General features: G+C 38.9%; 1 protein-coding gene and 1 long non-coding RNA gene across 5 annotated transcripts; one reads left to right on the plus strand and one right to left on the minus strand.

Annotated features, from left to right (window-relative positions):
* Window positions 1–42,978: 42,978 nt before the first annotated feature.
* Window positions 42,979–102,910, plus strand: PIK3R1 (phosphoinositide-3-kinase regulatory subunit 1). 4 transcript variants are annotated; one of them, XM_064735314.1, is made up of 16 exons: window positions 42,979–43,191; window positions 47,640–48,391; window positions 76,169–76,261; window positions 77,602–77,676; window positions 80,463–80,594; window positions 81,470–81,671; window positions 81,868–81,947; window positions 91,904–92,006; window positions 92,675–92,773; window positions 92,900–93,080; window positions 93,540–93,665; window positions 94,658–94,800; window positions 95,064–95,240; window positions 95,338–95,406; window positions 97,734–97,904; window positions 98,361–102,910. In XM_064735314.1, exons 2-16 carry the CDS (start codon window positions 48,058–48,060, stop codon window positions 98,548–98,550), a joined length of 2,175 nt encoding a protein of 724 aa, XP_064591384.1. In that variant the 5' UTR covers window positions 42,979–43,191; window positions 47,640–48,057; the 3' UTR covers window positions 98,551–102,910. The 4 variants fall into 4 exon arrangements, with proteins under 4 accessions (XP_064591384.1, XP_064591385.1, XP_064591386.1 ...); XM_064735315.1 differs by lacking the exon at window positions 42,979–43,191 and adding an exon at window positions 47,339–47,374; XM_064735316.1 differs by lacking the exons at window positions 42,979–43,191; window positions 47,640–48,391; window positions 76,169–76,261; ... (2 more) ...; window positions 81,470–81,671; window positions 81,868–81,947 and adding an exon at window positions 90,326–90,512.
* LOC135459366 (uncharacterized) lies at window positions 73,251–91,187 on the minus strand. The gene is made up of 3 exons (XR_010443021.1): window positions 91,105–91,187; window positions 78,192–78,362; window positions 73,251–73,321 (listed from the first exon to the last, which is right to left on the minus strand). It is a non-coding gene; the product is annotated as an uncharacterized LOC135459366 (long non-coding RNA).
* Window positions 102,911–144,179: the final 41,269 nt, after the last annotated feature.

Genomic DNA, 144,179 nt, shown 5'->3' on the forward strand with positions numbered 1-144,179 from the left:
TCTCTTCTCCTAGGCAGCCAGTGACAGGGCAAGAGGACGTCACCTCAAGCTGCACCAGGGGAGGCCGGACATCAGTAAGAATTTTTTCATGGGAAGGGTGGTTAAGCATTGGAATGGACTGCCATCCAAACAGGGGAGTCACCATCCAAATGGTGGAGTCACCACCCCTGGAGGTGACCAAGAAAGAACAGACTGGATGTGGCACTTAATGCCATGATCTAGTTAAGAGGGTGGTATTTTTAAAGGTGGGACTTGATAATCCCGGAGGTCTTTTACAGCCTAAATGATTCTGTGGTTCTGTGATTGTGTTGCCAACCTTGAGTGATCAAAGAAGAAGGGAAAGGAAAAAGGTGTGTGTGGGGGGGAAATCCTAATCACAAAAAGCTGAAGGTGTTGGTAAAAACAATGAGAATTAAATAAAAATGCATGTTGAAGGCTGCTTAATTACCTAAAGATGTTTGGATTTGCAGTGTTCCTCTTTCATGTTCTGTGCAATAGGCCAGTCTGTGGATTGATATTATTTATGTACATTTTTTTTAGTGAAAGATGGGAATATGATGTAGTCATTAGTTCCTTAAGAGATATGTTAAACTGTGAGAAGTGTCAAAATGGTGTGTCATTATCATTGATGTGAGAACTTCTGACTTAGGGAGTAGATTTTGGAACATATATTGAGGAACTTCTGACATTTAGAGTAGATTTTTGAAAGTACAGCAGCAATTGCCTCTGAAACTTGAAGTGCCAGATTTAGAAAGACATGTACATAAAAATACCCACTAAGTAGAACACTGAGACTGCTATGGAATGTGATATGGAACTAGAAATTATGTACCTAGTGGCTCAATATGATGCAATGCTTTTCCTCCTAATAGCAGTAAGGTTGTCATGCACGTGGGCAACTGAATAGGCTTTAGCAAAATTACCTCAGCTGCTGACATGGAATAATTATTTATGGAGGTTAAAAAGCATGGCATTGAAAAAACAGAGTTTATAAAACAAGCAGAATAGTCCAACAAAATCCAAAGAGTCATACTATGATAGAGTCATAGTTTAGCTTTTGTCCTCTACATCTCCATGATTTGGTAATTCCAAGATGTATTTCAAGTCATTCAGACAAATAAATGAGGACAACTGCTTTCTTGGGTAATTATTATTAATTCTGAAATATAATTCATAAAATCATGGAAATGGCAATGTTAAGCAAATAATATTCACACTCTACTTCATAGAACTGGGCCACCTTAGATTTAAAAATCAGTTTTGTAGCAAGAACTAACTAGAAATATCAGCACAGTCTTCTTCTCAGAGACAAGCTACTGATTAACACTGAGTCCATGATATTTAAATTACACTGGGTACTGGCACTTTGCCAGTACAAAACTGTGCCAGTTGCAACACATATGTTTCATGTGTTGTATATAGCCATTGGATAGGTGGTTATATTAGTCTCACCTGAAAAATACTTAGAAGTAAAGACAATTCATTGCATGTGTTTCCCTGAATTCTGCCTGAGGGACAGAACAAGGAGTGCTGCACTGGCAAGCCTTTTTCAGCCCTCACCCTCAAACTCATTGACACTAATCAAGGAAGGGCAGCAAGGAGACAGATGATGAAAGATCTTCCCAGGCTCCTTCAAACTGATTTGGTGAAGAAACCACTTCAAAAGATGTGGTCAGGAGTACAGCTCTTTGTTTTACATCAGTGGAGCTGCATCTGTGAGGTCTCTCCTCCTCATCTTCTCTACTCTGTCCTGGGCTGTCTGATGAATATTGAACTTGGCTGCATGGTTTTCTCTTTTACAGAAAAGGTACAATTACTTTTTTTTCCCTAAGTACCATCACAAGAATATTCTACCTGGCATTAAATAAAACACTCAAAACACAGAGCCAGCCACTTACAACAAATAATTTAGAACCTGTAATACTAGAACTTCAAAGGGAATTCCCATCCATTACAACTAATGAATGAGAACCACACTCCTTTGATAACTCAGTGGGCTATATGTGGTTTTACTCCATAACCTTCCAATTGTATGTAGACTTCTTCATTTGGAATAAAAACCCAAGTATGAATCTTCAGGACACGTGAGACAGACTAAACCTCCTTTTACAGCTTCACTCTGCAGGGTCTGTTTTGCACACACACTCTGGATTTTCGTAGTCTCTGAAAGACCTGAACGCTTAAGGGTTGCAACTATTTCAAATTCAGCTGCAGTCTGATATAGCTCTTCAGTTGAATGCTAAGCATTTTTGTCGTCTGTGGGAAGGGTTGGTCTCAGAAAATCAACAGAGATGGAAAAGAATAAACTGAGATTCATTTATAGAGTCCTATTTTGGTAAAAGCCAGCAAGGATTCTATATTTCACCTTGTTTAGACTAGTTAATTTAAAGGATATGGTGATCAAAAAGTAAGGCCTTAGATCACAGGATCGTGCTCCACCTTCAGCTGCTGACAGTTTTGTCTGAGCAAGAACAGCACGGCATGGTGCACAGTAACAGCAGATATGTATGAGAGATCTGGTCACATTTCTGCATGCATAGACACTAACCAGAACTGTACACACTGAGTGTTTAATTGTCGCTTTGCTGCACGGTAACAGCTGATACTACTCAGACCTTCCCCTCCTCATTTTGGGAATTTCCCTCGAGTGCGCAGAGTCTAATGCAATGGCCAAATACAGCTCAACTGTGTCTAACTCTGGTGTGGGTTGGTGACAATAATATTCAGGATATAAATATCCTAATTCTGGCTTAACCTTGGGCCACCAGACTGCATGACAAGTATGCAGAAGACCAAATATGTGCTTGGAGGACTGTAACTTACAGCTGCCACAGTTGACAGGCATTCCCATTCAGAAAGCCCCTAGGGATTCACACATAACTATCACACTACCTTCTGAAATACTGCTAGCAAGGACTTATTCAATTTTAAGACCCCTGGTCTTTCTCAGGACAGTTGCACATCTCTCTTGGGTTTGTTTTTTTTTTTTTTTTCCCACCATTGCTTGCCCTTTTTACTACATGGCACTTTAAACTGTCAGTATTGAAGTCCTCTTAAAGCCACCCATAATTTGCAGCAAAACACAGGACCTTTTCACAGGATTAATGCCTTGAAAACTGTTAATGCGTTTCATTAATAGCTGGAAAGTAATCCTGATATCATTGCCTGATTCCAGAAGAAAAGAGAAACCATACTTTGCTTCTTTGTGAGGAAGCTAGGTGAGGGAAACTGGTGAGGGAATTATTTGACTCCACAAATAGCTACTGTTCCATCTGACAAGGAATATCAGAAGTATATAGATATTTATGCAGAAGCCTACAGAGTGCCTACAGGAGCCTACAGGACTTAGAAAATTGATCAATTCTTTTTCATCATTCATTTTAGGCACACTAATAGCTATCTCACACTCACTACAACTGCAGCTGAAAATTTGTAGCAAGAAGGAATATTCTGCAAATGCTGGAGAGCAAGAACTGTTTTAGCTCTAGAAAAAGCAGCAGATGAAATGCACTGCATGAATATGGCCAACATATCCAAACCAAACTTTACAAATCAAACTAAATATAAGTAGTGCTTAAGGAATGGCACGCACACGGACTCTTCACAAGTACTTCTCTAATTCTGGAAATCCCATAAGGACTTCCACAAAAAATACATACTGAATGATTATTAGGAAAAACTCATCTGTCAATGCATTTATTTGCAAAGATCAGGTTTCATTGTCTGTCTTACAAATCTACACATTACTTCATCCTGATAATATCACTATAAGGTTGTATGGTGTTGGCCAAGGTTAAATAGCACTCCCTTTATTTCAATCTACAAACTGAAGTCAATCAACATGCCTTGATATCACTCCTCCAAATTCTCAACAGAACTGAATAATAAAGAAGAGGTAAATCAAACCTAACTACTTTAGCTCCAGCCAGTCTGTCTCCACTCAGAGCATCCATTCAGCTGGGAAGTACATCAAAATTTATAGCACAGACATTTACCGTGAAAGGCTTTAACACTATGAGGAATCCTATACTCGTGCCTTGAAAGCCAATGATATGACACAGAGCCTATATTTGCACTGTCCTAAGCAGTGCTCAGTAGCTGACTACAGCAGCAAGCAAAAGTATTTTTTAGGCTGTGAATTTTATTTTGTCAGTGTACACTGATACTGGATTTGTTTTCCTCAAAGCTGAAAACAACAAAACATCAAAAATGGTAACAGCTCTAGCCTTTTTATTCTCTCTCCAACTGAGAGTAAGGAATCCCAGAATATCGATCTCGTTCTCCATCAAAAAGTTGGGCAACACATTCCTATTTTCAATATCATGAATGACACAGAGCAGAAAAAATCTTGCAGAATATAGAGAAAATCTACTTTCGTAGACAATGGGAGTTCATGAAAATAACTGTGATTGCAAACATTTATATTGCTGACAACCTCATGATTTAATTCTCAGCTTTATCAGTGATAATAGGAAAGAGATGAGCATCTGAATTACTCTCTTAACATGAAACAATAATCATCTTGCTTGGACAAACTCTCACAGCTTCTTAGAAGGACACTTTAGTGTATCAGAGGGAGCCAAAAGAAACCTCTGTTTCCTCTTTCAACCATAAGTCTAATTACATTGCATTTTCCTTGTGAGAAATATATGTGGCTAAAGGCATGCGTAAGACATATTCCACTGTGTTTTTCTTTATGTGGAAATCAGGTGAATTAGTTCCACACTATTTTTTTCAGATTGGGGTCCAGATGTAGAAGGCAATTTTCCAGCTGTTAGAGTGCATACTCTTTGCAACATTTGTTTTGCTAACAATTTGTATGACAAAGCCTGAATATAAGTAAGAGGGGTATCTATCCAAGATTTTCGATCCTCAATGGACATGCAAACAGGTAAACAACTTTATGTTAATGCAGAAGAAATCTTCATGCATTCCTGAGTAATCAGCAGTCCTCATTGTTAAGCCACAACAACAGCACATAGCATGTTTTATATGTATTGTATGGCTTCACCACAAAGAAATACAATAGTTTTCTGCAATCCTAGTCAAAATATTATTATTATAAGCATATTATTACAGATTATATGACATCTTTCAGTGAGGGAGTTCTAGTTGTATTTATGTTGACCCAGCATTTCAGTTGCTTTTCTTCACTATTTAAAGGTTTTCTATGTAGCAACTCTTCTTATTTTGTCAGGGCTTTTTTTTTTATAACTAATTAGGTGATAATATTTATCTCTTTATTCTTCCTACCCAGAAAAGTCCAGCATTTCTGTTTCTTTCTTTTCATTTCATTTCTTGCCTGTTTCTCTCTAAGGCTACTTCAGCAAATCTTGGAAAGAAAGTTATGCTTAGAACTTAACAGAGGTACCAGCTGTAATGGACAGAATGTTTCAGCTTGAGTGACTATCATTTCAAAAGCAACCTCCCTTCCTGGCCTATATTTACTCTGAATAATTCATATTTTCCCTACTCTGGTGCCTTTGTCTTCTCTTGTGTTTGCTAATTGCTGGCCCATGGCTATGCATTCACTTTTCAGGAGGGCTTTTAATCAGACATGACCAATGCATACTAAGAAAAAAGCAAGTGAAAAGCTGAAACACAATACCATAAGGCAAGCTAGTGAAGTCAAGCATGGCCTCAGTTGCTAACACTGACAAGTTTATCTTTTGATAAAACTCCTTTTCTTTGCCAAAGCAAGTGAGTAGGGGACTGTTTTTATTCTGTTATAAAGCTTCTAGATGTGAGAAAAGTAAGAATTTCTTCTCTATAAGGTATTACAAAATTAGAAGAGAATGATATTGCATGTTGCCCCAAAATGTCTTCAGAAGTTTCAACATTTCTTTGGAAAGAGAAAATTCATATTTGCATTTCATTGTGAAATGAGATTTCATTTCAGATATTTCAAATCAAACTCCCCAACAACAACGGAAGCAACAGCAGCTCTTAAGTGCTACTCTCTGGGACTTGGCAAAGCTGAAAACACTCCTGGACTGCTGATTTCTAGGGCAACATACAGGATAGGAGCTCTCAGGGGTGCCAACCCATTGAGTCTTAGGTCAAAAACCTGAGGATGCATTATAGGTATATGCCAAGCATACGGCTGAGCAAACTGGCAAACCCCTGATGGAAATTTGTCTGGCAGCCAATCCTGACAGCTCTCCTTGCAGGAAGTGTTCTCAGTCTGTCCCAAGATTCCCAGGGTAGTATTTTCTTGTGAGCGGATTGCATGTTATTTAGTTCACATTTTTTAACAGAAAAAGATCCATTTGGACATTTCTGAGCAGTTCTAGCGAAATTTGTTACTAGAGTGTGGTGGTTTGACAGGAAATGAGTCTGCTGAGATGCTGTGGTCAGGCCAATGGGTGCTCAGATTTTAATATTGGCACCTGGCTTGGCCCACTGGAGCATTGGATCCGCCTCTGAGAACACAGGGTTAAAAGCAGAGCTCTGCAGTCGGAGGTTCCTTTTGGATTTCCAGCGAGGGAAGCCGGTCGGACCTCCCCTGCCCAGCTCTCTGCTGCTGGGCCGGGGAGGGGAAGGCCATGTGGCCCGGGAGAGGTAGGCCTGACCCCGAGGGTGCAGGGGTGGAAGAAACAAGTACCGGGAGAGTGCAGCCTGTGCTTGTGACTCTGTTACCTTGAAACTTGATAAACATGTGCCGGCAGCAGGCAGCACAGCTGAGAAGGATAGGAAGGGAGGGTGCACCAAGAAAGAGTCCAGCCGCTTGTAGGCGCTTTTAACTCTTTGTGGACGATGAAAACTTTACAGAGCATTAACCCTTCCTAGAAGAGTGATAAGAGTAGAGGATGAAGAAGGAAATGGGCAAGTGATGAAGGTCTGGGCCAGAGAGAGAGATGTCAGAAGAATTGAGAAGATGGAGTAGCATTTTTGTTAGACTCTTTTTTGTACAGCCATGGACAATTTCCTTGTGATACAGAGACTGCTTCCGGGGGGGCAAGGCCTCAGAACCAGGAGGGTTCAGTGTGGGTACCCCTCGGCCTCAGGGGGTGCAAAAAATGTGGGGGAGACAAGTGTCCCAAAGGAGAGACTGTGCCTTTTTTGCAATGAGACAAGGCATCCTTAAAAGACGACCCTAGAAGCAGCTCTGGTCCGTGTTCAATGGTGAGAGCACTGGACATGAAGGAAGAGGTCACGATGGCACAAGAAAGACTCCTCTTGATGAACTGAAAATTGATTGTTTGAAATGTGGTGCCGGACCAAGAGTCGGTGATTTAGGGGAATGTATTATATGGGGAATTTGGTGGGGAGGAGGAGGAGCTGTATTTGTGAAGTTTTCATTTTCCTTGTGTGTTTCTTTTTTTTCTTTCCCATGTAGTTTGGATAATAAATTCTTCTTTATTTCTCAGTGGGAGCCTGCTTTGCTTATTCCTGGTTACATCTCACAGCAGAAACCAGAGAGAAGTAACTTCCATGGGGGCACTGGCATTGTGCCAGTGTCAAAACATGACATAGGGTTACCAGTAACAGCTGGTAATGGACAGAATGTATAGGTATAATCAAGCATCAGTAACAGCTGGTAATTGTCAGAAGATATATTATATATAACATATATAATATATAATATATATTATATATACAAAATATAAAATATATAATATATATGTTTAATATATATAATATCTCTAATATTTGTAATAGATATATATTATATATATATAATCAGGCATTATTCCCATTATCTCACATTCCCCTGGCTTTGTTTTTGGTGAATTCATTTTCACTCTAGACAACTTATTAAATCCTGTCACTTGTCACATCCTTTAATTTACAGTTCTTACTGAGCTTGAGTTCTGAGTCACATCCTTCATATTGCAGTCACTAGCTTGATCTTTCCCAGCCAGAGGTCTTTCTCCTCACTAACCTTCCAGACAAATTCTGCTGCTTCTCAAAAGTTCTAACCTCCATTCCTGTTGTGAAGAAATTTTTATATTTTCTAAGAGAGGTTCACATACAGTGAATTTGGTTTGCTGGAGCAGCTAGTTTTAAACACACATTGTTCTAGCAATTCTAAAATATATTAAGACATGCCTAATTAATTAAGATGTAGCTGAAGCTACCTACTGTGCACTGCGTTATGTAGAGCCATGCTCTGAACTGACTAGCATTAATAAAAGGCTGAGGCCCCCTTGGGATTCTAATAAACTATTTCTGATTATCCACAGGCTGTCCTGTTTTTCCATTCACAGTGGCAAGCCCTGTTTTTCTACACTAATGAAAGTTTTCTACAAATCCTCACCTTATATCAGCATCTTACCTCATTTTAGTTAAATTTCCCAACACACCTTAACAAAAGATGTTCACTATTTGTCAAATAGCAAACATGGATTGCTGTCAGGTCTGCATTTTTCTCATGCATTTTCTGAGATGAAAACTTAACCTTATTCAAACTCCTTCCTACTCTGAAATATATTGAAGGCCTTCTGTGCATACCTATTATTTGTCACAGATGACCTCTAAAATGCAGTAAGATTTGCTCAAACATGCTTCATCAGAGAGTGCACCATATATATCACTTGTGTCTTCTGAAAATATTAACTTGAGATATTTTCAAGACTATGTTTTATTCTAGAGATTGTATTTTGAAGAAATGTGTGAAGAAATGTCTCTGTGAAGGAAGCTGGCTGGCCATATGTATTCATAACACATATACAAAGCTCAAGCACCTGCAACTCAGATACTTAAGGTTTTTCAATAATCCCTTAGTGAATCTGATTCCATGGGGCAAAGCTGAGCTACATTGAGTCCAACTTCCATATGCTGTCTGACAATACCGCTTCAAGAGAAACTCTTCTCACGTCTTAAATCAACATAGAGAAGCAGCTCCACAGGAATCTGTGAGATCAGAAGAATAGTTTGGTGTCACCTTGAGTGCTGTCAAGCACAAAGGATGACCAAAATAGATACAGCTCTGTTCCAGTACATTATGGTTACCATATGTGACTTAGGAAGTACATCATAATATCTCATGACAACGTCTACCAAAGCACAAACAACAGGAACCTTTCCCACCAATATATTATTACAACTCATTCACTGATTTCTCAGCTGCAACTGCAACTGTTACATGTTCTTACTCTGTGAATAATCCAGCTCTTGCCTATAAAAGTACAGATATTAATTAAAGGTAAATCTATATTAATTCGCTGTTTGTGCTGGTTTTAATGCTGTTATCTAATAATGGGATTTCAAATACAGGATGGGGATGATGAGTTAACTACATGTGGCAAGGTCTATTGCCAGGTCACAGCCAGGGTGAAAGGTTCTGGCTGGAGAGACAAAGGTCAGCCAGCAAAAGGCATGGTCACACGCAGCTCATTAGCTTCCGAGGAAGCAGCCTGCAGCAGCAGAGAAGGAGAAAAAGAGGAAGGGAGTTCCTAGTGAAATTCATAGGGTAAGGTTTGATCTTAAACTGCAATGAAGAGTTTCTACAGATTTTTTTTATTATTTCATGCTATTTCTACATTAAAAATATGTTTAAACAGTTCTCTTATCTTGCTGTGGCTTTCTAAGAACTTAGTGGCAAAAATCACAGAGAACTATTCTCCCATATGGATAGGAAAATACACGGGATGTTACAGGTTTCAGATCATTACTCTGAAATTTCAGTCTTCCCAAATTGGATACTTACAGTTATGATTAAAAAGAAAGGGGAGGTATTGTATAGCAATCATGTCTTCAAGACTTGTTTGTTACAGAGGAGACTCTGCAGGTCTTCAAAGAATCAGACTTTATTTTCACCAAAGACCAAAGGTGTTAGTAGATTGCATCTGGATTTGTCTTGTAGACTGAGTTCTGGTGGTGGTTTCTTCAGAGGAGAATGGATTCAGACATTTCCTAACAAGAGCAGATGAAGGAACTTGCAGAGATTGTAATTGCCTGAGAGAATCTGAATAATTAGCAGCAACTTGCTTTTAGTTGGTGTGTAGCACAGATCTGTAGCAAGTCACATCATGCTGTCATTGCAAGCAGGAGTCTGATAAATGCTGTAGCATGATGGTTGTAAAGCATCCAGCATCTTGGGAGCCTGCGTGGGCTAACCCTGTACATGGCTGGAGTATAGGCATATCATGCTTGCTGTTCAATTATGCCAGCCACCAAGTAAAATACGAGGGAACACTTCAATAAATGCCAGAGTTTGGCATCTACCAGTAGTGCAGAATGAAGTATGCTGTAAGAACTGGAAGAGAAAAGAAAAGGAGCTGTCTTTATAAAAGTCTTGTGTCCTGTCTTTGAATGGGATTAAAACCAGCAGACAGAAGTGCATATTGAAAATTGTTCCCAGCCATGTTGGTATAGACACAGTTGTAGAAAATAACTGCAACTATACCTGTAAAATAGATTATAATTTTGTTAGGAGTATGATTTTATTGCAATTCTGCCTGAAACTAATGTGAGAGCTTATGAAAGACAAAACACCTCACATATATAGTCTGTACCCACTTCACAAGTACTGGCCTTTCTTACTCACTCCCTTCTAAATTCAGGCTGGTTTTCTGGCTTTGAGTTACCTGCTGCTGAGAAAAGACTTGAGCAAAAACTGCAGTAGTCATCTCAAGTCGTTTGCACATGCTTCTGTAGACACCTGAAACAAGATCAGAGCCTATTTACAAAACAAAGTGGGGGACATATATGATAGATAAGAAGTAAGAACAAGAAGATTTTGTTATCTTGCTCACAGACAAGAAAAAGCTGTGAATCATCTGGGGCCTGGTTTAGAGCCTTCAGGCTATAGCAGAGAAAATACAGGTGTGTGTCTGCAAACTGTGAATCTGGACAGAAGAGTAGTACAGAAAGATTCACACAGTTTATGTGAAACCAAAAATGATTGACAAATTTTAGTCAGGCAAGAAAACCTGATCTCCATGCTTAACTTAAAGGCATTAAGGGCTTCTTATTTAAAGATTAGACTGCTCAGGAAAATAATTGTTCACCCTTTAATGACAAACTGAGAGAGATACATTCAATTCTACAGGAATCTTTCAAGGAACAAGAACAGATGAAGGAAAGAATAAAAGATTAACTCTGGTTAGTATGGAACAAGAGCAAAGGTAAGAAGGGGAAGAAGGAGGCAGCATGAAGAAAGCAGGATGGAGATGTGGTGATCCACGGTGTTTGGAGGAAAAAATTACCTTGCCCTGTGGCACAGGAAAAAAGGAGCAGCATCTGCAATGTCTGTCAGCCTTAACTGCCATATTTATGATTATAACACCTGATCAGCAAACCATTTGATTGCAGCTGGATTGGGAAACCAGCTGCCGTTACTGCTGAGATAAGCAGCAGTATTCATGTGGTGGCATGTGGCTGAGAATTGGCGAGGTGTGCTCTGAGGCCAGTGGGTAACTGCTAGCTGTTGATAGGAAACCCGCAAAATGAGAAGTGTTGCTGCAGACACCATCATAGCTGGCACACAGAGGGTTTCCGTCTCTGCTGAGCAGCAGTGCAGTGTGAACTCTGATCACAGCACAACACAAAAACATCTTCGGGAGTATTGCTTTAGGGTCTGAGTAGTATGATGCCAGATAGAAAACAAAATTTTAGAGGGAATGATTCAATCTAGAATTGCCTTAGCTTTGGTGGATACGCCTGAGGCTAGTTTCAGCTGCAGTTCTGGCTCTGTAGAGGTTTTCATCTTATGCATCCAAGCCCCTGATGAAGGCACTTTTTGTAATTCGTATTCTTCAACTACGTGAAGACTGATTCCGGGGTTATTAAGTCCTATTTAAAACTGTCTGCTTAACTACACTGCATGCAATTAGCATTATCACCTCAACAGCAGTAGGGAAAACTCCAGGTCAGGTATTTTTCAGAACTAGCAACTGTCTTCCATGGTCAGTTCAGTGATGTGTTTAAGTCTGAACTGAGCATGGAAGACAGTTGCTAGTTCAGCACAGAAGCACTGACAGTGCAACAGCAAATGGTTTTTACACTCTGTCTTGCAAGTGCCACTGGGTACACTGCCGGCTTGGAAACCCTTACCATACAAGAGGTATCTGCTCATTTACATGGATCTGTCACTTGGAGAACAAGTAGCTGACATCCAGTACTAACATTTGTCCACATAAGAGGATGTCAAGGGGTAATGATGCACATGCTTATCAAAAGTGCTTATCACCAGTGCTTATCAGAAGCTTCTGCTATGATGGAGAAGTAGTAAAACGTCTTTTCCATTCAGTTTGTTTTTGGTTGTTTTTTTCAGGAGATGGGCAGAAAGAGAAGGGAACAGGACAGTTCATCTATGACTTAGATGAAAGTTCACTATATTAGGGCATGGTTTTTACTTCCTGAATTGCATCCTGAGTTGTTTACTGGAGTCAACAATAGAGAAGAGATTGGAGAACTTGGATCATTCTTCAAATGAAGAAACTTTATTGTACTTGCAATTTTGCTGGCACAATTCCTCCATTTTGTCAGCTAAGTCTCTTACTGTGGCCTGTATAAAAAAAGAAAGTTTTAGAAAAAAATCTGACTCTTCATGCACAACAGGAGGTGACTGAGGGGGAGAGAAATTTTTAGGAATATTAATAATTTATATGTGACATGAAGTGAGGAAGAACATTTTGTATTCCATCCATTTCTGCCTGAATAAGCTTCAAGTTGTCATCCTTCTCCCTGCTAAAATAAATGCTAAGCATTACTAATGACCAATGAACTTCATTGCTCAGAGCATTTGTGAAATCCAGTTTTTGGATCCACTGAGAAGTGAGCTGTATTTCTTTCCTAGAAAAAATTCCAAAGTTTTTCACCAAAAGAAGACTCAAAATCCTACAGTTACTACAATGAAAACAAAGCTAAGGAATTTAAGTTATTGGAATATGATCCCAATATTACCAGGTAGAACATGCCTGGGCTCGTCTGACCCTTGCTGCTGGGCCAAAGGCGGCAGCTGTGGTGGTTCACCTCAGAGACACCTTTGGCTGGCTGGGTGTTGCAGCTGGGCTCTGGAAAGAGGTCCAGGCGTGCAGGAACTCAGTTTACCTCTGGTGGAAAGGCTTCAGGCGACAGTGAAGAGGAAAAGGAGACAGATTCTGCAGACGGTTTAATCCAGAGTTTTATTCCATGGTCACAGACATCTGAATCTTAGGTAGCAGCTCCAATAGAATGCTGACCGCATGGTCCTGGCTCATTTAAAGCCCAGGGACAGGTGAGCACCAACCAGGTGGGAGGAGGAGGGTCTCAGCGGATAAACGACACTTGGCTATGCCAATGACTCCAGGCCTGAGGGGCATCTTTTGAACTTGACCAACCACATGACGGCCTTGCTGGAATGTTAAGACTGACTGACAACCCAGCAAGGGGGCGAGGGGGAGGGGGAAGGGAGAGGTATTGCCACACCTGGGAAGGGACTGGGAAATCTAAAACAGGAAATGAGCTCACACTGCAATATTAAGTAGTTGATGAATTGTATTAATAAGTAACCAAGAGATTATAACACTATGACTGGCTTATGTGATGCATCATTCATGCTGTTTCTGCAATTCTGCAGAAAAAAAAATACACAGCAGGGAAGGAGTGGTAAAAAGCTGACAGTACTGAGTTACTAAACATATATTAACCTTTTCAACAGTAATAAAAATGAGTCAAATATTTGGAAGAAGGACTAGACATATCAGTGTTGGTACAGAAGTATGATAAGTAAATTATACTTCGATGCTGTCCTTATCTTATCATTGAAGATCTTGTTAAAATGTCATAGCATGAAAAAAACCCCAAAGAATTTGGAAGTTTCAAGTATAATTTCTTATAGCTACCTTTCAAAAATTTCTTGTAGTTGTGTAAATTATAGTAGTGAAAATTGTGGATGCCATGGGACAGGGAGAGAGAAAAACAGCAACTTGTTTCTCACAGCAGCTTCTGAGAACTTTTAAAGAGCTAGAAAGATGTGATAGCATGTTGACTATAAACAATCTGCAAGTGGTGTTTTTCTACTTTATTTTTCTGTTCCTCTCAAAAACAATGCGTAAGAAAGATGTTTCTGTTAGTTAGCCAATAGAATAGAATCTATCGTACCACTCTAAAAACCACGCAGCTCTTTTGAATAAAGCTTTCTTTGTCTTTTCTATGATCCTGACTCTCATCTGTTCCTGCCTTGACCCCGGCACAAGAGTGACAAAAATACCTCTTTAATAAGAGATATTAGAAAAGTAGATGAAAACAACAGAAATAGAAAACTTTAAACTAGGTTCTCTCTTGGTGACTGTATCGCTGGGTTTGAAAACTTAAGACCTTCTTTTTTAGGCAATGAGCATCTTTGGTGGATGGTTCTATTGAAAAATACAAAAGTGTTTCAAAGAACTTTTAATTTGAGTATTAAAAAGATTTAAAATACTTCCGCTCAAGCCACTTTCAGTTACAGCTTAAAACACCCAAGAATGCACACAGACTAAAGTCTGCATGAGGGTAAATGTGGTACTTACATAGAAACTAGCTAAGGGCTCTATACCTGGACTTCACATCACTTAGTATTGCCTCTGTCCAGGGACAGAGTAATTGATGTGGATTTGCCTTGTGTCAACAAAGCATTTCAGAGATCATGCTGCAAGATGGATTCAATTATGTCTATGTAATTTTAAAAAGGTGTTTCTTTTGATTTCAATCAGGAGAAAGTAGATGTGCAAATACTGAAGTCAGTTGTAGTAAGGCTGGAGGTATAGTAACTTACCTAGTGCAGGTTCTCTGCCTTGGCTATATATGCAAAGTTTGCTGCAACTCCCAGTTTAGATAACTTAGGCCCAGACATCCAGAGCTGGAAGTACTTCACACTCTTAGAGGTGATGGGAACTTATATAAGTATCTGCAATCCATGTTTATTTTCAAGATGCTTAGCCAGATTCATCCACTTAGCCATGTAGGTCCTGCAGATTCAATCCCCAAGTTTTTCACGGGGACCAGATTTGATGTAGCTGTTCTTTAATTATTTATGGATATGCAGAAAGATTAAACTAATTTTGGACATTACCTCAAAATGGACTAAGCCAGGGACTCAAGCCATTCATTGTTATTCATTTGGGCAAGTTAAATGCAATACAAAGTGCCCTAGATGGTGTCTTTTGTATGCTCTCCAACAGCAATGGGATATGTGCCAATGACTTTAGTGGGTGGAGAATGCGCCCCAAATACCCATTTTCCAGTTCCAATTTCTTCATTTGAATTTGTGAGCTCTACCTAGAAATGAGAACTCAAGTTCTCATTGACAACTCTTTTTTCCATATAATGGAGATTAAATATTTTTAAACCACCATTCAGATTAATATACAAAGGGAGGGTAAATGTATCACACTTTGCAGAAAATGAGAGTTGCCTTGCCTTTTACAAACAGGATTCCAGCTACTGGAAGCATCCATAATTACAGAGATATTTCCTGTAGAACACTTTAACTGTTCTGGGAGCAATTACTTCGTATAGCTGATGCCATATAGGACAGCTCACTGATACAAAAATCATTCCATTTGGGAGGCCAAGGTAACAACAAGACCAACAGGTTTAGTATTGGCAAGGGAACATGCTGCCTTCTGCACCAATTTGTTCTTCTGTTAGTGATATCAGTAAGAGCTCAATGTTGGAAGACATTTCAAAAGCACAGAGAGATTGACTTTCAGAAGTTATTTCAGATAAAGTAGAAATGAATTTATTAAATGAAGTGAAATAATTTCTTTCAGAACTTGCTGTTCACTGATGCAAAGGCTTCCAAGTGGTCTGATCCAGAAAAAAAGAGAGATATGTTAAATAGGAGGTCACATTTGTACCTTCTGGCTTTTAGGATACATAAGACAAAAAATATTCCTAGTACATTGGCATAAGATGTGAAGCTTCCTCACCGACTTATGCTGTGTCAAAACATGCTGATTCAACTAAAGCAAAATACTTTATTTGGACTTCATTGAGCTTCTGCAGTTTTTTACTGTAACAATTTGTTTTAAACTAAGCCTTTAATATTTACTATTTTATATTTTTGAAAAAAACCCCAAATTATAATAAAGTACTGTGACAACACCAAAATTTACACAGTGATAGAAGCAATCATCTGGGGTTTAAGACTTCATTCCACAAGAAATTGAATGTATTTTATTTTATTTCATTCTACAGTCTGATTCCCACCTCTCTTGATGAGCTGTTCTTCTGGCCTCTGGCCATCATTTTTTCACTGGGGATGTTTCCAAACTCATTTGGAGTCAGCACTTAAAAAGCCATCTTCTAGTTGGTTGCTTAGTACATCTTGTTTTGTCATCTGTTTCTGTAGTGAATAAAACTCTGTGATCTTACAGTTACCCTGTTGCAGAAAGGAAAAGGCAAAAGTCCATTTTGATTTGAAATTGTAAATCTCCATTAATTTAACTTTTTAGTGCCAGTAAATCATAGGCATTTTTCAAACAAACTTGTTGAATAAGAGCAGCTTATTTTATAAGTGGTATTTATAGCATCTATCAAAACTATTGAAGTCACAATCTTCCATCTGACAAGCTCAACATTCAGTGTGTTCTGAAAACTGAACATATTTTGTAGCAGCTTTCTTCTACAGACTGAAAATGGAAACTCCTGATGATGGAGCCAAATGAGAAAAAAAATCAAAACAGGGAAGTATCTGCTCAAGAGGCAGTAGTAAATCTGAGACAGAAATACAGCCAGCAGTGGACTGAGATGTACAATGCTCTGCAGTGAGAGCTGGGATTTAGTGTCCTTCCATTGTATCTGAAAAACATCCTTACCTTTGAAGAAGGGGTAAGGTGTATTGAACAATCCAGGTTAGAGCCAACATCTACTCCTTAAAAAGATCTGGCTCTCTATGCACAAATCCTGAGTGAACGTTAATGGGATTTACCTTTTTCTCTATGCCCTGAAATCAGCCTGGCCTACAACCTGCACAGTGGGGCACAAGTACAGTTCATCAGTCTCCCAGGTCCAGAGGTTTCATTCTGCCTTAGCTCTTGTCCTGCAATAGGATCACAAAGATCTGATACAATAGAAACTATGAACATATTTAGAAAATAAAATCAAGTTGAGTATACTGATTATTTGACATTTCTGACTTAGAACAGGAAAAATGCAACCGAACGGATAACCTAGCCTTAGCACAAATTTGGTACCAGAAAAGAGTCTTCTACGAGAGAAAGTGAGGCTCTCTCTTTGTCCAACATTGATGCATTAAAAACATCTGTTTATAACTCAGTGATTACTGTGTCTGCAATTTGGCCTTTTTTTTTCCCCAAAGCTGTAAACTGGCTTGTTAGACTGAAGTAGTTGTGGGATAGTAATAAGAAGATGAGATATATAGCGCTCCTTAAATGACAGTTCTTTTTCCTTGGTTGAAAGATTTGCATAGATTTAATTGTACATGCTTGACTGGGATTGGATAAGTGTATTTCTTTTAGTTCTCTTTTACTGAAATGCTCATAAAACTGGACGTAGGGCAGGGAAGTTACATATGACTCCCTACCTGAAAGTTGTAATAGTCTTTAGAGAAGCTGAGGTATACTGTTGGAATTTTCTTTCTTATGTGGCTCCAGAAGCATCTGCCAGTGGGATTCTAAATGGTGTTTGCTAAAATGCTGAGCAATGCATGCTGTGAAGAGAGAAAAGTGTTTTACACATGTACCACATGTATACCAGCAGGTGGATGAACTGTTTAAAGTCAACAAGAGATGAAGAGCGAGGCTATAGTTCTGTGCATGCATACAGTTAATGTTTGCAAATATCCTTCTAAGTGTTTCAGATGAGAACACTTTAATTTATTTATAAACCTCATGTACTCTGGAATTTTATTAGTCTGCATTCCACTCCCAGGAACAAGTTCCAAAGAGCTCCAGCAGGACAGAAAAACATGAAGGGGGCTGTTGTTTTGGACTGACTATAGAGGCTATGAAGTCATGCCACCAAATGTGTGGTGCTACCCTCTGAAAGAGGATACATATTAAGTACCACAGAGAACTGTTCACTTTGCCATTAGAGACAAATGCAGAAAGATGTACATGAGAGAAAGAACTAAGCAGTTATTAAAACTAGGGTCTGAATAAGAGATACAAGTCACAAAATTAGGTAGTAATAGTGGATGCTAAAAAAATTAAGTGGCATCTGTGACCACTTGTATGGAGTGGGCCCAATCCCAGATAAGGAGCTAAACATTCTGGCTGTTGTCTCTCTCCTCCATATGCAGAAATCCACCTAACAATTCAAGGACAAAACATGTAATTTTTCTTGGACCTTCTAGACCTATTTGAAATATTAAAAAAAAAAAACAAAAACAAAAACAAAGAACAAAAAAAAAAAACCAAAACAAACAAAACAGAAAAACCCAAACCCCAAAAAGAACCAAACAAAAAAACCCCCATCAAAATAAAAAAAAACCAAAAACAAAAAACCAATCTCCATTCTGCCACATATCCACACTTGAATTTTTCTCTGAGACAATTGTAAAATTTCCATACCCGTATTTAATTCTCATTATACAGTCAAAAGTGTACAATGGTAGAATTCCTTATCCAACAAAGAAAAAATAACTATTATTCTTTCTGCTTAGCTCAAATTCTCAGGCCAAAGCTTTATTTTCTTTATCATATTTGAAGAGCAGTGATGTTTAAACGAACAATCTATAGACCCATTCTTCTGGAGCTATTTATCTTGAAATATCATTCTTCCTTACCTAACCACAAGTGTTTAATTCTGAAACTCTCCTAAGCCATTTATAACCATCTGTTGTGATGGCCAGCAGCTGGTCTGGAGGCCTCACAGTCATAGGTAGCCTAACTATAACTTGACCAGTCTATGCCATCAGGGAAAAGAAGTAAACATCCCTAGGAGGGAGACAGTGAGGAGTTGGGAGATTCGAATTCAAGCAACACCAGCCAGTCCCTGACAAGCATGGACACAAGGCAGGTATTGGCCAGTGAGCTGGGTGGTAACCTCCTGGACTTCTTACTTCTCTTTATGTGGCTACACTGCATGAAAATGACATGTGGTTTTCAAATATCAAGAGAAATTTCATTCCGAACCAAGTGTGAACTTTATTATTCCTGCTACAAACAGATGATTCAGGCTGCTTCCATACAGCAAGATTTACATGGTTTTATACATGACAATAGAACTGAATCTAAGGACAATTAACATACTTGAAAGAATGAATGTTTACCAGGGGATACTTCTCAGCATTCTGTTTAGGATTTTTCCAATTCAGCAATACCTAGTGCCCGTTTATTTTTATATCTACACTTTATTTGGACTTCAAGCAGTTTAGGCCATTGTCCTGTATGTAACAAGCTGGCTTCTCAGTGGAAGACAGCTTTCAGAGTTGTTGGCGTCTTGCTGGTATATTACAGTTAGTGAAGCTGAAATACATCATTTGAGATACAGAAACAATGGGTAACTTGCAGAACCTTCACAGTGATTTCTTTTCAGAGCCAGAATAGATACTATAAGCAGTAGAATTCACCATCCCTTTAAGGGAGAATTGGGCACTGCCATTCTTTGCTGTTCAGGTAGCAGCCATCACACACCTGCTCAGAACTCATTTACAGCCTGTTCAAGAAAGGCTCACACTCATGGCTGTACTCATAGCAATGTTTCTCTTTAGCCGGACTTGGCAATTTAACCAGTTTATGATGCTGATACAAGCATTGGTGTTATTCATACTGGTATGGACTGAAAATGTGTGAACACTTCCACTGGACCTGCTGTCCTTGGAATGTGTGCTGTATTTAATAACCTCTCGGTGGCATGCTTAAGTCTCAATATCTCTATATATTATGGTTGAATTTATATGTATATATAATACTTACAGTTTAAATTAACTTGAATTTAGTATTCTCTAATGATCATCTCAAAATTATAACCTGGCCATTTCAACATTTTCAACAGAGCTTCTTTCTGTGGGAATTTGAAAAGCATTTCCTGAAAATTTATTACTGACCACAGCTTAAAATATTTTTGTGCTCAAAGAATCTCAGGTGATGCCATTAAAACAGCATAAAATACCACAAAATACCACAAGAGCAAATGGACTAGCAATGCATTTGCCTGGGATCCAAATCTGCCTTTTGGTAGTGCTAACTCAATAAATAATTACCATACGTAAACAAGTATGGCTGTAACTCTCAAAAAACTTAGAATTTTCTTTAAAGTGTTTTGCTACGTTTAAAGACGTTATGTGTGGGGTAGAGAGTTTGTATCTTACAGACTGCCTTAAAAATAAGAGATACCACAACCCCACAAAATCAGATCAACCAAGGCACTCCTAATCTACTAGTAATAATTAACAAAGTCTGAAGTTATATTTTTATCTCAAAGCTTTGTACATATATCTATCCACACAAAACCACTGTAATTAACTACAACTGATATGGGTGCAAATTGCATGTGCCTGAAAGAGACACTCAGGTGCTCAGCCTGACAGTGTATCCTACACTGTGCAATGTATAAAATTGTCAAGTATGATGACCAATTTACAAACACTAGCCAAAGGAAGAGACTAGTCATCTCTCCCTCCCTTTCATCTCCTCACTAAATATGCTGCCTCTTCTAAATCTCTGTGCAAGTATTTGAAGGGCAGCAAGTCTGAGCCAGTTGTGAGGGATTATTTTAATTTACAGGGGGATTGCACTGTGTGCAACATCTCAATTAACTTACTTGTAAAATAGGTAATGGCACTTGACTGTTAAGTTGTGAAGGAACTTGTTAAATGGATATTGGTACTTATTTAAAGGATGTGGTCTATGGTCTGGCTAAATAATTAGGACTCCAAAGTCTGAAGGGACCTAAACAGTATAATAGGGAAGACTAGATTACAAAATGAGCCCTGCCTCCTCATTCAGATACATTCATCTATTTCACAGTACTTGAAATAGACACCGTTCTTTCTCAGATTTGAAACATTGTTGACCAAGGTTGTGCAGCTGTGTATACTCTGTGCTCAGGACTAGGATTCAAATACCTGACCTGATGGGTTAGCTAGCCCTGCCTGGACAGCTCCATAACCAGATCACAAGCAGTACTGGAAAAACTACTTTCATCTTCGGACAAGCCAGCTGGCATATATCTATCACTATTATATCCATGGACCAACAGGAAATGAAGTTTATGCTGTAACAAAAGAAAAAAGCCCTTTCAACAACATCGACATTCAGATTTCAATGTTTGAAAAGGGAAAAGATTCATTATTTTCACCACTGCCAAAGAAGGGGGAGTGCAGGGATGGTATATATCCACCACAAAAGCCTTGGATATTCTTGAAATTCTCAGTCACATTCAATATGACTTAACAAACCAACAGCTACTGGATGTTGTCAACAATTGGAAGACAATTTACCTATTACTTCACTTTAACCTGAAGAGTGAAATAATTTAAGGATATTACTAGTAAAAGGACATGTAAATTTTAATTACACACCTGCACATGACCTGTAAGATGAAACTGAGACAAGATAGTGAAATGTTACCTCTTACAGTTTTTGAATGTTACCTTTGACAGTTTTTTTAGTTGACTTGTTTGTAACTTTAGTTTGAGCAGCTCAGCCATAGATGTGAATGGTGTGCAGTGTACCACCCTGTAAAACTGTGCTTATTTTTGATATTTCCTGGACATGATAGTAAAAACTTTTTGATAGTATGTGGGATGGATAAATGGCTGGTAAGGTTAGGTTTGTCGAGTTGGCTGAAGAGCCTCCTTCAAATTAGGCTTGTCATTTGTGCCATCATAATTATTTCACATATTGTGCCATGTTTGTCATCCTGTCTGCAAGGGCCCTGCAGAGAGTGACAGACACTGCATTTGTATTTAAAAACAAAATGGGGAGTTGTGAGGGCCAACAGGTGGCCTGGAGGCTTCACAGTTATAGGTGGCCCTAACTATAACTCAACTAGTCTATGCTGTTAAGGAAAAGAAGTAAACATCCCTAGGAGGAAGGCACTGAGAAGCTGGGAGATTCAAATTCAAACAACTCCAGCCAATCCCTGACAAGCATGGGCACAGGCAGCTATTGCCTAGTGAGCTGAGTGGTAACCAGAATTTAGTCAATTGGGATCAACTGTGAGATTATTCGAAAACCATATTAAAAGAGAGTTATAATCAATAAAAATTCACTGTTACTGCTTGAACCACGGAGTCATGTCATGTCCATCTCAACTGCAACAACCTGTGAGTCAAAGAACTTGAGTTCAAGAAATCTGGATGGTTAAGTATTGATCAAGGATACCTGTCATTTTAAGAATTCTGTGTAAGAAAGCTGGCACTCAGTATGTGGAAAGGCTATTGAAATGTAACAGAGAGTTCAGTGGCCCAATTACCATTATATGGAGCAACAGCACTGGAAAGAAAAGGAGCAGACTTTGCTTTTTGAGATCATATCTGCCCACAGAATGCTGTCTTGTTTTTGTTTATCACATGTATAATGCATCCAGAAAATTTGGCAGGATTTATGGTAACTTCTCTTGGCATTTGGTGACTTCAAAAACTTGAATTCACGTTAGTTTGTTGCCGATTCTGAATAGCTGTCAGTTCTTGGATACAGTTCCATCTTTTGTAGATACTTGACAGGAGGATGCCTAGAATTCATAAGTAAAAGGTACACTAAATAAAGTTAAATGAGTTGCCTATCTTGGAAATGTTCCGCCCAGCACAGAATCCAAATCTGCTCCACAGTTCCATATTATTAGTTAAGACTGATCTTGAATTTACTTAGCTGAAAACATATCAAATATCAATTCATCAGACCCCTATTATTGGCAAGGCAATACAAATCCTGAACTAGGATTTGCACTGAGGAAAGAAGGAAGTGCATTTCCACACCAATGAATTAACTTGTTGGCAATAGAGTGACATTGATCCAAGAAGAGACAGAGACCATTTTCTTTCCTGCTTTTTACTTTTTGATTAATGAATTTCTGACAGAAAATTAGATAGCACTTTAATTTTAATTAATTGTATTTTTGCTTTTGCATCAAAGAAAGCTGTAGGAACACAGGGAAGTTGCCTCCAACAACAGAATCAATGAAAAGGAAATAGGGAAGGATTCTCAGTAGATTATGTGGTCCAGTATTTTGCTTCAAACTAGGAGAAACATGATTTCATTATTTATAACAGATGTTTGTCTTTCATGTTCAATGAAATGCATGGTGGGACTTTAAGGGGAATAGCAGAGAGAAATGCTCTTCTCAGATGCTGTCTAAGAACTGATTTAGATGATGAACTCCACTGTAAATACCTGTCTTTGGAGATAACTATGTAATAAAACATTAAAATCATGTCAACACATGTCTTATTTCCTGTCATGCTTCTTCGGTCCATTCTCTTCCCATTCAAAATTATTCATTACTGAAGATTTTTCAATTTCAGTTGCACTCAATTTCTTTGCACTTTTCTTAGCAGAGTTTATGTCATATTCACCCTACAGATGGCTACAGAAATTGACAAACAATAAAAACAATTTAAGTTCAAAGGGGAAGAAGTCGCAGGGTCCTCTTATCTGAACCTATTTGTGGAGAGAAGAGGAAGGAAATATTAATTTTATTTAGTTATTGCTACACCAAGCTTGACATCTTGCTTTGCTGTTGGTGTGTTACTACTACTAGGAAAACTTCACACTCTGTCCACTATTTTGGGTCTTCTGGCCCTTTTCCCTGGACTCAGAAGATGTAGATTTCCTCCAGTATCTTCTTACATTGTTTATCACCTTACATTGTTTAAGTGCTGTAAGTTCACTATTAAGCAAAAAAAAAAAAAAAAGCACCATGACTTCTGAAAGCCTTTTTGAAGACTTCTTAAGTTAGCTACAGACATGTAAAGATCTAAATGCTGTTAAAACCTGTGTTGTCTTCAGTCAGAAAGCAAACACTCCTCTGAGTTGTACTCCCTACAGAATACAAACAAAAATCATACTAGATTCTTCTTCTTCATGGGTGATTATATAAGTCCTCGATTTTTTTTATATATCTGAAAGCACACAAACATGTTTATGGCTCACTACCCAAAATGCAGTATACCCTAACAGTCAAATAGCTCGCCACATACAAAAAGGTTTACCTCTAGTAATAAAACCAAGCCTGTCCTGATAAGGCCTCCTTGTCAAATGACCAGACCAACAGAGAATGTGATAAACTGTCTGTTGTTTAGAAATACAATATTTTCCATGGACTTTATTTCACATGTGTTAACACTTTTGGCATCAAACACCTGACAAAGTAGCTAATAAGGCATCTTTAACTGAGTTCCTTAAAAAATATCAAGAATACTGAAGCAAAGCTTCAGTAAATGTCTACAAAAGCTTAAAATTATATGTTCAACCTCCCTTTTTTTCAGAAAGATACCGTGGAAAGAATTGTGTTTGAACAAGAAAAAGTTTTGTCATTTTCTCTTTGAAATATAAATACAATTTAAATCCTTCAGACAAAAGGTAATTTATTGCATGTTGCACATTTTAAATGGTACTGTTCGGAGAACTGTTCCTACTCTCAGTCAGAGTAAAACCTTAGTTTCTTCTCTAGCATTGAAGCAGTAATAAAACTTTCAATGAGATGATGTATGATGCATGTCCAGCTATCACATTTGTATTAGTACATCTATACATAGCATACTATTAGCAATTTAACACCATTCCAAATTACTGTGAAGGTGTTTATTTCCAATCTATGACTAAATAATTGGTATAGAAACCAATGGAATCAGCTTAGATTTGATGAGAACAAAATTTCTTAGTCTTAGCTATTCTGGTAAAAAAAAATCTATCCTCACAAATAAATAGTCTGAGAAAAAAAAACCTTTCACATTGCTAAATTTAATCAGAACCATAAATAATGTGCCTTGGCTCCTCAGCCAACGATGCATCATTAATGACATGACAGATTAAAGACAACAATATCGCAAAATGTTTTTTAAAAATCCAGTCTCCTAATATTGACCCAGCATATTTTCTTTATGTCAACTTTTGTGCAGAGGTAAGTGTGTAATATTGACAGCCCAAGCCAATATTAATTTTAAAATTCTCTTATTTTCTGCACTGCACAGCCTTATAAAATGGTATCATACCTTCAGAAAATAGGATTAATAACAGCATATTCAGAGGATGAAAAAATTCTTTTCACAAGATTGTGGAGGAGTAACTGCTTACCTCAGCAACTGTGTGTTGCTGGGAGTAGACAAACCAAGAGACTGCCCTTCTAAAGGGATTTTAGCTTGCCTTTCTTTGAATAAATGTGATTCACACTGTATCTGTCCATCTGTAGGATAATGCCCAAAGATGATCTGTGCTTGATGTGCAAATGCTAGGTCTATCATTTGCATGCACAAGTGATATGCTGGGACCCATTTGCACTTACGTATGTAGAAGATGACATTTGAAAAACTGGCTTCTAGAATCATTCCTTCTGTGAATGTTATGCAACCATCTGTACAAAAGTAACAACCAAATACTTTGCCATCAGCAGAGTATTGGCCTTTCAGATATTACTGGTTGAGAGTAGGGTTTTTTTGTACAACTTCATTTCAACAGAAAATTGTTTTTTCAACTAATTTTTAAACACAACGTTGGTTTTCAGCTGAATCTTTCTACTATCAGCATTGCCAAATTTCATTGATCTGATATATGCTAATGTTCATGTCCTGTGACTTCAATTTTCTCCACAGTGATAAGATCAGGGATTCTTGTAATACATCCTAGCAGCTCACTGAGGGAAATGAGGGTCTGTAGCTTGTGACAGGACCTACAACCTCCATAGCATTTTGGTGAAAAAGTCTTCACCACGTTTCTTTTTCTTACTCCGTTTCAGAAAACATAAAAAATTCAACAAGGAAAAAAATTTTCTCTAGTCCATCCAGTGAATCTGAAAATCCAAGTTTGTCACATAATGATACATCATTTTTCTAGGTGGGAACTGTCCCAGGACAAAAGTCCTATTCAGAGAAAGTATTTGGGACAAATTGTCAAAAGTATTTCTTTGTCTTAAGATCAATATTAAGCCACCTGCTCAAACCAGGGGCAAACTGGTCAGCACTGTTTTCAATGAAGCCCATTGCCACTTGATAAATGGAGTGGATGGACAAAGTACACAATGAGGGAGGCATGAAGGGCAAGAGCTCAGATGATGAGAAGCACATATGGAATCCATGGGTCATTCACTGTACAAAATGCTCAGTATGTTAATATTGATAATAATAATCTATCTATCAGAGGCTATGCTGTTGAGGCACTACAGTATGTCCAGTTACAGATATTAAAATACACATGCTGCATGTTAGATTACACTTGACTCAATAACCTAAAACCAGGTGATAGCCAATGGGAGAACCCATAAAAAAGTCATGAAAACAAGCATGTGGCAATATTCCACAATCTGCTGAAATAGCATACACGCCAGGACATGTTTCTGCCTTTACACATTGTGCCAGAGAAGTTAATTAAAAAGTGGAAGTGACTTGTATTCATTATATTACTCTGAGTAAATACTCATTCCATGTTATCCTTCCTCACTGTTTTATATGAGACCAAGATCATGTGTGCACATGTATATACAGACTGAAGACATGAATAGGATATTTTCAATGAAGTCTTTCAATCTTTTGCTGGGAAAAAGAAAATACTTTCAAGTTTTGCCTATATCTTTAGAAACAATTTTGCTCTCAGCTGTAAATACTACTTATTGAACCAACCAGAATTTTACCCATGAATCAGAAAAAAACCTCAACACAACACTAACCTATTCAGCCTAAGGAAATACTTCTGCAGAGTGATAGCTTTCAGAGAGAAATGTTGCATTAGACCTTACTTGCAAAACCTCTACGGAGAGCCAATGTTCCCTTGGGAGAACAATGTCCATGCTCCCCTTAAGAGCAGATATTTGAAATTTGCCCATTTTTCACCCTTCTTTCCTTCTCACCATGCCTGGTTGTTTACAAAGAACAATGAAGAAAATTTGTCCCATTTTGGTAATGCTTTATTCACCCATCCTACTTCCATAGCATTTGATATAATCTTTCTGATCTAGCGAATTATTCTACTTGATGCAAAACAATAACAAATCAAGATCAAGAAGCCAGTGAACCTGGGATTTTCTTCTGTATATACTTGAAAATGTATTTTGGTAAATTTGGTCCTCAACTAGCATTACTAGAAGCTGTTTAGCAGTGCTTTTGTTTTGTTACCAGAATACATTCTAAGTCAGATTTTAGCAATAAAGGACATCCAATAAGTAACAGCTTCTGTGAAGAATATATTTAAAATCTTTCCTTGCTCTTCAGGCTGGCAGCAATTTCCATAGAAACAGAGGTGGACATGGACCATTAGCATCAATGAGTCAAATTAAGCTACTAGTGGTCAGATATTTTAATTGGAAAAAAAAAAGGTTGAATTGACAAAAATCAGAGTTTTAAGATCACTTCTAAAAAAAGTCTTTTAATGTATTCTTCTGCCCTTGTCACACTGGATCTTTGTGGAATGCAGTCACAAATCATTCAGAGCCAGCAGGGAAGCAGAGAAGGAGGAGAACTCTAGATCACATGCAGATCACATGCTGGAAGTAAAAAGCAAAACAAAACACAGATGAAACTTTGGGGTTCTAAAGACCCCAGAATTAAAATGCTTATTTAAAATTACGTTTTGTTAAAGAGTGATTTTTTAATACCTTTCAACAACTGCAAAAAGACTCTTCAGGAATTCACTTATCTTGGAGAGAAGTAGTTACCTCTAGGTTTCAGGGATATTTAGTTACTAATCATATATTCTGTAATATCTTGTTTTACCAGTGCAGACTATCCCCAAAGACATTAAATAAGGAAGTTCAAAGTATCTTATACTATGTAATTGCAAAATGCTGAGCTAGACTTAAGGTCTTTTGAGATTAGTGTTTAACAGCATGGTACAGATACTAAATCTCACATTTCTTTTATTGTGGTGAAGCTCCTTTTCTATTAATGACATTTGTCCAGCTTTCTAAGCATGAGAAGCTTCCTTTGTGGGAAATCAGGGCAATCAAAACCAGTTTTTCAGTGGCTGCTTTAAAGCCTAAGTGTGCATGTGCTGTGCTTTATTACATGAAAAACAATATTCAATGTAATTTTTTGCTCTTTTGTCTTTATATGCAGTTGAAAATGTATTCTTTCTAGAGTTCATACCCACTGCACAAGGCTTTAAAGGCATCCCCTAGGAGTCTGAGCTGCAAAATCATCCTTCTATTTGAAGACAGAGCAGCAGCATTTCTTCCTAGCAGTGTGGATGCCTAGGGCTCAGTAGCTTCTCCTCTCTTTGGATGAGTTTCACTCCCCTCACAGATGGTTAAAGGATGAAAATTACATGCTCAGTATTTTTTTTTTCAGGAATTCTGCCTTATTTCTACAGTGCATTGATATAAAGGTCAAATTCCATCAGCTTCTGCCAGAGAATTTTCTTCTTTTCTTTCCAGAACACTCAATTAAGCAGTACACATGCCTTTAAAATGTTTCATTTTTTGAGGTTTTGTTAATTTATTTTCTTCCAAAATAAATGTTACCTTTGTAAGCCTTTTGTTGGTTTCTTTATTTAGCTCCATTATTTCAGCATTTAGTCTTCAGCAATGGGTTGAGTCCTTTCTTTCATTCTCCAAAGCTCTCAGGAGTGAAAAGGAACATCATGTTCCTGTGGACTGCCCAGGACACATGCTGCACAGCTGTGCCAAATTTGCAGCTGACCAATTGGCCTATGCTGCAAGAAGAGTCATTTTCAAAATTTACAATCGTTTATTTTAATGCGTGCCAGAGAGGCCGATTCACTGTGAGAATTCTTTGATTTTATTGACACTTAGAGACTCATCCAGTTCCCAGTGAAGTCAATGGATGTCCTTCCAGTCCTTATAGTGAGACTTGGATGAATGTCTAAGAAGCAGAACTGCTTCCTGTCACCTATTTTGCTCACTGAGACATACAAAAGCTCACCAATCCCCATTCTGTACCATCTTATAATGGCATTTATCCTGGAATTTGAAGGAATTGCATGAACTTTAAAGGTAGCTAGCAAATTCAAGGGGGCAAATGATTTAAACTAATAAAATCAGCAGTGATAAGCTTGTCTTGGAAAGAATAAAATTAGCATTGTTTTATTTGGTTTTTATCCAAAAATAACGTCCCTTTTCAAGTCCTAAGCCCAGCTCAACTGAATATGGTGGCTTGTCTGGGTAAAGAAAGTACACAAACAAGGAAATGTTAGGCATCTAATCTAAAATACAATGCTGTGATTTCCTAAGCAGAATTTTTAAAAGAGTAAAAGCAGGCATAACTCAACCATAAAATGTTTTGATTAGCATTGTATGTCTGTAACTATTTCAGATGGAATATTTCAGTTTACAGTGCATATAAACAGGCTTATGAAAACTAGAATTTACAAAGATGAAATCATAATCTGGAAGACTCCAAACCCAGATGACATTTGAGTCTGAAGCCAATAATAGCATCTCCTCTGCAGTGTAAAATCAACAGGGCAGTAGCAATGTTCATACTTACTTGTATGCTAGCTTACTTGCATAAAAAGCATGTATACTCTACATGCTCTGATGCCATTTTCTGGAGCATGCAAAAAGAAATGCTCACATTCAGGGCTTTTTTGCACCAATCTAGAAAGTTATTGGAATAAGACTCAAAACAAAAAGATAGAAAGTTGCCTTTTGTAAGCACAAACATAGCTGACTTCTCAGAAGTGTATCTGAATTATTGTGACATCTCAAGAAAGGTGTATAGCAGGGAAGTCTACAGGAATGTAAATGCTACCCTTCATAGAAGAATGGGAGAACCACTTAAAATGTTATTACTCAAGGTTCTTGAGAATATCTATATGCAACAATTTTGGTATGAAGAGCATTAACTAGAATTATAAAGGGGCATTTTCTATTCCCACTTTCACTACAATCTAACATAATTGAACGTGCATTGCTTGAAAAGGTACAAAACATTTTTCTACATTTCTGTAAAAGAAGTGAAACTCTATGAAATTAGTAAAGGGAAACACTAAATTTAAAGCCAAACAAATATAGAAGTAGTCATTTTAGACTGCAAGAAGAAAGGAAGAACAGACTTCCCCCCAAAAAACAAAAAAGGGAAGAATAAAAATCTATGCCGCCTCAAATGTTAAAATTTTATAGTTTTCTTACTAAAATAGTTTTAATTTCCAGTTGTATTGTTTTCCAAAGAGAAAACAAAGTCAGTCATAGAGAGCTGACAAGATTGTGTGGGACAGATTGACCGTGGCTGGATGACAGGTGCCACTCTATCACTCCTCTCCACAACTGGAAAGGGGAGAGAAAACATAACAAAAGGCTCATGGGGTAAGAACCAAGAAATATCACAAACAGATTATTATCATAGGCAAAACAGGCTTGACTTGGAGAAATTAACTGAATTTATTACTATTGAAATTCACAGCAGAATAATGAGAAGTAAAATAAATCTTAAAAACACCTTTCCCCCCCACCCCTTCCTGCTTTCTAGGATCTACCTCCTCCTCTCCAGTGGTGCAGGAAGATGAAGAATGGGGGTTATGATCAAGTCATCACAGATTGTTTCTGATGCTTCTCAGGGAACGGAGCCCTTTCATTGCTCCCACGTGGGTCCCTCCACAGGAGACAGTTCTCCACAAAGCTCTCCAGTGTGAATCATTGCCATGGGCTGCAGGTCCTCATGAAGGTGCAGTCCTTCAAGAACTGCCTGCTCCAGTGTTCATGGCTAACAGGGTCACAGCTCCCACCAGCAAACCCGCTGCTGCATGGGCTCCTCTATCCACCGGTCCTTCCAGGAGCCTGTTACAGTGCAGACTTCCCACAGGGTCACAGCCTTCTTTTGGGCATGCATCTGCTCCAGTGTAGGTCTCCTCCAGGGGCTGCAGGTGGGTCTCTGCATCCTCAGGAACCTCCATGGCTGCAGGGCCGCAGCTGCCTCACCACGGTCTCACCATGGCTGCAGGGGAACCTCAGCTCTGGTGCCTGGAGCACCTCCTGCCCCTCCTTCACCAGCCTTGGTGTCTGCAGGGCTGCTCTTCTTACTCTAACTCTGCTCTTCTCTGAGCCCGATTACATCTGCACCGTAACTTCTCTTTTGCTTCTTAAGTATGATATCACAAAGGCATTACCACCTCCTCTGGCTGCTTTGGCCTTGGCCAGCGGTGGGTCCATCACACTCCTCTCTATTCCTGCTCTTTCCAATTCTCAAACAAAAGAAGACAGCTGCAATGAGAAGGACCAAGAAATTACTTTGCATGAGTCACCATATATGGGGATCTATGAAGTCTAGTTGTCACTATAGGAGGGATGCAAAGATATGAAAATAATGGAAATCTGCCTTAGCTCCTGGCGTTAGTGCAGTGGCCAGCTAAGATAGCACTCACTGCTTACTCATACCAAAACATCATTAAGAAGGTTTGAGTGGACAGAAGTTTCAAAATCCTAGGTGCTATGTAAGCACAAAGAAAGGTATCCTCCTACTGGGGCAGGAATTGTAAGGTAAAATGAGTGCTTTGAAAATGTGACCAGTGAGGTGAAAGAGAAGAACAGAGAGACAGCAGCTACAGCACACCAAAGAAAGATGCTGAGAAACAGGTCTCAGGTCAGTGTTTCTGCCTAAGAAAATAATGGGCACTTTTCTTAGACTGTCTATGGGCTTAGCAGCACATTTAGTCATTTCAGTTCCTCTCTGAAAAAAAGAGTAGCTTGTACAGGAGAAGATCATGAAAATGGCAGAGTGTGAAAATGATGTAGGTAGTATGGATGAGCGTGCATGTGTATAAGGGGCAAGTCACATCACTGTTCTTGGGTTTTGCTAGGAATATTTCTTTACTATTTCTTTATTGAGAACTATATCATCAACAGTAGTACCAAAAGACCTTGAGGGAGATTGTTTTATACTCATTACCCTCTGTATGCCCTGATTCACTGAGTGAGATAGGTAGTAGATTCAGTACCAATGCCTTTTAGTTATTTCTTGGAAGTACACATCTGGAAGAATGTTTCTGGATTACACATCTGTACCAACAGAGCTGAGACGGCTGGAGCTGACCAGGGCTTCATTCTTTATTCTGTCTACCAGCTACACTCATTAAAAAGGAGGCTGCATAAAAATATACTTAAAGTATTGCAGCAGGCAGTGCTGGTGATGAGGGCAGATGGTTTTCCCCAGTAATCACCAGGTCTGATTTTCAATCACATTGGTGAACTTTCAGTGGAAGCATGAACCTAAGAGTAGGGGACAGGGAAGTGGCCCCAGAATACAAAAGGACAACCACTCTTCTGAAATCCTAATTAAAGTAGCAATGACACTTATATTGGTCATTAAGTCATCTTTTGAAAATGTTTATTAAAAAGGAGCCAAATTGTTCTTTTAGCTTGTTTGTAACAATGTCTCCCATTGCAGAAGCAACAAATGTTCAATTAATAAATGAAGTATATGAATAAATGAATGGTTTATATCTGTTTAATATGGGCTAGCCATTTGCTTAGAAAGTTCTTGATAAGGATCTTAGATACAGAAGAGGAAATTGTTACTAGATCCTTGTTCAATTATTTTTACTTTCAAAATTGTCTCAATAATATTCACAGACTGCCCACTGAAGAATTCCAACTCTCTTTCTCAGAGATAAGCATACCAACACTCAAGATGTTCTCATAAAAGATTAAAATTCCTTCCCATATGAACAACAAATTAGTCATTCATTTTCACATTCTTGCACATTGGAATCAGAAAAAAATAAATTATTAATTACTGTTACACTCCATTTACAAAATAACTATTTTAGTTAATTTTTATTTGATGATGGCTTAAAAACAAATGAGAAAATGCACTGTAAATTTTAGCACACTAGTATATAAAGTGGAATCTACCAGGAACAATGTTAGCACTTAGTGGGGAGATTTGGGGAATAATTCTTCAAAGAAATAACTCTTAAAACAAAAAAGATTTGCTGAAGACTTCATTTTCCTACATAGTAGTATAAAAATGGATCAAAGTGTTTAGGATACTATTTCTGTGGTATTTAGTGCCTATAGGTATTTTCTTACTTCCTGTAGTGGAGAATATGTTTACGTGCATTTGTGATTATTTAATAGGTCTGTGTGGTAATTTAATAATAAAATTCAATTAAATCTTGCCTATTGACTGGATGAATAATTATGCCAAGAATATTTAACACTTTAATTCATAACATTCCAGAAAGGGAATCCTTTAAACAGATTTGTCTGCATTGTTTTGCTAGCAATAAACTCAAATACATAAATAAATTAATGGCTTTGACAAATATGTGCTGGTTCACTTCAGTTGAGAATCTACAATTAGGCTTTAATGGGACTCAACACAAGGACATGGGTCTATGTGGTTTGATTCCTTTGTGGGACAAGATATGACAATAATTTTCTAAGGAGTAAAATAACTTTTCACACAGGTAAAGTAGTTCCTGAAATTAGAAGGAATATTCAGTGGAATGTACACCATCCAGATTTATCATGCAAGGTAGTGGACATATGTAAACAAAGGATCAGCTTGCAATTTTCTGAAATGACAGAGGGCTGCACCTGCTTTTTAGGGGTTTAGATCTATAAATTAAAAATTGTATTGGAACATTAAAGTCAGAGAATGTTCTTTTTTCTTTATTTTACATGAAACAAGACCCTAATGGACTGAATTAGTGATCCATCACAGTACCACACCAAGATCTTGTTCACCTCTTCTGCAGATGAGAACACTCTACCACATAAGCTGTAGCCAGGTGAGCTGGACATAATGGACTGCAAGCACAGAACTTAAAGCTTTCTGCTCAGATTATAATAAAAATAAAGGTTGGTAAGACATTAGGACTGTTGAACTGGAAAAGCTGCAGACTTGCTAATTGAGGCCTATGTTCTGTGAGCACACAAGGGAAGAAGGAATTTGCACACCTACTCTACTGCTATAGGATAAAGTTAATATGCAAAGTGTGAACTCACTGGCCAAAGACGAGGCTCTGCAGAATCCTAGCAGGTTTCTCAGCATTGCACTGCTCTTCTCCATTGGATCTCCGTATTCCTTGATGCATTATGGAACAGAAGTAACTGCCACTAGCTGGAATCTGACTGCAGGGAAAGCAGTGAGACTCAGACTTTTCATTATGGAAGTCCCCAACTTGATTCTAAGCCTGACTGTCCAGTCGTAGCAACAACCCTGAGGGTTACCATGCCTGCCTTCCCTGCCTCACAGCAATACTGAATCAAGGTCAAGGTGTGCGAGCCAACAGAGGTTTTCATGGAGAATGAAGGCATAAAGAGAAGCAGCACTCCAACAGTACTGACCACAGAGGGAGGAACTGGTTGGCCTAAGCCCTTTACCTACCTCTCATCATACAGGTCTCCAGAGTGACCCTCTTTTTGCAATGCCTGTTCAAATATAAGCATAGCAGGGGCCTGGATCCCACTAATACATCTAACTACAGGATACAATCCAGCAAAAATTAAGAGCTATGGATCACATATATTTCTGTGAAGACACTCCTGCAAAAAAGCTACTATAGAGATATTTTTCATCTCATTTGGAATTTGTGAAAGAATGTTTTTTCTTTTTCTATAAGCACACTGGCCTCATCACCAGCATCAGCTGACATGATGAGATGTCCTTTGACAGAGACAGTCAGGGCAACAAACTGAATATCCTGCTGTCTTCATGGAAGAAGGGTGAAGTCTTCAAGAAATACTGAGGCTTCAGAATTAAAACTCCTATTGAAAGGGAAGTCTATCTCAGCCTACCGCCAGAAATTGCCTCCCCTTCTTGCCAAGGCTCACTGAGATTCCATGGAGTGGCATAAAAATGAAATTAGCACTGTGCAGCAAACAAGTTTACCAGGCTGAATAAAATTACTTCATTTCCATTTAATTGTTACATTAATGTATAGAACTCTGATACATAGATGATGCAGCCTGACCCTGTCGCTACTACAAGCAGTGGAAGCAAATTAAGGTTGCATTGTATGAAAGCAGAGAATTGAAATGTTCTTTAAAAAATTCAGTACATATGATACTGTCTAGTTTGAAATAAAAGAGGACTCCCAGCTCACAAAAAAACCCTATAGTTTCTTGCAAACTATAATCTCCTTGACTTTTCTTTCAAATAAGGCTCCCTACTCCATCACAGAAATGCTATTCCAGCATTCTTTGCAACATTTTACCAACCATTAGCAACAACATGTGCACACACAGAGAGAAAAAATACATAGGGGAAGCTTTCAGTAAAACTGAGATTTTTGATGGCGAATTCAACAGGCCCCATATTCCTTCAGCTCTCCTGATTTTAACACTGTAGAGCAGTGCATGAAATACCATGCACGGTGGTTTGCTCAGACCTCCCTCTGTCTCTCCCTACTCAAAGAAGAAATGCTCTCCAAGGACAACTGCTTACAACTTTTTTTCAGAGGTCATTGTACCACACTTACCTCTGCATTTCAATTTTCCTGTGGATCTGTATGAGCCACAGTTATGCTCTCCAGCTTCTTCCATTTTCTTTCCATTTTGAGAGATTGTTGTGGCTGCACTAAGGCACATAAATGAAATTTGAGCAAGGCACACCATGGGCTCACTCAGATTGGAGTTTCTCTGTGTGGCACTTTAGTTATTAATTTATTAAGGCATCTGTGCTGAGTGAGCATTGTGAGAAGACAACCCTGCAGAGATGCTGGCCCTCCTTGGCCCCCCATTTTCTACTTCCTGGCCTTCCAGAAAAAATGTAGACTGTAGTCCTCAGGTGCTGTGGCTAGATCTGAGACAGGAGATTATCTTCCCACAGTTCAGACCCTTGTCGTAATTAGTAATTCAATTCAGACTCATACAAGAATAGCCACAGTTTCAGAACATGTCACACTGCTTTAATAGCACTTCCTCTCATCATCTTCCAAGAAAATGTTTTGCTGTAGCTGCAATTCTTCTGTCCTGCATTTAACCATGATGTTTCCTACAGTTACCTCACCATATCCCTCTGTTCCCACAGCCTATATATTTTGCATGGTTTTTCCTAAACTCAAGCCATCAGCATTTTCTGCTTCTTTTAAGAAAGTCTTAAAATGTCAAAATTTTTCTTCATCACATTTTATGGTGAATACTGTCTCAGTCCACTTCTGTACTGAGTTCAGCTAGTTCTTACATCCTCAAGGCTATCACAAGATCTGAGATCTGATTTACGATATGACACAGTTGATGAACTACAAGTTCCCAAAATTGCTTTACTTTAGAAAGCTATGTTTAAGAAAACAGGCCAGAGAGCAGTAGTGTCTCTTAAGAGGCCGGTGACCCTACCATAAGCCCCAGTTGCATCACATCGAGGGAGTACTTTTCAGCAGAAAGTTGCATGAATACATTGCCCTTTGTAACGTAGTTTCTGCTTCAGGCAGCTGGCACACTCAAACAAGGATGGTAAGAGCAACAACATAACTCACTTTCTTCATGATTTGCAGGAGATTATGGTATCTTTGCACCAGATACTGATTTTTATTTGCCATCTGAACCTATACTTGCTCAAAACCAACAAATGAAACAAACTCCATACACCAGTAACAAATACTGCTGGAGACTACATGGCTCTGTTCAAGGTTCATTTTCCTGTCTTGTGAAGGTTATTAAGAGGTGCTTCTTTTCCCAAATACATTCTGTTTCCAAAGTCATAGAAAAGTGAAATACTTGTTCTCATATGAAACTTGTAACAACAATGTACAAATTGGTGGGTAATGGGTAGACAACTACTATCCTTATCTTTGAATTTCCATTCTTTTTCTTAGACCTAAAATCTTGCTTTAAAACTGTGGTTTGCTCTCCCTCTCCCAAAGCTCCCCCCACTTTTCTTTGTGGCTTAACAGATAAAGTCAGACCAGGAGGAGGTTTCACCACTTTCACTGCATGTAAAAAACATTAAATAATTCTGTTATTCTGAGGCTTGCTGATAGTATGAAAATGACAACTGAACACCAAGGATAGCATTTTCTTTTTCTGCTAGTAACTGAGGGCTTCTCTGGTTGGGCTTTTCAGTTCAGTAAATTCCTGATGCAATTGTCTTGATATGAGCCTTTCAAAAATTTTTTTTCTTTTCCCTATTTTTTCAAAGAAAGTACAATTTAAACATTTATTCCGTTTATATTGAAATATATTAGCTCCCATGCATTTGTAAAATCCTATTTTTATCTCATTAAAAAGATTTCCTAGTAGTACATACCAAATAAATACCCTTCTAGACATGTTACATATAATGTATTCACATTCCAAGTCAAAATGAAAGAAATTAAAATTTCATAGAATCACTGACTCACAGAATAATTTAGGTTGGAAAGGATCACTGGGGGCTATTCAGCCCATTCTTTGTAATTTGCTCCAAGCATGGCTAGCTTCAAATTTAGATGATGTAAACAGAAAAAGGTTCCAAACACTAATTGTTCCTATAATTGCTTATTTTACAGTGACATTAATTTAATAGCTTTGTGACATTTTTACAGTAAGACATATCTTTTTTTAGTACAGCAACTATGCTGTTGCCATAAAATGACACAAACGCCCTACTCAGATGGCAGCAGAAATAATGATCAGTTATATGTGCATATGTGTTGGTTGGTATGCTTGTGCACTGCAGAGAACCATGATGAATCATCCTGTCCTATAGCTGAAAGGTGGGACAGAAAATCTTCTGTTTGCTGTTCCTTTGGAAGAGGAGTAGGTAGGAAAAATAAAGGCAATTTGCTGCCATGCATTTTCCCCAAAAAAAGTGAAAGGGAAATGTTCACAGCCTTCTCAACTAACTGAGATTTAAGGAAGCCTGACTTTCTAAGGTGCAGCTCACAGCTCCTGTATTATCATTTTGAGCTTGCTCAAATGACAACTGTCATGTTGTGTGATAATATTTGCAATAAAAAGCTTGACATGTTGGAGCTGCACCCTTAGTTAGCAGTAGAATGCATTGATACATATAATTAATCACATTGCAAATTTCTCTCTGATTTTAAAAATATGATAGCTTTGACCCATCAGTTTAAACACCAAGAAATAATTTATTTATCACTGCAACAAAACAAACAACCAAATCAAACAACCAAACAAACACCACCCCCCCCCAAAAAAAATCAAACAAAAAACCCAACCAACCAAACAAAAAACCCACCTCCTTTCCTAGTCCAGGAAGCAAGAGGATACTAAATACACTTTTCTTTTGACCCTGAATTCCTACTAGCTTCACAGGATGAGCCCTAATTTTGCATTTGCTTCCTAGTACTGTAATTGCTTGATATGTCACTTTTGATGCATTTTATGTAGGAGCAACAGCACATGTTCCTGCCTAGCAGAATCTGGATTATTCATGCACATATTGCAGTGGGTTTCACAAGCTCTACAAAAACACATCTAAATTGGCAAGCTTTCTGACGCTTGGTCTTGCATCTTATCCACTTTGAAAGAGAAGGGAGTGTACCACCTATCAAATACCCATACTGAGATGTACTGTGATAAGTGACTCCTCTGAATAATTGATTTAAGGGTCCAGGATATCTCAGAAAATTGTAACAATATGTGACACCTTCCACCTTGATGTTATTAAAGAAAGGGCACAACTCTTACTATGTAAAAACTGATACAAAATGACTAAATGGTCTCAAGTTGAACATCATCCTATTCTGAGTTTATTTCTGCAGAATTAAAATTTCCCTGTGATCAGTGTCAATATCAAAAACTACAAATGGCATCTTTAGGAAAACAGTCTCAATAGAAAATGCAGCTACAAATGACCCTGGATATATAGGTACATTATTACACATGGAGGTCTTATTATTCCTAGCAGTCTTACTCAGACAGAGCTGAAATGTTGGTATAGGTGTCAGTGCAAAAATGATGCAGTGCCTGAGAAAACTCCTAAAATTTCTGTTCACTCTGCATCACTTGTCTACACTGAAGACGTGAGTTTTACATGGCTGTCAAACCTGACTTTTCTATCATTTAGCATACAAGCACTGAAAGAGCAGAGGAGGAATTACTCATAGATTTCATAAAAAGCAGAATCTTTGTTTATGTAATTTTATATGGTTGAAAGACAAACACAGATGTTGCATTTGCAGATATTATATTTATAACATTATTTTATCAATTATGCTGTGCTTCAGATATGGAAAAACTTGGTATATTTACATTTCTTAATCCTTACATATTTTAAAAAGTTTCTTGACAAAATGCATATTTTCATACACTTAGTCAAAATTATGAGACTAAAGAAAAAAATTAAATAAAAAGTCATCTTTCAGATAGCTGAAAGTAGTTTGGGGTTTTTTTTAAGCAAAATATTTTGAAGACTTTTCACGAACACAAAGTGTTTCCTAGATGTGATTAGCACACAAAAATCTTATTTCCCACTACTTTTGTGTTTTAAAAACGTGATCTAAAGCAGACTGGAGAAATTCCTTGCTAAAAGATCGTATTGCAGAAGCAAGGCCCTATTTGTTTTACAATTGCAGTTATCATCTTTCAGATATTGGGTGGAAGCTGGGGGAGCAAATTTTGGGCCGCTTTGATTCTCATGGGAAAATTTATTTAAGAGAAAGTATAATATCTCAAGGTTTGTGCCTGCTTCTGATAATTTGTATATATGTCCACTTATAGAATCGCAGAAGGCCTCCAGTGGCCACCTCTCTTTGGCTGAGTCAGGACAACCATTGTCTCAGCTGGGCAGATATATGACTACCTTCCTAAGAAACATTTAATGATGGAGATTCCATTGCCTTTTCAGGTGCATTGTATCTTGAATAGTGGAAAACAGCCTTAGATGTCAACCATGACATGAATATAAAGTGGAAATATATAAGGCAGATTTGTCTGATTAGCTGAGCTAAACAAATTTATTGCTGATGTCAGAGTTTTGGCCAGAGAGAAACCATTCTATCCTTCCCACAGAACAGAAATAAATTCAAACCAAATCACATTGTGATGCCCAGCATGATTAGCATGCTGCTAATCAGCTTCCTTCCAGTTTTAAAATGAAAGTTGTCAGGCCTACTTCTCTGATTCGTAACGAGATAGCAAGTTTTGCTTCTTTATTTCCTGAATTTCTCTGTCTTATTTTTAGCTCATTCTTTTCCCTTACATGCTAGAAAGCTTTTAAGCAGTGAAGGAATTTGCTTTTCATGGTGCTGTTTTGACTTCTGAAACACACTTAAAGCTACATTTCTGAAGAGCAATGTTTCCTTGTCCTGGCTATGACAGGAAAACATCACCATTCACAGTCTTTGATGCTTGTCCTTCTTGTGATCCATTGTACTTATTTTGCATTTAATTCATGTCTACAATAACTATGGATAGTTTTTCCTGTTGTTTCAGGGACTCCCAATCCTTTGGGAATTTTACATCAGTCATTTAGCAATGTGTGCTAGTAGAACAGTATAACTACACTGTATGAAATAATTTTCATCTTTGGGAGTAAAATGGATGTATGCATTGATTCTCCTCCAATTCCTTCCCTGAAATTAGCTACCTGAAAGCCCCACTGCTGTAGGATGGTATGATAATATGTTGTAAGTCACAGAACCCTCTTCTGAACTTAGTAAATGGTATGTGCCATTAGCATTCATCACACCTAAGGTATATTGCAGTAAAACTCCTCTGCACAGTCTCTTCCAACTTTGTCTATCTGCCCCAGGAGACCAGATCCAGCACTGGTAAAATCATAGAGTTATTTAGATTAGAAAAGATTTTTAGGATCATTGAGTCCAACCACGAACTTAACACTGTCCATTAGTGTTGGCATCTTACTTCGCAAATGGATTTGCCTTGACATCCTATAAGAAAAGAAGGAAATCTTCCTGCTTAAAATGTGCCAGTAAAGAAAAAAAATGGAGTTTGTTAGTCGAAGTGGAAGAGATCCGATACTCTGGAAACTCTGCTTTCCCCACAAATCCTCTGATGAGCACATTTTTTTCCTCTCAGTTTCCATACTTTAAAATTTCCTTTGTAAGATCTAGCTGAACTTTTTTCCTAGAGGAAAGGGAGCTTCCAGTGTAGATCCTCTCCAGTGCTGCATGACCTTTACCACAGAAAGTTTACACAGACATAAGATGCAAAGGCTCATATCATCCAGCTGCTACTAGTACTGATAAAAGAGCCTGCTCACTTTTTTATTGCCTTCTCCTAAGCAGCTTTTAGCAGAAATGCTCAAAAGGTCTCCTGAAAGATGGAGACTACAGTTGTCTTAGCAAATACATGTATGTATGGTTTGTACCTTGATGATCCCACCCTCTCACCTGTATTTTACCCTTTTGTCTTCTGCTTTTCACTGACCGTTGCCTTGAAAATCCCTCCTGTCTACATGCTGCCTCAATAACTTAACCTTTCAATTTCTCAAGAATATCCTCCTCAACAAACCTAGAACTAATCAAACACATCTACATGCATTAAAGCCCACTGTAAACTTAATATGCGAAAGCTTTATGGAGTCCTTAAGACCCTCTGAAAAGTACCTGATAGAAGAAGGGACATGGTTTTGAATTTGTGCATTCTCCTTTCTGTCTCCTGGGGTACTGCTTTGCAATATTCCTAGGGCAAACCTTGTCGTATAAATTTCACCTACCAAGATTAAACATAGGAAGTTATTCCTGGAAACACTGGGATACTGCTGGGATCTATGGGGAAAGAGGCGTGAAAGAGCTGGAGTGACCTTGAGACCGAAGTCACAACAGACAAGACAGCAAAGCCAGCAAAGAAAGCATCAAAGTTACATGCTGCTATTGCCTACCTCTTTTGGGCCCATTTCTTTCTTTGATTCACAGAGAAAGCAGCAAGTTAGATGCTCAAGGTGAAATCAAAAGTCAGGCTCAGGGAAGAAAACTCATCAAAAAAGCAGACCCACACACCCTGGAGGGGCAGAGGGGAAGCGAGGTGATCCTGGAACTTCCCGGAGAGACTTTTTCCCTCCACCGAGGGATACCATGCCAGCAAGGAGGGAGCACTGACATCGACTCTAGCCCTGCATTTCACCTGTGGGACAAGTCTATCTCACCAGCTGGGAAATGCTACTTTGGAGATCTTTATTTCCCCTAAATACTCATTGTTAGATCAGTGCCCAGGACTGGCATTCCAACCAGCCAGGCTGCCTAATCCCCTCCAAAATCCATGCTGTTTTTGCCTTCAGCAATAGCAAATGCCAGAGACAGCAGTCTGGACAGAAGAAATGAAACATTATTTCTTAATTCTGCTTCTGCCTGCATTTTCAATCCCACAAACCCACCCTCCCCCTCCACCACCCCCCCCCAAAAAAACCCTGTATGAGCTGACATTTTCCCCCAAAAATTTACTGTTCACTATTTAAATTATAGCAATGTTTTTACTTGTGCACAAACAACAGTCTCTACTCCAAAAGAAGTATCAATTTAAAAAGCAATTATGTGTCTCTAGGTTGCCAGGTAGACCACTGAAGGCATTTTTACCATCTTCCAGGATCTGGGTCCTGGACCTTCAAGCACACAGCCGTGCAGGGCTCTTTCACACCCATGTGGGGCCAAATCCACACGGCCACCAAGCAGCGTCGCGGCGGGAGCCCCGGACAGTCTATCGAGGAAGGACAGCCGGCTGTACTGCCCGGCCCTGCTCCACACACAGCCGGGCACCCGTGGCCCGCGGTGGCTGGATTTGTTCTGGACTTCACCAACTTCACAATTCACCAGCGTGACACACCGCCTTAACACGGGGCGGGGGGCGGGAAGGAGAAGAGAGGAGGAAAATCCCCAACGAGGAACTAGCCAGAAGCACGTGCTCCTCTCGCTGCCGCCTCCCGGCCTGGACTGGCGTCCCCGGGCTGAGGCGGCGCCCGAGTCCTGCAGCCATCTCTGGGCGCCGCGCCCGAAGCTCGCCGACGGCGACCCAAAGGCCCCTGGCCACGGCGGGGACGCTACGGGACACCCGGCGGCGCCCGGGCTCCGCAGGTCCCGCGGAGCGGGGGGCGGGCGGTGCCGCCGTCAGTCAGCGGCCGCGGAAGGCGGTGCCTGAGCGGGTTGGCGAAGGCGCCGGGGGCGGGGGCAGAGCCGGCGGCGGGCACGGCACCGCCGAGGCACTGAGGCGGCGATCGCGGTCGGGAGCGCGGCGGGACGGGCGCACGGCAGAGAGTGGGGCGTCGCGGCGTTAGCCGCTGCCCGCCGGTGGGAGGGAGGTGGTGGCGGCCCCGCCGCTCTTGCTGTTCCTGCTGCTCCTGCTGCCACCGCTGCTGCCGCTGAGGTAAAGCGAGTCCTGCTGCATCCGCTGCAGCTGGTGCTGGCCCTCGGGCGGCCGCCGGGGGCACGGGAGCGGGGCGGGAGGGGGCGGCGCGGGGCCGTGCGGCCGCCCGGAGCCAGGGCACCGGCCGCCCCTGTGGGGTGACAGGGCGAGCGGCAGCGCCGCCCCGCGCAACTTTTTCCCCCGTGCCGTGGCGGGCCGTCCGCTGCGGCCGAGGCCGAGCCCCGGCGATGGGGCAGCCTGTCCCCTCGCGGCCGGGGGCGGCTCGGCCCCGCGCTTCCTGGACGGGCAGGGCGAGCGGCCGCCGGGGGCTGCCCGCGGGGCGTGAGGAGCCGGGCTGGTACCCGCGCCGGGATACAGCCCCCCCGGGCGGCGGAAGGGGTGTCCGTAGGGAGCGCTGGGGCGGGAGCGGTCGGCTCGGCGTCCTCCGTGCCCGGGCCTCCGCCATCGAGCGCCGGCTCGGTGCAGCCCTGCCCCGGCGGTGGAGGGACAGCAGCCCCTGAGCAGCGGCCCCGGAGAGCGGCTGCTCTGCGGCGGGGACTGCGTGTCGGCGCGGGCTCCGGAGTGGTTAACCTGCCGGCCGCTTCAGCGGGACGGAAGTTCAGACTGTACTGCTTTCCTAAGTTTTTTCATTATCACCTCCCTTTGTCCATAGTTTGCAGCCTTTGTAAGGTCTTTGAGATGTTTCAGAACGAGACGTGGTGTATATTGCTTACAGTACTTATTCAATGTGTATCTATTTGGATTCGTGTAAAGACTTGTGATAGAATCTCCACAGATTCAAAACAATTATTTCAGACTGTAAACGGTATAAGGGTATTACTTCGTGATACATCACGGACCTCACTTTCTTGCAGAAAACAGTGTTCTAATGTGGTACTTGGTCGTCTCCACTTGGAGAGTATATTTCAGAGAAAGCTGCAGTTTGAGTCACAGGTGTGTAGACACCTAGTGGGGAGAAGACTTTGTTCTCCAAGCAAATTTCCCTGCTTACCCCACAATTCTTATTATTTCAGTGTCCCCCTGAGTATGTTAGTCGGCTCTTCTATCTACCAAGCTTATCCTGCAGTGGAAGGGAGATTGCAGGGATTTCTCTATGGATTTTTGGAAAATGTTAGAGAGATTGCACTGCAAGAAATATGGTTATTAAATTTGTTAATATAAAGGTGAAGAAAATCTTTGCGTCTTGTACTAGGCATGCTGTACCAGTAACAGCCCACCTCTCTGGTATCACTGTGCATGCAAATGCAGTGTAGAAGTTTTTATTCTCCAGCTCCAAAGACATGATAGCTTGTGTGGGAGGAAACCCTTGGGTACCAGTGAAGTGGGAGCCAGATGTCTTTTTTAACAGGGGAAGAAAGGGAGGGTGAAGGGGAAGATTTCATGTCCCCTTTGTTTTTCACCTAAATTTGTAGGAATGTCTCGAGTTTTTCTATTGAATATTAAAATTTTTTCCCTACTGAAATGCTCAATGTAAACGATTCTGCTAAGAGATCGGAATTCTGCCTGAACTCAGGAATCTTTTAGTGGCATCATACTCTTAGACAGTAAATAAAAAACAAATGAACATTGATTCTCCTCCTGTACTTCTTCTTCCTTTTCCATTTGACCAGCCAAGTGGAAATCCAGTAATAAAATCATCTCAAATATAGGAGTATTTCTTCCCTGAAGTGTTTGGTTTGTTTGTTTCAATCTATTTAAGATGGTGTTCAAGCTATATGTTTTAGGACCAGTCAGCTTGAGTCAAAATGCCTGAATGTAGAGACTGTGTAACTTCAATTGGAGTAAAAGGAATTTTTTTTAATGCAGGATCTTAGCCAAGCACTCTAAGAGGCATTTTGCATACACTGTGGTGTTACTGAGCAGGTGAGGAAAACTGGTGTTCATCCCTGTGTTAGATCTGTATGCAAGGCTCTTGAACTCTGAGTCTTAGTTCATCCCTGAACCTGAGACACAGTAACAATAGAAAAAGGCGTAAATCCAAGGAGTTCACAATGGCTGACTCACAGGAGCGTCTCCAGGTACATGAACCGTAGATCAGGAGGGCAGATCCTGGGTACTCTGTACTGAGGGTGGTGCTGACAAGTGAGCATGAACAGGTACTGCAGCTCTGAGCCCCAAGGCAACTGGATGTAAGGAAACTTTGCTATCAGAACTTCATTGCGTTTTTCTAACGGTTTGAGTTTTTAAAATATGCTTTAAAATTGTCATAAGAAGTTCTACTACAACATTTCCAGTTCTGTATGTTCAAGAGATTAATAAGAGACAGAAGTACTCATTTTAAATATATGGCCATAAAGTTGCTATCATACATTTGATAATAAAAGATCAGAGGAGTAGGTCAAGTCAGTTGAATTATGCAGTGTTTAGAAGACTTCCTTGGCTGCCAAAATGCCCACAGGCAGTAGGAGTTAAATAAGTAGTTGTAGCAGAGCACTTGTTGAACCTTCCTTAAAAAGAAAATAAATATTTCAGAGTATTTAAAGTAGTCAAAGTGGTAATTTTCTAGCAGGCTTTGCTGTGTGCATAGTTGGTTTTGATTGGAAACATTTGTATTAATCATAACGCTTGGATCAAAACTGTTAAAGTGCATTTTTTTTCTCTTGCTACATGAAACAGGAGAAATCCATGCTTTTGTAAAGGCTTCTCTGCTATTTAGTTGATACACTGGTACCTGTACTTTTTCCACAGTTTTTGTCGGTAGACTTTTATCTGGTAGAAGAGTCAAAATTAAATATAAGTGAAACTATTCATGCTAATTACAAAGTCTATGATATTTGGTAGCATCAGTCAGGTAGGCAACATAGTTTGGTTTTTCAGAAGTGGCTGCAGAAATCTCTAATTAAAACTTTGGTGTGAGCTGGGTGCCTAATACACGTGGATAGATTTGCAAGTTGTTAAAATAAATACTTATGTGCAAGCTTTTTGAAATAGGAAGTCTAATTCAGGCCCACATAATTCTTTCCTACAACAAAAACTGGTTGCAAGGGATGATAAGGAAGTTCTTTTAGAGCTTAACAAGATTTTCTTCTGTGTTCTGTCACAAGAGATGTTGTGCAACATGCTGCAGGGACCTGATGGGCTGAAGAGGAGCCACATACAAATTAGGGATCAGGTTTATTCACTGGCACAGAAAGTCCATATGCGTTCCTATAAACACTTCTTAGCTTGTCAATCACATTTCAAAGGACTTGATGACTGAGGCATTAGAAAAAATGGTGTGGAAAAGAGCTGTCAGATGTTCCCTGTTCCAGCCCTGTCTACTGATGTCTCTTTACAGTGTAAAAAGGGAGTGTTTTACAAAAAAAAAAAAAACAAAAGGGCTTTCCATACATTGAATGCAAAGTACATAGTCAATATTTACCTGCTGGTATTACACAGCTCTCTCAAGTCTTTTATTCAGATGTAGTTTAGGACTTTCTTTGCAGCTTTGTGTAGTTAGTACTTTCTGGTTTCCAGTATAGCATTTCAAATTATGATTTGGCTTGTCTTTTTAAGTAGATGAAAATGAGTAACAGTTGAAATAATATTTAGAAAGCTTTCACTGTTCTATATGTCTTCAAGCAACTGTTCTCTAAATAGATTTGGGTTTTAGTCATATTTTTCTTTTACTTTATGGTTGGGCAAGCTTGAGCTAAAAGTTCAGGCCTGTGTTCTCTTGCCTTTAATGTAATTTAAGCCTGTACCCTGATACTTCACTCCGGCTAGGGCTGCTTAGGTGGTCTGGGTGTGCCTGTTTCACTTGCTGATTGTTTTTCTAGTATTATACCATAAACACATTAAAAAACATCTGGAAGATGGGGGAGTGGTAAAGCCCCTCTTTAAAAAAGAAAAAGGGGAAATATGGTAGTCATCAAGTAAAAGTTCTTTTGAGTCTTTGGTTCTTCTACAGATTACAAGAAGACCCGTTCCTCCAAAAGGTTTTTGAAATACAGGCGTCAGGATGGGGATTGTTGCCCGTCCTCACCCTTGTCATAAAGAGGAGGAGACTGGATACCCCAGTGGTCAGTGCTAATTACAGTAAGCTCCTCCTCTGTCTTGACAGACCTTTTGTGGAGAAGGGGTGTGGCTGTCTGGCTTCGGGGAGATAGTATATAAAGTCTTGCTGCCTGGTTAGATACTGCACCAGAGTGGAGAGGAGCAGCTCCAGGGCTTAGCCCTCTCACTCTGAGGCTTTTCCGTAGCTGTAAGTCACAGAGAAGGAAGTGTGCCTCATACTGCAGGGTTACAAATTTGGTTCAAGTTATTTGACATATATCCTTTATAAAAATGCAAACATTTGCTGTAGATATTTTTTGTGCTCTTGCTTGATTTTATTGTCACATAGGATTCTTGTGTGGGACAGAGTCTTTGCCAGGGTTGCAGAAAGCTTAAGCCAGAGGTAGAATCCCAAGTTCACAATCATCAAGTGAATGTGAAATGATTTCATGACATTTCTCTTCTCTTTCCAGGAAAAGCATGTGTGCAGAGTTTGGTGGCAGAATATTTAAGGTATGTGGGCAGTCTGTGGCAAATACATCTGAAGAAAGCATGACTGGCTAAAGAGTCGTCTGAACTTGTGTATGAAGACAAAGAAGTGCTGGGAAGCCCAGGAAAAGAATTAATTGGAAGAATATTGCTAGATACAGAAGAATTGGAACTTTTAACTTCTGCAACAGACAGTGACTAAGAATAAATACATTGGTAAAAACATCAGCAGTGAAAAGGCAGACTGTGTTTTTTCATTATCTTTTGGATTTTATTACTTAAAAGACGTTTTCATCATCCCATTTAATTAATCTTGAATTTCTCTGTACATAAAACTATAACTGGACAATTGCATTTCAATACTGTTTAGTAACACTTTTGAATGTTAAATCATTTGCCAAGATGAGTGCTGAGGGATATCAATACAGAGCTTTATATGACTACAAAAAAGAGCGAGAAGAAGATATTGACTTGCACTTAGGAGATATATTAACTGTGAATAAAGGTACCTTACTAGCACTTGGATTCAGTGAAGGGGAAGAAGCAAAGCCTGAGGAAATTGGTTGGTTGAACGGCTTTAATGAAACCACAGGGGAGAGGGGGGATTTCCCAGGAACTTATGTAGAGTACATTGGAAGAAAAAAAATATCTCCCCCCACTCCAAAGCCTCGTCCTCCTCGGCCTCTTCCAGTAGCACCAAGTCCTGCAAAAGCTGAATCAGAGAGTGAGCAACAAGGTCAGTATTCAGAAGGTGCATGGTTTCAAGTATTTTTGTTTCACAGTTTTGTCTGAGTGTACTTTCATGTATATAGCACCTGTTGGTTACCTTTTTTTAGTGTACAGCTCATTTCAGTCAATTAAGAATTGTTTCTACATTGTAATGTTTAGCTCACACACTTTGTAGTTTTGTATGGTTTATCTCAGGCACAAGGACCAGTGACTTACTGTGAGGTACATCTCACAGGTTAGAAAGTCTGCTTCTAATTCTCCACTCTAAAACCTTAAGTGGAAAATGAGCCAGTTAACATTTATTTTAGGTTTCTAAGAAACTGATGGAAGTATTTCCTTTAGTGGTTCATCAAACTCACTATTGAGAAAGTTCTTGGTGAGTCCAATACTATGCATTCTAAATAAAAGCATGTTCTTACCACAAATCTTCTGCTACCAGCAGAAGATATAGTCTCATCATGGGGGGGTTACCTGTGGCCTTAAAGGTAAAATTGAGTAATTTAAAATTAAGAATGAAATGATAATAAAGAGAAATTCAGATTTATCATTTTGGGGTATGGCATACAGTAGAAAAAGATATCCTTATATGAAAAAGGTTAAGCAGAGGAAATACCTTCCTAAGTTGCTTTTTAAGCTTTATTTGCAACAGGATGCTAGGCACAACTTGGAATTTTATCAGAACTCTTCTGTTAAGAGAAGAAACAAGTCTTGTCTTTTATAATTGGAAAAGCTTTGGGGTAAAAAACCAAAAGAAACAGAAAAACTCTTCCTCCAAGTGATTTTGTCTCTTTTACCTACGGACATTCAAATTTGGGTTTTAACAGATCAATAAGCCAAGTACATTTTAGAATAGACTTTACAGCTTATTGGAGAAGTCTGGAATGGCTTTTATTTCTTCAACTTCTAATGCTTCATAAATTCTCTGGGTTTCTAACTGTTGGTAATAAGAGTTGTAGTATGTGGTCACGTTCATTACTATGGTGTCACTGCAGTGACACCAGAGTAATGAGCAGTATCATTGCACTTCCTACACAGAAATGTTTGCAGCATCACTTGCAAATTTGTGGGATCAGTTTATCAATTTTCATCCCTATGTGCGTATTGTAACTTTATATTCAGCTGTGCTGATAACCAGCAAATATAAGGGCAGAAATATACAAGAATGTATGTGGCAACCAAGTTAACCTGGCAGAAGCATTTCTAGGTTGGTGGGGACTTAACAAAGGGTGAATCTGCAGTGGTTTATACAGCAGTGTTCTGAAGCACTGCAGCAGGTATTCCTTACAAGTCTGCAGGGCCTAGATGTAAATCATTGTTAGGATGAAGTTGAGGGCAGATGAGGCTGTAGGGGATTTTTAAGTTGTGCTGTCCCTATCTCTGAAGTCCTTGAACTCTTAACTGCTAGTCATTAGAGCCTCATGTTTTCTCTTTCATTGGCATAGTTCTGAAAATGGAGTATTTCCTTTTAAAAGAAAAACTATTATATCTTTGATCATTCTTTTATTGGATATTAATTGTGCTGCTCAAGTGACACTGGCTGTTTTCTTAACCAGCTGTGGAGATAGTTGTCATCATCCTGTGTAACTGCAGAAAAAATATGGTTTTTTGGATAGACACCTCAAAGTTGACAGGTTATTTTGAGAAGCAGAGAATGGAAAGAAAATCCCATTCTTTACACGTTCTGCGGCGTGGTGAAGCAACCAGCGTCCTGGCTTTGATGTTACAAAGTAGCACTTTGTAACTTCTTTGGTTTCTGTACTGGTGCCTGCTCGATGCTTCTGTTCGCAGCACCATGCTGTGAGCTGGCCGCAGCACTGCGCTGGGAAGTCCTGGTGTTAATCTCGCTGTTTCCAAGCCTGCCTCAGGACTGTGTTTGTAACAGGCATTTATGGGAGTTTCGGCTGCTGGGAGTTACTTTGGGAAATTCTGCTGCAGATTTGGGGGGGGCTCTGCTTATATGTAACCTTCTATGTGAGATTTATTGCCTGTAGACAAAGTACTATTTACATACAATGTGTTTATTTTTAATAGCATGGGACTCAGGGAATTGGAAACAAGAGAATGTTCTGATTTAACTGAGAATCTTCATCTCAAAGCCTGCGCACATAATCCTGCTGTGTTCTAAAATGCTTAAGAATCAGCTTGCAGTCCAACCTTGTTTTCTTCGGATAAAAAAAAAAAAAAGGACTTCCCATAGCTGGTTTTGAATTAAAGATTTTAAGCTTCATATAAGAGGCTAGACACCTCCATAATGCCCTAAGACCAGGGATTAGACCCTTCTGAATAGAAATTTGAACTTCAGGCTTAATTACTGTTAAAATAAAGTATGCTTTCCTAAAAGAAATTAGGAAAAGTAATTATAAGAAGTCTCTTTACAGATCTTTTTTCCTGAAGAGATCTGAGGCAGAGAGTGCTTTGAATCTTAGAAGCAGACTTGGAAATTTACTGAAAGAGTATTATAAAAATCAAAATGAAGGTAAGACTTTTAAGTTAGCAGAATGCTACAAAAGTTAGGGTAAAATCAAAGGTGAGGGCAGAAATACAGTTCAGATAAAGAACAATATAGCAATATATGTTTGATTTTCAGATGGCTTCACTATTTTTGTTTGTGTTATTTGGGGCAGGGAATAGCACAGTTAACATTGTCCAGCCGCCAATGTAATGGGCAGTAGGCCAAGAGATTCTTCCCAAGATGATACTTCTCTCTACACCCTTAGAGTGTATTTCAAATAAATTAAGGTGTAGTGTGAAGCTGCCTGACCAAATGCAGTCAAGTTTACATTTTCACTACTTGATGAATTGAAAGTACTGTGGATTAAAATGACAAATTAACAGGGAACTGTAATTTAAAACTACTTAAACGTACCTCATTTATTTGTAATCTGTATCCTTTTTTAATTCTGTAAAGAGGGAATTCTGTATGTACTCCTGTTGCATATATGTTGAATAAGAGTATCAGAAACTTGCGATTTCAAAGAATATATATGCATAATCAAAGAAGTTCCATTAATTTGCCATATACCTAGGTTTATTTTTTGAAGAAAACTTTTTAATACTTTCACTACTCTTTAATCCTTAATTATTGAATGGTACTTAATTACTGAATGGTTTTCCCCCTTGTCTTTATTAAGCCTGATCACTTGCTCATCGATGTCCAGATTGCTTTATATTGGATATAATTTGCAGTATTTAAGCACAATGCTGCCAGTACTCATAATGCTGTGTTACACAGAAACAAATAAAATCATAGACATCTGAACACACTTTGCAGTCAAGGAGGCTGTTGACATGGGAAGAGCTCTGCTCATCAGGCCCGTCTTACACAGTCAGTCTTAAAAACAGAGAGCTTCCTAAATGTTAAAAGCCAATCTGAAAACAACCCCCCCTTGCTGGTGGTCTTAAGTTCAATTAAAACACTTAACTCTTTCCCCATGTTTTTATTTTATTCATCACTTATTTTAAGTTTCTTGAACCATTGGTTAAGACAGGAATTAGCATTCCTTGGCTGAAATGTTAGGACTATTATATTTTGCCTGTCTTCCCCTTATCTTTGTCAGTAAAGAAGTAGATTTAGTCTGATTTTTGGGGGATTTTTTTAAAATAGCATCTGAAAAGACATAAAAAGAAAAGAGAAACAAAAGCCCCAAGAAGTCTCTAGCACCTTCTAGTCTCAGTGTCAGATGATGTAGTGTCAGAGCTATGGCAAGGCAGATGTAATTCCTCTCACTGTTGAGAGATTCCAAGTGATCCAACATGCCACATTTTTTTCCCAGACAAGGGTGCCTGGCTGCTGCTGGGAGGATTGAGGTACTTGCAACAGTGGAGACACAGCATAGGGTCATCTTTATTCCCCCCAGCAGATATCTGAAGTTTGTGAAACAGTAAAGATTTCGCAAGACTGGTTTTTTTTCTCTTGGAATGATTTTTTTTTTTATTTTAATTGAAGCTACATTAGGCTGGTTCCTCTCGCTTATCCCAGTTTTCCTCAATTCTTTGCAAATGGAAAGTGCATAAGCTGTACAAAGTCCAGATATGGTTTTCAAATGTCTATTCAACTCATCTGATATGGCCATATATATTTAGAGTTAATTCATACAGTATCATTTCCCTACCTGTTTTGTGAAGGCTGATCTTAAGCATACTTTGGAGCATTAAGCTTTGATTTATTGACTGAAATACAGATTTAACTCAGAATGCTAAATTCTCACTTTGAAATGAAGATCAGGTTGCAGAAGGGCAGACCAAAACTTTATATGAATAATTTGTCTGTTTTGATGTTTTGGCACTTCCTGTATAACTTGAAAGGGTTGTTTATGTTGACACTTTGTACTATTTCAGCTGATTTTGAGCCTAAAAATAATCTGAAGCTCTTCCTTCTTGTGGTAAAACTATAAAAGAGATTTTTTTTTTAAAGAAAAAGTCCAAACTCTTTTTCACTCTTCTTCTAGAACAGATACAGATCAGCAAGTTACACAAAGATAATGACACATGACATTTGGAAACTCTTTCCTTTCACCAACCAGGTTATGCAATATCTGATAGAGTTCCAAACTGACAGGGGGCATAAACCGTTTCTGCACGGTTTAACCGAGTGTGTTGTAGGATTTGTTTCTTTAATTTTGCTCTAAAGCCAGTGTAACGATCCCTTTGTGAAAATTACTTAGATTTGTGTATTGAGGGACATAAGAGTGAGTGAAATGCAGTGAACTTGGAGCCTCCATTGGCAAGAAAACAGTCATCTTGGATGATTTAGGCAAATGGAAAAAGGAAATTATGAGATGATGAGCCACTATCTCATGACATATACAAATGGTAAATATATTTACCATTCAAGCCAGAGCCCTTGAATTCTTTCTTTTTAGAACCAGTTGGAGTATAAGCCTTTGCCCTGCTGCAGTTGTCAGAACTTCATTGCAGACATGAATTTTCACGTCCGTTGAGTTTGACTTGCACTGGGAAATGGGGCAAGTTCCTGCCGTAAAGCCTTGCTGGCTGCTTGTGATAACACTTCTAGGCAAATTTCTAGCTGCCAGATAAGTGCATGCATCTGAAAACAGAGTCCTTGCCAACTGCTTTATCACTGATGATGGCAAAGATTTTTGCAAGCTCCACTGAAGTGAGATAGAACATTTTTTTTTTTCACAGCGATAATATCAGGGTTGATAATAACTTAAAAAGCCTTTGTAAGCACCGCAGGAAGCGCAGGGATAGGCTTTGCAAGTCCGAGTACAAACTGCACGTGGAGAGAGAGCCTGGGCAAGTTCATGGTTGATGCGTGGCCCCACCTGCTGGTACAGGAGGAAGGAAGCAAGAGGGAGGAAGGACCTTCAAATACACTGTCTTCCATGTTGCATTTTAATCCTCACAGGATAAAATTTAAAGTGAGAGACAGAGCTTTTTAAAATTATTCTTGAATTGAAAAATAGATATTCCTGTGAAAAATATATCGCTTGGAGTACACAGAACCCCCCCCTTTTGATCCTCAAGGCTGATCTTAGACTGAAAAGGCTTGTGTGACTGAAATGAATTTTTTTTCCCTGACTGTATCAGTCTAATTAATCTAACACATTATTTTACACATTTTTGCATTAAGAAGCTGAAATAATAAGACGCTCCTGTTTAGCTGCTGTAACAAATATTTGTCTGGTTTTTGTCATACTTATTTTAATATGCCTTTCTGTGATTACAAAGGCATCACTATGTTGAGTGACTTTGCTTACATTTTCTTAGCCTTCTGTTATACTGATTTAGTCTGCTAATACCTTGTGCTGACATGAAAGCTGGGGCAGATGTAAAGCATGGCAAAGGTGAATTGGCCTACACTCTTATTGGAATCATCTTTGTCCTGTAGCTGTGATCCAGGAACATCTGAAAAAACCTTCACTGGTTAGCAAATAGTTCTTACTTAGGCTTGCATGTGATAACGTCAGTTTGTGAGTTTTAGCAATACATGGTACCAAGTGTTTGCCAAGAATGGATCATTCAGCACCCTGAGCAAACAACCGTGCCCACTTAAATAGTTGTGTGATGCCATATATGCATCCAGATTTTCTTGTGTGAAAGAACACAAGTCTGTAACTGCAGCTGGCTGTGCACTGTTTCACATCTGCGTCTTACCAAAGCCACTCTCCATGATGAACATCCATGAAATCAATCTGAAGTCTAGAATACAAAGAACTTCTTTATTTTCATAGCTAAGAATGACAAAGGGAATTACACAATATTAAAGACATGGTTATTTTAACTGGAGAAGGGTATTAAGTCCTGAGAATACTTTGGTAAGAATCTAAGTGCTTGAGAGAACTTAAAGAGAATTTCTGGCTTAAAAAAAATAGTTGGTTAATAGTTGCTAACTTTTGTTCATGTCTTCATCAAAATACATGACTAAAATGCAATTCTATTTTATGATGGTTTCATTCAGAGAAGGTGCTTGTGTAGATTTTTTTGTTAGGGTTTTGGTTTTTGTTTGTTTTCTTTTTTCTACTGTCTTGTAGAAATGCCTGCACCCTTGCACATTGCCTGAAATCTTTTCATAAAGTGTTAGCAGGTGTAACCTTTTGTGCTAATGAGACTGCTTTTTGTTCAGTCTTTTATAAATGCTGTATGCTGCAGTCCACAAGGGTAGCACCTAAATTTTGTTCCTTATTTTCACATGTTGACCCACTTTATAAAATAGTTTGTCTGTAAAACAGCATTAAAAAATTATATTTAAGCTGATGGCTTTTCAGGTAACAAGATTCACAAGGCAGATTTTCAAAAACTCACCACTGCCTTGATCCAGGGAAAGATGTGATTGCATATGGTTTCTACACTTCAAAAATGTCTTTTGAGACTATCTTCTACTTCAAAACTACTATGTAAACTATGACATGAATAATGAAAAATGTCTTTTACAATTTAGTTAGCTGTCAGACAATTTTCTCATTCAATCCACTAATGTTTGTATGTGCTCCTCATCATTTGCTATGCTAGAACATTTCCCAGAGGTCAGTATCTGAGATAATTTCTTCACTGGAGGTTGTGGATGTTGAGAGCAAGAAGTAAGATCTGCCTTTGGTAGGTCTAAACATGCCAGTCTCCATCTCTGCTGGCAAATCACTTGGTGGCATCTGGGACAGGAAGATGCTCCTGCAGAAGGGAGACCTCTTGCAGGAATGGCAGTTACTTTGAGTCCATTTACCACGCAGAAATTGTATCTTTCCAGTAAAATAGATGGGGTTGATTTTTCTCTGTGGGTTTTTTGCCTTTTTTTTTTTTCTTTTTAGTGTCTGTGTTTTAGAAAAACAAAGTTAAGCTCTACTTTCCTTGAACATTTTGATGCTTTCCTGTAAAACACATGCGCATCTTAGGTTGTAAAGGTAGTGGCAAAAAGCCAAATTATTTCACTCTAGAACATTTAATTCAAGTGGTCTCTACCTTGCTCTTTCTCCTCTCTGGAGTTGTATTTGTTGAAAGCATCATGTTTGAACACTCCAGTTCCATAGCCTCCTGCTCACCACCTGGGAAGAAAGGAAGCTTATTGCAACCTGAGATCTGTAGTCTTGAGAGGGAATGCACCTCTGAGCTGGTTTGTGCTGGGATAGAGTTACAAGGACAACCTAGCAGAAGGCATGGCTGCGCCAGGTTTGTATGTCTTGTTTACAGATATAACAGTGGAATTTATTTGTTGGGGTCAGGAGAGAGAAAACTTCAATGCTGTCACCTATTTTTCCAAGATCTCTTCATCCTGCTTGGATAACATTGGTAGATAAGCAGATAAGCATGGAGGACTATTCTTGGCAAAGAAACTTTTGAATGGTACACTGCAAATCAATGTTTCAAAGCACGTTACAACTTCTCCAGCTGTCTCTCTCAAGGAGAAGCCTCTTAGTTTGTGAGGTTACTTTTTTATTTCCCAGTCCTCTTGCTCAGCTCTTTTTTGCTGGAGGTAGATGAAGGCACTTAAATTAGGGAATTAATGAAAGAAACCACTAATTATGCATCATAGTAGATAAGGCTGCACAGCTGTATGTGGTTTCATTATCTCCCTATCCAGGAACATTCCAGAAATAAGCAGTTAAGGGGAAAAATTTTCAGTCTTTTTCATATTAGCACATGGTGTTCGACACTGTGAGCACGAATTCCAGTCCTCTGGTGCTATTTTTTCATGAAAATTTCACTGCAACTTTTCATGTGCTGCGCTTGGATGCAGGGAGCAGGAAAACATCTCTTGTGTTTTCAACCTTACCCTTGAATTGTCTCCTTGCCAGGACACAGCTGCTTGGCACAGGTGAGGAGCAACAGAGACTGTGGCAAAACCCTCCATCATTTCCTGCTTTGTATATGGGTATTCTGTGAAGGCTTGTTTTAGGTACTTTGGAGTAAAATCTGTACAGATGTTTAAGTACAATTAAGAATATATTCTGGCCAGTCCAAATCTACTCAATTGTTCTGAAGCCAGAGGAGTATAGCCTAAATAAGTCAGTAGCCCAAATAAGTAATTTTCTTAATAAGAAGATTAAGGGAGGCTTTTTTGCTCCAGTGCAAGGCAGTTCTAGCCATAAAAATTTTTGTAGTCATCCTCGTAATCTGGCCTGGGCAAGTGATAGAATTTTAAGGAACAAATTCTAAACAGCAAGTAGCAAAAATTTTTTCTGAAATAACCAAAAATAGGACCTCTGTTCATTGAATGAGGGCTTCTTAAGGGCACAGAGTGAGGAATGTATGAATTCTCTTTGCTGTATTTATAATTAATTACTGTTGGTTGAGAAATTAGTGTTCCCTGCAACTTCCATGTTTTTCTGACTACTTCTTGGATCAAACTTAGTGCTTACAATTCTAAAAACTTTCTGGTAGCCTGTGTAAACTGCAGTCCCCTACATGAAATAAGAGATTTTCACAATCTCATTATTGTCAGGATTTGGGAATAATATTAAACCACTGGTTGAACAATGTTTACTACAGAGCACCTAGCATTAAATCTTGCTTCTTAGCAAATTGAAGGTCTCATCTATTTTTGATACTAAAACCTTCACTGAAGGCGCTAGTGGGCTGCTGCTGCCTTCCAGAGTGATTTAGAATGCAGGACTTTGAGTTGCATGAACAGTTTAGCAAAAAAAGGGGAAGATAGTTACCAACTGTTATGCTTTTTCTCCAGATGTTTCCTCTAAGACAAATATGTAGAGTATTATTATGACACAGTAAGAACATGCCAATTAGATGAGTATGGTTGTTTTGTTGGGGGGGTTTTGTGTGGTTTTTTTTTTTTTTTTAATTCTCAATGTCTATTTGAACTAAATAGCCAGTCAATCAAATACGGTGGTAAATTGTCTAGTAGTTTGGATGGAACATGCCCATGCTTGTTAATGTGAGCTGCTCTGTTCTAAATAGAGTACTAAAATCCTTTCTTCAAAATCCTTTTGGATGCAAACTAAAAATAAAATTATTGTAAAGTACTGATGTTCTTGAAAATACTATACATGATTGAGGGTTTTTTTCCTTTACTTCAAGAACTTGTTCATACACAAAGCCATAAGTTACTATTCTACTTTCTCTTAAATTTGTGGCAAAACCCATCTCGACTTCAGAAGGAACAGGATCAGACCTATAGTCAAGAATTAGCAGCATTGGGAAAAATCGCATAGTTCTTAGTCTTAGTTCTTTTTTGCAAAATTCACAATACTTTTAGTGTTTGGAGCTCAAATCTTATCTCTTTTTGGAAGAGATTCCAGTATACCAGATTCATAGAATATGAATGTGCATGAAATACTACACTATAAACACTGGTGTAAAGAGTCTGGCTGTCCTTTCATAAATTTTGAAAACAAGTAAGGGACTTGTTGTGAGCGTCTCTTCTGAGGTCCTCGGCTAATGTAGGGCATGTAATTTCACCCTGTTATTCCTGCTCGAAGCTCCTAACTTCTAGATGAATTTAAAACCTGTTACTAAATAGTCCAAACTGCTTCCTTTGTACATATTTAGTGTAGATTACTTAACTTTTTATCCCTTTAATATGCAGCACATTATAAGAATTGTGAATTTAGTAGTAAAATGTTTTCATTTAGGAAACTACATAAATTTAATTGTATTTGGTGATGACAGTATAGAAACTGCTTTGACCAGGTTATTTTCTTTCTATATATTCAGAACTCCTCACTGATACTTGCTAAGAATTTGCTCTAGGGTGATAGATACTTTGGCAGGGCTGATGTTTTCCTTAGGGCTGCCTGTTTGGGTAATAATGTGATAGTAATAGGGTTTCATATAATTGAGGAAGTGATATGGTGACAGTTTTATTTATAAATTCTTTTACTGTAACAAATTATTATACTTAGAATAAATACAGAGTTTTATCACCTTGATGTATGTGTGTATAGACACAGAGCTGCACACTACAGTAGGAGAACATTAGGGTTTCAAAACTGCATTTAAATCTTGTGTTTATACATAAAAGTACAGCTTCTTTCAGTGTATACCATCTGATGCAATTTTTTTTATTGATATAATTGTCGCACCCTTTCCCCCATTTATTCTTGCTTTCTTTTTTCCGAGGTCTTCATTGAATTAAAATTGCTTCATTCAGGTTGATCAGTTCATAGTGTTAAGCCACCTGTTCTTCACAGCCTTCAACCTTCTCTCTGGAAACAGGTTTTTTCATTGATACTTGTGCTCTTTCCAATGACATGACTAATTAGTGTTTCACAGAACTTCATAATGACACGTACTAAGTCATCTTTAGGACGCTTTTGTGAGCAAAGGTGCTATCATCGTTCCTGTAAAGAATAAGGTAAACAAAGCAGACAATTAAAAAAACAACCAAACAAACAAACCTACTGCTTCAAGATAGTCTAAGGTTAATCTCTTCATGCCATGTACATTTCACTTCAAAAATGTGAACCTAGGAAGTAACTCTTAAAAACCCTTAACATATGAGAACCTTAGCAGTTACACTTCACTGAGATAAATAAACCCAGGAACCAGAAATGGATTAGGTTTAACTCTGCAAATCTTTATTTGTCACAAGGAGTGAGTGAGTACCATATTCTTACTCCGTGTCTGGCTTCAGTTACTATGTACTGGATGTCCAAAACAATTCCTTGCAGAACAAATCTTCCTGGCATGCCTCTTCCTGCACCAGCTGGAATCCAAATATAAGCATCAAAATCAAAATAATTACTAGAACGTGAATGCACAGATTCAACATATATGGTAACATAATTTAGTGTTAGCTTATTTGTTCCATGACTTTGCAAATCCAGAATTTCAAATTCTCAGTACTTTGTTGTTCCTGTTAGACATGCCTTGCAATAGAATATTTCAGTGACACGTGTTTTAAGCACCTCTTACTTTAGGTTTTTATGGTGCATCTCTATTAGTTTTGAGATGTTGCTGTATCATAGTTGTGATTCACAATACAGAAATATTTTGTGAATGGTGACATTACATAGTAAATTACATTCTGGGAGCTAGATCTTTGCTCTTGTAATACTAATCAATAACTTGCTTCCTTGAAAGATGCTTTTGCTCCCGTCTTTATCTTGCCATGTAGTAAGCTGCAACCTTAATTAATCAAGAGGCGTGGCAGCGCAATTTTATCCTAGTATGACAAAGTTCAAAGCTTTTCCTGGGCTACTCTGTTGCTAGCATCATACATTAGATTCCTCTTTCAGGAAACACTAGTTTAGAAAGTGGAAGTCAAGACATCAAGTGTGGATGACAGATGAGTAATGAGGGAGGTATGAAAAGTACTCTTGACACCTGGAATGGTTATTCATTAACTTTCCAGACACACTAGAAATATGGAAAGAGTGTTCTGCCATGGAGGAATCTGTGCTGTCTTGCAGGAGACTTCTGCCAAATTGGAGAAATTGAAGGATATACTTACTCCATATGAAGTTTTCTGCTCTTACTCCGTATGAAGTTTTCTGCACAAAGATCTTTTTGTTTTTAAGTTTTTCATTTTTCATATCTTTAGATGTTAATATGGAAATTGCAGGGTCATTGGGTTTGAGTGTACAAACAAGAGAGAGAACTCTGGAGAGCCATGGCATTTGATCTTTGAAAACTATGTATGTAAGCATGCTCCTCTGAAAACCCCAGATTGCAAAAATCATTTGTAGTGGGCTAGAGAGGTATTTGACAGATTATGTGCAAGTACATACATGTGTGTTTCATTATTTGATTGCCTTAGGAGACTGGTGTTTAAGTTGGCAGATCTACTCACTAAAAGCAAAGCTCTTTGGCTGGCAGGATTACAGAATGCCTGAAGGAGAGAGTCCAAATGCTGAGAGCAAAAGAGAGGGAATGTGTAATGTGCAGAAAGCGTGGGGAAGCTATAAAGCCAGCAGGAAAAAGTAGATTTGAATATGGTTCCAATTTGTTCTGTTGGGCTCAAGTTGATAGCCATGCAGAAGTAAAAACATGAAATTCTCTTATTTCAGTATGAAGTTAATGTTCTGGAAAATACTGTGTTTTCTATCATGCTAAGTATTATTTGATTACCTATTTGCAGCTTGTCAGAAATCTTTAATCCATGCTTATTTTCTGACTCAAATTAAAAAAAAAAATCACAGTTTGTCTAGGATATTTACAGAGCACTGTCAGACTGTGACATAAGTGGCCACTATAATAGGCTATGAAACTTTGTTCTTCTCTTTATTAGCATGACTCAAAACTCCGCTGTTGACTCCCAGTAGATGTTAAATTTCTGCATTTAATTTTGCGATATGTAATTTGTAGCTATTCTGGGAAAAAAATAAAATAAACTCCCAACCCAGTCTTTATGCATTCAAGTTTGGAACGAAACTATCCTGCAATGTTTTGTAATCAGCAGACGAGCAAGTTGAGTATGTGTAGCTAGAGAAGTCTACACCTGTGGCCTTGGACTTTCTTGATGTCTTGCTCCTCAACCTAAGGCAACACAGGGTAGCATTTTGACTTGGTTTTTCGTATTGCTCACTCCTACCTGAATGCCATTATAGAATAACCAACCACCTTGCTCTGTCTCCTAAGACTTACTTCTCAGTTTGAGAGCAAGGTTTGAAGTATGGGAAGCTGACAGGTGAAAAGCAGACTGATGTACTGAAACAAGAAAAAGAGAAGCAGAAGGGCTGGCTCCCCTGAGAGATCAAGAAATATGCTATTTGAAAAAAACCCAAACCACCAAAAAAGCAAAAATAAAAGGGAATTTCCCTTTAAAAAAGGCCAGAGTTTAGATGATTGCTCATACTGATACATCTAAATTATTTTAGGGACTAGAAGTGGCACATTTACCATGAAAGACTAGAATCCTTTGAGAGGTAATAGGTCCTGCAATAAAAAGGTCCATGGGGGTGGCATAGCAGAGTTTAGATGAGTTAGACCAGCTGTCTGCTGCCATTTTTGAGGAGCTTTATATTGTAAAATCCTCAGTAAAGTTCTCTGAAGTTGCCACATGTGAACTGTTTAGGAGACAAGTTTTTCCAGCTTCATGCAGGCAGTTCATATGAACAGTGCTTAAAAACAAGGAGTCATATGCGTTTTAGAAAAATCAGGTCAGTTTACAATTAATGTGTTCCTCTTTTTCCTGTTTCAGCAGGGAGCTGGTTCTTTTGGAATTATTTTCCTTCTGGAAGTCAAGTGAGATACCTTTTTTCCTTCTGGCATAGCCAACATTTAGATAGATAGATAGATAGATAGATAGATAGATAGATAGATTTGAAAAGGCAAACAAAATGAGGAAAAGGTGTTCCCTTCTGCTAAGGCCAAGTAAAGGTAACTGGTTCTTTCTTCTGACAAGATGACCAAGGGATTCCTCTGGAGCACAATAACAGAAAGACCATAAATGTAAGACTTCCTTTCTTTCCTCTCTTGCTCTCTCTCTCTCTCTTTCCCCCAGCCCCCACACCCGGTAGGGTAGCAGGAAAACAAACAATATATACCTGGCATTTTGACAGAATAGACAGTTCTCAGTCCTTGCTGGCCAGTGTGGAAGAAGGCTTACTCCAGTAAGCCAGCAGCCTTTCAGCCTCTCAATCCCCCACCCATTTCTTAGTGAGTCATAGCTAGAAGGCCTTTTCACATGTTTGATCACATCTTGCTCAAGTCAGGAATGTATTTTTACTCCTTTATTGCATCCTATAAGCAACATTCCAAGTCAATTGAGTGATTTTTGCTTTAAGCTCTGTACATATGTGGAAATGGAGATAAATATATAGATAGATAATGCCACTGTATTTTCAGATATGGATGGGTTAGAAGACCAGCTAACTTTCCTGGCAGGCACAGGATGGTGGAAAAACTGATTTGTATGTTTTATGTGTGTGACCTCTAGAGGAGTGGTACATGAGCAGTACTTAAATATTCAAGACATTAGTTTTTCTTGTCATTCTCATGTATACACTTAGTAGTCCTCTAAGTTCAGAGATCGCATTGATCCTGTTACCCATGAATTTTCTACAAGAAAGTTGGAGAATGTCTACAGCACATTCCACTGTGCTGGAGTAGGTCAGTGTAGGGCATCTGCTGAGTAGCAGAAGTAAGGAATGGAAGCAATGGATCAAAAATGCTTCTTGCTCATCTCTTGGGTCTTTGTAGAGGACCTAAAAAGAGCTTCTGCCTCCTCATTTATTCCATGAAAGAGCTGCTTTTATTTGATTCACCTGAGCTAAACATCTTTAGGAACATGTTGTCAGTTCTTAGCCAGATTTATGTTTTTCTATTTTTGCCCTTCTGTAGCTTACACCTTCCAAGATCACTTACAAAACCTTTCTTTCAGTTATTTCATCCTATTCTGTTCAGTCTCACTCTTCTACCACTGGTTTTCAAGAGAGAGACTTTTTTTTTTTGTTTTAGACCACAAGGCACTCTAACACTGTAAGGTTAGAAAAGGATTTCTTGGATTTGAAGTGTTTGGGTTTTCTTAGAGAGGCTTTGTCTCTTGTTTTTGGTCTCTTTGCAAATGAATGCTCCCACTGCAGACTGAAATCCTGTTCCATACCTTCTTACCCTGACTTCAGTTAATCCTTGGCTTGCAGATGGTGATGTAAAAACAGCCAGTTTTTCATGAGCACCATCTTTGTTGTCATTGTCAATTTTCTTGTACACTTTCTATAAACAGGTTTTACACTATGTGAATTTCACAGCACAGTGTGATGGTCAGTACACAAATGAAGGTTTTTTGCCAGTTAGAGTTAGTTAACCAGTTGGAGCCCTGACAGCTTTTCATTTGTCTCCCTAAGTGCTAAGGTCTGAATTAAAGCTACCTCAGAAGAGAAGTGTGAACAAACAATGATTAATGGAAGAGAGATCTTTAGGTTCATGCATTAAGTACATGTACTTGATATTATATGACATCTTTTTTGTTTAGGATCTTGGTAGTATGAAATATATTGGAATAAGAAAATAACACTGATACTGCTATGCAGAGAAATCTCCACAGGAGTATGATATGGGTCAAAAAAATCTTATTACATATAGACTTAGAGTTTTCTTCTTCATCTGAAGGTAAAGAGGATGGTGGGATTACCTCTCTATAGATTCAGTCCAGGATTTTCCTAATAATGTTGTTTCTGTAACCATGTCAGATCACCCAATGGTTTAATGGCTGTAAGGATTAACCCAGTTTTACTTTCTTAAAAGTCTGCCTTTCAGCATTGCTGTATTGCTGTATTCTGTTGCTACAGCTACGGCTCTAAGCTTTTCATTTTTTCTTCTTTTTTTTTTTCAGAGGAGGAAACATGTTTGATTTGATTGGAAACACATTCAATTTTTGAATAAAAGTCGTGGTGCTGGAGAGCTGTTGCCATTGTTTGCGTTTTTTTTCTGGGTGACTGCTGTACACTCATTATTTTTAACTTTCTGTGTACTTACAAATGTTTCCCACAATTCCCAAAAGATGAAGGAGCAGTGTTGACTTTTATCTGTCAGCAGCTTCTGCCAGTTCTTTTATGTAAATCTTCCAGATCTAAACAACTTGACTTCTCAAGCATAGTAATATGCATTATCTTTTCTTGCAGCTGTGAAGAGCCTATTCTTTTCTTCTAGATTTTTTTGTCTGTGGATAGTTTGACAGGGATTTGTTGTCATTCTTCTCCCATTAGTTTCTCCACAGCAAAAAGGTAACAAAACAAAGCATTCTTTCAGAGCAAAACATCATACTGCCCTGAATTTTTATGTATTACGGTTGTTGAATAAAAAGAGAATGCTTTAAATTCTGCTCTTCTCAAGCAGAGATACTATCACAAACCAGTGTTTGCCCTGCATAAGAAACTTTGTTACTGGTAAAAAGGACACAGCAGTAAGGAACAAGGATCAACAGTGTTGCAGCGACCAAGGTATCTCACAGTGAAGGTTCATCCACCTTCGTGACCTGTCCTGGCTACAAAGAGCAGATGCTGCTGGAGCACTGCAGTTTCTAACTGTCACCATTTATATGGGGAAAGGGAATTGAGATTAGTAGTCCTTGTAGGATAGCACCAGACGTGTTACTGCTTTTTAAAATACATGTTACTACTTTTTAAATGAAAATGGTTTCAGCACCTGAACTTGCTCTATCTATGCAGTTTTATCTGATAGATGTCATTGAAATAGTGTCACTGTGGCTTTCCACTAGTCAGCGAGAACCACAATTTTCAAGTACCTTTTGAGGTGGACCTCAGCATTCCTTCCCTTAAAAAGATAGGCAACTGCGTCTTTCCTGTGTGTCAAATGTTTTCAGGAAAAACCAAATACGTGTTTCCTCTCCCACTTGCTAGGAAGAACTCAAGAACAAATTGTGGACCATAGTACTTTTACATGGGAAGTCATTCTAAGAGGACATGATAGAAAATTCAGGTTTGAAGAGGAAAATAAACAGGAGAATATAAGCCTACTGCATGACCATGTGTCCTTGTACAGTCTAGATAATATTCCAGATACTAAAGTACTCAGTTCTTCAGCTGAGTTTTATCCCTTGAGAGCTCTGGTCTTTGTGCACTGAAATGGGCAGTGTAATTTAATGGAGAAAATTCTGTGTCATTATATGAAAAGAGACAAAAGCATGAACTGAAATTTAACATGCAGCCTTAGTTCTTTGTGGTCTTAAGTTTTGAGTGCTTGACCTTGGTGGTGGTCTTGATGCTCTTACAATATAGTTTTGTTAATGTGTCTGTGTGGTATGGCAGGCATCAGAGGGAGCTTTGCTGCTCTTTCCTTATGGAGTGACTGTAGCAAAAATACCACATAAATTTTGACTAATAGCAAAAGTACCATGTAAATTTTGCTAATACATACTAGATGTATTAGCATACATCTAGTCACTTTACACTAAATTATATTTTTAGTGAATTTTCACTCTTGCTTAGTTAAAAAAAAAGCCTAGAGTGCAGAAGTTAATAGAAATCATGGCATAAATATCCTTGGGAATGATGAGGTAGTTTGTGGGAAGGCAGCTGGCAACAGTTCTAAGGGAATACTTAGTCAATCATAATGCCAGTGAGGGAGGTTTTGTTTTGAGAACTATCAAAATTTTTTCTAATAAGGACTTCTATGTGCCACCACTAAAATCTGGATGTTTAATGGCAACAATAACATTGAAGCGCTGGGAACTTGATAAATAAGTCACAAGATGCAGCTGCTGGTGGAATGTGCTGTTTGTTCTCTCACCAGCACTATCAATACTACTCTTGACCATTCGGTGGTATATATTTCCCTTCTTGATAGTATGTATGGTTTCATGTCAAACCACTGTCAGAAGCTGAAATTGTCATTTAGTGTCTCTGAGGAGAACTAAGCAGGCCGAGTTACTCAAATTCTTGCAGATCTCAGTTCTTTTCTAGTCCTGGAACAACCATCCTGAAGGAAGGGGAGGAAATATAACAAGCCTCACTTAATGAAAAAAGCAGTTCTGCACTTTATTGCTTCAGCTATTTAGTTGACCCTGTCCTGTTCCTTCTTTTCTGTTGTCTGTCATCATCTCCTTGCATGTGTTGATGCAGTAACTTGGTACCTACATCAGAGCCTACCTCTCATCTGCTGGTATCTCTCTGACTGAAAACTGCTGGCAGGGAACCTGCAGATGTCAACAAGACAGGAAAAACAGGTGTTAGCTTATTAATTTTATTTTCTCTGTCATTGGAATCATGCACTGAAATCCATGCTGGCTTGTTCTATTTAGAGATGTTAACCTGTCCTTCCATTTAAAGTGATGCTCATGGGAATGTGAGAACACTACTACTGCTGTGCTCCTGCATGTCACACAGGGCTTGGGTTGATCCCTGAGAGTGAAGGGTAAGAAGGAATTATTCACCAGTCTGCCACGCCTGAGAAAAGCATGAGAAGCCTCAAGCTGTGCCAATGCTCCAAACCACTTGAGGGTGGTGAGATGTGCCTCTCCTGGCAGCCAGCAGTGTCGGAGTTCCAGTGCTAGCCTGTTTGGTTTTCAGCTCCAGCTAAGTATATCCTGACCCACACTCTACCCTCCTCAGCTTTTTGAGTGCCTCCTCTTCTTAGAAACAGAAAGACGTCTTTTAGTACATTCTTGCTTATTTCTTATTTTTTTCTTTCTGTTTATCTCACAGATCCTTGAAAAAAGAGTTGAATAAGGAATGATTTTCCCACCTCTTGCTTGCTTTTTGGGGGAAGGAGTTTCTTTGGCAAAACTATGTATGCATTATGTATGGCATTATGCAGTGTACTTGATGCCAGCACATTTTACTTATTTAATGTTTTTTTTTTTCCTCAGAATGGTACTGCTCATGTTTTCTAATCATGCTAATAATAGTTGTAAATAGTTGCAGCCATTAAATTCAATTCTTTTTGGAAAAAGAGTATTGCAAAAGCTCACCCATAGAGGGAAGCAGAATACTGTCTGAACTATAGGCTGCTTTTAAAAAATTATCCATGCTTCAGATGAAGCCAACAAAGAACATCTGTTGTCTTAATTATAGCTTCTATTTCTAAGAAGTATGTTCTGTAGCAGATGAGAAAAATGTCTGACAGCTCATAATTCATTAAGTTATTGAGGTTTAATCTGATAGAATATTACGTACAGAGTTTCTTCCCAGTACAGACATTATCACTTCCCTTTCAACTGATGATAGAAGTGGGGCTTTATGAAATATTAAATTAATAAGTGTGAAACATGATTATCAGCCACTATTGAAAGTATTAAACTGTTATAAAGGACACACGTATAAAGTTCTCTATACTATGTTGCTTTGTGGTTTTGTTTTTCTGCTTATCTCTGCAACTAAACTTTCCTCAAGCCAGACACAGTCTCTTTGTTCTTCCTTTCCCTACTTTAATTTTGCTTTGTCTTAGAGGAATTCTTTGTTGATAATGCAGCAGCTCTAGGACAAGTATTCATTTTTGTGACAGAGAAGGGTAAAAAGATCCTGGATTTCTTTCAGAGAATTGGTATCTTATTGAGTAAGACTTTCAATAGCTAATCAGACCTTTTTTCTTCCTAGTCCTGCCATCTATTCTTTACAAATTATTTTCTTGTAATCTGTATTTACCAGGGCTTGTTTCACCCCTTTTCACATAGCTGCCCCTTGTGCTTTTTAGCCCCGAGAGTGCAGCTGGCACAGCTTCATAAACGGAATGAAGGGAGGAATTAGTTCTCCTGGCCCCCAAAATTCCCTGCATAGTCACCATGCACATGATACTTTATCAACCACAGCATTGCTTCCATGTGTGCTGATAACCCTGAGAAGCGTCTAGGCAAAGTAGGTCTCAGTTACAACATTGATTTATGCAGGTAACCTTGTCTTTTTGACGTACTATGTGTAATTAGGATAAAATGAAGTAACATTCAGGTTTTTTTCTGACCCTTTTAGATTTAGTGGGTTGGACTATAAATGGCCCAGTCTTAATATACATGTGCTTACCCTTCTGAAAAAATGACTGCCTTATTCTATTAAGTGTCATAATATTATGACAAGTTTTGTACATTTTTCTATAAAAGTCAGTTTGAGGTCCCTTTTTCTACTGTATAGGTTATGTGTTAGTACCTATCTTGCACAGAGGAATCTGGAGATGTTGGCTTTGTTTTGGGCAGTACACTGGGACTGGCGAGTCAGTAGGTCATGCTTGTGAGAACTGCTGTTGTCTTCCATTTGGAATAAGCCCCTTGGATAAGTTGTTGTCACTCAGTGTTATTGATGTAGGATCACATCAGAACTACGAATGCTTTACAAAGATATTTGAAGTCTGAAAGTCTTGGAATACTGTTTTGCCATGAGGGTTAAATGTTGCCATTAATGCCCTTGAAAGGCTTTCTTCAGTTCTGCTTTATTCAGATGTTCCATCATTGAAGACAGAAAAAAGATGAATGACAGCAGATGTAATAAACTGTATTCTTGGTACAGATCTGTATTTCCTGCCTAAAATCTTCAGTGTTCTGTTAAAAGGAAACATGTAAATCAAGTTACCACTTTGTCCTCCAGTTCATACCCAACACCTGTCAGCCAGTGGAAGAAGCAGGCTGTCCTGGGTACATAATATTCAAGGATTATAAAGTGGTAGTATTTTCATTCTGCTTTGCAGTTGTACCCCAGTAATTTAAAGTCACCAGCAGGCATAATTTTCCATATTTGTTTTCATAGCACTGGGGTCATTCATATCACAATAAATCCTGAGTCTCAGACATTTTTTTGCCTCCATAATAAATGGACTTCTTCTGAGCTCAAGGGCTCATAGTGTTGGTGGGCATGACCATTTCTTTTTCTACTGCTGCAATACTCTTCACTTGTCTTCAGTTCTCCTGAATCTAGTCTTCTCTACTGCCAAGGCTTCTGTGATATTCTGAGTCTGCACCCTGCCTGAATGATGACATCTCACAAAAGTAAGAGAGAAGTAATAGTTGGCAGACTTATTAAGTTGCTTGTAATGATGTATCAAATTCATGGATGCTTAAGTCTCTTTCATATTTTTCCATGAATGGTGTTGTGTTTTAAAAATCATTCTAATGAAACCAGTACTGGAGAAACAGCTCTTCCTCCTGACACTTTAAATGGTGATTTCAACCATTGAAAGTAGCATTTAACTATAGCCAAACAAAATCATCTCAGTAGGGACTAAGGAATATTCTCTACCAACAGTTGCAGCTGGATTTGCTATCTGTTCCGGTCCTTGATTTATTTGAGACACACAGTAACACTGACTTTCTCTTCACTCTCACCTTTTTGTCTTTCATCTTTGCCCAGTGAAAACCTTTTGCTAATGGCAATTGGGCAGTTCTGAACATTGTTCTTTTGGTAAATGCAATTAGGTTTTCTGAAAATGCAAATGTCAAGGCAAGGTTGAGCTCTTCAAATCTCAGGGTGAGTTGCTCTTTGTTATTTAATTAATACCAGACTTATCTTTTGTATTGGTCTGACACTGAATCCAAAGCACAGATTTCTGTGGAAAATTTCTCCAGAGTTAAGAGTTGAGGGACTTTTTAGCCTTTCATACTGTTGTACGGAAACTTTTTGCAAGGAATCACTACTTTTTAAAGGAACATTTAGTAGATCACAGAATTCCCTTTCACTATGAATTAAGAGTTTTTTTGTCAGTAAGGCTTCTTTCACTCAGACATTTTGTGAGGCTCATGTGGCCTTTTCTTCTCCAGCTGATTACAGCAGGTGCTGAGAGGGTGGTGATGGCTGAGGCTCAGCATCTGTACCAGCTGACACCACAGGGCCAGGAAAGGCTTCAGGTTGTGCCATCATCTGTATGATGGTGTACCTCCTAGTGCTTTCCAGGGTCTGAATTTGTGTTTCTGCAGGCATGGCTTTTGCTGTGTTCCCAGCACAGTCTCCTCAAGCTCTGCTGTCTCTGGTGTGGGAGTCACTAGCAGCCAGCACCCTGGAGGGGTACCTGGGACAGCTTAATATATACCACTGCCTGAAAGGCCTGCAGAACTGCCAAACTGCCCTCATTTCCAATGCATCTTCACTAGAATTCAACATTGTGTACTGATAAGCTGTTAAATTCAAACAGTATGAATCCTTATTGAAATCCAGGTTCTGTTTCAAGGAAGATGGATGATAACAGTGGCACATTGTTTGAATTCCATTTCCCATACCTACAGTAGAATACATAACTGCTGAAATAATAGTATTTCAATCAAGACAGTAAGCTCCTGTGTTTCCCAGAAATTCCAATAGCAAGCATGGGTATTGAGCTATGTAGGAAACCCCCCATTGTCCACAGCTGGTAATGCATTATATGGATGGTGCTGCTGGCAGAAGTACTTTAGGTGCTTGAGCAGGCATCATTTCTTTACAGTTTGTTGGCTAATTTTGTTGGAGCATTACCACAACTTGCTTGACCATGATCCTTACCTTTGAATTTCTTCTTCTGCATTAATTAACATGCCAATGTTTAATATAGCTAATTTAAGTACTGGTAAAACCTTTCATGTCTGGAGTTATTGTCTGACTTCCAAACAAGGTACATGTGTAAAGCTATAGAAAATCATTATGCTAGTGGATACATTTGTATCCACTAACATAAAGAGTATATCTGCATGCACCCTAAGTATTGTGATCATCTTAAAACCTGAGCTCTCAAATAGTAGACTTTTATATAGAGCTGCATTGTCATCAAAAGCGCAAAATGCGTGCACAAACTTTAATGCCATTTCTGGAAAAATAAGAACATTCATAGAGTAGTCTTAATTCAAAATTAAATTCAAGTAGAGTTAGTATATAGTTCCTGTAATTATTTAGAAATTAAATTCCCTTTTATGGTACATACTGTACATTTTAAGGGGTTTTATTATATATGTTTTTAAATTTCATTCTTCTTCTAGCAGTAATGATAGATATGTCTCAGAATCATCTGAAGCCAAATTGCAGCTTTAAATTTCCACTTGTCATTGCCAGGTACTAACTCTATATATTTTTACTGAGAACCCTTCCAAAAGGTGCAGCTGTGTGCTGGTTTCATCTTGCACTTTGTAGCTGTGCTGGCAACCCTTGAATCTAAGGTATGCTCTCATCTTCCACACATTGCCATTGCCTTAGAGCTGTTCAGTCCTGTCTGTAACAGGGAGAAGGAAGAGTTTGCAGGTTGGAGAGAACTCTTGATTTGTGGTTCATCTCATTGATTCTCAGTATTGCAAGGTAAAAATAGAGCTAGTGGAAAACCCAGCTTTTATTAAGTGTCATCAGAAGCTTCCTTACAATCTGGAGTAAGCTTCCTTACGATCAGTTTTGAGAACCATTATATTTTGGAGACCCTGGGATTAAGGGAAGGAAAAAAAAAGTAACAAAACAGACGCATTTGGGGAAAAATATTGCTTTTAATGAAAAACTGATACGGGATTTTAGCAAAGGCATCTACAAATTTGCCCAAATCCTTTAGAGTGGATATGGTTCTTCAAACATCTTTGCTGCCCTACAGCATTCTTCAAAGAAAAAGTCAACTTTGAAATCAGGTACTAAATGCAGGTTGCATGTGAGTTTTTTTTCAGTTGTCTTTTACTAAAACTGACCTATCTAAAAAGTCTTCCTTTCCCACTGCAAATCTTAACATGCATTCTGGGTTTTCTCCTGGTACACATAATCTAGGATCAGGACTTCTTTAATTATGATTTCTATTCTGGCTCTTGGAGTAAAAAAAAAATTTCCAGAAATTAGGTGCAGTTTTCTTAGTTTGGCTGCTGAGATTTCCCCTCAGCATTTTGAAACTGAAGCACACTATTCCCACATTAGGCTGTCTTCTCTATAAATGTAATAAAGTGGCTTCAGTTCTCTGAGTACTGTTGAGTTTTTTGGTTTTTTTTTTTTTTTCTGACTACATGTGTCTTGTAAAGCCTTTTGCCTTTAAACAAACTTAATTTTCTGTTTAGTGCGAAAGCTGGGAAATTTGAAGCAAAAGTCAGTATGATGTTGTGCACTAATTATATTGAAGGTGACACAGTGAGTGGAAAATCCTAGAACTGGTGGGAGGTTAAATTTTTTTAATTTGTTCATGCTGTCTTCAGCATGCTGATGAAGTGAATGTTTTTCTTGTACATTGCTGAGCATTGTAACTATGTGACTTAAATGTTTTCTTCTCTAACTTTGAAGTTGCTGATAACTGCAGATTTTGGACCTGTTTGTGTCTTTTTGCTGCAGAGCTTAAAAGAGAGATGAATATCCTGAGTATTCAGTCAAATACACAAGAATTTTACATACTATGTATTTATGGAAGGCATTGTCATTCACTTGAAGTCTCATGTCATATCTAAAAGTTCAGCAATGTCTTTGGCTATATAAGTTTCCAGTTTTGGAAAGGAATGGGATAAAGAAAGGAAGAGACATCAGAAATCCTCTGAACTCCTAAAATGCATATTTTATGCTAGCAGAAAACTTTTGGAAACTTTTCATTTTAAGCAATGCAGCATTTTGTTTGCATAGGCATGTTTTGTAGATACATTACATATTTTGTGTAAATATAAAGGGAAATGCATAGCTTCCAAAAGAGTTTCAATAAGTAAGAATATTACTGATTGATGAATACTCTACAACAAAGATATTTGTAACAGATTATGATAAAAACCTGGTTTTAAGCTAAAGGGCTGCAGGAAGAGGCCCTCTCTGCTTAGGTAATTTAGGTAAAGTCTACAGAGACAAACTGTTTTCTGTATTGTCTTGTCTTCACCTTGTAGGGGGCTTCTTCCCCTGTGGCTAGGTTCTCCTCTTTGCTTTCCTTGGACTCTGCCCCTTGTGTAGAAAGTCTACAGCAGTGGAAATTAGAATTATTATTTAATAGGTATATTTCTAATATTTCTGTATATTCTTGATAGGTATTTGTTGATGTCTTGCCATCATTTCAAAGCACAATTTGGTTAATGGAAGAAAGCACTGTGCTGCTCAATAGCCTAGATGGGCCATCCCTGAACCACCAAGCTGTCACTTGATAGGATCCATCTGTCTGTCAGTTTTGACTTCCATCCTCTGTCTCTATTTGTCCTTCTTTGTCTCTTTCCTCTGTTTCAGTTTAGGCTGTGGCTGCATGTTGCCTCCATCTGGAATTAGAAAATTAACATCTTTGTTCAGAGATGATGCAATTTTGTTGATGTTATGAAAGAGGGAGGAATTAAATGTAACTAGCTCCCTCAGGAACCAGAAAGTTACTTCCATAGGTCAATTTATGTAAACTCTGTTCTTAAAACATATTCTTCCTCTGCTACCATGTAAGGGATCCATTTTAAGCCCTTAACATTCACTTGAGTCTACTAGTATCTCACAATCTGAGAATTTTCATAGCATACCCTTTGAAATCACTCCAATCTTTCATTTATTATTTAATAGATTTGTCCATATCATAAGATAGATACATAGTTTGGAGTTGAAAATAACTATTTGATTTGAATATTACAAATCTGTTGGTCTGTATTTCAGTATGCCTCAGCAGAGGCTGCTTAGAGAGCAGCATTTTCCATTTGAGCCCATCTTGTGTTCATTAAGCAGATACAAAAGAGATGTTCCAAATGGAATCTGAAAATTATTTGAAGATGGAAAAAGTTGAAAAGTCCATTTGCTCCCTGAGTAGCTTGGTTCTACCTTAATATACCTATATAACATGCTTGCATTGAATTTAGCTTAATTGGAGTGTTATACTAAATCAACTATCTGGCAGAATTTTGGAGTTTATTATGTCTGCTCATTGGCCTTTTTCAGCTCACAAAGGTGTCACTAAGGAAAGAACCTATCTTTTAAAAAACTGTGCAGATTATCCTTCATTACAGTGCTGTCTGCTGTGTTTTGTTGCATTGTATGAGCCTGGTTTTAGGTTTTTCTTTATTTTGTCCAGGACCTATAATGACACTAGCATGTAGGTATGTTACTTGTCCTTGCAGAGTATGGTATCAGGTGTTAGAGCTCTTTGGATCTCTGGGAGTTGTTCTTATTTTCCTCAAGTCACTAAAAAGCATCAGCAGGGCAGAGATCTGCATAGGCAACTCTTTCTAAACTCCTGAATGGTTATCTTCCAGGCCTCCTAAGTTAAACTGTTATGACTAACAGATGTTTTTCTAATGCCATCAGTTATGAATGGGTTAGGAAAGTATTTCCATCATTATGGTACCATAATTTTCCTTCTTTCTGCCAGTATGCTTCACTTGTATTACTACTATTGTCTTTCATTTCACTCCTCGTCTCTCTACACTTCCAAACTTCTGTCCCTTCCTTGCTGTCCTCCTGTTTTTTAAATTTGTGCTGGTTTTGACTGGGGTAGAAGTAATTTTCTTAATAGTAGCTATCCTTGGGCTGCATTTCAGATTCACACTGGAAACAGCGCTAATAGTACAGGGATATTTTAGTTATTGCTGAGTGGGGTTTATACAGTGTGAAGGCCTTTTCTGCTTCAGAGCCCACCTCACAAGTGAGGAGGCAGGGAGTGCACAAGAAGTTGAGAAGGGACAGAGCCAGGACTGCTGACCACAAGTGACACAGAGACATTCCATACCACAGAGCACTGCTCAGCAGCAAATCTGGAGGAAGAATAGGAAAGTGGGTGATGCACAAAGTGATGGTGTTCACCGTCCCAAGTTGCCATTACTCAGTGATGAAACCTTGCTCTCCTGGAGATGGCTGAACATCTGCATGCCAATGGGATGAATTTTGTTTGCATTTTAATGAAGTTATGTAATTCAAAACAGGGTGAATTACCAGCCAAAAATGTCTGCTCTCTCTTTCTCAGTTGATATATATTCTTTCTCAGTTGATTTTTTTTGTTGTTGTTGTTATCTAGGAGTTTTTGGTTAAAAACTCTCTGTTCATAATTTTCTGTGCGTTTTTTTCTCCTTCTACTTAGTTATCATCATCATTTTGTTTCAGTCTTCTGAAAATAGGGGTGGAGGGTGTGCGTATATATATTTATGCATATCTTTATAGGCACCTTTGTGTATGTATGTTCAAGAATTGCTCTCTGTCCATGGTGAGTTTAAGTGAGCAGAGATCACCATTGCTTAGGCAAATGACAATTTTTGCTTCAATGATTAATTTTTTGTTTATCAATCATAATCCATGAAACTATGCCAGATGGTTCTGGCAGTAGTTTATGTAAACATTTTTGTTTCCAGGTGTTAAACAGCACCACTCTAAAACTTTTGAATTATTCTTTTGGGGAAAATTGTGTATTTAGAGACAGATCTTTACTCACAGAGACAGAACATACCTTTAAGAGTGTGTTCTTTCCATTTAGAAACCAGATTGCATGAAAGCTGACTTTGTATAAAACCTGTGTGCAGTTTTGTTTGAATCTGCAAAGTGTCCCTTTCCAATTATACTGCTATTTATTCCTAACCAGTCCATGTAGAAAATTCGTGCTTCAAGTAAACTATACTGTTAATAGTATAATGCTGGAAAATTGAAATGCACAGAAGTTACTGAGCTTGTGTATGAGTGTGAAATACTTGTTTCTACTGCTCTTTCAGGCCTTTTTAAGTCTGTTTTACACATGGGATCAGGCACTCACAGCCATTTATGTGTTTAATAGCCCCCTCACTTGGTGCACAGTGTGTGTGAATATCTCAGACAGAAAGACTTTTTCTTTCCTTACTTGCATTGTATTTCTGCACATCCATAGACTGCAAACTTTTATTGTGTTTTCTTTTCCTAGACAATATGGAGAGTGAATCTAGAACTGAGGTTCCTGAAAGAAAATGCTATAAAAAATGTAGTTGTCATAATTTTTATTAATTTTTTTGATTAAGTATGGAGCTTGTTTCCTCATACAGCACTGACAACCAGGACGTTTGTTCTGTGATTAAAAATTAACTAGTTGCATTATATGTCATGATTTTCATAAAAGTAATTGCATTCATCTGCAGCTTGGCTTATTTCTCTTTTTTTTTTTTTTTTTTTTACAGCTTTTTCACTTCCAGACCTTACAGAGCAGTTCACACCTCCTGATGTTGCTCCACCAATTCTTGTCAAGATAGTAGAGACAATTGAAAAGAAAGGTAGGCTGAAGAATGATCTGCCAAAATGTTCTGTTGCTTATGTGAAGAACTGGATCCAGAGCTGGCATGTCCTCTTTCTAGAACTGATAATGCATCACATCACTTAACATCCAAAATAATCTCCTTAACGTTTGTTAAGGTTTTTGCTCATTACAGGCTATTTGGACTGTAGGAGCAAAACCAAAGCTTGCCTCAAATGGCATTTAATAATTAACATAAGTATTATTGGAAAGTAAGGGAGAAGGGTTTGGTATTGTAACGAGTAAGCACCTTTAGCTGGTTATGTAAATGCCAGCATAACATTGAATTGGTGGCACAGGGAAAAAAGTAATGTTTTGCCCCAAAGCAGGGGAAAAAAGAAAATAATAAAATATGAAAAGGTTTCAAGAACTGATTTTATTCTTCAGGAGCCAATTCTTTATTGCTGCTGTATAATGAGCCAGACAGTGTTATTTTTATGGTTTTTTTCCCTCACCTGCTTTTCTGTGTTGATGTCTCTCCATCCTTTTGAAGCTTTCCTCTTTCTCTTACAATGTCATACCTCTTTTGCCCTATTTCTATCTTCCTGGCATCTCCTCTGATGTGTCTTTCATATTGCTGGTGAGGTAAGGAGCAGCTCTGTGAGTCCTGCTCATTTAAGGCCTTAAGCTGGGGAACAAGAGCAAAAGTGGTATTCTGATGAGAATCAGGCTGCTGTCATTGGGCTCATGGGTTCTAACATACTTCTCTGGCACTTTAAAAGACTGTAAGCCTTTCCTGAAAGAGTAGAAGCTTGCTGATACCAGCGTGGAGGGCCAGTATTTAGCACAAGTGTGCATAAGGAGCTGCTGCTTTCAGGAGACACCACTGATAGAGTTAAATCGTCAGTGCTCTGCATATGGTCTCTTTACTTGTGTCCTCTCTATTTTCACTGATGTAGAAGAGTTGTAAACAATATCTTTTATGTGAAAACACTTTACTGATGTCTTCTCTAACAATTGAGGTGAATTATTTTATCACATTATGCGATATATACAGATACTTTCTCTGACACTAGTGTGAATCTGTTTCCTAGTCCTGGCCTTTTGTAGTTGGCCAGTGGACAATTCTACAGAATGTGATGCCAGCATCTCTGATCTTCTTTGGCCATCTCTTTCTGCAGACACAGCAGCTTGAGTGCACAAAGAGGTGTCTTACAGCCTTAAAAAAGCAATCACATTCTGTAGTGTGGTAGGTGAAAGAATGTTGCTAGTTTATGCTGTAAGTACTTACTGAACAAAACAGAAATATGCTGCATCAGGGCAACAGTCACCAAAATATTAATGCTGTCCTGAACGCGTCCTATTGATTTTGTTTTGAAGGGCTGGAGTACTCAACTTTGTATGGAGCACAAGGCTCAAGCAGTGCAGTGGAATTAAGACAAATTTTTGAGTGTGGTAAGTACAGTTCACTTCCTTAAAGCACTAGACAGATTTTGTGGTCAGACCACTCTCACACATATGTACTGGTTCTCAATAATATACTATTAAAAAGACATATATAAATAAAAACGTTTTCTAACTTTTACTCTTGATATGAAAAGTATTTTTCACTTTTACAAGTTGTCTTTTTCATGGCTCAGCTGCACCTTTTTTTCCTAAGAGTGTTTATTTTAATCTCTTGTTGTGTGGCTTGTTCAAAGACTGACAGTTTAGCTGTACTGAGAAAAACGAGATGTTTTGGTCAAAATCGAGATAAAGATAGATTAGTCCTGAAAGGCTGCAGGTTATTATTTTGTAAACAAATGGCCAGTTGTTTACATACAGTTCTGTGGTGCGTTTTTTTTGTCCAGTAGGTGGGGTGTCAATAGCAGCCCATTATCTACCTGCTACAGAGTGATACTGAAGAAAGACAATTGAATTAATATTGTAGGCTGAGTTCTCAGACAGTAAAATGGAACCACACCACATACCTGTTCAAGTTTCCTGAAATATATTTCCTCTTCTTTTTTTGGTATACTTAATTTCTTCTTCAAGACAGAATATACTGGCATGGCAGCACTGTTTCAGTATGAGAGTTGGAGGAGAGTTTGACCACGACTTGGCAAGCTGGGATGCAATGTGTGGTGTGAGCTTTCATTTGCCTAAAAGAGCGCAAAAATACAAGGGGTAGAAAATGGAAATGGTTATGTGCCTTGTTGCCAATGGGACAAAAAAAGCAAACTCACTCAGTGATTTAGTCTCCTCATTTTTAATAATTGCAAACATTAACAAAGCTGATTATACTCTGAGTTGTCTGTTTTTTCAAAATAAAAGAGCATCCTATTCTATGCTGATTGTGGTAGGAGTGAAGAATTGTAAGTGTACAAGCAGGGGGAGAAGATAGGCATGTGGTGCTAGCAGCCTCATGATAGCAGCAACCTCTTCAGTGCTGTGTTTATGTTTTTCAGTCTGCATAAATCCAGATTTTTGGTGGCATCAATATAATTACATTTCTTTATTTATCTGAATCCTTTCTTAAGTCTCTAAACTGAGCTATAATTTTTGAAAGGTTTATCTGCCCCTTGAGATTAAAAACTCATGGTTTACATGTATTCCTACTTAAAATGTTGTTAGTTTTGAGTAACAGAAGTAGAATTTTTCCCTTTAGTAAAAGTGTCTCTCTCTGACTTCTCTTTAAAATAGGATTAGGATCTTCAGCTCAGAGCTGGTGCAGTGAGTATCCAGGTACAGGGATAGAGGCAGATCTATTTCCTCTGCCTGCTGTCTTTGAATTAGCAGAATGCTAATTCAGAGAGCAAAGTCAGCTTTGGTCTCAAAGTTATGAACTTGCATTAGTATGCTGTTCTGCTAGTGGTTTAAATACTCTCCATTTTTTAATTGGATAACTGTCTGTTAGCATTAACACAATCCTATCTAGCTCCAAAATCAAAGCTGATTTACATCTTGTCAGCTCAGCAGATGGAAGAGTTCAGGTCCGTTTATGATATTACACCCAGAGTGTTGCAGAATAAGTATATTCTTACTCATGTATTCATTATAGTAATTTGGGACATACTTCAGAGAAATGGTCAACACTGAAAATGCATGATTTAACTTGGCTTTTGAATTAAAAAACAGCTAGTAAGCAGCAAAATTAATGAAAGGTATTTCTTTAAGAATTTGTGCATTCTCTGACACATAATTGATCTTTCAGAAATCATTCCCACACTGCAAGTTTTATATAATTTAAGACATTTATTATGCCATTTCACTCATGCAAATTCTTGGGTGTCTGAGAAGGTTTGAGCTCATACTGCAAGCTCTTTGTTGAGGAAAACAAAGGAGGTGGAGGAGCACTAAGTTTCTCATTACCCCCTCTTGGCTGCCTTATTTCACAGTATTGGTAGACACACCATTTATTTGAGTCCTCTACCTCCCTGTTCCCTTTGTTTAAATTAGACAAACAGATTCAATAGTTATTTTACCAAGACTCTTGCTAGATAGAAGGCTGATCAGCATTAATGCCTCCAAATTCTTGTACAAAATAAGGATTTTTTGTATACACTTAGGACTTTACTGTGCCAGAGTTTCATGTTATAGTATGAACCCTAACCTTGCTTTCACTAAATAAGGATTTTTGTATTTTCTCGTTTTAATTTTTGCTGCTGATATTCTTTGCTCCAACACTAACAAGTAGTTCTTTATGTGACACTGCCAAACCTTATCCCAAGTCATAACTATCCTGGAAGGGTATCAGGTTTTACAAGATAAATCTCAACAGCTGCATAAAACACCAAGCACACTGTTCTGCACGTGTATATTTGTTTCGACTTACTTACATAAATATTTGCAGACTTGGATCCCCAAGATGTTAATCAAACTTTTAGTCATAATAGAAGTAGCTCCCTGTATAGAAGCTGCATTTGGCCAAACCTTTGATTAGTACTTACTTCTTACACAAAATATTTACACATAAAACAGAGACCTGTTAAAAATATTCTGATGTTCCATAACATTGCCAACATGCAGCAACAGAAGGCCACACACAGTTATGGAAATCATTTGGTTCATCAGATGCCAAGGGACTGGGCATGGTGTTAAACTCTGTGTGTTGTTCTTCTCAAACACGTTTCTGGGTGTCTTACGTTCTTATGAATTGTTCTCCATGAACCATATGTAACTTAGCAATTTTGGCTTGTTGTGAGCTTGTATATTTTTTCCACTTTCTGAAGTCCTAAAAGCATGTTGCTCTTTCCCTTTAGATGCCTCTTCATTAGATTTAGAGACATTTGATCTTCAGACTTTATCAGATGCTCTCAAGAGGTATATCCTGGACCTGCCAAATCCCATCATTCCAGCAGCTGTTTACAGTGACATGATTTCTGTATCTCAAGGTATGATTATGACATTATTTCAAATGTCAAACAGAAAGGCTTTTATTAGAATTCTGGATAACTGGTGGTTCAGCTGTTACAGAACAGCAAAAATTCTACACAACCTGGCAGCACCTAAGAAGCCATAAATATACCTTTACCCTTTTTTATGAAAACTGTTTCATAGAAAACTGCTTTTAGACATTATTCTGCATTATTTGGTTACTTATTTAGGCAAACATAATGTAAAATATAAGGGATAACACAGTTCTCTTCATTTGAGTAAGTAGAAACACTATAGAAGAACTGGGGGAAAAAATCAAGGACTGTATACAGAAAGCTAATTTTTAACTTTTTATCAGTGCTGACAAAGTAAATGTATTAGAGGTCATGTAGTGCTGTGTTACATTGGAGTTGCAGATTATGAAGTGAGAAATACATGCATGTGAGATTCGTCATCTACAGTGGTCATTTCAAACAAGTACAGCTTATAAGCTTTCAGCACATGGGCCAAGTATTCTGTTATATATCTCAGGACAGGATATTGTTACTGGTAACCTTCAAAGTTAGAACAGCACCTGTGAGACTTATCTAGTGCATCTCAGAATTACCCAATCATGTGTGACGCTAAACACAAGACAGACTTCTACCAGTACACTCTGAACACGTTGTGGTTTTTACAAAAATGCATATCTGTTTCCATTTGACTTTTAAGTATTGTTCTTTACTCTTCCCTGAGCGTTTCTCATATTTTAAAAGAAGAAAGATATCTTTCTAATGCAGGACAGATTTTTTTTTTCTGTAAAATTGGTGTTTCTAAAGGAGCCACATATAGTTTCATTTTACTTGAATGTTTATGTGCTGGTTTCAAGAATCATTTATCTGTTTGCTTGCAGAAGTGCAGAGCTCAGAGGAATATGCTCAGTTGCTGAAGAAACTGATCAGATCTCCAAATATACCTCCTCAGTATTGGCTCACACTCCAGTATTTGCTCAAACATTTCCTCAGAGTTTGTCAAGCCTCCAGCAAAAATCTCTTGAATGCAAGGTCTCTGGCTGAAATTTTCAGCCCTCTGCTTTTCAGATTCCAGATAGCAAGGTATGTGGGTCATCTTTACCATATTTTGTACTGTAAATAAGAATTAGTTATATGCAAAATGAGATTAATTACATAATTTTCTGACCTTATTTCTGATGTGAGGGCATTGTAGTAAATTCTTTCTATTTTGTTTTAATACTTTAAAGTAAACTTTTGTATTTCTCCTAGTTCTTACTGCCTAATCCATCTCTTGCAGCTCTGATAATACAGAACACCACATAAAAATCCTAGAGGTTTTAATCACAAGTGAATGGAACGAGAGACAGCCCGTACCAGGTAAAAAATATTTTTAATTTTAAAAGTTACATGTTCTCTTAAATATTAAAATTCAACTTAATGACAGTAAATGATTACAATTTTTTCTATTTAAATCAAACTTCATGCAAAACAAAAGTGCACAATTACAGAGCTAAGCAGAAGTTGTGTGTTTTATAGTGGTGTGTAATGTTTGTTTTATAAGAAATAAAACATTTTTCATTAAAATCATTTTAGTGCCTATAGTTTGTACAGCATTAGGACTTTTGTTCTCTTTCAGTAAACAGCAAATTGGATTTTGTGAGTTTTTTAAGACCTGTAAACAAGTAGAATGCGTGTCATACAGTGGTGGGGAGGCTAATTCTTGGGATTTTATTGAGCTCTCAATTTACTCCCAGCAAATTTTCTTAGATTTGCTATACTCTATGGAGACATTATTTACATACATATTTACATGCATATTTTTTAATCCAGATACACAAAATATGTATTTACCAATATCAATAAATAACGTAAAAAATATTAAGAGCCCATCCAGGAAAGTTCGTTCCTACTTGTATTGCTTCTGTAAGTTAGCATCTAATTAAGTCAACAAATAGTAAACACACCTGTAATTTATGCAAAATCCCTGGGTTTGAATCAAGTATTCAGTAGAAGCAAGGCAGAGTTGCTAACTATGTGCAAAGGAAATTATTAATGCAGACAACTTTACATATTAGCTGAAAGCAATTCCTTTCACAGCTTATTAACAGAGAATAATCTAACAAAGGAAAGGACAGATAGAACATTGGAGATCCTATACCTTTCCCACCTCTGTAGTCAAAGGACAGAATGAAGTTCATGGCAGTAGGATTTGTAGGGTTGCTTAAGTTCTGAAGAGCTAGAATACAGCAGAAAAGTACTTTATTTCCTGTATTTCAGGTAGGCACATTGTATAATCCTCTTCATCAGCTAATGAAGATTAATTTAAAATGGCTAAAATTTTTGTTCCTAATACTATGTTTGAAAGGCTTTTCTGATCTTGCCAGTTCTGTTAGTTAGGAAACTTTCCCTAATATTTTGTGTACATCTGTTTTCAGCTTGCTATTTAGTTTTGTTCAATTTTGGTGAAGTAGTTAACAGAGATTTCCAGAACTACTGTGTATTTTTCTGCCTAATGCTTTGTAACAACTAGGAGAGTCCAGACTTACAGTATTTGTCCTGTTTTACTAAGAATCAGCAGATAGCTGCTAATTGTTAAAGAATTATTGTCTTTGTCACATGATGCAAGACCTAAAAAGCAAAACAGATTCTAAAAGTCTGATGCTAATAGCATTTTTTGTAGTTACATGTTTGCAAATGCGTTGGAATGTGTAAATATATATGTCTTGAGGCTGGTTGGGAGGTTACAAAGGTAGGGTCAACAGTTTCTTCAGTTTCAAAGCAAGAACTTTAGAAGTTTCATTTAAGAGATCACTTGGTTGCTTATCTGCCCAAGTAGCTTCATGTGAGGAAAGTATAAAAGTGAAAGGTGTTGATGTTAGAACGACTAAAGAGAACAAGGAATCTAGTCATTTTGAGAGCGTCATTAGAGTGCTTGAAGAAATGCCATTGTATCCACCAGATTTATATGATTTGACACTACATTAATAATTATAATGGAAGACCTGATTATTTTTAATATTACTTCTGCATTAATTAATATAGCATGATGCAGTAGTTTACTTTGACAGTCGTAGGATTTTTCATGTGATCTGTTACAAAAATAGAACTCCTTCCCTGTGCATTTAAGTCTGTCGTATCTAGTAGAATGTTTTTTAGTAGAACATTTAGTAAAACACATGCACAAATATGCTGGAAAAAAAACCTCAAATACAAATTTTCAGGCTTTGTAGTGCTGGTTAGCTAGTCTTTGCCCTCAGGCCTGTAAGGAGTTTGACTAATTTTCCAAAGTTGAATCTTACTAATATGTTCTGTAAGTTTGCAGGATTGTATCATGGGTCCATTTCCACACCAATATCATTCAGTCACCTGAACATCTGGAGTGGTCTGTTTTTATTGTTCTCATAGAACTATAAAAAGCACTCTAAGATGTGTTTTTCAGAATTGTCATCTTTAAGATTACTGCTTTTAGTGGCTTGATTTTCCATAAAGACTGTTTAGATAGACTCTAATAAAAAGAAAATCCCAATAAAATATACCTTCTTTATCATGTAACTATTTTGAGAATTACAATCTTAAATAGAACTTTACAAGTGGAGAATTTGAGAGGTCTTAAGCAGAAAGAAGTTTACTTATTGAAAATAACGTCATGACAACTAAGTGATAACAGGGAAGCTAGTGCTGCCTGTTTCTTCTCTTCACACGGGCTGGAGTGATGGCTTCCTTCCTTCTTAATTCTTTTTTGTTAAGATGAGAACATTCTGTCTGAAACAAGCTGCGCAGGAAGTTCTAGTGGTATCTTATGCAGTATATAAATACATTAAAGGTGGTGTTACGAGATAACCGATCTGAATAGCAGGCAGATCTTTGCACAGCTGTGGGTTTTTTCCTTTCCACATCACCCACTAATATACTTGTTACCTGAAAACACTAGAAAGTAAGCAGCTGGACCTTACATCTTACTCTATTTTAAAATCTGTATCTTAAATTAGGCATCTTCAGTTGGACATCTTTTAGCTAGAGTGGTGCTTCTTGGATGTCATAACATGAATAAAATTACTCCTAGACCATTACTTGACTTACCTCAGAACATATGGATTGGGGTATTTTGCCTGTCATGGTGTTCATCAGCAAACTATAGATTCTAGTTTGTGGATTAAAATAGTGCTTAGTCCTACAAAGAATACTAAAGTTAACAGTACTTTTTAATAGAATCATAGATTTTTGTGTAGCAGATGAAGACAAAGTAATGTTGCAGGAGAAAGGCTGGAAAAAATTAGATCAGTTTTCTGGTTCTTGTCTCAAAGTTTGTCAGTACAAAAGGACAAAAGATGGTGTTGGTGGGCAAGGCAGGTGATTTTTGTATCCCATCTAAGCATCCCAGCTTGACGTACAGCTGCACAGACTTTAAAGAGCACAGTGTACAAGCCTCTAAGTGTGCTATCCAAAACAGTAATATTAGAAGAAAATTAGAAGAATACTAGAAGAAAATATCTTAATTGTAACGTACATTTTAGCAAATAGTGCTGCTCAGGTCTCACAGAATCTCACACATCATACAGACTTGTGACAGTAAATAGTGGAAAATAGGCTATATTAGGCTATATTTGTAGGTATAGAAGACTGGGGTAGTTTTTTAGTTAATTATCAAGGATCTTAGAGGCTCCTGGTTTTTCTTCGTGGAGGCGACTTGCCCTGGATGAAGATCCCAAAGCTGCCCATAGTAGGTATAGTAAGTGCTCAGAACAACAGGGCCTGTTTAACACTCGTAGGTGTGAAAGCAGGCCACACAGGGAAAGTTGGGAAGAAATTTTCGGTGGAGAGTTTAGAGAGATAGGAGTCCTTTCTGGAGCTGGAGTGTGTGAGAATAATATCTGTTTAAGGAAGGCAAAGAGGAAGTGGGATTTGATGAGAGAGCAAGGGGATGTGGGGAGCTCATAGCACTGCTGGTGAAGAGCAGAAGAGGAGCTACAGCAAAGAGCTGCCTTGTATCAATGAATCAAAGCCTCCAACAGCCTGTGCACTGACTAGAGCTGAGCTGCTTTGTCTGGGCTGTCTATCCCAGTTTATTCCTGTTTCCCAGGCTTGTATGTGACATTGTAAGTAACAGCTCAGCCTGAAATACTGCAGCCTGAAGAAGCAGTTTTTATTACTCAGAGGATCATATGCAAGAACGAGTGAGGTAATAAGGCTGCCTTACATGTAACTGCTCACTTGTTGGGGATGAGGTGAAAGTCGTGGTAGCTTCACCAAAGTGCAAAACTTTGCTTTTGGCTGCAAAAAATATTCACAAGAGTGGTGGCATAATAGCTAGAGCAGGGCAACGTAAAGGCTGATCCAGTGCCTCCTGGAATTTGATTCCTCCTCAAAGGTATAATGCCTGTTGATACAGGCATTAGCCTAAGACCACAGTCCTGTCAGTAATGTCCTGGGGAAATAAACAAATGTGTAGGAATGCTGTCAGTTGTCAGAACTTAGCTGCATCGTGTCAGAGTCTTGGCTGGACTGCCAGCAGCGCCGAGCGGGGTTTGGAGCAGGCAGAGGGCTGCGAGTGCCAGGGACAGCGGATGCGGTGCCCACGGGGACCGTGTGCATCCGTGTCCTACCCAGCAGAGGGCTCCCCTTCTAAGCTAATACAAGCCAGGCTTTATCCCCGACCTAACGGAAACAGTGCTTGGCCAACCACCGTGCTTTGGAGTGCTGTATCCTTGATTTAAGGTTTCACACAAGCCAGTGCTTTATGTTTCTCAATAACTAATTGCAGGAATTTTATAAAAGTGAGACAATATGTACAACATTATTAGCGTTTTTACAGGTTGTTATGTCCTTGTGCAGGTATGTGCATGCAAAACGTGGAAGCGTGTCAAGACTGCTAAGTTCTTTTCCTGCTTCAGACATAATATTTTAGAAAAAAAAAATGTGCTGTGTTAATAGAGGAACACTGTGAATATGACTGCAAGGAATAGCAGGCTGCAAATTAAATGGGCACCACTCAATATTTTGAAATTTAGATAAAAAGAAAAGACTTGGCAATATATCAAGGAAAATACAGGTGTGTGCATGCCAGTATCTCTTTTTGACAAGACACTTGTATCTCTCCTGCAGGATAATGATGAACTCATTATCTCTCTGTGGGTATTTGTGCTTTTTTAGAGATAAAAAGTGAATGAAGTTTGCATTGTCTTTTCTCTTCTGACTATATACATCTGTATTGTGGTTTTAAAAACAAAGAAATGTTCTCAAATCCTTCTGTAATTTTAGCAGTAAATAAGTATATCAAGTACAGTCTGAAGCTAAATTAGTTCAGAAACACAGGTTTCCATCTCCACTTGAAGTAGGCTGTACCTTTATGACTCTGCAGATTTAAATTATATTTAGAACTGACAATTGTTTGAGTAGGCAGAGGCTAAAAGTAGGGAAGCAAGGGATTGTTATAGATGAAGCTAATCAGTCAAGTGCAAAACATAAATGTACTGCAGGTATTTGGGATTTCATTATTAGGTACAAGTGGTGTTTCATAGTGTTAAAAGGATTTTGGTATGTGAAGTATGAAGAAGGCAAAAACTTTTCAATACTATTTGACTGCCTTGAGGAGCAACAAGCAGATCTCAAAGAAATTCTCAGTGTTTTTATTAGAAATTCTCATTGTTTGCAAGAAGGGAGAGGAAAATATTAGTCCTCTCTTCCCCTTTTCTTAATGTGTCTGCTTCTCCTTTTACTTTGAATTTATTTCCTTTTGGAAGTTTAACTGGCAAAGAAGATAACCTCTGTGGGCTCTTCAATTGCTGCTCTGTTCCTTTAGCAATTTTGATCTCCACCAAACACTAAGGCAAGGAAAACAGAAAGCTCCTAAGCTCCTCCCTTTTTGTACCATTCCTTTTCCCACCTGCCTGCCCAGGAAATGAACAATCCGGATGTACTGGAAACCACCATGGATACAGACAGATTTTTTTTTTAGTATTTTTAGTATATTGGAATTTGATAAACAGTCTCACAGCCTCAGACTAAGGGTCTTGAAGGAGCACCTATATTTATGATCCAGCATGAGCATGTACAAAGTGATGCTGTGCTTGCAAGCAGGCTATTTTGCTTGCACAAGGCTGCTTCTACAGATGCAGCTCTTTTCAGTGAAAATTTTTATTTTATTTTTTTCTGCAGTAGCCACTTCCTGTATTTGGCTGCTCATGGTGCTTTTCTCATCGTCAATGCTGCATGCAGCAGCCAGTGATAGGGACTATTTTAAGACTTCTTACAATGGTCTTCTCATTGACTTAGCTAAAATGAGAAAGTTAGCTCTGCATTGGCCACTTGTTAGTTGATGACAACTTTTACTTTGAATATGGCTCCCATCCCCCAGCTGAAATTCCTGGCTCAGCAAATATTTGAACCTACCCAAGTTAATCATGAAACTGAGATCTTTATCTGAGAGGGACGTGCAAGCTACTGAGGGTGGTGGTTTCTTTTTTTTCTTTCACAGTACTGAAGTCAGGTTCACTTTTAATGATGAACCAGAGTAAGTGGATACCTTCTGCACAGCACAGAGGTTTAAGCTGTTGAGAGAGAAGGCTTGGCTTTTCTCAATTCCAATTACAACTCTACTAGGGGGTTTTATGGAACATTGGTTGGAAAGCAGAGCAATTGCTTTTTCTTCATTGCTTCAGAGAAGCTTCCTAGTAAATGGAGATTTTCGGGTTTATTTTTAAGCAAGATTTTTATAAGAGGAAACCGATATTGGATTGTATTTTCAGCTGTTTTACAAGAGTGATCATTTGCGATGCATAATTTACAAAGTAAGTGATTTTGAATTTCTGTGTTTTTTTCATCATCTTGTGGAAGTATTATACTGCAACTGATTACCAGGTAGAGCTTTAAAAGTTTCAGAGTTACATGAATTCAAGTCTAGTACTTCAGTACCTCTCCAGTTTATATATGAAATGGGTAATAGCCTATCTGCCTCCTCTGTCTTTTCTTGCCTGCAGGCTAGGCTAGTCTGAACTGAGCACTAACCTGATTATACAAGTTTGTTCAGTCCTAGATTTGGCCACCAGTGAAACTCTAGGGAAATAATTTTTCCTGAAAGTCTTTATTCAATGGAATAAAAAAAAATACTGCTCCCATATGAGACCTAAAAACAACAATGCAGTTTTTGTAGGAAATCTCCGTAAGTTAATTTAAATAATTACCTTGGCAAGTTAATTGTTTGGGGAGCAGGTGGGTTAAACCCCAAAGTTTAGCATTTAGGCTTGTGTCTGGGGTGATTCTCATTTTGGAAATTGAAAGAATCTTTGGAGCTTATCTACCTCAACAGGAAGGGGAGAGTCTACTTCAAAATGAAGCTTCTTAATGTACAAAGCAAACTAGCTTGCATCTTTTTGTATATGTTTGTACTCCAGACATGCTCTTGTATGCTGATGCTTGTCTGAAAGGGGTAACCTGCTCACAGGCACAGACAGTGGGGGGGTGAGGGGGGGCCAGGGGCAGGGGTGAAATATTTGGAAATCATACAAATTGTGTTAATTTTTTTTTTTTTATGTGAGATAGAGCACAGTTCAGCTGTTCCACAATTTCTTAAGGTGTAAGGCACAGGTCGTTGCTACAGCTAGTTTTCGTTGTAGTTACTTTTTGTCTCTGGTTTTCTCCCCCCACAGATTATAGCAAGTATATTGCGTTACACAGCATTCTGCTCTGAAGTTAATAGTCTGTTCTGTCCATGTTTCTTCCAAGTGGTCAGAGAGAGTTATGGTCAGTGATGAGGAGAGTTAAGATAGAATATTTCTAAATGGTTGGAGGGTGCTGCTGACATAAAGGGGCAAAGGAGACGCTGACTAGGGGCAGAGGAGACACTGACAAGAGACTCTTGCTTTTAAAAACAATTAACTTGATAAATATATTAATGAGAATAGGGCAGAGAAACTGTGTGAAAAGGCAGACTAAATCTTGTTTTGTCCTTACAGCCTTTTTCATGTACAGCAAAACCATTTTTGAAGATTTTGCTCAGTTTCAACTTTCTTCCATTGTTTGAGTGAATCAGCTGAATGTAAGATTACAGTACTTGGGGTTTGGATTTCAAAATTAATTAATATAGATTGATTTGAATAGCAAGAGAGGAAGACATCTCTTCAGTAAGCACATTTATATCATAATATAAACTCTATCAGACCTATGTGCCCATAAAAATAGTAGAAGTATGGAGAGTTTAAAAATATAATACATATTTCATTATGTGGATATATACATCTCTCTGTGTGTTTGTGTAAAATGAGTGTGTAATGGATATACATACACAGTCATGCTCTTCTCTAATGCATCTCTAATATGTGCAGTAGTTATAGAGTATTTTTAAATATTTTTGAATTGCAAGCTTCAGGCATTTAAGCAGGAGAATGCGCCTGAGATGTGACCAACCTGCTTCTGAAGGGAGCTGCCCTGTGTGTGAGTGTTGTGTGCGCCTGTGTCTATGAGCTACGTGCTGCAGCATATCAGCCTTTTGTCATCCTGCCAGGATTGGACTGTACCATGCTGCAAAGTCAGGAAAATGAGCCAGGAATATGGGCAAGGAGAGTCCACTTGCTCCTTTTGCATGTAATACCAGCTTTATATTGCAATTCTGCTAAATAGAGATTCTTCCCAAAACTGAAATTGTTTTAAGATAAATGTGGAAAAAAATGAGAAAGCAGGAGTGGTTTGCTGACATTATTTTGACATGATTGGCTGAGGATTATGATGTAATAGGTTACAGTGCAGCCCCTTATAGGTTTTAAAATGAATTCCAAGACACCATTACAAAGACAGCCTGACTCTTTTCTTGTATCTGAGCTTACTCAGTGAAACTCATACAAATGTACAATACTGTTTGGAATATGGAAGAACTGGATATAGAATATCCTAAGACAGATATAAATTATGGCACAGACTTGATGTTTTACATAGAAATGGATCCACCAGGTAAAACTGCAGTCTTATTATGGAAGACTTAATTAATTTTGGTCTTTACAATAGCTGCTGAAAAATTCTTACTGGATATGTAGGATTTCTTTACTTTGTTATTGATACAAATAGATTTCCTTTTTTCATAAATTAGAATAAAATTGTGAATTAGTGCATGGTTGCAGTAATTAGAATCTTAACATGTTAAAATACCTGATTGCTTACTTAATTGAATTTTTACTGAATTGACCTGTTTCTGTTTTGATTTTATTATGTCAGATGTAGTTTTAGTCCTGCTATTTTATCATGTAAAAATTGTATTTCTTTTATTACTATTTTTGCTCTCTCTGTTCCACACTGTGCCTAAAAGGAGATGCTGTAGTAACACTCATATTTCCTGAAACAGTAATTCCAAATCATTGGCTTATTGGCTTGGATTGTTTAAGGAAAAAACATTTTTAAAATCTAGCAATACTAATTGAATGCCTGTTGTAGCATCATTTTTTCATATAATATGAAAGTATTACACTATCCTGATATTCCTTGCAACTTTAAAAACATTGTCTTTTCAGCCTGGTCATAATATACAGGACAGGAATGTTGTACTTACTGGAGAACTGAAAGAGCTGAGTTGATTTTTAATCCTGATTCCAGTGTAGTCCCTCTTGTTACTAAGTCAGTGCTGCAGTATCTTCTCGGGCACCCACTGGTATACATATGCAGCTTTGACATTGAAAAAAGGAGGGGGGGTGTTTTTTCAATCAGCCCTGGCATTTGGAACACAATTTATTCTGTGGAATACTAAGATTAACACAACGGATATTTGGGTCACAGACGGTTTCTTAAACTGTTGAGTTTGTTTTTTTGGTTTTCTTGAAAATCATTGCACAGAATGCTGAGGATTTCAAAACCCTGATGCTTCTTCAACACTATATTGCTATGGGTTTGCATCTTTTATTACTCAGCTTCTAGGTAAGAAAATAGCAACATTCCTCTAAGATCATTACATAGAAGGATAAAAAAAAAAAGTGGCATGTTTTATTATTTGTGTTCACCCAAAGATGGTGAAAGAGGGTAAAAACAAACTTCAGATTTTTTTTTTTCTCAAATGCTTTCTTCACAGGGGCAGGAGTTGAGTATGGTGTTATATTTTCCTTAAAATAGTATTGCAAGATAGCATCATTTTTTGAAACAGTAAAACTTTATTTTGAGTTATTTTATTTTCAAATTTCTTGATTCCTGTAGTGTCTTTTAAATTCTGTTAATGATGGACAACTCTATTTGGTAACCAGTTCTTTTTTTAACGCACTCATAAAATTTTAAAATTTATGTAATAATGTGTAATTTCAAGGAATATATGGTAATGTTTTCAGTGAGTTACAACTTTTCTGCCCCCCTTTCATTTGCAGCACTGCCTCCTAAGCCACCGAAACCTAATACCGTAACTAACAATAGCATGAATAACAACATGTCATTGCAAGACGCTGAATGGTACTGGGGGGATATCTCAAGGTAAATCACCTCAAGACATGTATTTCTTATGTTTAGCTTTGTGCTGTTTTTGCTGTGCTATTCTCTGTATATGTATTAGGCTTTGAGTATAGAAAATTCAGTTTTAAGAGCAATTTTATTATAGTTTCCACCATAAACATATTACAGTTGGTTTTATTCCAAATATGACTAAAAAGTTACTGGCAGTCACTAAGAATGTAGTGTGCAAAATGATTGTTCTGTTACTTTAAGATTTATATGAAATGCTAGCATGAAAAGATTGCACTAAGAAAGAATTTTGTTCCTGTCTTTCATTCAGAACCTCAGCTGTAGGCACTATAGTCAGCAAGTCAGACTAACAAGTGCCATATATTAGCAACATTTTTATCTGTACTATATATAGCTATATTAGAGCAGCACTGACTGCTCCACTTGCATAGGCTTGTATGAACGAGCAGAAAGAGCTTTGTATGAATAATAATTTTGTCCAGTAGTGAGAGCACAGAGTATGCCATTTTTTATCCCACTTGCTCTTTAAATGTTAAATTACGTAATATATTAATATGGAGACATAGAAGGCTTCTAAAACACACTTACTTCAAAACATTTGATTTTGAATTTAGAGCACTGTGGAAGAACAAGTGTGTGAGAACTGATTGAAATGTTGGTTACTTTTGCTTTCATTTTAGAGAAGAAGTGAATGAGAAGCTTAGAGACACAGCTGATGGTACCTTTTTGGTACGAGATGCTTCAACCAAAATGCATGGGGACTACACACTGACACTGAGGTAAGACTAGTTACGCTGGATCTGTAATACTTGATAGTAAAATGCAACAACTGCTCTTAATGCAGGGTATTCTTCAGGTAATAGTATTTGAAGCATGACTAACTTTTCAATATACTTTATTTGCAGGAAAGGAGGAAATAACAAATTAATCAAAATTTTTCACCGAGATGGAAAATATGGCTTCTCTGACCCATTAACATTCAACTCTGTGGTCGAGCTAATAAACCACTACCGGAATGAATCTCTAGCCCAGTATAATCCTAAACTGGATGTAAAATTACTCTATCCAGTATCTAAGTACCAGCAGGTAATTTAGTTTATTTTATTTCCATTTCACTTAAAAACAGAGAAATTATTGCCAAACTTGCCAAACATGAAAAACTTCAGCTCTGTTACTGTTCAAAAAAATCATGTGGGTACAAAACCTGATATTTTTGTTTAAAATCAATTCCATGCTTTGCATGTAAATATTTAAAAGTTTAAATAATGCAGATGCACTGTTAGGAAATAAACATCTTAATAATTATCCCTCTCAGTGGTGAAATATGTAATTTTCAGTATAAAGCTAAACACTTGCAATGCAAAATTCCTTTTTGTAATTAATATCTCATTTGCATATTATGCATTTAGTGTATCTCCATATTGGTGAAAGAGGAGTCACATTTCCATGTAATTATCTAAGCATTTTTAAGCAGTTTTATCCAGAAAAACTGGGCAATATAATTGTTTGCTTACAGAATATCTTTCTTTCTGCTCATCATTCCAGGATCAAGTTGTAAAAGAGGATAGCATTGAAGCAGTAGGAAAGAAGTTACATGAATATAATACCCAGTTCCAAGAAAAAAGCAGAGAATATGACAGACTCTATGAAGACTACACAAGAACATCTCAGGTAAGCTGGATTTGAGCCAAAGGGAGAATGGAAAACTTTGCAGATTTTGAAGAATATTATTGTGAATTTGTATTGTCATCTTCCTACTCCTCTCTTCCACCACCACTGCATTGCCCTGATGTGCTTGCTCAGAACAGTGCAATTGCTTACTCATGTTTGAACAGCCACCACCTGTAAACTAAGCCACCCTCTGCCCAAGTCTGACAGCTCCATCCAAAGCAAGTACATAACTGTCTTTATTTACACCACTTCTGCATACTGACCTCATCAAGCTGATTTACAGTTTTCAAGGCACATTTCCAGGGAAGCATTGCATTTTGTTTTGAGTTTTTGAAGGGTCTGGTTTACCTATACAGGATAAAGAGATTACATGTGTAGACGAAATGCAGGAATGAAAAGCTGCCTCTTTCAGCTTAATCAATTATTAGCAATGCCTTGAAGTGCCACTGAAAGTCCAGTTTTAAAGTCCCAGAATCAAGACTGCTTCTTAAAAGTGTGCAGGAAATACACCTAAAAAGAATTGAAGAAAATTGGAGAATTGCTGTCAACTTGAACTATTACTTAAGACCTGGCTACCAACTATGTATGTAGGGGCAGGAGGGTAAACCAGATAACCTCCTGAAACCTGTCAAGGCTGCCTTTATTTCAGAAAGCCAGGTGTGCCTCTAATGACTTGAGTTCATACTAAGGGCAAAGTGCACTGCCATAAGGTTCTAAGCATCAATTTATTTATACAAAGCAAAGATTGTACGTGATTCTTTTTTTAGCAGTTCTATTTCTTGATAAACCTCATCATGGAAATCTTATCATGGTAACCTTTTGCACAGGCCTGTTGTCTCTATGCCATGAGGCTCAGCAGACAAAATATGTTTTGGTGAAGGGATATTGAGATGAAATTCTTCTACAATATCCTGAAGTGTTTCTGTGATACAAGCCAATAAATCTTCCCCTTTATCTGCTAACAACTGCAATAACAATTATTTTATTTTCAGGAAATTCAAATGAAAAGAACAGCCATTGAGGCATTTAATGAAACAATAAAAATATTTGAAGAGCAGTGCCAAACACAGGAAAGATACAGTAAGGAATACATTGAAAAATTTAAACGGGAAGGAAATGAAAAAGAAATACAAAGGTCAGTATTTGATTTTGAGTCCCAAGTTGTATGATTTTTGAAAAAACAATGCCAAGTGTAGGTCTGCCTAAAATTGAAGCAAGATGGCAAGTTTTAAATTGTTCAGCTGTAAGCAAAGAAGCCTCGAATAGGGTAGACGTGAACTGGCAAAATGTATAACTATATCTAGAGAAAGAATCTGTTCTCTTAGGAGTCTACACCCTTAAATAGCAGACTGTAAAGTTATGAAATCAGAGTGTAACCTGCCACATTGTTCCATCTAGGATCATGCATAACTATGAAAAACTGAAGTCTCGGATAAGTGAAATTGTGGACAGCAGGCGTAGATTAGAAGAAGACTTAAAAAAGCAAGCAGCTGAATATAGAGAGATAGACAAGCGTATGAACAGCATTAAGCCAGACCTCATACAGCTGAGGAAGACAAGAGATCAGTACTTGATGTGAGTACCATGAATTAAAAAATTTTAAGAGTTTTGGTTTTTAATGATTTCCAACTTTTGTGACTAAAAATTAATTTCATTTGCAATTATTGTCCAGGTGGCTGACTCAAAAAGGCGTTCGGCAAAAGAAGCTAAATGAATGGCTTGGAAATGAAAATGCAGAAGAGTAAGTATTGAAAGATTTAGATATTTCTGGTTGTTTAAATCACCTAAATACAGAAGTGAGATAAGGCGTATTTAAGTCTTGGACCACAAAGAGTAAATCTCAAGCCTAGGTCTTCAGTAACAATGCATACTATTAAGACATGACAGCCTACATAATGCAAGTATTAGAAAGGATACTGTCTCACCCTCTGCTCTCATCCTTTTTTCAGCTAAGTGCATATTCAAGTTACTGTAGCAAAGCACTGAATTGTAACCTATGTCTTTTCTCTTCCCAGCAAAGTTAAGTTCATAAAGTGTTAGTATTTTAGAGAGATGTCATATGGATGGATAAATTATTCAGAAGGTCTCTTAGGCATAAGCAGGCTTTTTCCAAATCTCATCTGTGGGTCCCATGATGTTATCCAGTATAGGGGTACCCACTTCATTGTGTCACATTGCGGTTGGAGATGAAAAATTTGTATATGCTGAAGAATATCCTGTAGTTTTGTGGTCTGATTTGTTTTTCTGGAAAATGGCAGAGTAGTATTCTGTCCTTTCAGTTTAGTTTACTGTAGGTTCTGACAGAGGCTAGGCTGATGAATACATTTCATTTCATTCCTGGGAAAAAAAGGCAAAAAGTGCTTGGGTTGTGTAAACATAGGCCAAATTTAAACAAAAGCAAGACACAAAATAATATCTGAAGCACAGTAACAGTGAAAAATGAACAAATGAAAAATCAAAATTGTCTCAGTAATATTTGTATCAACATTTTCTGCCTATGTAGTTTCTTATGCATCCCTTTTATGTTGCCTGATTGAATATAATATGAAAGCAGCAGACTGACAATGACTGTAGTGGATTCTGCCTTGCATTCTGGCCTTGTCCACATCTATTTTCATTTGGCTTGGTTTATTGTTAATAAAGAAATTCTTACTGTTATCCTGGAAATTGTGCTTATCACTGTGGTAGTAGCAGGAGATAAAATGACATACACGTTTTAAAGCCATGTTGGTTTCTCAGTCTTAGCAAAGATTAGATATTGTAAAATAGGTAGGCACCTGTTCCCACTAGTGTTCCTATCACTTAAACAGTGGACAAAGAACACTCTGTCAGTTTAATGTAGCATCAAAATAGTAATCAAACTGTTTGAAGAAAATCTTAATTTTCTCTCACTCTGATACTCCTTGCTGGCAAGTCTGATAACTGCTGAAAAATTAAACTTTTAGAATATGGCTTTTCTTCTGAAGTTGCAGTGCAGAAAAAAAATCCCCAATATAATAAGCAGGATGAAAACAAGAATTCCTTTCTCTAAATGCTGGTTGAAAACAGAGCTACTACTGAATGTATGTGAATGTCATGCAGGTCAAAAGAGAGATGGGATACGGGACCTGGTGATAGTGTTATCTGAAACAAAAAGAACCTTTTCTCTTTATGAAAAATAGAATTGTGCTCTTGCTGGTTTCTGTAGACTACTTTGAGAATCTTCAGAAAAACAGAACCATGGATGAGTGAGAAGTTATCTTTTCTTAGACCAAGAAAAACTAATTAAAAGCCTATTACAGAGAGAATAAATGCATTAGCCTAACACAGACTTACTGCAAGCTGAACAGGAGAGGCAGGGCCAGCCACTGCAGACTGTGGGATTGGGGAGCTCTGCAACTGCAGAATTCCAAGGTGATAACCACACAGCTGAACCAGATGCTTCTTTTTTCATGGTGGCTCTAGCTCAGAAGGTTCTCTGTAACTCTGAATCAGCTTTATAGTTGGTGGCTGATTTAGTAGAGAAGCATGTATTGCATGCTATTTTCACAATCTCCTTATAAGGGGCAGGAGGGGCAGAGAAGAGAGAGAGAGGGAGAGAGAAAGCATTCTACTGTTTTCTTGCACCTTTTCACAAAGCCATTCCCCTATAAATAATTAATGCCTCCCTGTGCAACTGCTCAGTGGTTCTCTAGGAGCAGCTGCAGTTGATACATTGCATGATTTTTCACTGCTGACCAAGTGTTCTGATCTTTGGAAATGAAGCTGACTCAGAGAGTACTGATTTTGTTGGGCTTGCTATTTACCAAAACAGTGAGCAATGATAGAAGTACTAAAGTGCTCACAGCACATTCTGAAAAATAACACATCATCTTTTTGTATTCTTCCTAAAATTTACGTTTCAAAGAAATAAGAAACAGAGCTTATATTTTTCTTTTATCCAGTGGTTTAAATGGTGCAGTATTACTTAGTTTAAATCCCCAGTTTTGCCTGGGAGGTATCCTGCTAACCAATGTAATACTGAATATAGATTACTTAATTAGTGGACTTTGTTCTGTGTTTCACAAACATATTTTTGATTTCCAACAGCCAATACTCTATGGTAGAAGATGATGAGGACTTGCCCCATCATGACGAGAGAACGTGGAATGTGGGAAATATCAATAGAAGCCAAGCTGAAAATCTGCTGCGGGGAAAACGAGATGGAACATTCCTTGTTCGAGAGAGCAGCAAGCAAGGCTGCTATGCCTGCTCTGTTGTGTATGTACCCTAACTTGTGAATGATAAAACCCACATGCAAGGGGCTACCTTCAGCTGGGGGCAGATGGTCACTTGCAAATGCACAATTCCTCTTGGACCTTTTGGCTTAGTAGCAGCTCAGGGGCTCCTGAGCATTCTTATTGCTCCTCCATTTCCTACACAGCTCCAACCTGTGCCACTTCCACAGAGGAGCCTCACTCAGAGGGGAAACCAAAATATGTGTGCTCTCCTTTCTGTGCAGCTGCTAAGTCCTGCCTATCTCCTTCCTCCCTAAGCTAGGATGACATTCACAGATTTGGACTAAACATACTTTTTTACCATTATCCCACCACAAAACAGAGGAATTCTATGTACTAACTAGCATCTTAAGATGTATTGCTAATACCTTATTTTCTATCTTAATTTTACTGTACTCAAAAACTAAAAATTGTTTGGTTTTGTTTTGATTTTTTTTAGGGTGGATGGCGAAGTAAAGCACTGTGTGATAAACAAAACACCTACTGGGTATGGATTTGCAGAGCCATATAACTTGTACAACTCGCTCAAAGAACTGGTGCTACATTACCAACACACGTCACTTGTGCAGCACAATGACTCTCTCAATGTCACGCTAGCCTACCCAGTATATGCACAGCAGAGGCGATGAAGATCCTGATACTCTGGGTTGTTTGTTGGTTTTTTTAAAGAAAATATTTGGCAACGTTGAGGCCTCTGGAGAGAAAAGGCTCCTTTCAGCTTTACTCAAGAATTTGTAGTATCAAAGCTATTTGTCTTCAGATGGAACTAAAGATTTCCTTCACAACTGCAGTGGGAGAGATCACAGTGTTATGCTGTACGTTTGTAATCTAAAGTGCTTTTTTTTTTTTTTTTGTAATTATAAAAGAAAAACACAAGAGAAAAATCCAAACCTGATCTCCCTGCAGGGACATAGAGGCCTTTAAGCATGGTGCTTGTTTACGACCACTTCTGAAGCTTTACCAGCTAGAACATTGGATTATGCAGACACAAGGTATAAGAGGTCTGTGTCATTCAGTTATTGGAATTTCGTGGTCATAATCTGACTTGGAATGGTGTTGCTGCACTCAGTGGATCCAGACATACAGCCTTGTGGTTCTGTTTTGGTTTCTGGTGAATGATATGTAGCAGAGTGGCACTTTCATTTCTAAGGGACACTTTAAAAGGACTTCAGTTACAGTATGTTGCTCAGAGTAATTGTAATAGCAAAGTGCCAGGAAGTGTTTTGTTTAGATGATTAAAAATCCTGTTTTAAGAATATATTTAAGACTGAAGAAAACAGGATTTTCAATGACATACAGTGTATAATAATGTACATAGTACTGGATGACTAACTGTCATTGATGGAAACTGTCAATACCAAACTGCTTCGTTTTTTCCTTTTCTGTTCGCTCAAAGCTAAATTTTTAGACTATGCTATGCAATACTGAATTTTCTTTAGGCTGTAGTCTTCTCTCAAGCATATCTACAGATTAAGCTTGTTTTTCTTGGTTTTTTTATCTTTTTTTTTTTTAAATTTCTTTTCCCTAAAGATATTCTTCCTGGCGATTACTTTTTGTTAATAATTTTCTTGATTGTTTTGTTTTGTTTTGTTTTGTTTTGTTTTGTTTTAATGTACAGGAAGCCAGCAAGAGTTGGCTTGAAAATTTAAACTGTGGAATATTTGACAATTTTCATTGTATAGAATATTGAGCTACTAGCTCAAAGTTTAAGAAGTTCATAAATTTTTTTTTGACTAAATACTTTGTTGGGCAGTGCCTGATAAGCTTCAAAGCTGCTTAGTTCAATAAAATTATATGAACATTACAAAATATCACTGAGTCCAACAATACTGTTTCAGAGATATCTTTAGAATACGGTACCATGCTACATTTGCTTCTTGAAGCATTTTGGACTTCTATAATGATTGTCTTAAATATGGAAGACAAGGAAAATAGTGTATCCTTCTTTGACAGTGACTGCAGAAATAAATGGGGATATTTTGCTACTGCAGTGTAGAGTGTAGATAGTTTGGATCTCAGAATGAATCCACCTTCACAGTAAATAAATTACTTCTTGACCTCCTGTGACAGAATTTTTGTCTGGCTGTAAAGGTATTTGCATTTCACATGAAGGAAGTTTCTCCAATCTGTTGCCTAGGTTTATTTTTTGTATTAGTATTGTGGAAAAAAAAAATTCCACCTCTACAGAGAACATTTGGATACAATATAGAACTAATTAAGACTGGAAAATATCTTTTTTTAAAATGATCAGGCTATGATATGTATTTTCAAAAATCTGTAGGCTGAGGCAGTATCAAAGTGAACACTTCCATAATTTTAGGGCACCAGAGACAAAATCATGGTTCAGTTAAGGGAAAGAAATACATAAATCTCACTAAAACAGAGTTACCCATAATCCTGAGATAGTTCACTGTCAGTAGTTTGCAATGGTTATTTATTGTCCTGACCACTGAGGAAATTCACACATTGCAAATCAATAAAGTAATGACATTCAGAGAAATCTTGGAGAAGATTTGACTAAGTGAACATATGAAATTATTCTTCCCCCAAGATGCAAAAGATAAGATCTATTACTATTAAAGAGAGTTGCACACACAATCAAAAGAATGAGACCCATGGAGTTCTCTCATAATAGCTCTGGTTAGAGATCCTTGTGTTTTATTTCAAAGTATGCAATGCTTTATAAGCTATTGGAAATAATAATAAGAAATTTGCCGGTCTCCACTAATCTTCATATTATCTTTTCATTTTTACATTGTTACTTCAGTTCTGAGGCTGTAAGATTTTTGATTTTACTTTGACTTTGTGGTCTATTTTTTTTGGTGGATTGTCTTAGCTTTCCTGTAGTTGTATTTTCTTATTTATATCAGGAAACAAAATCCAACAAATATTGTTTCACGATAGTCATCACTTAGAAAATTATTCTGAATATTTTTCCTGAATAGAAGTTTAGTCTTCATGCCTTCCCTTTCCCATTCCACACCTTTTTCAGGCCTGTAGGACCATGTGAATCTGTTATACAAATAACTGGTTTATACTACAAAAACTACCAACAATTACTCTAGCATGCCAGTTATACTACTGGGCTTGAAGTTGCAGATTAGTTCAATATACAGCAGTTTAACGCTTATAGCAATCCAAGATATTCTTTGGACATATATTAATTTCTGAATGTTAAATATTTTAAGAGTAAAATTGTATTTTTTCTCTGTAGGCAAAATATATGTAATCTTAATTGATGTTTCACATAGCATTTGTCAAGAAATTTTATCATAGTTAAAGCATTTGGATCTAATTTTCCTCATATTAAGAAAATCCCTGCTATGTCAGTGGGCCATATCCTTAGCATGCCCAGCCCAGTATGGAATATAATTCATTCCTGTGTGCTGTGCAACTTCTCTTTGTGTGTGGCTGTAGCAGAAAAAAAATAGTGTGTGTGCAGATTTGACACTTGCTTTTCTTGCACAAGCAACAATGAGAAATAAGCCCTATGTTTTAATGATGAATGCTTAGGGCTTCTTAAGGGGATGTTCTGCCTACACAGGGTCTGTGCAATTTGCAGGGATCATTTACGCCCTCAAATTGGCATGAGTGGGTTTTCTTTGGTACTTACATATTGTGTGGCCTCTGCATTTCTCTCCCTCCTTAATGCACAGAGCTAAGTCCTGCCAAAGGCCCTATTCACTGCAGAGTTGTTTGTCTTTAATGTACCATATTGTTCACTCCAGTTTTGATCTGATCTCAGACTACTATATACAGAAAAAAAACCATGGGGATATAACTAAAGAAACACAGTGTTTTTCTGTATTTCTATTGATGCAAAGTTTTTTTCATCGAATATAATTAATGGATGGGCTTAACTCTGTTACTTTTTTTTCTTTTTTTGATTTGCATAACTTTTCGTTTTATTTTAAGTCCCTGAGTTATGCTGCACTGCAGCATCTCTTTTTCAAGGCCTTTGAAAGGCATGAGACATTGCAAAGAGAACCAAAACTCACAGGCAAAATTAAGAGTTTCTGATTTAATTCAGCTGAAGTATGAATTTGCAGGTTGGGGATGCATATCTGTGCATACTCATACACACTTGCTGTGTTTATGTATGAACAGTTCCCAATATAGATGCATTTTCACAGAACATGATCATTTTGCTGAATTTAGTAAGTGATATGATTAACTTTGTTTAAAGACACACACATGCACACTAGACCTTTGTGGGTGCAGCATGTTTCCAGATACAGTTAGAAAACTGAGTTTCTGTGTTGTTGGATAGTTTCTTTAAAAAAAAAAAGAAAAAAAAAAGCTTGTCTGTATGGTTCCGTTATCTTGTCAAGCAATCTGTAAAACCAAATCTTCAGATTTTCTATTTGGTGTCAACTGTTCTGTAGTGAAAAAATGGCTTTGTCTTGTAATTGGCAATGAAATAATAATGCTTGGGAAAACATTCAGATGCTTCTAATGGGGAAAACTGCCGATTTTCACACAGTGCTTTTGCTATGCATGGTATTAAGTTGGGAAAGTGAATCCTGATACTGGTTTTTTTCAGGGTCACTTTAGAAATGGGTAGCTCAAAGCATAATGCCTCCCATGGGACAAGGTTACAAAGTGCAACATTTTATGTAGAGTCATGTTCTGTTTACTGCAGTTGAGACTAAACTGTAGGAGTTGGTAAGGTTACATTGCACTTGTCCTGATGAGATTGCATTAGCTGCCCAAGATGCTGCTATTTTTTTTTTTATTCTTGTTTTTTGAAAATAAAGCTCTGTTCTGTTACATGTCTTTAAAACATTAAGATTGCTTTGTTTCAAAATTGTCATTGAGGAGGTGGAGAGTAAAGCAGATTGTAAATTGCCTTTACAAGGCAACAGTGAAAACATGCCTCCTTAAAATTTTGTTAAAGCTGTAGAGTTGATGGAGCTGTGTCTTGTTTTTGAGTTGCTTTAAAAATTGTAATAAGTCTTCAAGCAGAATAAAGGTTGTTTTGAAACTGCAGTGCATTTGTTGGGGCTTCAATAACAACCGTGCTATCTATTTACCAGCATCCTTGCCTAACCCTTTCTGTCAATATGTGGCCTTCTTTGAAAATGATACCCAAATGCTCTTATTATTAGAGGAACTAGGGAGCACATCATTTCAGCTGACTCACAGCCATTTTGTGTCTTGAACTGAATGAGGTAGTTGAGTAGCTCCAAAGTAATCTCTTGTCAAACAGTGACAAAATGATGGTTTTGCTCATCTCATGCTATTGCAAAATACTCATGATCTGTGATCTGCCTCTTGCAGTGCAGATAAAGTTATGGTTCTTCTGAAAAGTGTGTGAGTTTTGTCACTGATTTCCATGAAGCCAGCCTCTCAGCATTTGCCATTGAAAGTCATTTACCAGCTTCCTGTCTGCATCTAATTGTGAAACCCAGCAGAAGAGTGAAGAAGAGGGAGGAAGTATGGGGGGAGGGGATTGGGTAAGGGCAATTGTGAACATTGTTTGCTTCACCTCATTATTGGTATATGGTATCTGACTTCTTCGAGTTCATTCATATCTTGCCCCAAGAGAGGTCCTCCAGGGAAGTCAGCCAGCTATTCTGGAAAAAGAGATTCCTATTCCCGTTCTGTCCAAGGTTTCCATTCTAAACTTTGCTTAAATATTGCTCACACTAATGTGGAAATACCCTTCACTGAGATATTCAGCCCCAACTTGAACAATTTTTAACAACCACAACATTGTCATTGGCCCTTAGAGATTCTTACAAGAAACTTAGACTAAGGGCTATTACTGTATTTTTAGCTTGTTTAATAGCAAGAGGGGCTAGACCTCCAGCACTTGCATCTGTTGCAGTTTTTCGCAGAAGATTGACACTTTTATACTGACACTGAGTTTATCTCACTCCTGCCCCCTGAACCAATGTTGGGGACCAAAACTCTTCTGCAGCCCCAGAGTCATCACTGAAAAATAAGATGGGGTAAGTGGTGAATCATGTGTTATCTATTATCATCTATTGGAGAGAAATTAAGACTGATGGATCATAATCCAGAAAAATCTATGGACCGGCAGATTTCCTGCCAGTACCATACATTGTATAGAAATCACTTGGCAGACTAGAAAAGTAATTTGCAAAAATGCCATTCTATTTTTACTGTCTGCAGCCAAATGCTCCCCCATTTTCCCTCTGCTTTCTTGCTAAACTTTGATGGTCACAGAATCATAGGAAAACTGCTTAAATTTATTTTTGTGCAGATACAAATGGATGTGATATTTTTAAAGGCTTGGGAATACTCATGGGCTGGGACTTTTTCTCCCAAAGTTGCTTGACTTGTGCAAAGTTGTGTGCGAGTAACTTCACACAAATCTCTTTCTTTGAGCCATGAAGCCAAAAAGGGGAGGGAGGTTTTGAAACTCACTGTTTCTGTGGCTCTGCATGGACCAACAGGTGCTCCTAGGGCTGCAGCTGGGCACAAAAGGGCAGGGGCAAGGAGAGCAGTTCCTCTGAAGCCACCTATCACTGCTCATCATGGCCCTCCCAGCCGTCACGGGGGAAGAGCTGCTCTTGTTCTTATGGACTCTCCTGAAGTGATTGCCATTAGGATACATCTAACTTTTACCACAGGGGCCCCATTCCCTCATTTAGAGGGTGCAAACTGAGGGAATAGCAAACAGCAGGGACTTGCCAGCATCCCTGACTGGAAAGAAAGCTAAAAATAAATGGTTTTGCTTTTTCTGCAGAACGGCTTGCAGGGGAGGGAGGTCAGACATGCTTCCACACAGATGTGGGCTGTGCAAGAGGCATCAGGCTTCCCTATTGCCTCTGGTACACAAAAAGCAGGAACTCTGGGAACATCACGTGGTTCTGGTGTCTCTTTTAATCCCTTGGAGGACCTATGTCCTCAAATACATAGATCACCAAAAAGAGAAATTCTGTTGGGACCTTCTAGATAAACGGATATTAATTGATCAACCACTATTTAAACTTTGGATAATCTTTGCAGGGACAAGCTTTTTGACCTCTGATCAAGCAATGAGATAACCAGAAATGCCCTTCTTCGAAAAAAGGGCTTTTATCCATGGCTGTTCCAGGGCTTGTTTTCTGCCAGAATGGCATTACAAGGACACCACTTGTGCCATTCTGTCCTCTACAAAGAAATTACCTTTGCATACTAAAAATGGTGGTGTTTAGGGTTACTGATTTAAATGTGCAAATATTTACAGGACTAAAATTTAACAGGGAGCATATAAAAAGATCTAAAGCCTACCATTCTCAGGTCTTTGAACAAAAAATATTGACAAAACTGGACATGAATATAGTTAATTCAGATGATGATTTCACTGTCCACCTGTGTCTGGTATTCCTAATTCATTAGAAGTCATAGCCTGAGAAGAAAGATAATGAATTCATACCTGAGAGCATTTAATCCTCTATAAATGTTTGTTTTCTACATGGTTTACTTTTCCCCCCCAAATCTTGTGCTCGGTATAAAACAAATATTGCTGGATTTATAATTTCCACAATTTTGTGAAATTAATTTAATTTTCACAACATGTACATGTTGTAATTGGTGGAAGTCCTCCAGCAGTCATCCATGGGGTGTTAGGTGAAAAGGACACATTGAGACTCAATGTTTGGAGTCAATTCTGCAGGAATTGTGTGTCTTTTTTGTGTGACAGGGTCATCCATTACCCCTGCCTGCACAGTGCCCATGGCAGTGGTTCATAGAGGTGATGGCTTTCATGGGCTCTAGTGCCTGTCACTGCACTCACAGTAATGAGCAGTAAGCTTTACCTATCCAAGAGGTATAGCAACTCTTCATAGGTTGCTTGCTGTTTGGCTGAATGGGAGTAGAGACCTCCTAGAGCATGATGTGGAAATACGAGATGAATGCAAATCACGAGGAGTCAGAACTGGAGCCAGGCCTGGGAGCAAAGTTTTGCACCTCTCACTGCAGGCTGAGCGAGCACCTCCCACCCAGACTGCATCATCCACTTGCCTTCCACCCTGCCTGTGAAATCCATGAAGGATTGGCCTTGGGTGAAGGCTGTCACTTAAAAACATCAGCTGTTTGCATTCTCATGCAATTTGCAGCTCTTCATTGTTTCAGAAAGACAGTGAGTTTGAACATTTAGAGGCAGGATTCATCTTATCTAATTTTAAGCACATGAAGAAAGGCTCTTCATCAAAGCTGTCTGGCAAAACTCTCTTCAGAGAGAGCCAGGCAATTCCCCAGAGTGATTCACTCCACCTACCTCAGGCACTATTCCTAGGATGCAGTGAATCACTCTATGGAATTGTTCCATTGACTGGATGGAGAGAGCTCAGGCAAATCGCTTATGCTAGATTGCACCTTTAATGTGGCTAAGGCTGGATGAACTCAGTCTCTTCCCTGCTGATAGGCAGTTCAGTTTTAGTCTTTCCAGTACCAGCTGCAATGTCTTCTGCTCTTAGGCATAATGATAAAGGACAATTAATTTGGGTCTGGAATTTCAATTGGTTCATAGAACTTGGGGTTTTTCATAATAATTGCAAGGGTGACAGACAGGTTCAAAGAGATTCTAGTCCATATTTTCCTTGGAGATGTAATGCTGGACTCTACACAGAGGAATCCAGATAAGCAGTAATGCCATGATACTACCACCTTCCCTGACTGCTTCAGGGAAAAACCTGGCACTACCTCAGACCCAGCTTATCAGTTCCTCCCAACAGCCTGCCTTTGTGAGGGCTACAGACCTGTCTTTTGAGGAATAATTTGGTCTTTTGCCAGCCATGTGGTCACTGAAAAGACATGGATGAAGAAGATGCTGCCGTTTTTTCCAAGTAAGGTCAGTTTGTTAATCACCACATCTATGTTTCCTTTCTTATCCAGGGGAAATCTAGGGAACTTGACTTTGTTTCCTTCCAGTTGGCTCATAGCCAAGACCACAGGGTGGGGTATTGTGATAGTAAAACTAAGATAGGAAGGACTTTAGTCAAATTACCTGCCAGTCAGACTGAGTTCTACCTCAGGGCAAGAGAACTGTGTGAAATCCCCCAGGCATCTACAGCATGAAAAATTCAAGAAGGTGGCAGGTCCTATAGTGAATTTTGGGTACATTATGTATGCATACCTACTCCAGTTAAATTGAACCTTTCAGTGCAGAGTGTTCTACTGGAAAGAGCCTGCAGACAGCCTGGGGAGTTTCCCCATCCAATGAAATGGAGGATCTGGCCTTAAATAGCTTCAGTGGCTAGAGTAGATCCAGTGTCAGGTCAAAGGCAGGAACATTTTGGGGAGAAGCTTCAGAAGTCTTGAGACGAAGGAAGACAAGCTGCTATGCAAACAGTCTGTTGCTCTACTGATAAGAGTCAATGTAAACACGAAAGCCAAGGATTGACAAACAACCCTTGAGCACAAGGATTTCTCAGGATATGTTAGTAAAATCCTCAGAGTGGGTTCACAGCATTGCACCTCATTATGGTAGGCACTGTAGATTTCTGGGCAAGAACATATTGCTTCTAGGTGAAAACAGACTGACCTAGCTCATGAGTGAATTTGTACAGCCACTCTCCTGCAGAGCTGTATTTCAGACAGAATGAGAGGACAAACTGATTTAAAGGAATAAAAAAAGGCCAATTGTGTACAAATACACACAATTAAATACAATGTTATTTCAAAATGTCTTGATCTCCATAACCAATAACAGAGTTATTAAAACTGAAATCTTGTCATGGTCTGCCAAATTTGCACTGTAATCTTGGCAGGCATGGATGAGCTAGGTCTTGTCCATGGCTCTCCAGTAGAAAAACGGCCTCTTATCTGGCTGGGCCACACGTACTTCCAGCAGGGTGTGGCCAGAGACCAGACACAATTTGCCTGTGTGCCCTTCTGACAGCTGTCTGAGGCAACTCCTGAGTAATCCTGACTCCAAATAGCCATTTCCAGAACATGGGAGCAGCCAGGAAAAGAAAGGGACTGTTATTAAAGTTTTGATAGTAAGAATTTTCCTTTCAGCGTCACATACCGAAGAACACATTCTCCATGAAGATGGTTGGAGAGAACTCTTTTTACTGGGGAAGGCAGTTAGCTGCGGCAATTACATGAACAAGTTCTCCCTTATTTTCACTATACCAGTGTACATGCACAGCATGTCTCTGTTGGAGACACAGTGACTGTAACATCCATGACCTAAGGCTCACCTAAGGTGACATTTCTTAGTGGAATACACCCAATAACGTGACCTCAGGTCTGAAGACAAGCTAACTTATGGAAAGTGCGTTCAGATTCTTAGCCAGGCCATGCCAATGAATAGTCTTCCTTTCAAAATGCCACTCTTCCCAAATTTCTGAAATTCAAACACCCTTTGAAATTAGTATAAAACTGAGGAAAAGCCTCTGGAGAAGCCAAAGAAATCCATGTCAATGCCTAAGTAAAAAAGTAACTATGTTGCCCAAGTGAAGCACATTGCTGTAGAGGTTTTCCAGAACAGACACTTGTGGAGCTTGATAGATCCTGTCCCTATTGTACATATTTGTTAGAGGTTAGGATTTTTCCGTTTTTGTTTTCCTTCTCTTAGGGCATTTTCTCCCATTTTATTGCTAAAAAGCAATAAGAATTGCTACTTAGGAGAAAGAAAAGAAATAACCATGGAGAAAGGGGTGGAGTGCAGCTGGCTTTACTATGGTAGCTGAGGGCATTCTCCTGGAAAGGGCAGAGATACCACAAGACTGGGGCTGAGGGAAAGGGCTGGACGCAGCTCCTAGCTCTGTCTTGCTCTCTCAGCATTCGGGGGTAAGAGAGGCCGGGGTCACTGTCAGAAGAATTCGCCACCATCTGCGGGATTCTGTCTTCTGCTGCCTCCTACCACAAGTGGAACTCTGCTCATAAGAAGCATTGATAGGATGTTAATAAAGTCCCAATGCTTCTTATGAGCCGAACTCTGCTCATAAAAAGCATTGGGACTTTATTAACACCTTACCTCACCAGACAGGGGACCCTTCCCCATCTGCTCAGCTCCCTCAGGGCATCCCAGGATCCCTGAGCCCCTTTCCCCCTCCAAGGGAACTTCTTCCTGCCATGTTCAGGAGACAGGCTGCTACTGCCCAGCCCCACTACTCCTCTGCCACTGCTCCGGGTTTTTTCCCCACTACACTGCAGCCCCACACCCAGTGCCTGCCAAGACCTGGTGCTACAGCCACAGAGTTTCTGATCTATCTTGTCTAGTACTCCGGGACTCTCCTGATCCCTGCCGTTCCAGCTGCTGCTCCGAGGTCCCAGCTACAACTCATTATACTATCCAGAGGGGCACCTGGATTGGCTACCCCTGAGAATTTGTAAAGAGAACCTTTTTTCCATCTTTTCCCATCTGGGCCGAGCTGCCTTCCCCGCATGGTCCCTGAGCCCGCGGCACAGCGCCCCCTGCAGGCGTGGGGGAATCACTGCGCTGCCTGGCCTGGAGCCAGCAGCGCCCCTGCTGGCTGTGACTGGAACTGCACCGAGGGGAAATGGGATAAACCGCCGGGAGGAGACTTGATTGGGTGCTCTGGTTTGTTTGTTGTTATCACTTGTTTGTCTTGTTATACACATACATCAACCAGTAAAGAACTGTTATTCCTTTTCCATATCTTTGCCTGAAAGTCCCTTATTTTCAGATTTGCAATGATTCGGATGGAAGCGGACCATATTCTCCATTCCAGGGGAGGTTCCCACCACACCTGTCTTTCAAACCATGACAATATTTATTATTTCTAGATCAGATCTGATATATTTATCTCCATTCAAAAAACAAGGGCTGTGCTCTTTTTTACTGTTCTCAAATTTTAGTGCTCTGGCCACTGACTGGGAAACCAGCTGAAGCAGCCAAAGCTATGCCCACCCATGCACCTGGGTCGTTTTCTGTGGCAACAGAGCTGACTTATGCCCTAATATGAAATCAGGACGCATGTGAAAAACCTGCCTGATCCAGAAACTACAAAAAATACTCTCCTGTCTGGTAACATATATGTAGCCCTTAACTGGCTTGCGTCAATGCCCAATTCAACATGTATGTTTTCTTCTTTGAGCTGACATCTTCAGAGTCTCAGCACATAATTCACATCTGAAGTTTATCTACATTTTCATCTCTAAGGCTTCTGATGCAAACCTCTGGAGTTCTAAGAACTAGCTCTCATTGCAAGAGGAGGACCACAAGACATGAAAAGCCAAGTTTTCTTACATAATTTTCCTGAGCTACCCATTTGCAGTAGATTATATTCCCGGTGGATCTTCTTAAATGCAAACAGAAGGGTCAAGGCACGAAAACATGTCCAGGTGTCCACACAGTCTTCTAAAACCTTGGATTTACTTATCTTTTTAATTTTGCTCTGCAGATACTAGAGGATAAGTCTTCCAGCTCAATATCCTTATCAATTCAAAGTTATTGGTGTGTTTGTTAGTGCTGATGCATTTGATAATCCAAGGTTATATTCCTGTGTGAAATAAATGACACACTTAGCAGCAAGATGTCATCATTCTCTGTCCTTTCCTAGAAACTTAGTCATGAACTTTGAAAGACCCTAGGAAGGAAAGGCTCAGTATGCACAAATTAGAGTTGATAAAAATCATTCTCCCATAGAAATCCTTATTTTTAAAACCTCACTTATTTTATATTAAATCCTCAAAAGAGTTATGAATTTAGCGGAACTCTGTTACAGATCACAGAATCACAGAATATTTTGAGTTGAAAGGGATCCACAAGGGTCATCAAGTCCAACTCTGAAGTGAATGGCCCATATGAAGGTTCAAAACTAAAAGCAGGACTTCATTTTCCATCTAATAAAGCCTCTTAGCCAACAGTGACCATCCTCGTAGCCACTTAGCCCATGTGAGATCTAGGAGAGTCTTCAGTGAGCAGAGGCTGAAGTCAGAGAGAAGGTGCTCCAGGTGAATGCTTTATGCAATTTTCACCACACTACAGAAATAGTTTCAATTCATTGGTGGTTTTAGTCCACCAATAAAATAAAATAAAATAAAATAAAATAAAATAAAATAAAATAAAATAAAATATATTTTTTGGAAAATGAAAACTGTTTATTGTGCCTGGTTTTGTCACTCAGCAGATAAAAGGGAAGATTGAATTCACATCCCTGCTTCAATAATAACTGCATGTCTAGAGGAAGAAAACTAGGCAGGCTTTGGGTAGATATGGGTAATTGTATAGTTATAAAGGTGATCATGTTTTTCTATAGGCAGTTTGAGTTCTTTGGTTTTTACTGAGTATTACAGACCAAGAAGTGATATGTAGATCAGAAGTATTTTTAGATCAATATCCACATTTTAAGGCTTAATTTGTCTGCAATGTGAGTCTGGCTTTGGATACCAAAGTATCAAAGTCTGGGAGATTTTTCAACCATTAAAAGCTCTCTCATGTAATCACAGAAATAACAGACCTGCTGCTTTGGACATAAGTAACTTAAAAACAGAGCAGGAAACCATACCTAGTCAGATCTGAGTATGACACAGAAACCAGACTGGACTGGTATATTCATAACTATATCTTATCCATTTAGAAATCAAAGGTTTGGCGCCATTGTACTGAAAAACTCAATACTGCCTAGTCTTTTCGATCAGAAACACAAGCATTTGACCATAGCAATGAAAAAAAGGCCAAAGAACACATTAGAATCTTTTATGGCTGCATATAAGACTAACCATATAACATAACTAACTATTACACTGATTGGAAACTCCAGATTAGAAAAGACCCATTCCCTTCCCTCCAGACTACTCCAATCTCAACAGAAATTGGTGTGAACTAGAAACAGACAAAGATACATGATGGAGCTGCATGTGCCAAAACTCTCTTTAAGTTCACTGATCCCATCTAATCCCAGCACAAAATGTCTCCCTAGAATTACCTACCCTATAGGTAGATCTGGCTGCCATTCAGGTCACTATTCTTGGTGTTAAATTACAGTGATTAGCCCTGCCTATCTGCTACACTAGAATATTCTTAAATGGTTTCTGCTTTCTTTACGAACATTTTTAAATGTGGCTGAACTAAAATCACTGGTCAGACCTCCCAGTCTTGAAAACATGCATCATCTGTTAAGGGGAAACTCTTCTCCTATCATTTCCAAGGGAGCAGTATCAAAGTGCAAAACTTACAAGTGAGTGATAAAATTGCATCAGGGATATTAATTTCAAAAAGTTTAGCAGAAAGAAAGTCACATTAAAACTTCACTCTGACAGTTCCTTTCACAAATTATTGGAGGGGCACTTATTCAAATGCTGTTCAACCAGCAAAATGGTTATCATATTTATTTGACAACTTTTTCAATAATTTATCTAGATCTGATGATACTGCTTTTGTAAGTGCTTTTGTAAATTATCTGTCTCACCTAATTTTTCTGCCACAAGTTCCTGTGGACTGCTTTTGTACAAGTGTCATAGAAACCTTTCCCCCTTCTGTGCCTGACTGATTGCACCTACTGCACCTGAATAATATTTGCAATGGAGAAGAGAACTTGTCTTTCCTAATTAGAGAGCTTGACTGTTCTTATAGATGATCAAGTTTTTTAATCTCTTTGTCCTTTGAATCTGAACTATAAATTTTGTTTATATATTCTTCACACAAGGTGGATTTTGTCTTTTTAAGTTCTTCTGCATGTTCATCTCCCTGTCTGAAAAATAAACTGGTGGGAGTGAAGGAGAGAGGGCAAATTGCCAGTCTGATCAGATGCTTGTCTCACTGAGTCATCAGGAGCCCCACTCTTTCAGGATGGGGCAAGCAGTTGGTAGAAGAGCAAATTTCAGGGGATGGTGAGAAAATTGTCTCAGTGGTTACCTTATTTTGGAGGGTTCAATATTTTCTGTCTCTTGTTTCTTTGTGGAGATAGCTGGGGTGGGGTATGGGGAGGAAGTGGCTTTTTTCATTAGTCATAAAGGCAAAGGGAGGTGTACCTTTCCTCTTCTAAAATTGCAATGCTCCTAAAAGCTGCTTGGTTTCTGGCTGTATTTGTTTGTTTGGTTGGTTTGGTTTATTTGTGGGTTTTTGCAAGTGTTTCTTCAGGCACAAAGGACAAGTGAACAAGTAAATGTCACTGCTAGAGCCTCCCCGGCACCAGGACGACAATCAGCCCGAAGACCCGTAGAGACACACCTATTTTTTCTTGGGCTGGTGGTGGAACTTCACACTTCAGTGTTGCCTTATCAAACCTGAACCTTTGAGAAAGCCCTTATATAGAACCCATCTCAAAGAGGCTCAGTTCATAAGTTGGTAAACAACTCAGCTGCTTCAAAGATAGTGGGAGTCTTTGACTACATATGGTTATTGTCTTCTTCATCATGAAAAAAAAGCAGATGAAAAGCAGATTAAAAAGCTAACAAATGTAGAGGTAGCATGACAAATGTGGTCAAAGGTGTGGCATAGCTTCACTGAAAGATGACATAGGGTGCTTTAGCTCAGCAAAGAAGCTGATGAGGAGGTGTGATAGGTACAACCACTTCTGAAAGACAGAGAAAAGGCGAATAGAAAATTTAGTTACTGCTTCTTAGAACACAAGGTCCAAGGGCATCAAACAAACTGAACAGGTGGTTAACTTAAAACACATGAATACAAATAATATATAGATGCACTGTGAAATTCTTTAGCTGGGAAACCATGAATACTGAGGGGTGATAAGGCAAACTCATTGCAGTCAAATACAGCCAGACAACTGAATGAAAAACTGCTGCTACAATTACAGGCAGTAAAATCTGTAGACTGCAGGTAGAACTGAAGGAATGATAAACCACAGAAGCTATTATAAAGGGACTAATCAAGTGTATAGTAAAAAGATATTGAAATCATTCAGACCTGGATGCCAAATTTTTGAAGGTTTTGAGAGTTAGACCCTTTATAGCGTCACCTGTGATTATCAACTCCACATAGATCTACATTCAAAAACGTCAGGTCTTGTTATGCTTTGCCATTTTTCCAGAATTTTGGTTCACATTTAGAATAATACTTTTTTTTTTTCTTCCTAAGTCTCCCGGAGCTCATGAGAAATTTAATACAAGTTCTGGAAAAATCTATAGGAATGCCATCTCTACAAGAGTCTGTGACACTCACTTTCAAACTCTGGAGTGTGCAGTGCCATAACTACACCACATATTTGTTAACACAAACAAATAGGGCAATATTCTTATTTCATTCTTATGACCTTTTGCTTCAAGGGTAAATGCAATCTTAAATTCTAACACTTCTCAGCTTTTGCAGTGGCATTCTAAGAGGCTCAGTTTTAAACAAGATGGAACATGTTCACAGCTGAAACCTAAATGGGTTCTGCATCCCTGTTGAAATGTTCTGCTTAAATGTTTGATCCTTAATGCAGTCTACACTCTGCCCACAGCAAATGTTCCTCCCAGCTGTTCTTCCCATTAACAGGAAGGGGAAGAAGAATTAAGGTACTACTCTATCCAAACATGTTGAAGCCAAGAGTTCTTTAGCTGCTATCCAATATGGATTGGACTATAAGACATTTAGTAGTTGCCTGCCCATATATTCAGAACTCATGCTGCATGCAAATAACATTTATTTGGTTAGAAACATGATAATTTAGTCCTTTAAATTTTCAGTCATTCAAACAGGGCTTCCTTCTCCTTTCCATTCTGGAAAACACTCACCAAGTAGGATAAATATGAAGATTTTTTTTTCATTCTTTCCCTACGTTTAGCCGTAAGGGGAAGTTTTGTCTTGAAGTGAAAGGAGAGAAAACGAAAGCCCTACAATCATGCTGGATTAAGCCTATTAATCCCTGAATTATCATAGATTAGTCACTGTGTTTCCACCTGATGAATTTCTGAATTTTTATCCCCTCCTGCCCTTTGTCTCCTTTCTCATTCTTCATTACTCATATAAGTATGAGGAAAATAGAATCTCCTTCTATTTCCAGACACTGCAGGTACAAAAAACAAACATAAAACCCAAAATGAAAAAAAAACAATAACAAAGAGATGAAACTAAAAAACCCTCATTTAGACAAAGCTAAAATAAAAGTAACAACTTTCAGATTAACACAGTGACAAACCAATTTTTCCCTCCAGCTGTGAAGATACTAGTACAAAGTTATATCATCCTGATTAATTTTCAAGGCAGATATTGCAGTTCCTCCTGTTCAGTGGAATGCAGATACATCTGGAATTCATTCCAGGCACGAGATGAAGCCCTGTGAGAGGATCCACTGTGCTAGACAAGCCTGTCAAACTCTGTCTATTCCTCAATTCCTCAGTCTCACCCAGTAGCCTTAGAGCCACTGTACTTCATTTTTGGCCTTATGTTAATGGAAATTATTTGGAAGGACACTTTTCTGTCAGACCAGGCTGCTTGCGGAAAGCTCAATCACTCTCATCAACCTGTCTCCTTTCATCTAGATGACTCTGGGAAGGAGAAATAATTCACCTAAAATATCTGAGTGCCAAAAATTTACTCACCCCTCCCTGGGAGGGTTGGAATATGGGCGGGTTTTTTCCTGTTCAGATTCTTTCTTTTTTCTTCTGTTATGTTTTTCTTGTGGCCATCTGACTGTGCACTAACTAACACAGCATATTAGGAAAGCAGAATTCATGTGAGTGTATTAAATTACCCAGTGCAAGCTTATTGCAATTGGTCACATTTTTTCTTTTCTCTGTTTTAGCAGAGCCTTATCTCTTAGCTTTCTACCACAAGCTTCTTTGAGGTGGGGAGGAAAGGCATGAGAGAACACTCAATCCATAGAGAACAAAATGTAAAAAATTAGACACACAAATGAAAAGTGAAAAAAACCTCTTAAAAGAAGCATTTCGGTGAGGCTCTGTGACTGCAGAGCTTCCCCTTTCCATGTCTGGGAGAAATTACCAAGGACACAGTACTTCTGGAAGAGTGTTGTGCTATTATAATAATATACCATGTTTAGCAAAGTAATATCATTACCATACTCCACCAATACCAGCCTCTTTTGTGGGAGTTATTCTTCACTGTGGAAATAATTCAACATTCACTGGCCCAGAGCAATGATAGGCAATTAGGAGGGATATGATGGCACAATGGCTAGATCTCTCACTGGGGGATATAAGAGACAAGGTACAAGATCCTTCTCTAGCATCTATTTAATTATTTATAAGCCCTAGTAGACAGTATTTATCTACTTTAATAATACTAACAAGAGTTTTCATTTGGAAAAGTCATATTTCAAGTATGTGGCTGCATCATGGCGAGAGTACTCCTCTACGTTGTGGACAAGCTGCTTTTTGATTTCTTAAACTGACTCAGGAACAGAAGCTCATTAGCAATTAGCCATTCTAGTGAGCAGAAGACTGTTCTCCTTTCCCTTGGGTTTTCCCCCCGCCAAACAACAATGCCATTCCTGTGGCAAGAAAAAAGCATCCCAGCTGGTAGGTTTCCTCGTGTCATTTGATACCTTTTTTCTGGAACATATAAGGAAGTTGTTATAAGTGAGTAATACAACAGTTGGCTCTCACAATTAAGAGACAGATATTAGGTGGAGGTTAAAAGGTAGAGTGATGTTATGGCAATACGTCCTCCCATATTCCCCTTTCCCTTTCCCCCTTGCCCTTGTAGTAGCCTCAGCTGCCAGGACATTTGGAGAAGGCGGGTTTGTTACCAGGAGGCGCAGTGTAACAACACCTGACCTCCAATTAAGGTGTAGGAAAGTGATCTCCACCGGTGGATGTCAGAGAAGGAGCTGACTGACAAAACTTTGGGCAGAGCTAAGGGCATAAAAGGCAGAGCATTCCTTTTGTAGATGAGCCTGTGGCTGGTAGTCATGGGGGTGGGGCTTAGCTCAGCTCCATTCCCAGCATTGTAATGTTTTCCTTATTTAGTCCTTTTGTTGTATTTTTGTTAAGGTTTAATAAACCTTTAAAATTTTAAAAGTGAGCAGTCGTTTCTCACAAAGTCAATAACTGTTGTAAATGGATTTTGAAGTCCTCTGAAATGCGCTTTGCTTGTGGGAGCAAGTCAGCAGTGTGGGATCATCTTGACTCTTTCAGGGAAAACAAACCCAAGGGAAAACGTTCAAGCCACCACAAACTCTGGGTCAGGGTGGAAGGGCCAAGAGCCCTGGCCCCAGTACTAAGGCCTGTGGAGTAGACTTTGTTACAAATCAGCTAAGCTGAAATACATTTTTTTGAGGATTACTGAGAGAACAGCTAACAGCAGGATAATTTGGTTAGAGACATGGAATTAGGTGAAGGAGTGGCTTAAAATAAACGGCTTAGATGTTTTAAAGCTATGACTAATAGGAGAGACAGAAAGAGTGTTCTGGATTATTTTTTGTGTTAGATTTTTGAAGAAAGCACTCAAGAAGATTTGCTGGTGGCGAAGGCTGTGTTGAGGAGGAAGTAATGTGAGTATGAGTACACGGCACTGGGCACAGATACAGAACCACAGAGGGCTGATACAGGAGTCTCTCTCGTGGAAAAGGGTGCTTGGCAGGGTATAGTTTAGGAAATTATCTGTACTCATGGGTTGTTATTCCACTTTGGACTAGGAAATAGTTTTGCATTGAAAGGGATTTTTCTTAGTTTTCATAACATATTTTGGTTGCAGTTTTTCTCAAACAGAAACTGAAACACTGATGCAGCAAGCCCTATCAGCAATGAAAATACCACTGGGAAGCAAAATCAGCATCATATTTTATGCTTGGAATGGGCTTGCAGCAGTACCAATACTCCAATCCATCCCTCACTAGGCAATTTGTCATCATTATTTTTACTTTAACTGCACAGAAATTAAAAGAAAAAAAAATTTTAAAAGATCACAAAAAAAAGGGCCAGCAAAAATGGCAGTCAAATTGTCCCAATATGTGATCAGAAGTAATTAAGGTGGTTATTGTGCCCTGGGCCTCAGTAACCCCCTAAGAAGTATTTAAATTTTAGTGTAATGAGGCAGGGAGTAAGTTAAGTTTTGAGAAGAACTCATTTGAGTAGTGGAGAACCTTTTGCCAGAGTAGTTCTGCCCCACCATGCAAGTCAGATGTCCAAAACTGCAGGGCCCTGCCAGGCCCTCAGTTTTCCAGCTCTGCTTCTCATTTTTACAGGGATGAAACTGAGACAATGCACAAGGTGTTGAGATTCCAGCTTCTCTCCACCCAGCTCCATGAGCCCCTGGCTCTCCACAGCCCTGTTTTGCTTCTCTGACAATGAAATTCTCTGTGGCAATTGTTGCCCTGATTTGTGCATGGAATCAATTCCTTCAGAGGACAAGAACAAGGTGTCCATGTGCATGGGAAGGGCACCATCACCATGCTCATTGTTGGACCACTGCCAGTAGGTGTTCAGCTCTTGGTCACACCACGCCACAGTCAGGCTATGCTGCAGGTGGGGCTTAGGTTTGTAGCAGTGCTCTCCTTTTGAAAAGAAAAGCACTTGCAATTCCAAAATTTTAAAACACGGTGGTGGTTGCAGTGGGCAGGGGAATCCAACTCAGAATATTCAGAAACTGACAGCACCAGGGAGAGGTAAGACATGCTTTGCTTGATCTTCTGAGCAGCTTGACCTCTGCTAGGCCTGATGTAAAGCAGCCCTGACCATGAGCTACTTCCAGCACAAATGAGGGGTGATTAGAGCAGTAAAAAGTCCCCTCCTGTAGTTCTTTTAAACTCTGTTGGAGGCTGGGTGGAGGGAGGGACTGGAGAGGGAGGAAGGTGCACAAAGAACCTTGCAGTGCAAGGACTTGGAGAATAGAGGTTCATTTCATGTCTCTGTCAGGAAAAATGCACAGTCATAAGCACATAAAATTCTGCACTTCAGACACTTCATTTGCTGTAGAGCATCTCTTCAAGGAAGACAAAATTTGAGAGTATGGCATAAGCCATGATGACCTCATGAGCCATTATAACTAAGGAATAGACCTAATTCCATTTTGTGATAAATCATGAATTGATCTTCCATTTAAGTCCTCTTTTTAAAAACAACGGTGTGGCTACAGCTTTGGGGCTCTGAAATGACTGTCTCATGGATGGAAATTGTGTTGCTGTTTCTGCAGATCATTTGGGAGCAGCCAAAGTTCCCTTTCTATTTGTCCCTTCCCAGCCCCTGCCCTGTGCCTTGGATGCCAACACCGAGCAGCAGCACCGTGTCCTGCCCCGTGGCTGCAGCCACCTGTGGTTTGGGGCAGCTCTAACCATCAAGTGCCTAAATTGAGCTGGGAGGACACACTGTGTGAGAAGGAGCCTGAGGATGTGGCAGCTTTCCATGCCTAAGGGTGTCCATTTGCTGCAGGGTTGGTGAGCAACACCATGTCCCTGGTGCAGCAGGAATCCTTCCCGTGGCTCCTCCAGGCTCCAACTGTGGTGGCACCGAGGCCACTCTGTGACCAAATTTGCAGTGAGCCCTCTGAGCTCAGGGGCACGCCAGCACTGCCGGCCAGCCTGACTTGCCTGGCATTCCTTGCAGGCTCTGCCCTCTCAGGGGGCGTCTGGAAACCATCCCGGCAAGTCCTGCTCCTGCAACCAGGGCCAGCGCTGACCGCGCCTGGCTTTGTGAAGCCCCGGGTTAGTGCTCCCGTGTCCATGAACCGAGGTGGCAGTCAGCTGCAACACAGAGCATGGCTTGATTGGCAAGCAAAACCTTCTCATCAGAGTGTGAGGGCTGTGTGCCCTTCCTCCTGAGCCCCCTTGCAGCAGGTAGGCCGAGGGAACACTGTGCCTGGGCACTCTGAGAGCTGGCCAGCTCCGAGCAAGGACAGCCCTGCCTTCCCTTTGGCTGTAGGACATTACGGGCACGGATGCTGCTTGAGCACCCAGACAGAGGCAGTGAACAGGATTGTGCTGCCCAACGCTGTCCAGGAGCAGAGGAAGCCCCAGTTAAAGCAGACACAGAGCAGAGACCCAGAGAAGGATGCAGCTGGAGACACGACAGGGACTGGCAGGAGTGCGGGGCGGCACCGCCAGTCTGTGCCGCTGCAGGAGCTGCAGAGTGGGGCCGAAGAGCCCTCTTTTCTCTTTAGCATCACAAAGGAAAGCTTCAGTTTGAAGTGAAGTTTGTATTAACTCATTCCCGCAAGTGTTCAAAGCCAGTCTTAATGGGCCTTTGAGCGACCTGGTCTACTGAAAGTTGTCTCTGACTATGGCAGGGGAGCTGCAACGGGATATTTTTTAGGATCACTTCTAATTCCAACCATTCTATGACTTTATGATCCTAAACCCTTTGAAAAATGAGGCTTGATTCTTAGTCTGGGTTTCAAATCAGAATGCAGGAAGCAAATCCCTGTACGAATTTACTTCCATCAAGCTGCTATGTGCTTTAGGACCAGTAGGAAAATGTGTATCTTGTATAAACTTACTTAAGCAAAACACAACTATATGACTATTCAGTCGGTTTAATGTCATTAATCACAGTTCAGCAATAAGGAAGAGGTATCTTTGATCATGGGTCTTTCATTCCTCTTTAGGCGTAGAAAAGGTGTAGCTAGGTTAACTTAGGGTGATTGAAAAGCCCAGTGCAGTACACAGATGAAACTTTCAAATATTTTAGTAACTCTTTTATATCCTGTAACTTTTGTGCAGGCTCTCATATCACTGTTTTGAATGTCACTGGAAAGTCGCTAAAGAAGTTACGTAGTGAACCTGTATATACATCTATCTGCATACATACATATCAGTGACACTTAGTCGCTTGGAATATGTTTATACCTATATTGTTTCTTGGTTTTATTTATGCTACATTAAGAGCAAAGCAAAGTTTGAAGGTGTACAATAAATTGTAGCCTACACTAAGTACCCCCCAACCAAATATGAGCAGCTAACAAGTTTTTGAGCATATTAGCCTTCAGCTTAACGTAACAGTCTTTGAACTGCATGATTTGCATTGCTTGAGCTAATATGAATGCAAAATTTTACCTTTTAGAATGCTGAAGCCGGATCTCTGAGGAAGCAGGAACAGAGTTCAAAATTAAAAGATAAACTTATGCTGGAGATTGACTTTTCTGCCCAACAAAATAATCAGGCCAGATCCCAAAGGTTTGTGAATGTTATCATAACTGTCATATAGGTGTGGTGCAAAAGCTACTTGCTCTTTGCTCTACCCAGTGAGATTTCTAGCCCTGAACTTAAACCATATCCTTAGACAACCAGTGAAGTGTGGCACAGTTTGTAATGCTGCAGTGAAGAAGACTTTGGAAAAGTTGTTTTGCAGCTGCCATGCATAGGATCACCATGATTGGATGGGACTTCAATCACACACTCCTTGTCCAGCCAAGTCCAGCTCTCTATTACACAGAGCCAAAGTGCTGCATTGTCTCGGGACTGCATCTGAGCCTACATGTAGAGGTGTTGATCACTGAGATTATAGACATTTCAGCCTCTGCCCACCAGCAGGTTATCACTTCCCTATCAGCACTGCCCTGGGTTCTGATTTGCAGTGAGCCTGTTGACTAAGTTCTCTCAGAGAAGAGATGCTGAGCACCTACTGATCCTTTTAACTTCTTGGAATTTAAAGACTTTGTCACCACTAGGAATTACACAACAGCTGGCAAGTCTAAAAGAGGAACGCTAAATGCAATATATTTCTCTGTTACACCTCTGCTAAGATCTGCACATAATGTCAGGCCATGTAGAGATTTAATGTACAATTGGTGATTCAAAGCCATGGCTAGTTTTCAGAAACCCTTCACTACATATTTGTCAGCTCTCTGCTCACTCACTGCACTCAGAAATTATCACCCTAAATACAGATGCTTCCACTTGACATTTCTTCTCAAAGAAGGAAAAACTTGTCTTTATTAGACACTTCAAAGCTGCAGCTCCTTGAGGTTGTTTCCCATTATGTCTAGAATAATGTGGATGAAAAAAGAGATAATGAAAGCTGCTTCTCTATTATGACCAATCTGCTCTACAGGCCTCATTAGGCCTTGAGTGTACTGATCCTCACTAAAGATCAAGCTGAAATGCTTAAAATAATTTCTAACTGTAGACCATTACTCCACAACTGTGCAGACAAGATAGTTTTGTATTCTTGGCTTTCTCTTACCTCATCCAGGCTCCACCTTGACCCCATGGGAATGACAACACATAGCTGCACAGAAAGACTCAGAGACACTTTTTAACAACTTTTTAATGCAAGATCTTCATTATTTTTTTAATGTAGAAGAGCTGTAGTCCTACTGTTCATTACATAATTTCCCTATCCCTTGGAAGCCTTAAACAATAGACAGACACCAGATAGCCTGCCTTACCTCCTGGGAATCTGGAGAGAACCAACACCTCCTCATGGACAGTTTGGAGATTATTAAATGCCTCTCTACAATATTTAGCAGAATAATAATTAAAATAATAATTGTTCCCTTCATCTTCAGCTGCAAAAATGGCCTCAAAAGCAATAAGCAGTAAGCATTAATCCTTGAATTATCCTCTCAATGAAGCCAATAGTGTAAGTATTGCTCTCTCCTATATCACCACCCTGCCTCCACCTATTGCTTTTCTTCTCTGGTCCTCATCCACTGAGGAAATAATCTGAAGGACTGAGACAGGTACTGGGAAAACCAGCTCACCAAGGACATGATTTAGGCTTGAAGATTAGGAGCACAAAAGCCTCCAGAAATGCTGAAGATTTTTTTAATGTACATTTTCACATTACTATACTTAGCTCTTTGCCCACATTCCAATTTTCTCTTTAACACAAGCTGGCAACTTGTAGGCTTGATTGCTTTATTTTGTAGCAGATCTGAAAGGATCTCGTTCCTGTAGGCAGGAACAACCCCTGGGTAGCTCAGGGCCATTTCTGATCTGTCCTCTTTATTTCAAGTTCCCCAAGACTCCACGCCTCTAACTGCTCCTACAGAGGATACTTGATAATCCTAGGGAGCCTCTTACCCTGCACTAGGCATGGAACTAGGCTGTGCACCTGAAGGGAAGGGATGCCCTGTGGCATAACTTCTGATTGGCACTGGGACCATCAGAACTCAGACCCAAAGCTCTTTGAAGCAACAGAACAGTTTTTAGTCTTCTAGAGTTTAAAACTTGTAAATGGGAAAGCTGGAATCTGCTAAGATTGACCTAATGTGAAGTCAGAAAGATCATGTTTGATTTACTTAGAAAGACATATATAATTTAGAGCTAGGTCTTTCTATACTAATTTGTCTTCATTAATCTTCAGGAGTATCCCACAACTGCGAGCTTTTCACTTTCTTGATGGTATAAATCTGTGACAATATAGAACAGCATGAAATACATTCAACAATTAAAGTTCAGCTCTTAGAGACATTTTATGCATATGGTTAACTAAGTGCAAGGAACTCTCTTTTGAATACATGTACATATTTGTCAAAATCAGATGTAGACTTGTAAGATTATGATCTAAATTATCTACTGTAGTATAAACACGGTCACTATGTCAGCAAATCTCCTTTATGTAGTTTCACCAGACTGCAATGTGACAGAATCTGGGCTGCTTCTTAAAAGAGCCAAGAGGGTTGGAAATCTCTGAGATGGAGTTAGTTGCCAGAAAAACCGTCTATGCCATATAGGGTACTCTGCATGCAGGTGATCCTGATCGTCTTTTCACCTTTGATGTGATGGTATCAGTGTCTTAATTTGCAGTTTAGAGGAAAGATGAGAGTTCACAGATCAGACTTCCAGAACGAGACAGTCAGAACTAGAAGGTCAAACATTAAGTGAAACAGTAAACATTTGTAAGTACAGGGAGTCCACACACACCAGACATCCCAGTTCTGAAATACCCTCTTCCTGTTTAGATTGCATAGAAATACAACTCAGTGCAAATTAGCACTTCTTTTAGATAAGATAACCCTCTTCTGAGAGCAGAGATACTGTGTCAAGAGTTAGATGTTCAGAGTTCAAATGTTCATCCCAAAATTTACTACAGTGTTTTATCTTCCAAATTTGCTTGCACCATATATACAGGTTCCATTAGCCTTTGCTTGCTCTGCTGAAGATAAAATGCTACTAAGAAAGAAGATAGTTTTACCCTCAATTGAGGTTTAGGTCATCACCTGACACATCCCTGAGCTCTGTTACTACCCAGGTCCATGGGTTTCATCATTGTCAGGGTATCTGTTATGGCTCATTCCTACACCACACCACCACCTCAAACACTGATCTCACAACTATTAGTAAGAACTGAAGAGCAGAGCCTGAATAAGTGCTATACAGCCTGATAGGTGTAATACACAGAGATGTAAAAGAGCAAGAACTCAGAGAAACCTGCATTTGTCCTGTCATGTGGATAGCAGCTGTGAGATATAACCTAAACCAGCCAAAAATTGTATACTGGGGAATACCTTGAACTCCAAGAAATCAAATTTCTCCTTCTCATGTACCTCTCCTTTTTAGCTGAATGCTTCCATTCAGTGCATAGAGAAAAGTTGCCTCAGAAATAACCTAATAAAAACTTTGCTGCTTGTTTCACTAGTCAATTAAAGTAGCAGCTATCCATCTCCAAATATTGAACTTGAGGCTTTTTAGTCCCCACCTTTGCTGTCTAACTGCAATGCATGTAGCAAAGTTTCAGATGCAGGATGGACTACATTGTTCAGTTGAAATGGGCTCTTTGACCAAATTTGACCAAACAGCTTTTCCAGTAACTGGCTTCACTTGGATAGTAAAAGCTAAGATAAAAGGTAGCATTTATAGCTCATTGCATCACCAGCCACAGCAACAGGCCCCATTAACAGCCACCCAGCTCAGGGAGAGCTGCAGTCCCAAATGTAAATCAGTTAAATGAGAAGGACTGGCATCTAATGGTAGATAAAATTATTTGACATTGACAAGGTCACAATTGCCTGTCTGTTTTAAAAAGATACTGCTATCAAATTTAAAAGATGTAAAAGGTCAAGTGTACCATTTCAGGAAATACAAGGTTAAGGGAAGAACCAGAGAAGAAGATTTAGCTGCATGCTCCTTAGGTAATGATATTCATAGATTATTCTTCCATTAACTCCAAATCAGGCGAGAAAGGACAATACTTGTTTGGTTTTTCCTTACAACCCTCTTTCTACTGCATAGACTCTGCAAGCCATAATCCAGATTGTAGTAGAGAAACTTGTCAGGCTTCTGATGGGGCCAGAATTTTATAGATCCAGTAACCCTCCTGGTTACTGGGAGCAAAATTTATAGATTTCTCACGGGGGATGGGTCAGCTGTGGAAATCTTTTTGCCTTGACACCTTCAAGTTTGATTTCAACCATTATTAGACAATAATACCTATGTCATATTTCAAGTGCAAAACTCAGCTGGCCTCGTACCAGGGAATTTAGCAGTTGCAAAAACAGTCACACTGGAGTGGCGAACCAGAAAATTATTGCCTTACATATTCCACTTTTCAGTGTGAAATGGGAAGCTTAAAACCTGTCTATAGATATATTTCCTTTGAATAAGATAAAAATTTAAAGTGCTTTTCATTGAGTCTCACACAACATGGTTTCCAACACAGGATTTTATTTGTGATCTTTTATTTTGTTTCATTGATATGAAGATTCAAAATTGTCCATGCAGTTTGTGTGTGCTCTGTTCTGCAGAAATCATGAGCAAGGAAACAGTGTAGCTGTACCTGTCGATGAATTAGGCCATCAAGGGAAGAAAAATTCTTTCCTTTTCAGACAGGTCTTGTGTTAGGGACAGTCTGATCACCTGATTAACAATCCCCTCTGCAAAATTACTTCAGCATTTTTTCTTTTAGCTTGCTAGCATGTTGTATAGCTATCTGGCTGGATCTCTGCTGAGAGATTGATGGCTGAAGATGGAGACTGCTGGACTGCTTCAGCACTGTCCATTAGGGTCAGGCTGCTGGGCAATCAGACAGCTTCTAACAAACCTGTGAGCCCAGCCTAGCCCTCAATGGTGCCTTGAATCCATTCCCACTGGTGATGGACATCAGGTCTTTATAAAATGATGGCAGTTCTCAGAACAATGCTGATCACAGAGCCTGCATTGATTTGCTTGAGATGCATTGTGTGCTCACAGTTGAGTGGGAACAAGCTGTCAGAGTACAATAACCAAAATATTTAGGAGGACACAGTTTAGACAATTTCAAAAGACCCTCTTCCAAAGCATATGGCCCCTCTTTTTAACTAGAATCCCTCAATCAAAACAGCTAAGTAAAAAATAATATTTAAAAAATCATGTTACAACAGGTAAAAGAAAACTATTTTTTAAAAATCTACACACAAAGTAGAAAGTAAACATTTTTACCAATAAAAGAGAAATATACGTGAGTTCTGCAGTGTTACACGATTGCCATTGACTTTACATGAAAGGTTTTCAGGTACTTTGCCAATGGTCATCTACAGAAAATCCCAAGACAAAGAGTTGTAGATGTATCTTGCAGTGAAATACTTGCTTTGTCCCAAAGTTTTGCATTGCTTCTCTGCATAACAAAACTTCAGGGCGTGAAATTACCAAACCTGTAGATGTCTGTAGTCTCACAAAGTGGGCACAGCTTGTCTTAGTAACACTGCCTTGAACTAGAAATGTCTCCATGAAGTACAGCAAGGGCTTGTGACAGCAGCTCTTTCCTTTTTCTTAAAAAAAAAAATCTTGGGACACCTTTGTATAACAAACAGATTTCACACAGGCAAAGCAATCTGCTATGTACTGGCTTCTATTTTTCTGTAACAATAACCAAAAGAGCTGCATGAGGCAGAAGAAGGAATTGTTCTGGCTTTGTCTTGTTCTAAACAGGTACAAAAAACATTGCCATGAAAATCATCCCTCAGTGGCTGATAAAAATAGAGCTGCAATTTATGCTCCCAAATACTACCTTTATCTTAAGGCTCTTAAGGAGCATTTTCAGTAATAATGGCTGATTTAGATGGATTCCCAGGGTGCTGGATCATTGCCAATGACATTAATGGTTTAAGGCTCCCTGAATTTTGATTGATTGCTGTAATCTGCAGAAACTATTTCAGGACATAGATTTATTGTTATTAAGCCTATAAAATGGTGTCAGGGTCAAAGCAAGTTGATGATTTGTGTTGTGAAGCAAACATAGCACAGGAGAAGATGAAATCTTTTAATAAACGTAAAATTTGTGAGAGAACAATGTTTCATCTTCTTTGAAGAATATGGGGCCAGACAATTCAGATTGCAGCAGCAGGGAGAGTGTTTTTAGGCTAAGGCTACACTGCAAAAATTATTCTTCAACAGCACACTGATTTCACTGAGTGCTATTCCACACCGTGATTGAGGTGTTTCACTTCTTTTACAAAGTTAAAATGTGCTCACCTCCCCTTCCTCATTCTCTGTTTACATAGTCTGATATGATATTCTTTATTTCACTAAATACTGTGGTCCTAAATCCATCTAATATCACACAGCATTTCAAAGATGGTTAAATTTTTCCCCCATAGGGCCCATAGCTAAATAAAAGGAAGACCACCTATACTCCGACACCTCCAGAACATAATGGAAAAGGCCAAAACTGAATCTAGAGATCACTGGGGTTTTTTTCCTATTTAAATGGGTGCTCATAAGCAGAATCAGAGCAGATGATTTCTTGTAAAAAGGAGAAACAGGACCATAACGAAGGAATTCACAACATTGCACCATGTAAAAATATCCTCATTTGCTTTTCCCCTTGGGACTGGATTACAAAATGTTGTCAGGTTGAGGACTAATAGTACAGCCAAGGAGAAGGAGAGAAAAACATACCCTCAAAAATGAGGTGGCACATGGTTGTTTTGCAGTAGTCCAGACTGCATGCTGATGGGTTAATGGTTCTTTATGTAACTGAATAACTTCAGGCAAAAGTTCTTTTTCTGCAGTTGAAAGGACAGCTGCTGAAACACTGAAAAGTCCACAAAATCTGATCATTCATTTATTCTGGTGGTTCTGATCAGCTAATGACTTTGGATGCGAGATTACCAGTAAGCTCCAAAAATCATGATGTTTATTTCATGTTGGCACTTTTTAACTTCATTTTGTCCTATTTTGTACAAAACCATTGTCATCTCACTAAGAACTTACTATATTATTGTTGTGAACACAATCCACTATCATCAACAAGATGCAAAACCAGAATTAAAAAGTCATCTTTATCCCTATAAGTTTACTGAAGTAACTTTGAAAGCAGAAAGACCTAAAGAAATAGATTCAGGAAAAAACAAGCGAAGTACTTATTTTTTTTTAATCTATAGTAGATGTGAGTTGTTGTAAATATTTGTAACTTCTATGTTTTCTGTCATTATACAGAGTTCACTGGAGTTGAGGCAGGATATTGGAGGAGAGGGAGAGAAGAGGAATAAGCAGGGCAAAGTGCACAAAGGCTGCTACAACAGGATTTAGATGTGACCAAAAGCCAGCATCTGCACAGCATATAAGCAACTAGCTAAAACAGAAGGTATTTCTAGAGTTGTAGCTGCTGAATTAGAAGGCCTGGAAGATTAAGGTGTATTTGATAATGAGGATCACAGATGAGGACTGGAGAAAGAAAAGGAAGGGTACTCATGTGAGGGTAGGAATAAGAAGAACCTTTTGCACTGGTTCTTGTGGTTGAGAAGTAGCAAGAAATGTAAACCTGTTGAAGATAGTCATAGGTACTCTCAATCCCTATTCACTAAAATATTATACAAAACTGACAGTTTCATGAACACATAAAGTTTTTTTATTTGAAATTATAAAATTGTCCTAAACAAAATTTTCCCCAGTTTTCCTGGTTAGTCTAGTATCTATTTTACTCTGTTTAGAGTGTGTCTTTCATGCTCCAAAAAAAGTCAATTTAAACTGTTTCATCCAAAGGCAATGAAATACTTTATTTGTGCCAAACTGTATATACAAGGTGCTGAATTCCTTCAATATTCTGTAATATCACTGGAGTCAGGCTGGAGCCCCTGGCAAGGATAGTGCTCAGGAATACATGAAGATGACAAGCAGTCTGTCTATAACAGTTCTGTCCTGCATCTTTGGCTACTTTAGGGAGTTATGTCCATAAAAATTTAGTGGAATGGAGAAGTAACACTACTGGGTATCTCTTTAGTGAGAATGTCCCCAGAAAATGCAGTCAGTCCCATGACCACTGCTGAAAATGTGTGGACAGGATATACTAGCAGCCCAGGCTTGGAGAGCTGAGGGAACAGCTCTGGATCCTTTCACAGAGAATCTGAGCAAGAATTTGGATAAGCTTCCTCAGTGACAGCAAGGAATATGTCCACATTTTTCTTCAGAATAAGAAAAAAATTAATTATCCCATGTAGATAATAATGCGAAACAGTTCTGTAATGAGGATTAATTAGAAGGAATAAATGCTCTATGTCAAAACAAGACAATACAATCATTTAGTGGTTTTGCCCTTTTCCCGTATTCTTCATTGTTTCTGACTATCTCTTTTAGTGTATTTATGTGCTCAACTTTCATGGTACTCTTTGGTGGATTTTTTGGGCAATGTCACGAAAGGCCTTAGTGTTTATTGTGTGTGGATGATCTTAGCAGTCTTTTCCAAACTTTATAATTCCATGATTTTCTGTATTGGCTGAAAGACAACTGAGAAGTTGTTAATTTAAAGCTGAGCCCTGTACCAGGCTGTCTTTCTGAAAGTGACATGTGTTGTTTGAGACCATACTGCAGACCAAGGAGTTGGATGCAGCAATGGCTCAGGCCATAGGGCCAAGGACATTGTATAGACACAACAATGGCTGAGGGAGTCAGACATCCATCAAAACATGTGGAAACACATGAGGTCTCTGAAGGAGCTGGACGCAGTCAGTTCACAGGATAGGTACAGTCACAGATCAGCTAGGTGGACAAACTTAATTTGCAAATTGCTTTATAGACCAAGATAAAGCTGCTAAGTAGGGAGGAGCTGATCCAATGTCTCACTAACCTGAGTCTGAGGCTATGCTGACTTTTAATGGGTTCTTTCATTAGTTGTTTTAAACAGTGAAAAGTAAAGGGCCAGAGATTTGGAGACAAATGTGAAAGCACAGTAAATAATCAATGAAGTTAGAGTGTAGAAAGGTAAACAAATTGATAGAGCATATTTTCTGGAAAATTGTTTTAAAATAATTGATTCTTCTTATTTAAATGGTAGAGTGTGAGGACTATAAAAGTCTTTGGAAATCTAAGTTTGATTTTTGGCATGGTTTTCTAAATGAAGATTATTACATTGGTCTGCTGTCTCTTCAGTATATTTTGAGTAGATTGGTTGATTTCTACCACCTTTAGAAGGCAGAGAGTTAAACTTGAGCTGATTTTGTGGGTTTTGGGGTTTTTTTCGGTTGAGATCTTTATTATACTAGACTATATAGAATATTATCCAAGAATATTGTCCTGGTCTTCACTCCTTTAAAACAGAAAGAAACAAATATGCTCATCTAAGAGAGTGTGTGATTCTCCAGTTATGCTTGTGTAGAGCTTCATGCATGTATAAACTATTGAGACTTAAACCATTTTAAAACTGCAACCTATGTTTATAATTACCATTATATAACTATACAGCTTTTTCATAAATAAATGTAAATATTATCATGATCTGATGAATGCTAAAACATTTCAACAGGCTCCAGGTACCTGAAAGACTAGATGGAACTTTCTAGAAGGTGGGTCTTCTTTTTCTGTTTTCTCTGGTGCTATGCTGAAGCTTTGCAGACCTTATCTGTGTTTTTCACTCACTGCATTACTTCTTATCATGTTATTGGGGGCATAATAATTACTGCATCTGAATAAGCAAAACATTAAATCCCCTCACTTTGCTGTTAGTTCAGTTCACTGCATTACAGCCAGAAGGGATTTACTCACAGTTGCAGATCATCTTACTAGCAGAGTGTGGGACAGGCACCAGATCTTTTGAGTCACAACCCAACTAAAACTATTTTGGCAATCTAGCTCACTGCAAAAACTGTACAGCACTGCTGATAAGATTACTGATGAATGTTTGGAAGCAAAAGGTAATATTTGGAAAACTGAACAGCATTTCCAAGGTTACATTCCTGAGCTCATAAGCAGAAAAGTCAAAGCAATAGGGCTGCAGTTATATCTCTTTGAGGAGATGGCCCCTCACCCACATTCACCATAGTCTGATAGCTGTGATTTCTGAGCACGGCATCACTGGTGCCACCTCCCAGCAGGACCACCCCACACTGCTCCACATCAGTCTGGAGACACTGCACCACAGAGGGATTAGAACTCAGCTGGTCTCAGAGACAAAGAGACAGCTCTGGAAGCAGCTCCTGGGACCCTGAGAATGAGGGATGAGCAGGACTCTCTCTGTAAGTAGCCAAGTCTCTCCTCAAAAGACCCAAAGGATTTCCTGAAAAAAAGCCACATGACTTCCAAAATAGAGTCAAGCAAAAGCACCCTCAACTTTACCATAACTCAATCCTCTGTATGTCTTCTTTGAAGTTTTGGTGGATAAATTTCAGGTCATTGGAAGAAAGCCAGAATTTAAGTCTGGAATTTTCTGAGAAAGGAGCCTGTCATACATTCCCAGAATCATGTGCAAGGCACAATTGCAGAGTGACCTAGTGGGCCATAAGCAGTCTCACTCTGCAGCACAGAACCCACTGCAGGATATCCCTTTCCCACAGGAGTGGACCTGAACCATCCATGGTAAAGAGGTTCATGCTCCCCTACAAGAGAGCAGAGACACCACCATCTAGGTCTGAAGATAAGTACTGCACCTGAGTATTAATCAAGAGCAAGAAAAATAAAGCCCAAAAGGGTGAACATCAGCCTTCCTACCTGCAGTACTCGACTCCCTGCACTTTCCTCCTTAGGCAGCTGGGAGACAAGTGACTGGGAAACCAATGTTGGCCCATGAAACAAGAAGATATTTAACTGAAAAATGGGCATAGAGCAAGGAGTGGGAAAGCCAAGAAGCAAAGGAGCTGACATCAGTCACCTACTCTCACCCCTCACACATGAAGAATCTTTGTTACCAGACCTAAAATATTCTGGTAAGCAACTAAAAAAATCGTAGCACTGCTGGTGGTGGGAGCTACATATTCAATTCTGCAGTCGGTGTGGGATACAATAACAAAGGAGGCCAATGCACAGGAGAGTTGTGATAATGGGGGGAGGAGGACTACAAGAGCTATGCAGGCTGAAAGGCCGCCTGGAGAGCCTCGAGTACAAACCGGATCTGAAGGGGTGTTCTGGGGGCTGTTGTCCCTCACAGATGTATAGGCAGGTCTAGCAGGGTAGAAGCAGATAGCCATGGCAATCAGATCAAGAGCAAAGTTTTGTCTTCCTTTTGTCAGAAGCAGCAGACTCCTCTGGGTGGCCTGGCTTCCAGGCAAAACCTGTTTGATTTGCTGTGATCTCACTTTATTGCACAGTTAGATGGGGCAGAAAGCAAAGCTTTCCTAAGCAGTTTGAAGTGGACATGTATTTTAATGCTGCACTTCTTTTTTTTTTAAATCTACCTTCCTCTCGCTGTTTCCTAGCACCAAAGGTAGGACTCTCCCAGGACAGCAGTTCTTTTTCTTCGCAGTTTCTTAGGATAAATAAATTATCCAGCAGTTCCTACTTTCCTTTGCTGGACTGAAAGGACACCATTACTTAACAGCTCTCTTCAGTTCAGATCAAGCTTGCAAAAACATCTCAGCTTTGTCAGTAAAGATACATCTGCTTTATCTTTGTCTAAATTCAGAGTTTTCTGAGTAAAGTTCAAGGGGAACTTTACTAGCTGTATTCAGACCAAAGTGAGGTACAGACTTTTAATTGTGCTGGTAAGCAACTGACAAGATTTCTTATAAAGGGTCAGAGCTAGTCATGTGGTTGTTTCAGAGGCAAATCTGAATTATTTCTTTGTGTAATGTAATCTTTGTCAAATGCCCTTGGGCAGGAAGCCACTGTAATCAAGTTGACTAATTTACCTTGTCCCTTTATCAAAATGCCTTACCTAAGTAACCAGTTCTGAATTTACCTGTGAGTTCTGTGGAGAAATACAAAATGGGCTACAAAGATAAACAGAGTTTTTAATCATCCAGGTGGAAAGAGCAATTCATGGTTAATAACTTATCCAGTTAAATCAGCCTGTTTGTCTGCTTCCAGAATATCCATAAGCAGACCACAGCTCCCCCTCACTTACTCTGTTTGCATTTGCCCAATGAGTATGTTGCAAGACTGTACTCAGTGACCTGCTCCCTTCCTCCTCCTGCCAGCAGACTCTTCTTTGTAAGAGCCTTAAATGGCTCTTCTTTCCCCAAGACTCTGCATCTCATGCCACCCTTTCTCACTAAAGTCCTCAGTCTCCTTTTCTGAGTAATACTGGGTATTTTAACAAGAGACTTTGAGGCTGCTACTGGTCTCAGGGTATTTTTTCCTGTATTTTCTAAGCCAAATGGTCCATAGCAAGGACAGAAGAGAGTACAAAGTTGCTGTGAAGCAGCTGTAATGAAGAATTACAGTATCTTACAAAATTTTTGTTTAAGGCGACCTGGTCTTCTTGCTCAAAGAGTCTTTCATGAGAGTCAGAGTCTGTTGGGTAAAGTCCTAACAATCCATGTCCCCCTCTTCTCCTGTGTAAGATCATGTGCTTTTCTGGAGAATATACCTCATTTAGGAGGGTTTAATTGGAAAACTCTTGACTGGTTTAACTTGCAAAACAGACAAAGATTCCCATATGCAAACTTCTGAGCCCAAACAGTCCTTCACAACAGACAGACCATGCAGATGTCTGATCTCATGCACCGGCATGCCAGGATGACATCAAAAATTTCTGGAAGGGTTTTCCTTCTTTTTTTTTCCCCAATGTCAGTTTGATCTATTTAAAATATTACAGCTGTATATTAATGACTGCTCTGGAATTTTTTGTTGCTTCTGTAAGTGACACAAAATAAACAAGTGTGTGTGAACCCATGATCGCCAGTTTCTCCTCATCTCTCTACCAAAACAAAAAGGAGGAAGCTGAGTGTCTTTTGCACCAGAAGCCAAAATCTAGAGCCTGCTGCCTCCCATGGATTGTTGATGGATGCGCAGATTGTCGCTTGTGCATATTTCATCAATAGGAAAAATGTTGCTGTGTTCCCATTAAGCTGCAGTACCATCCAGAATGATTAATATAATTCGTTAACGCATTTGTATCACTCCAGAAAGCAAAGATAATTATATGGAATTTGGCATTTGAAATCAGTGCTACAGGCTTGACCCTGTGTGGAAACACAGAAGTGCATAGGTATTGCAAAGGTGCATGGATCCACAAATAGATAGACAGGCTTATTTCTGAGTCTGAAATATGTTTTAAGGCTGTGGTCTTTATTTATACCTATTCTAATATATTTGTTCCACAAGGCCAATTTTGGTGTAACCAAGAACCAAGCTGAAGAGGTTTATCACTCACTGAATGGATAAAGCTGAAAGAGCCCTTGGAGGCCATCTAGACCAACCTCCCTGGTCAAGATGTCCCCTAGACATCTAGAGTAGAGTAGAGTCTCCTAGTCCACATTACATAGGACTGTGCCCAAAAATTTTTTAATATCTCCAGGAGATATTAAAAAAAGATATTAAAAAGGAGACTCTACAGTCTCTGTGGGCCTTGTGTTCCACTGCTCTGTCACTCTCACATCAGTGCAATAAAGTTTATAGTGATGTGAATGATAAAGAAAAAGAGATTTGACTAGCTGCAGAAAATTTATATTGGTGAATGATCCACCTTTAGAAACCCATCAGATTTTAACTTTCCCCTTCCTTAAAATGCACCCCATCTGAAATTGCAGTGAGAACTATTAGTGAGAACTATTACATATATTTGGCATAATTGTCCTCTGTCCCATTCTATTGTATTTTTTCTGCTCTGTTTCCATGGAAATGGGAGAAGGGAGGTCAGGCATATGGTATAGGCAATTGTTTTGAAGGAGTTTGAAAGGCTTTATTATTCCCTGTTCTAATTTTCGTCTGAGAATGGTTGTGGAAATAAAAGTCAGACACCCCACTTGTTATTTTTGGTGGTATTTAATTTCAATCTGTATTCCCACAAAGCCAGGAAAGGCCATTTTGCTTCCTTCTGCACTTAGGAAGAAGATTGTTCTTGAGGAAAAGTGATGTGCTGGGATAGGCATCTCATATAGGAATGTATTCCTGATCATATTGATATAGTCCTGTCAAGTCACATGCTGTATGACATTGCTATGTAATGTCTGAAAGGCCCAGCCTCAAACAGGGATGTTCACACCTACATGGGAAGGGAGCCCAAAAAGCCTGTTTGTCCATTAGGAAAAGGGAGAACTATTTCCTCAAGGACATTTTGAGCCTAGCTGTAGTTACTCTTGGAAAGAATTTTGACATCCACCACTGGAAATTGCTGTAGATGGAACGCATTTGCCTTCTTAGAGTAGAAGGCAAGTAGAACTAAGATAAAGTAGAACTAAGATAAAGGTATTCAACTGCTCTCTTTTCTTCTATTTTATTGTTGTAGCTCTTAGCTTTCATTTCCATGGAAACAGAGAGGTAGTTTTTAGCAGTGTGAGTGTCTTAGTTGAGAACAACACGTGTAGATTTCAGCTGTTGGATATTGGCTGATAACTATAAAACCAAGGTACAATACAAGGGGAATGACAAAAAGGAAAGGATGGACGAAAGGACGTCCAGACATTTCAGGGGCCATGAGCACCCCTCCTTCCTAGAAAAGGTTCTGGATATCTTTTGTTTTTCTTCTCTACTACCTTCATTTTCCAGGCCTGTGCTTGGACCTGGCCTCTGTTCTGTTACTTCTGTTTCAGCGAGGTAATATTTCATTGCCATGGTGTCTGGAGGCCCCAGGAAACCTGAAGCTCTCCTGTGCTGGAACCATGCTGCTGTGGCATAGGAATGGTACTTCCCCAGTTCATTGCTCCATGGAGACTCTCCCAACCATATGCTGCTCCTACTGGAGGCACAGAAGGCAAAGGTCGTGGGTTGAATGAGATAAGAACAATTTACCAGAAACAGCAATGAGATAAGAAAACAAATAGTAATGGCAAAAATGTTATTAACAAAGGCTGTAAGAAAATAAAGTATTCACATCGACAAACACCCTCAATAATAGAGAATACCAGACAGCTCCCTCCACCACGTTTTCTTGACTAGGAGCAAGCCCTTCTCTCTGGAAGTGAGAGTTCCTTTCCCCTGCTCCTGGCAATGACATGAGACGGTATAGAATAACCTCTGTGTTCCACCTACACCCCATTACAATTACTGCAAAAAATTAACTGTATACTGGCTGAAACCAGGACTCATGCAAACCTGGAGCAAGAGACATTACCATAGTGTGATGGGAAAAAAAAACACAGGGAAGATGAAATTATTTGGGTGTTATTACACACAGGATATTGGCAAAGCCAAACCTGGACTTTATTCAGAGCTCATTGCATAGCTCTCTCCTCTTACTTACTGTTCACTATACCAATGCTGAGGGAGATATGCCTTTTTCACTTATTTCTTCAGTTTTTCTTGCCTCTTCTGAACCTGTGGTTCTCCTCCAGAAAATGTCTTTCCTGCTTGCTTATTCATTTTGAGTTTTTCTTCCATGGCTGCAGATGTCTACAGACCACTTCTTCACTGTCTCTCCCACATGGAGTAGAGCATTCCACCATGGCCCTGCTCAGGCCGAGCACTGCCCCAACTAAACCTGGTGTGGAGGAGGCATCTTCTGTCTTCCCAGTGTATGCTAAAACCTCATCCATCTGCCCAAGCCTGTAGTCCTTCAGAGAGAAGTTTTGCCAATGAATTAATTAATTATATCTTGAAAACCCCTGATTAAAATGTTTCTCATCTTAGAAGTAGTGAGAGGTTGCAATAGTAGGGCAAATCTCTAACTGTCAACTCCTTATCAGTTATGGATACCCCACCTTTCAATTTCTCAGCCTGATAACACACAGCCTGTGCCACCTTTATCCTGAGTTCTGTGATCAGTTACCCTCTTTGCTATTATGACCCTTGGTTAGGAGCCAAAAGTCTCCTAAGGACACCACTATTTCTGAATGAAATTTCATGCTGGAATTGCTACATTTTAATTACTTCATTTTAAAAAAGGTCTTCTGGCTAAAATACATGACACTGAATGAACAATCCTTCTATTGTTCACAAGGCAGCAGGAGCATCACCCTATTGTCAGATTTGCAATTCTTCTGTTCAAGAGGGTTTTTGCCGCTAGCTACACTGGTTCACTGAGATACATAACCTTTAACTCACCAGCATTGCAGGAAGCAAAGTGCTGCAGGGAAAGAGGACACAGCCCAAAGACCAGACTCCTAAAGGATGGCTGAGCTGATGATATGGGAAAGGACAGTTTTTGGGCCAAGCAGAAGGGAAGAATTGTGTTTTGGAGGTTTTAGTCTCTGTGCTAAAGGCTTGATCAGACTCAAGGGACACAAGATATTAATTACTGCATTAGCACAGCTGACTAGACTGTCTACTGAAAAAGCACAGGAACAGTAGGATGAGGGACATTAATGTGAAGTCCCTCTCTATTGAAAAGTGTATTAAAGACTGTGTCTATGAGAAACAAATTTACTGACTGAAATCAGTGTGCTTATTCAGCTTTTCTGCTTCTCTCAACACTTTCACTCTTTTGGGTACTCCAAAATTAATTTACAACCCAGGTCATCACCCCAACCTTTGTTTTTTCATTGAGTTCTCAGGATCTGTGTATGACTCTCTTCTGTTAAGAATGGGAAGACTGAAATACCCTAAGTATCCAGCGGAACCAGAAAGCTTCCTGTGTAATTACCTGAACAAGAAGGTAACCAGCCTTCCTCTATGTACTCAGAAAGGATTGGTATTCATAATGTTAAGGCAGGCAGCATAAAATCTCCTATCACTCCTAGTATGTTGGATTTTTACTTTTTTGGTTGGTTGGTTTTGTTTTGTTTTGTTTTGTTGGTTTTTTGTTGGTTTGGGTTTTTTTGGTTTGGTTTGGTTTGGTTTGGTTTGGTTTGGTTTGGTTTTGGTGGGGATTCTTTAGTTTGGCTTGGTTTGGGTTTTGGGGTTTTTTTGTTTGGTTGGTTGGTTGGTTTGGTTTGGTTGTTGTTGGATTTTTGTTTTGATTTGGGACTTTTCGTTATTTATTTAGTGCACCAGGACTGTTTTAAAAATTTGCTGTTCTTCTTTTTATACTTCCCAAAAAGGAGAGAAGGATTTAGGGGATTTTATACAACAGGGAGAGTGAATAAAGAGATATATGATACAACACTATTCCCTTTGCGCCTTAGAACTCAACAGAATAATACTTCCTCTCTGTGTGTTATGTACTTCTTCCACCTTCAGCCACAAAGTGTTTCATTGTTTCACACTTGAAGTCTGCACTGTAGGACTGTTGCCCCCTTCTTAAAGCACCTAAAAACTGATTATAGCTAAACACCAACAGGGAGTGCTATCACTGGAGTGCAAGCTGTCCCCAAACCACTCCTGCAGAAGAAATCAGTTTTAAACATGAAAATGCAGAATAAAACAAAAGGTTTGGAAAGATTACTGGAATCAGCCATGCTGCAAATGTTCCCCAGATCCTCTAAAATGGAAGTGTCAAAGGTAGGGTGAAGTTTCAGTTCTGTTTGCAGCAGTCAAATTCTTTTCCACAATCCAGACTATCCCAACATTTACATCCACTTTTCAGCCCTGAGTGCTCTCCATTCTCTTCAGAGATCAACTTAGCACAATGTCAGGGACTTCGCAAATTGTCAGTGTCAGATACAAGTGATAGGCATCCTTGGCACTGCAGAAGACCTTTCTATGTAGGAGACCACACTGGAAACACAAAACCCTATGTTTTCCCTTCTTTCACATTTCAGCATGTTAGCAGAGTCATGCATCAGAGAAGCGCTGCAAGAAATCAGAGTGACCACATAAAATTCAAACCTATTCCAGCCATAGCTAATGAAAAATATCTATTAATAGCATTACCATCAGAGTTTGACTGCACTGCCATGGGGAAGGTGGCTGTCCTGAACCACAACGTGGAATCTCCTGGAAAAAGCTTTTCATACCTGACTGATTCTATAAATTGTGCTTGTCACCAAAGCACTTCTCAGTAATAGGATTATGAAGCAACTAGAGAAATATTTTCTTTTAAATCTTTTGACCATGAGGTCAACCCCTGCAATGAAATCATAGTTTTGCAACATGCTAACATGTTAGCATCTACCTATAGTCTGTTAAAAAGTATTTACTCTTGCTCATAGGATTTCATAGTCATCTCTCTTCAGAAATTGTTCAGAAAGGGTTGAAGGAGAAACTTTTGAAAAACATTCGTTCTGATCAGCACCAAAATAACAGGAAGGGGGTGAACTTTGAGTGAAGACCAAATGGGAGTAATAAAAATACTTGAGTGCAAATACTGTAGATGAGAAAACATCATGACATGCCTCTGCATCAAAGGAGTTTGCTCCTACAGCATCAGAATAGATTATATTTCAGCATGCTGTCTCATTCAGACTGTTCAGAGTGTTTGCCTAAGCCAAACGCTGTGTTAGATAAACATTGGATTCCTATGAAAAGCGGTGAGTGCTGTGTTTAATGTGTAACAGCAACCCCAAAATGTGTTTAATATCTTGCAACTGGAAGAAAACAAGCAAAAGCCATCCTATGGTATCACACTTGTGAGTCTTATTCTACTTGTGCCACCCGCTCTTCACTGTCTCACCACACAGAGGATGTGCCACAAGGCTCAGGGAAATGTAAATGACATAATAACTTTGGATCTGCCTAACGATTTAATTCCCCCAAAAAGTTGAATCCAGAAGAGAGTTTTAGAAAGCAAAGAAAGCTCCTGAATACAGTGATTATAAGACAAATGGCATTACATTTGACAGACAAGCTATTTCTCATTTAACCAGATCTAATGTGTGGCACCCCTGCCCATGGTAGAGGATTTGGAATTAAATTGTCATAAAGATCCCTTTCAACCCAAGCCATTCTATGATTCAATGATTTCTTTTGTACTTCTTTGAAAGCCTTTTCTCTTATAGCCCCAAGACTAGAAGAGCATACAGGAAATCACAAGAGGGAGAAAAACACTTCCTCTGGGGAAGTTGCACTTTCGTGGGATGATCTTCCACCAAATGTTCCATTGTAAATAGATATATCACTGCACTCCTCTTATTATCTTGGGGCCTCAACTATGTTTCTTTTTCTTGTGTGTGTGTATAAATAAAAAATTTATTTACTATCAAGCCATGTCCAAATATTTTCCTTCTTACCCCTCTCAATGAGACAGGAAAGTAAAGCACAAAGAGGAGAGCATACCCCAAACCAAAGAGCGAAATTCTGGCTAGCTCATCCAAGGAAAACAGCAGTGTCCCTGCAGCATTCCCCCTGTCTCTGCTCTTCTGGAAAGTGTTCTGGTTCCCTGGTGCCATTTCATATGCAGATACCTTCCTGACAATCAGTTTGCCTCCATCTCTTCCAGTCTGCCTCTGTCCCCTCAGCCAGCATGCTCACTGCTTTTGCTTGCAGGGCAGCTAGAAACAGAATTGGAAAAAAAAAAAAAGCTGGAAATTATAAGAAGTGTTGGCCCAGAAAATAAGAGGCAGCCTACTATGAATCCCTCATCACCCTGGGTCTGAATCATTCTAGCTTTCTTTCACACATATCTCTGGTAATATTTCTTTTCTAATGCAATGAATTATATTAAATATTTCCTACTCGAGGTTTCCTAGTTTAAATATTTTAAAATCGATTAAACCTCTTTCTACTTGAAGAACTGGATCCCTGCAATATTTAAAACTTTCCTTACCCTACTAATTTCTCTTTATTTCCTTATTTAGGCCATGGGTTTTAGAATTTTTTCTTTACTTCCCCTCACTTTCTTTGTTTTAAATTGGACTCATATTGAGCACTTCAGGAAAGAAAGATAACACCTATTCTGCACCATGTCCGTCTAAGTTTATCAAAGAACTTGGTTAGTCAAATCTTGGTCTTTGTCAGCACATTATTCTCCTGACTTGTGAAAGGCTCTGAAAGCACATATTCAGGCAGTTAGGACTGATCACTGCATTTATTATCTAAGAACTCTCACAAAACTATTTATCAAAATAGCAAATATATCCACAGAGCTCATGGAATAACTTCTTAGAGCATAAGAATAGATACCAAAATGGCATGGTTTTAGAATGGCACAGAAGATTACATTTTTAATGTCAGCACCAAGGACAGAGAACGGAACATCATTTCCTAATGATAGTTCACATTTTATTAAACTCTTAAAATGGTGTGCTTGATGTCTACAATCATCAGGAAAAATAGCTTTACAATCTTTCCTGTGATAGAGCAATTACAACCTACTATTGAAAAAGCAACCTGTTTTCTTTATCCCAAGCAGATGTCGTCTGAGGGTTCAGGACAGGAAGATGAGTCACCTGTCCCTGCAATCAGTTTCTGACTTTGTGTGGCTGAGGAAAAATCATTAGACTTTTCTGTGATACAATTTCCTCGTCCATGGAAATAAGAGAATTCCTGTTCATGCTTGGAGATCATGTAAATGCAAGTTTTGTGAAGTGCATTGTGAACAGCAGAATGGAGAGATGCATTGCACGAATGTGAAGATCCATTCATGCAATGCAAGTACCTTATTACTAACTGGCAACATTTGGGAGGACGTCAAGTCAGTCATTTGTGGACATCCCTGGTGTCCATAAATTCTTTCCACATGCTTACAAGAATGGGCCACGCTTGTGGAGTTACAAGAGACAAAATCAACTTCAGTTGAATGTTCGAGTTCTAATTTTTTATGTCTTTTGCTAGTTCTTTTTATTTGGAGACTTTGTCTTAGGAAAGGGTAGAATGGTAGTCTGTTTTGGATTGTGTACTGTGTTTACACAGAAGAGCACACTGACCTCCAAACCCCACCTTTCTGCAGCAGAGCAGCACCTATGTGTGACACACACTTCAAAAATGGCTACAGAGTTAAAAGCTGGGGCTGGGTGCTAGGAGGTTATTTTTGTCACAGTCAGTTATACTTGCAGTTGTGCATGGTCATGAAGTTAAATCGGAGTTTATGCTTTGTGGCAAAGCAGAAAGCTTGTGCGATTAGATTTCAAAAGAATTCTCAATGAATCTGTCACCTTCAGGGCCTGTGCTGGCAGTTGCTGGTGGTGCCTACCGAGCTGGATAGGAAGGAGGATGTCTGTCATTGACATACATAATTAAGGTAGTCATTTTGGTGTAAAATAAGCAAAGGACAGATTAGCATCATTTACTCTTTGTGTGCTGAGGGCCTGTCCTAATGTCTTCTCTTGATTAAAGAGAATAGCTCCTCAAAGAGATGAAGGCTTATCAAGTCCTGCAAATAATCACCCTGAGGTCCTCTCCATGGGGAAAAAAGAGATTGAGGGAGAGAGACAGTCCTGCCTGTCCCCATGTGTGCATCTGGCTCTCATAGCAGCACGTAGGGCATTGTTGGCATTGCTTGTTCAGCTCCTTTCCCCCATCAGCACTGCAGCTTGTGTCTAGCCCTACTGTCCCAGGTGTTGTAACTGTTGACCAGCCATCGACAATTTTAACTGCTATTGTTAAGACCTATTATATCATCTGAAACAGCAAACCTGAAGGGGAAAGCTGACACAAAAGGGGATATATTCCTTTTCATGTGGAATGGAAATGAATAATTGGTCTTGCACAATAAATAAATAAATAAATAAATAAATAAATAAATAAATAAATAAATAAATATCAAGCCATAAATCATACCTACAAGCCAAAAGAGGGAAATTGCAAGAGATAAAAAAATCACCACTGAAACTAATAACCAAAATCTTGTGATCACCTGTAACTCATCATCAACAGTTGGTGATGATGTGAAAGCTCCACTAAAAGGTGTTCTCTGAGTACAGGCAATTCAGAAAACACCTCTCAGTGCAGCTTTCACATCATCACCAACTGTTGCCTTGAGAGAGGCACAAATCAGGGAAACTGGTAGAAACTCAGACAGTAACAATGAAAACAAGAATTGCAGAGATACTTCAGTCTTGAGAAAGTGCATACTTACTCCATGTACTGCAAGGGCAGGAAGGCACTTTTGGTGGCTTAGTCAGCAGGTTGGATATCCTAATACATCACTGCTGTTTTTCTACTGCTTATTCTGGCAGTAGTATTTACACTTTAAAGCAGAGATCACATATGATATGGTCTCTAGTACAGACCCTATAACAGATGGTACATAACATACCCTCATAAAATAAGCATATATAGCAACATATCATACAGGTTCAGATGGGTTCATCTGAAATGGGACATCTTTGTGAAAATCAATTGAGAGAGGAAGATCAGTGCATAAACTCTCAGAATCTCAGCAAACATTTTTCCACATACTTCTGCAGAGGAAAACCCACTCAGTTCCATATGACCATGACAGTACTTAATCAGACTTCTCCCTTTCACTTGTTCTTCTTTCATTCTATTTTTTTTTTTTGGTTTTGCCTCATGGCAGTGCTAATCCCTTATCTTCCTTGCACCCAATATTAACCTCCACCACCCCATATTTAGTGCTGTTCTCTGGCCTTGAGGACATCACCATCTGACCCTTCGTGCTTATAGCTCAGTTTGAGATTCCATTAGTTTGAATAACAGATATAATTTGCTTTCCAATTTATTGGTCTGTTGTTGACCGTTCTTAGTTTGGGATAAAAAGATGTTTAATGAAAACGGTGTCGTCTCTTCCCACACAGAGAAGGATGAAGTCTGTAATTGCACATGACACTATATGGTTCTGCTATCCCTCAGTGACCACAGAGGTAAATCAAAACAAATACAGACATTTATAGTGATGTAGCCTGTCCACACTGAACAGTATTCCAGTATTCCAGGGTCCATCCATGGACTTCTCCTTCTCACCATCCTTCCTGGAAGAGGCAGTTTTGGGCAATCTAGCCACACTCTTCTGCTTCATGTAGAAGAGATACACAGCTAAAATGGGTTGTCCCTTTACCAGTAGGTTCATAAGAAGTTTTCTTCCAGAGATGGGTCATTATATAATGGCCTTACTGCGGTGTAATATATATTACCATTCTTGAGACAGTAAAAAATCAGATAATGCTGCTTAGTACTGCTTAGTCCTAAACAGTTACCAGGTTTTGCTTCAATGTGTTGGAAATCCTTTCTATAGGAGGAGCCTCTGACACATGGAAATGAAATGTAGATTGTAACTGACATCAACAATGGTAAAAGAAATCTGCTTGTGAGGGTAGTGTGTCACAGGGGATTTATGAGTAAAGCTGTGTATGATTCCTTAGATGAAATTATTTTCTCAGTCTCTGAAATGAGCACATAAAGATCCTTGAGAGAAACAGATCCACCTAGGTGAAAAGGAACAGTTTGTAGGAAAACTTTCTAGAGGTCTGTAAGGGAAGGATGCTTGGGAGATAACTACTTTTGGTAGGGCCAGGACAGGGAGGACATGGAAGGACTTCAATACCTCTGGAAAA

Source organism: Zonotrichia leucophrys, chromosome Z (genome assembly GCF_028769735.1).
Source record: "Zonotrichia leucophrys gambelii isolate GWCS_2022_RI chromosome Z, RI_Zleu_2.0, whole genome shotgun sequence".
In the NCBI taxonomy this organism is placed as follows: Eukaryota; Metazoa; Chordata; class Aves; order Passeriformes; family Passerellidae; genus Zonotrichia; species Zonotrichia leucophrys.

Coding starts and splice junctions, on each gene's coding strand:
- PIK3R1 (XM_064735314.1), top strand. CDS start 48,058: ATGAGTGCTGAGGGATATCAATACAGAGCTTTATATGACTACAAAAAA. Junction 81,672..81,867: donor TTCAGATTCCAGATAGCAAG/GTATGTGGGTCA, acceptor CATCTCTTGCAG/CTCTGATAATACAGAACACC. Junction 93,666..94,657: donor ACTACACAAGAACATCTCAG/GTAAGCTGGATT, acceptor TTTTATTTTCAG/GAAATTCAAATGAAAAGAAC.